This window comes from Macaca nemestrina, chromosome 20 (assembly GCF_043159975.1).
Source record: "Macaca nemestrina isolate mMacNem1 chromosome 20, mMacNem.hap1, whole genome shotgun sequence".
Lineage (NCBI taxonomy): Eukaryota > Metazoa > Chordata > Mammalia > Primates > Cercopithecidae > Macaca > Macaca nemestrina.
Genome location: NC_092144.1, coordinates 7,841,713 through 7,979,359, shown reverse-complemented (window position 1 = coordinate 7,979,359; position 137,647 = coordinate 7,841,713). Strand labels below are relative to the sequence as shown.

General features: G+C 52.2%; 7 protein-coding genes and 1 long non-coding RNA gene across 21 annotated transcripts in view; 4 read left to right on the top strand and 4 right to left on the bottom strand.

Moving 5' to 3' along the window:
* The window catches only part of LOC105482838 (RAB11B, member RAS oncogene family), a 14,841-nt gene extending 13,796 nt beyond the window's left edge, over positions 1–1,045 (bottom strand). The window contains exon 1 of the mRNA XM_011743238.2: positions 887–1,045. Within this exon, the coding sequence (XP_011741540.1) occupies positions 887–926 (40 nt within the window). The 5' untranslated portion in view covers positions 927–1,045. The remainder of the gene's footprint in view (positions 1–886) is intronic.
* Positions 1,046–1,124: 79 nt separating this feature from the next.
* Positions 1,125–1,791, top strand: LOC139360525 (uncharacterized). Its single transcript, XR_011617932.1, has 2 exons — positions 1,125–1,373; positions 1,514–1,791. It is a non-coding gene; the product is annotated as an uncharacterized lncRNA (long non-coding RNA).
* A 16,386-nt stretch (positions 1,792–18,177) lies between these two features.
* Positions 18,178–28,736, bottom strand: LOC105482891 (angiopoietin like 4). Its single transcript, XM_011743376.3, has 7 exons — positions 28,242–28,736; positions 26,833–26,943; positions 26,577–26,694; positions 23,510–23,623; positions 21,340–21,435; positions 20,969–21,250; positions 18,178–18,845 (listed from the first exon to the last, which is right to left on the bottom strand). Exons 1-7 carry the CDS (start codon positions 28,557–28,559, stop codon positions 18,664–18,666), a joined length of 1,221 nt encoding a protein of 406 aa, XP_011741678.1. The 5' UTR covers positions 28,560–28,736; the 3' UTR covers positions 18,178–18,663.
* A 16,891-nt stretch (positions 28,737–45,627) lies between these two features.
* LOC105482951 (KN motif and ankyrin repeat domains 3) lies at positions 45,628–67,683 on the top strand. 7 transcript variants are annotated; one of them, XR_011617930.1, is made up of 12 exons: positions 45,628–45,676; positions 50,094–50,321; positions 51,396–51,457; positions 53,483–54,760; positions 54,841–54,940; positions 55,145–55,351; positions 55,453–55,537; positions 56,009–56,225; positions 63,121–63,185; positions 64,392–64,537; positions 64,660–64,860; positions 64,943–65,041. XR_011617930.1 is itself a non-coding variant. In XM_071088024.1 (12 exons), the coding sequence occupies exons 3-12, from the start codon at positions 51,424–51,426 to the stop codon at positions 67,423–67,425; spliced, it is 2,451 nt and encodes an 816-aa protein (XP_070944125.1). In that variant the 5' UTR covers positions 45,628–45,676; positions 50,094–50,321; positions 51,396–51,423; the 3' UTR covers positions 67,426–67,683. The 7 variants fall into 7 exon arrangements, 6 of the variants coding, with proteins under 6 accessions (XP_070944125.1, XP_070944121.1, XP_011741797.2 ...); XM_071088024.1 differs by lacking the exon at positions 63,121–63,185 and adding an exon at positions 67,342–67,683; XM_071088020.1 differs by lacking the exon at positions 63,121–63,185 and adding an exon at positions 66,730–67,315.
* A 189-nt stretch (positions 67,684–67,872) lies between these two features.
* Positions 67,873–68,824, bottom strand: LOC105483050 (ribosomal protein S28). Its single transcript, XM_011743645.2, has 4 exons — positions 68,687–68,824; positions 68,553–68,600; positions 68,174–68,312; positions 67,873–67,999 (listed from the first exon to the last, which is right to left on the bottom strand). Exons 1-3 carry the CDS (start codon positions 68,723–68,725, stop codon positions 68,190–68,192), a joined length of 210 nt encoding a protein of 69 aa, XP_011741947.1. The 5' UTR covers positions 68,726–68,824; the 3' UTR covers positions 67,873–67,999; positions 68,174–68,189.
* Positions 68,801–78,799, top strand: LOC105483089 (NADH:ubiquinone oxidoreductase subunit A7). The gene is made up of 4 exons (XM_011743763.3): positions 68,801–68,948; positions 69,350–69,399; positions 74,105–74,254; positions 78,570–78,799. The coding sequence occupies exons 1-4, from the start codon at positions 68,898–68,900 to the stop codon at positions 78,658–78,660; spliced, it is 342 nt and encodes a 113-aa protein (XP_011742065.1). The 5' UTR covers positions 68,801–68,897; the 3' UTR covers positions 78,661–78,799.
* A 1,866-nt stretch (positions 78,800–80,665) lies between these two features.
* Positions 80,666–88,284, top strand: LOC105483148 (CD320 molecule). Its single transcript, XM_071086179.1, has 6 exons — positions 80,666–80,786; positions 81,781–82,038; positions 85,003–85,128; positions 86,372–86,605; positions 87,485–87,634; positions 87,806–88,284. Exons 1-6 carry the CDS (start codon positions 80,666–80,668, stop codon positions 87,946–87,948), a joined length of 1,032 nt encoding a protein of 343 aa, XP_070942280.1. The 3' UTR covers positions 87,949–88,284.
* Positions 88,285–120,396: 32,112 nt separating this feature from the next.
* LOC105483244 (ceramide synthase 4) overlaps positions 120,397–137,647 on the bottom strand; it is a 63,617-nt gene continuing 46,366 nt past the window's right edge. For 5 of the 8 annotated variants that reach the window (XM_011744111.2, XM_071087371.1, XM_071087372.1 and 2 more), the window contains 10 exons: positions 132,730–132,903; positions 129,285–129,402; positions 127,558–127,676; positions 127,410–127,485; positions 126,982–127,032; positions 126,296–126,388; positions 125,931–126,059; positions 125,006–125,112; positions 120,989–121,145; positions 120,397–120,902 (listed from right to left, as the gene is read on the bottom strand). In XM_011744111.2, the coding sequence (XP_011742413.1) occupies positions 120,723–120,902; positions 120,989–121,145; positions 125,006–125,112; positions 125,931–126,059; positions 126,296–126,388; positions 126,982–127,032; positions 127,410–127,485; positions 127,558–127,676; positions 129,285–129,402; positions 132,730–132,902 (1,203 nt within the window). In that variant the 5' untranslated portion in view covers position 132,903 and the 3' untranslated portion in view covers positions 120,397–120,722. Of the gene's footprint in view, positions 120,903–120,988; positions 121,146–125,005; positions 125,113–125,930; positions 126,060–126,295; positions 126,389–126,981; positions 127,033–127,409; positions 127,486–127,557; positions 127,677–129,284; positions 129,403–132,729; positions 132,936–137,647 lie in introns of all 8 variants that reach the window. The other 3 variants (XM_011744519.2, XM_071087373.1, XM_011744039.2) reach the window with 2 other exon arrangements.

Below are 137,647 nucleotides of genomic sequence, written 5' to 3'. Positions count from 1 at the left end.
TCCCAGATGCTGGCCACAAGCCCCTTAAGACACGCTTCCTAAGTGGTAAAGCCCACAGGTGGCCTGCGCTCAATCGGGCTCCAACACTTTATAAACTGTGTCTTTGTCACTCTGGGCTTCAGTTTCCCAATGTGTAAAAAGAGAGGCTGGTTAATATCAACCTCAAAGGGCTGCAGTGAGGATTTAAGTTCGTTTGCGTAAAGTGCTCAGAAAAGTGCAGGTACTGGCTTAGCGCCGTTGAGAGTGCTAAGTGAAGAGATGGAATTCTTGCTGCACACACGGGTACCTTTCCACTCAATCCCAGCTCTGCACCCCAATCCAAGACTCCCACCACCACACACCTCACCCCCAGGCCCTCATCTCGGCCCAGCCCCCATTGTCTGCCCCGCCTATCCCGGGCCCCACCCCCAAACATGCTGACCCAATCAGGACTGGCCTTGTGGAGCCCCGCCCCCACTTACCAGGCCCAACCCACCTATTCGTCACACCCATCAGCCTTAGCCCGCCTCTAAAACCCCGCCCCCATTCCGAACCACGCTTTCAGCCCAGCCCGGCCCGCCAAATCCTGGGAAGGCTCCACCCCCTCCGGAGGCCCCGCCCTAACGGCCTCTCCCACCGCTCCGGGCCCCACCCCCGCTAGGCCCCAGCCCCGCCCCAGCGCATCCTGGGTCCCCCAGGTCTCTCCGGGCCTCTGGCTCCGCATGGCCGCGAATCCTAGCTCGAAGCTGATGGAGCCCGGTCGGCCCCGGCCTTCCCGGCTGCCTGACCCGCCGGGCCCCAAGCCCCGGGCTCCGGACTGGGCCCAGCGGCCTGAAGCGCGGCCTTGGCCCGTCTGCCCGCCGCCTCGCCGCAACGCTCTAGCCCGTCTGTGCCCCACCGGCCGCACCTTTGAATAGGTAGTCGTACTCGTCGTCCCGGGTCCCCATTGTCCTGGCGCTTCCGGCGGGATCGGCAACTCCGCAGCCCCACCACAAACACTCGACGGGGGCGGAGCCGGCGCCGCGCAGAACGGCCGTTGAATGGCCTATCAGCGGCGGGTGGGGTAGCGACTGGCACCTAGCGGAGCCAATCAGAGATGGAAGTAGTGCTCTGAGGGTGGGCGCCGCTTGGTATCCACCCTCCTCGCCCTCGGTGTCCTGGAGAAAGGCGGAAGGAATGCGGACCTTTTTGAAGTGACGGTCGCGACAGCCTATTAGAGGCGAGCTTAAGAGGGCGGGGCGGAAGGCTGCAGGAATGAAGTGGAATGACAGACCAACTAACCAATGAGAGGCTGGATTGAGAACCTAGCCGACTATCAGAGGACCTGTCCGGGAAGGGAAATGGGGGTACTTCCAGGTGATGCTAAGATGCTTAACGTCCCGATGACGTCATAGGTCAGCGAGCGCTGCCCTGGCTTCGCCCCCCCCAATCCCATAAATGATCATTTCCGGGGACCTCAGCGCTGGGTCCCCTTTGTCGGTTGTAGTTTCCATCTCTATTTTGGGACTCACTGGGTTATCCTTCTATGCCTCAGTTTTCTCCTCTGTAAACTGAAGAAACCCACCTCATGGAATCTTTTGAAAATAACCAGATCAGCTGGACGCGGTGGCTCACGCCTGTAATCCCAGGACTTTGAGAGGCTGAGGCGGGCGGATCACTAAGTCAGGAGTTCGAGACCAGCCTGACAAATATGGTGAAACCCTGTCTCTACTAAAAATACAAAAATTAGCCGAGCGTGGTGGCTTGCACCAAGAGTGAATCAACCGTCCACTTTCTGCTTTTCTTTGTTTAATAAATACTTACAAATCCTTATTGGGCACCGATGCTCTCCAACAGGACCTCCTACCCCTACCCCTCTTTATCCAATATTTTACCACATAGGTAAAATATAGGTAATATAGAAAATAAAACACATACTGCCGTATTGTCAGGTAGTGATAGGATTTATCACTACCTGACAATACAATATGTGTTTGTTTTATTTTATGTATTTAGGGCGTACAGCGTGCTCTTTTGATATACATGTACCCAGTGAAATAATTATGACAGTTTTTTGTTTTGTTTTGTTTTTTTGAGAAGGAGTTTTGCTTTTGTTGCCCAGGCTGAAGTGCAATGGTGAGATCTCGGTTCACCGCAGCCTCTGCCTCCTGGGTTCAAGCGATTCTCATGCCTCAGCCTCCCGATTAGCTGGGATTACAGGCATGCGCTATGGTGCCTGTCGAATTTTTTTGTATTTTTAGTAGAGACGGGGTTTCTCCATGTTGGTCAGGCTGATTTCGAACTCCCGACCTCAGGTGATTCGCCCACCTTGGCCTCCCAAAGTGCTGGGATTACAGGTGTGAGCCACGACGCCCAGCCAATTATGACAGTTAAGCAATTAACCTATCCATTGCCTTCCATAATTAACTGTGTGTGTAGTGAGAGTATCTACAATCTACTTTCTTGGCAAATTTTCAATATACAATGCAATATTACTAACACAAAGTATACATTACTTTTTGTTTGTTTTGGCTGGCTGCGGGGGCTCATGCCTGTAAACATGTCCTTTGAGGAGGATGAGGTGGGAGGATCACTTGAGGCCAGGAGCTAGAGACCAACCTGGGCAATGTGTCAAAACCCAGTCTCTAGAAAAAAAAAAAAAAAAGGAAAAAAAAGAAAAGAACAACAACAACAAGGCCGGGCGCGGTGGCTCAAGCCTGTAATCCCAGCACTTTGGGAGGCCGAGACGGGCGGATCACGAGGTCAGGAGATCAAGACCATCCTGGCTAACACGGTGAAACCCCGTCTCTACTTAAAAATACAAAAAACTAGCCGGGCGAGGTGGCGGGCGCCTGTAGTCCCAGCTACTCGGGAGGCTGAGGCAGGAGAATGGCGTGAACCCGGGAGGCGGAGCTTGCAGTGAGCTGAGATCCGGCCATTGCACTCCAGCCTGGGCAGCAGAGCGAGACTCCGTCTCAAAAAAAAAAAAAAACAACAACAACAAAAATTAGCCAGGTGTGGTGCTTCATGGCAGGGTCCCAGATACTTGGGAGGCCAAGGCGGGAGGATCATTCGAGCCTGGGAGGTTGAGGCTGCAGTGAGCCATGATCAGCCCACTGCACTCCAGCTTGGCAACAGAGCAAGACCCTGTCTCAAAAATTTTTTTAAAAAGCCTTGCTTTCCTGAACCATTGATCTGCTGGTTGTTTTCCTCTGTCAACAGCATATCAGCCTCATGACGTCAGGGACTCTGTCTGTCCCCATCATTGCGGTAAATTCCTCAGTGCTGAATAAATATGTTTATTTATTCAGTGGTGAATAAGCCTAGAGCCAATGTACTAGAGTTATTAGAGCAGACACTATTAGGGCTTCTTGAATCTCATTCCCAGGGTGTTCATTGGGCATCTGTCAAAAAAACATTACGGCCAGGCATGGTGGCTCACGCCTATAATCCCAGCACGTTGGGAGGCTGAGGCGGGCAGATCACTTGAGGTCAGGAGTTTAAGACCAGCCTGGCCAACATGGTGAAACCTCATCTCTCCCATCTCTACTGAAAATCCAAAAACTTAGCTTGGCGTGGTGGCGGGCGCCTGTAGTCCCAGCTACTTGGGAGGCTAAGGCAGGAGAATGGTGTGAACCCGGGAGGCGAAGCTTACAGTGAGCCGAGATTGCGCCACTGCACTCCAACCACCTGGGTGGCAGAGCGAGACTCCATCTCAAAAAAAAAAAAAAAAAAAAGATCTTAATTGATTTTATTTGAAATTCTACAATCGGGCAACACTTCATTTAACAAAATGAAAATAGTTTTCCCATGAGCTGAGCGGGTAGGTTGGTTTTACAGGCAGAAAAAGGGCCAAGGAAAGCAGAAACAGAAAATAAAATGTGGAGGCCGGGCATGGTGGCTCATGCCGGTAATCCCATCACTTTGGGAGGCTGAGGCAAGCGGATCACCTGAGGTCAGGAGTTCGAGACCAGCTTGACCAACATATGAAAGCCTGTCTCTACTAAAAATACAAAAACATTAGCCAGGCGTGGTGGCGGATGCCTGTAATCCCAGCTACTCAGGAGGTTGAGGCAGGAGAATCACTTGAACCAGGGAGGCGGAGGTTGCAGTGAGCCAAGATCACACCATTGCACTCCAGCCTGGGCAAGAATTGCAAAACTCAAACTAAAAAAACAAAACAAAGAAAAGAAAAGAAAATGTGGATTGGTCATTTTAAACTTTCCTCTTTTTTTTTGGAATCTGAGTCTTGCTTTGTCACCCAGGCTGGAGTGCAGTGGTGCAATCATAGCTCACTGCAACCTCAACTTCCTGGGATCAAGCAATCTTCCCACCTCAGCCTCCTGAGGAGCTAGGATCACAGGTGTGTGCCACTATGCCCAGCTATTTTTTTTTTTTTTTTTTTCAGAGACAGGGTCTTGCCATGTTGCCCAGGCTGGATTTGAACTCCTGAACTCAAGCAAGCCTCCTGCCTTGGCCTCCCAAAGTTCTGGGATTACTGGCATGAGCCACCACCACACTCAGCCCAAAGTTACTTTTCTTGTAAAGGTTAAAGCAGAGAGAACGTCCTTATCATGCTGGCTAAAACTGACCTGGTGGGAGATTTGGCTATCCTCTCTCTGTCTCCTGATTTTGTAGGTCAGATAAACAACTTAGTTTCGTTTTGGTCTCGTAGGACTTCAGCATGAGTGACTCGATTTTGGTTTAGTTTGTTGGGCCTGGTGCAGGAAGTCAGTCCCAAACAATAGCTTCCTGTAAGTTTTGTATAACACATTCTGTGTCTAGAATTAGTAGGTTCTTGGTATGGCTGACTTCAAGAACGAAGCCACGGACCCTCACGGTGAGTGTTACAGTTTGTTTTTTGTTTGTCTGTTTTTAAGACGGAGTCTTTTTCTGTCGCCCAGGCTGGAGTGTGGTGGCACAATCTCTGCTCACTGCAAGCTCCGCCTCCTGGGTTCACACTATTCTCCTGCCCAGGTAGCTGGGACTACAGGCGCCCGCCACCATGCCCAGCTAATTTGTCATATTTTTTAGTAGAGATGGGGTTTCACGGTGTTAGCCAGCATGGTCTCGATCTCCTGACTTCATGATCTGCCCACCTTGGCCTCCCAAAGTGCTGGGATTACAGGTGTGAGCCACTGCGCCCAGCCAAGTGTTATAGTTCTTAAAGATGGCATGTCTGGAGTTTGTTCCTTCTGATGTTCGGACGTGTCTGGAGTTTTTTCCTTCTGGTGGGTTTGTGGTCTTGCTGACTTCAGGAGTGAAACTGCAGACCTCTGTGGTGAGCGCTATAGCTCATAAAGGTGGCATGTACCCAGAGTGAACAGCAGCAAGATTTATTGCGAAGAGCAAGAGAACAAAGCCTCCACACTGTAGAAGGACACCCCCCCCCCCCCCCCCCAATTTAACTGCTGTTGGCTCAGGTGGCCTGCTTTTATTCCCTTATTTGGCCCCACCCACATCCTGCTCATTGGTCCATTTTACAGAGAGCTGATTGGTCCATTTTACAGAGTGCTGATTGGTCCATTTTGACAGTGCTGATTGGTCCGTTTTGACAGAGTGCTGATTGGTGCATTTACAATCCTTTAGCTAGACAGAAAAGTTCTCCAAGTCCCCACCGGACACAGAAGCCCAGGTGGCTTCACTTCTCAATCCCCCCTCTAACCAGGACACCCCGACTGCTGTTGGGAATTTGGCCGATGACCACTCTAGCTACTTTCTGCTGGAAGAAGGGGCCCTGCAGGCCGTTGTAGTGCCCTCCAGAGGGGAACTCTTTAGGCCAGTGGAAGGGCCAGCGGGTGGGTCCAGGGGTCCTCAGTAGAAGTTGTTGGTTGAACTCATTTGGTGTTCCATTTGTAAGACCATCTGTAGCTTGATGGCCTTGATTCTGAGGAAACAAATTTGACAAGAAGGTTAAAAATACAGGGCCCAAAGTCAAGTAACAGCAAGACGGCTGCCACAGGACCTAGAAAGGGGAGAAGCCACGTTGCCCAACTCCAGAGGTGGGTATTAGAGTTTGAAAGGCGTTGTCTGATTTCAGAAGCCTTTTCCTGTAAACGCCGGGTGGCATCTCGTACTATCCCTGACTGGTTAGTGTAAAAACAACACTCTTTCCCTAAGAAGGTGCAGAGTCCTCCTTTCTCAGCAGTGAGGAGGTCCAGGCCTCAGCGGTTTTGGAAAGTTGCTGCTGCCAAAGAGTCTATTTGGGATTGTAGAGTAAGGATAGATTTCGTTATTTCTTACAAACTGTCTGAAATCCTTTGAGGCCGGGCGCGGTGGCTTAAGCCTGTAATCCCAGCACTTTGGGAGGCCGAGGCAGGTGGATCACGAGGTCAGGAGATCGAGACTATCCTGGCTAACATGGTGAAACCCCGCCTCTACTAAAAATACAAAAAACTAGCCGGGCGTGGTGGCGGGCGCCTGTAGTCTCAGCTACTTGGGAGGCTGAGGCCGGAGAATGGCGTGAACCCGGGAGGCGGAGCTTGCAGTGAGCCGAGATCACGCCACTGCACTCCAGCCTGGGAGACACAGCGAGACTCCGTCTCAAAAAAAAAAAAAAAAAAAAAAAAAAAGAAATCCTTTGAGGGACACAGATTGGGTCTGATTTCCATAAGATTAGAAGATTAGGATAATACATGTTACACTGTTAACTTTTGTTGAAAACGTGTTTACTTTTGTTGAAAACCTTGTAAGTTTGGAATTTCAATTATTCTTTGCTATTAGTAAGACCTGTTCAGTCCGTATTAACTTACAATTGATATAGATGGCTCCTTCCTGATTCTGTAAGTACTTTAAGATTTGGCTGAGTGCAAACAACTCGCTCAGGCAGGTTTGAGCAGACCAATTATTACGCAATTTTCCTAACTCTGCTTCTACCAGAGTTTCCTTATCACTTACTGAATACCCATTTTGTCTTTTTCCCTTAATTGCCTGGGAGGAACCATCTATCATCCTGTCCTGAAGGGAGTTCCTCCTAGATCTGGTCGGACCTTTGTATGGTAATTAAGATTTACATCCCCTGTTAGGAAACCTGGTGGGTTAAGCATTTTTGATAGGAAGTCTATGGGTTGTCAGTGGCCTCAGTGTTTCTGGCTATGCCCTTGTTTACACTAACAACAAGGTAGTATTGGAGTGTTATAGGGTTACAGAGAAGACCTTCAATTATCAATTATGGGTTTTGTTTTTTTTTTTGGAGACGGAGTCTTGCTCTGTCACCCAGGCTGGAGTGCAGTGGCACGATCTCGGCTCATTGCAAGGTCCGCCTCCCGGGTTCACGCCGTTCTCCTGCCTCAGCCTCCCGAGTAGCTGGGACTACAGGTGCCTGCCACCAGGCCTGGCTAATTTTTTGTATTTTTAGTAGAGACAGGGTTTCACCGTATTAGCCAGGATGGTCTGGATCTCCTGACCTGGTGATCCGCCCGCCTCGGCTTCCCAAAGTTCTGGGATTACAGGCATGAGCCACCACACCCGGCCTAATTATGGGTTTTAAATTGACCCTGGCTTTTAAAGGAATAGAGTACACTATTTTTTCTTTACTACCGCTATCTCTTTTACTCTTTGACTTCTTCTTTGTCTCTGTCTCCTCCTCTCTCTGTCTCCTTTTTGTCTGTTTCTTCCTCTCTCTTTCTCTAACTTCCTGTCTCTTTCTCTCTTTCCTTTCTGCTGGTCTTTCCCTGCCTCTGGTAGCTGCTTATGCTGCTGTTCTCCCCTCTCCTTCCCCTTTTTGATGGCTTTGGCAATGTAAGACTGTCACCTCCTTGGGTTTTTGCACTGTGTGCAATAACTCCATGGTTTCCTTGTGGTATTTAATGGGGGTTCCCCCAGAGGTTCGGAACTCCCTTTCTTTCCATATTGCAGCATGGGCATGTAGGATTAGATAAGCATACTTGCTATCTGTAAACACATTTATTCTTTTTCCCTTTCCCAGTTCTAAGGCTCGAGTTAAGTGCCACTAGTTCTGCTAACTGGATGCTGGTCCCTGGGGGAAGAGGCTTACTTTGAAGTATGGTTACATCACTAACTATGGCATAAACTGGCCTTCGTATCCCATTCTCCACAAATGAACTTCCATCGGAATATAGGTTAAGGTCAGGATTAGCTAAGGGGACTTCCAAGAGATCGTGTTGGGCAGCATAATTCTGGACTACAATTTGTTGGCAGTCATGCTTGATTGGTTCCCCATCATCTGGGAGAAAAGTGGCAGGGCTAAGGGCCACACACGTGCGTATTTGAAGCACTGGTCCCTCAAGGAGTAGCACCTAAGTATCTAAGTAGTATCTAAGTAGGCGATTGTCCGATATACATAAACTTTCTTTGGCACCTAGTATATCATTTACATCATGAGTAGTCCAGACAGTGAGATCCTTTCCTTGTATTATTTCGATAGCCTCTGACCCTAAGACAGTCACCGCCGCAACTATCTGTAAACAGTGAGGCCAGCCATTTGCTACTACATAGGTTTTTCTTACTTAGGTATGCCACTGGTTGTGGGGTTATCCCACAAGTGTGAGTAAGGACTCCAAGAGCTATCCCTGCTCTCTCTGTGACGTTTTGTCCTGTGGGAAGGCTTAAAGCTGGAGCTTGTACTAGGGCCTGCTTTAAGGTTTTGAAGGCTCTTTCTGCCCCTGGTTCCCATTCTACTAGATGAGTATTTGCCCTCCGGGTCTCCTTGATTAGAGTATAGAGGGGCCTGGCTATCTCACTATATCCAGGGATCTACAGTCGGCAAAAGCCGGTGATTCCAAGGAACCCCTGCAACTGTTTTAATGTCTTAGGGAGAGGATAAGCCAGTATAGGCTGTATTTGTTCTTTGCTGAGGGCCCTGGTTCCTCTGGCTAAGATTAGGCCTAGATATTTGACCTGCTGTAGGCAAAGCTGGACTTTCGACCTAGACGCCTTGTACCCTTGATTAGCTAGAAAGTTCAAGAGGCCGGGCGCGGTGGCTCACGCCTGTAATCCCAGCACTTTGGGAGGCCGAGGCGGGCGGATCACAAGGTCAGGAGATCGAGACCATCCTGGCTAACACGGTGAAACCCCGTCTCTACTAAAAAAAAAATACAAAAAAAATTAGCCGGGCGCGGTTGTGGGCGCCTGTAGTCCCAGCTACTCGGGAGGCTGAGGCAGGAGAATGGCGTGAACCCGGGAGGCGGAGCTTGCAGTGAGCCGAGATCACGCCACTGCACTCCAACCTGGGCGACAGAGCGAGACTCCGTCTCAAAAAAAAAAAAAAAAAAAAGAAAGTTCAAGAGATCTAGAGTAGCCTGGTAGCATGAGGCTTCTGAACTGGTAGCCAAAAGTAAATCATCCACATACTGAAGGACCAGAGTACCTGGACTTGAGAAGTGGCCTAGATCTTAGGCTGGTGCCTGACCAAACAGGTGAGGGCTATCCCTAAACCCTTGGGGCAAGACCGTCCACGTAAGTTGGGATGTGTGGTCTGTGGGATCCTCAAAGGCAAAGAGAAACTGGGAGTCAGAGTGCAGGGGAATACAGAAAAAGGCATCCTTGAGGTCCAGAGCAGTGAACCATTCTGCTTCCTCTGGTATTTGAGAGAGCAGGGTATAGGGGTTGGGTACAACTGGATAGAGAGGAATTACTGCCTCATTGATGAGTCGAAGATCTGGCACTAGTCTCCACTGACCGTTTGGTTTTTGTACTCCTAGAATTGGGGTGTTGCAGGGACTGCTGCATTTCCTTTCTAAGCCTTGAGCTTTTAAATGTTTAACAGTATCCTGTAATCCTTTATGAGCTTCAGGCCTTAAGGGATATTGCCTTTGATAAGGAAAATTGGTGGGATCTTTTAGCCTGATTTGGACTGGGCGGGCATTTTTTGCCCTTCCAGATTGTCCTTCCAATGCTCAGACTTCAGGGTTGATTCCCTTCTCAAGTAGGGGACAATAAATGGGTAACTTGTTCCCCATATTCATGTAGATAATAGCTGGAGCTAATATATCCCTCCCTAATAAGGTTGTGGGACTTTCAGGGATAACAAGAAAGGCATGTGAAAAGAGCAAAGTCTCCCAATTACAACTGAGGAGGTGGGAGCAATACGTGTTTACAGGCTGTCCCAGGATTCCTCAGATGGTAACAGACCTTGAGGACAGCTGTCCAGGACAGGAGATTCACACTGAGAAAGCTGCACCAGTGTCCAGGAGGAAGTCAATTTCCTGGCCCTCAATAATTATACATACCCGGGACTCAGTGAGAGTGATGACATGAGCTGGCACTTGCCCTGGGCACCCTCAGTCCTGTTGTTGGATCATCTGGTTGGGGGCTTCTGTCCCAGAAAACCTTTGTCCTCTGGGGCAGTGCACCTTCCAGTGATTGCCTTGGCATAGCAAACATGGACGAGGGGGCGGCTTGTTTCTCATTGGACAACCTTTTTTAAAGTGTCCTTGTAAACCACACTGATAACAAGCCCTACAGGGTGATTGGCCTGCTCCATTTTCTGTCCTCTCTGAACCACCAAGGTTTGTTTGTCTGAGGGCCATGACTAAGGCTGTGGCCTTTCTCTGACCTCGCTTTTCCTTTTGGGCTTGTTCCTCTTGTTCCCTATTATAGAACAGCAAGGTTGTCAGGTTTAATAATGCCTCCAAATTTTGTTCAGGGCCCAGGGCTCACTTTTGCAGCTTTCTCCTGATATCTGCGACTGATTGGGTAGTAAACTTATCTTTTAGGATCAATGGACCCTCGAGTGATTCAGGTGACAGGGGAGTATATTTTCTTTTCTTTTCTTTTTTTTTTTTGAGATGGTGTCTTGCTCTGTCACCCAGGCTGGAGTGCAGTGGCACAATCTCGGCTCACTGCAAGCTCTGCTTCCAGGGTTCACGCCATTCTCCTGCCTCAGCCTCCTGAGTTGCTGTGATTACAGGCGCCCACCACCACTCCTGGCTAATTTTCTGTATTTTTAATAGAGGCGGGGTTTCACCATGTTAGCCAGGATGGTCTCAATCTCCTGACCTCGTGATTCGCCCGCCTTGGCCTCCCAAAGTCCTGGGATTACAGGCGTGAGCCACTGCACCTGGCTGACAGGGGAGTAAATTTTCTTAAGGCCTTCTGTAGCCGCTCAAGGAAGGCAGAAGGATTTTCTTTTTTTTTTTTTTTTTTTTGAGACGGAGTCTCACTCTGTCACCCGGGCTGGAGTACAGTGGCCGGATCTCAGCTCACTGCAAGCTCCGCCTCCCGGGTTTACGCCATTCTCCTGCCTCAGTCTCCCGAGTAGCTGGGACTACAGGCGCCCGCCACCACGCCCGGCTAATTTTTTGTATTTTTAGTAGAGACGGGGTTTCACCGTGTTAGCCCAGATGGTCTTGATCTCCTGACCTCGTGATCCGCCCGTCTCGGCCTCCCAAAGTGCTGGGATTACAGGCATGAGCCACCGTGGCTGGCCGGCAGAAGGATTTTCTTCCTTTCCCTGAGTTACGGTGGACATCATTGAATAAATTCATGGGCTTTTTCCTAATTCTCCTTAGTCCTTCTAGAACACAGGTCACAGATGTTTACGACTCCAGTCCCCATGATCCGAGTTGAGGTCCCAGTGAGGATCCATACTGGGGACAACTTGCTGACCAGTAGGGAATTTGTCCCTTTCTTTGGCTGTCATTCTGTCATTTACTTGACTAAGATACCAGGTATCTCCAAACTCTTGGGCTGCAGCTAAAGCTGCATTCTTTTCATTAAAGGCCAGGGTTTGATCTAACAATAGCATGACATCTCTCCAAGTGAGATCAAAGGTTTTCCCTAGACCCTGTAGGACATCTGTGTACCTATCAGGATCATCTGAAAACTTCCCCAGGTCTGCCTTGATCTGCTTTAAATCAGAGAGGGAGAAGGGGACATGTACCCGGGTTGGGCCAAATTCCCTCCCCCTACAGCTTGAAGGAGACATAACCGATAGCCCGGGTGGGTTTTGTGGTCCTTTGGAGATTTCTTTGCTTGCTTCCTTCTGGGCAGGGGAGATTAGAGGAGGCTTATCATTAATACGGGAGCTGTAGGGAGGCTAGGATTTGGGGGTAAGCTGAAAGGTCCTCCTGTGGGATGTAAATTGCAGGCTTTGCATAGTTGTGTGTTCTCCTTCAGTGAAAAGAAAGCTTGGACATAACGTTTCACTCCATTTGCCTTTCCTCTTACAGAAAAGGTCAAGCTGCAGGATAGTATTGTAATTTTTACTTCCCTCAGGTGGCCATTTTTCCCCATCAGAGAGAGAATATTGGGCCCAGTCAATAGTGCAGAAAAAAAATGAGCTGCCTCTTTTTCAGGGTTTGCGGGTCAAATTGGTCCCAATGGCTTAGGATGCATTTCAAGGGTGAGCCTGTTGAAGCCTGAGTGTTTCCCATCTGAAAGACAAAACTGCCCACGGTTTTGGTTTGTTTTGTTTCTTCCGCTGCTCAAGAACCCACAACAGTCCCTGGACCCTGCTGATGGGAATAACTGCGCTCACCGACGCAGCGGCAGAAACACTAGTTTTCCTCCTAGACCACAGGAGGACCGAGGAAGGTCAGATTTAGTGGCCCTTACGGACACATTCTCAAAAGCCTGCACCGTTGTCTGTCCTCCTAGACCACAAAGAGTACTGAGAAAAATTGGATTTAGCGGCCCTTACCGATGCATTCTCAAAAACCTGTTAGAGTCCTAAGCATTCTCCTTTTAGTACTGGGACCTTACCCATGTCCTATAAAGATGTTATGCCCCCAAAATGAAGTGGAGGATCCTACCCTGAGGGAGGGAAGGGATCTCCAGGGTTGGAAGAGTGACACCTTTTGTCCTCACTTATACAAATAGGAAGGATACAATTTCTGAGGATACAATTTCCCCATATCCTAGCTTCAGGAATAGCTTTTGTTAGGCCTGCTTGTCTGAGGAGGGATCCTAAAATTCCAGATAGTCCCCCCACGACGGGGCTTTGGGCAAAAATTACGTCTTTCTGATTGGTGAGCCCAGGTGCTAAAGAAGGTAACAGAGTCCTGAAATTTATACAGGAAATCATTCTTATAGGAGAAACTAGAAAAGCACCAGAGACATTCTTTTTTTTTTTTTTTTTTTTTTTTGAGACAGAGTCTTGCTCTGTCGCCCAGGCTGGGGTGCAGTGGCCGGATCTCAGCTCACTGCAAGCTCCGCCTCCCGGGTTTAGACCATTCTCCTGCCTCAGCCTCCCGAGTAGCTGGGACTACAGGCGCCCGCCACCTCGCCCGGCTAGTTTTTTGTATTTTTTAGTAGAGACGGGGTTTCACCGTGTTAGCCAGGATGGTCTCGATCTCCTGACCTCGTGATCCGCCCGTCTCGGCCTCCCAAAGTGCTGGGATTACAGGCTTGAGCCGCCGCGCCCGGCCCAGAGACATTCTTATAGGAGAAACTAGAAAAGCACTAGAAGCAAGACTAGCCTCGGGAGGCCGGGCGCAGTGGCTCAAGCCTGTGATCCCAGCACTTTGGGAGGGCGAGACAGGCGGATCACGACCATCCTGGCTAACCCGGTGAAACCCCATCTCTACTAAAAAACACAAAAAACTAGCCGGGCGAGGTGGCAGGCGCCTGTAGTCCCAGCTACTCAGGAGGCTGAGGCAGGAGAATGGCATGAACTCGGGAGGCGGAGCTTGCAGTGAGCTGAGATCTGGCCACTGCACTCCAGCCTGGGCGACAGAGCGAGACTCCATCTCAAAAAAAAAAAAAAAAAAAAAGACTAGCCTCGGAGAAGAGAGGCAAGAGGAAGTTTGTCTGACAGGCATTAGGACCCAGGAGGCAAGGGTCAGGATAGATAGGATAGATGGGCGAGTCTCGCTTGGGTGACATGACTTTGAGAGTTCCACTCATGGCCGCAGGGTCAACCAACTTGTCGGGACCCTGGAGCTGAATGGCTTTCCTCTCTGTTGACCTTCGACTCATCCCAGGAGTACAGGAAAAGTGGAAGCTGGTTCCAGGCAAACCAACGCTCCCAACTCCGAAAAGTTGGGGTTTGTTAGAGAGCCCTTTCCCAGAAAGCCTGACACCTGTGTCTTTAGTCCAGCAGACACGTTAGTCGCTTTTAACTGGCCACCAGGTGCCCGGTATTTAGCCCCCGAATTCTAAGGAAAAATATGACAGAATACCAAGCAAAAGGGGTCCGATGGCACTCACCACTTGGCAATAGGCTATAGTCTCACCGCTTGGCGATAGGCAATAGTCCCTTTGTGGTCAGCAAAATGTGTCCAGAATTGGTGGGTTCTTGGTCTCGCTGACTTCGAGAATGAAGCCACGGACCCTCGTGGTGATTGTTACAGTTCTTAAATATGGTGTGTCTGGAGTTTTTTCCTTCCAATGTTCAGACACGTTTGGAGTTTCTTCCTTCTGGTGGGTTCGTGGTCTCGCTGACTTCAGGAGTAAAGCTGCAGACCTTCGCGATGAGTGTTACAGCTCACAAAGGTGGCACGGACCCAAAGAGTGAGCAGCAGCAAGATTTATTGCAAAGAGTGAAAAAACAAAGCTGCCACAGCGTGGAAGGGAACCCAAGTTGGTTTCCGCTTCTGGCCTGGGTGGCCTGCTTTTATTCACTTATTTGGCCCCACCCACATCCTGCTGATTAGTGCATTTTATAGTGAGCTGATTGGTCCATTTTACAGAATGCTGATTGGTCCATTTGACAGAGTGCTGATTGGTGCGTTTACAAACCTTTAGCTAGATACAGAGTGCTGATTGGTGCATTTACAATCCTTTAGCTAGACAGAAAATTATCCAAGTCCCCTACTCGATTAGCTAGACACAGAGTGCTGATAGTTGCATTTACAAACCTTTAGCTAGACACAGAGCACTGATTGGTGCATTTACGTAAAATCCTTTAGCTAGACACAGAGTGCTGATTGGTGCGTTTACAATCCTTTAGCAAGACAGAAAAGTTCTCCAAGTCCCCACCTGACCCAGAAGCCCAGCCGGCTTCACCTCTCAAGCCCATACACAAATTTGACTCCTTCCCCATATCCATTCCCCCTGTCGTGTCTCCATCCTTCCTTCCCTCCTTCCCATCAAACCCAGAGGTCATGGATTTCTCTCTCCTCATCTCCTCTGTGCCTCCCTCCGTCTATCACCCTCAATTGCCTTATTCTGTCTCTCCTCCCTCTGAAATTTCTCTTGATTCTTTTTTTTTTTTTTTTTTTTTTTTGAGGCAGGGTCTTACTCTGTTGCCCAGGCTGGATTGCAGTGGCACGATCTCAGCTCACTGCACCCTCTGCCTCCCGAATTCAAGCAATTCTCTGCCTCAGCCTCTCGAGTTGCTGGGATTACAGGCACCCACCACTATGCCTGGCTAATTTTTTTGTATTTTTAGTAGAGATGGGATTTCACCATCTTGGCCAGGCTGGTCTTGAACTCCTGGCCTCATGATCTACCTGCCTTGGCCTCCCAAAGTGCTGGGATTACAGACATGAGCCACTGTGCCTGGCCTTTTTTAAAATTTATCATAGAGATGAGGTCTTGCTGTGTTTCCTAGGCTGGTCTCAAACTCCAAGATCCTCCAGCCTCAGCTTCCCAAAGAGCTGGGATTACAGTCACGAGCCACTGGACCCAGCCTGTGTTGAATATTAATGCCTTGTTAATTCTTTGCCACCCTCTCCCCACACCATGAGGCCAGGAAGGGGTGGTGGAGTGGAGGGGTGGAGTGTCAAAACCATCCCCATTTTCCAAATGCAGGAACTGGGGCCAGTGAGCTCCTGTGGCCCGGGAGAGGGATATGATTTAGAGCTGCAGCTCTGGAGTTTAACGGGTCCAGGTTCACATCTGGGTTTCCTGGCCCCTTGTTAGTTTCCTGCCGTGGTGGGTTTTTTTTGTTTTCCTTTTTGAGACAGAGTCTCGCTCTGTCACCCAGGCTGGAGTGCAGTGGTGCGATCTCAGCTCACTGCAACCTCCGTCTCTCAGGTTCAAGCGATTCTCCTGCCTCAGCCTCCCGAATAGCTGGGACTACAGGCACGTGCCACCACGCCCGGCTAATTTTTTGTATGTTTAGTAGAGACGGGGTTTCACGGTGTCAGCCAGAATGGTCTTGATCTCCTGACCTTGTGATCTACCCACCTCGGCCTCCCAAAGTGCTGGGAATGCAGGCTTGAGCCACCGCGCCCAGCTGGTGGTTTTTTCCTTTCTGTTGTTCCCCAGGTTGGAGGGGCAGGAAAAGCTTTGGGGTCAAGGTGGCTGCTGGAAAAAGGATGATGTTGAAGAGATGAGCCCATCGTTGGCAGAGCCTGGAAATGAAGAGGGTATAGCTAGAGGAACCCCCTCTCCTGCAGGCTGGTCTCACCACTAGCTCCAGTGACAGTGGGCTCAGAGGAAATCCTCTCAGCCTGCTCAGAACAGGACACAGGCAAATAAGGAACCTGGAGAGGGCAGCCTCCAGCCTCCCTGGCCTGGCAGCTGTAGGACCTACCTCTACAAAGCTAAAAAGTTTGTCACCTATACCCAACCACAGCCCCAGGGAAACCGCCGTGTCCTCAGCACCTGCCAGGAAGGGTGAAGACCGGGAAATCAGAGCTAAGTTTTTTCTTCTAGCACAAGAACCGCCACCTCCTCCCCAAGAAACATCTAGAAGGAATATCTGGAGGGAGATACTGGGGCAAAAATAGATCAACAGGCCAGGTGCGGTGGCTTGCACCTGTAATCCCACCACTTTGGGAGGCCAAGGCAGGCAGACCACCTGAGGTCAGAAGTTCGAGACCAGCCTGGCCAAGCCCGTCTCTACTAAAAATACAAAAATTAGCCAGACACAGTGGCAGGTGCCTGTAATCCTAGCAACTTGAGAGGCTGAGGCAGGAGAATCGCTTGAACCCTGAAGGTGGAGGTTGCAGTAAGCCGAGATCGCACTACTGCACTCCAGCCTGGGTGGCAGAGCGAGAGTCTATCTCAAAAAAAAAAAAAAAAAAAAAAAGATTAACAGTAGCTGGGGTTCAGGAAATGGACAGATGCTGTTTTCCTCAAATACAAGTCCTAGATATAGGGCATCCAATTATTACTATTTTTATTTCATTTCATATTTATTTATTTGTTTATTAGACAGAGTCTCACTCTGTTGCCTGGGCTGGAGTGCAGTGGTGCCATCTCGGCTCACTGCAACCTCCACCTCCTGGATTCAAGCTATTCTCCGGCCTCGGCCTCCCGAGTAGCTGGGATTATAGGTGCGCACCACTAGTAGGCCCAGCTGATTTTTGTATTTTTGGTAGAAATGAGGTTTCACCACATTGGCCAGGCTGGTCTCCAACTCCCGACCTCAGGTGATCGCCCTTGTTGGCCTCCCGAAGTGTCAGTATTACAGGCGTGAGCCAAGGCCCTATTGGTTTTTTTTTTTTTTTTTTTTGAGATCAAGCCTTGCTCTGTCACCCAGGCTGGAGTGCAGTGGCATGATCTCTGCTCACTGCAACCTCCGCCTCCTGAGTTCAAACGATTCTCCTGCCTCAGCCTCCTGAGTAGCTGGGATTACAGGCACCCGCTACTACACCTGGCTAATTTTTGTATTTTTAGTAGAGACGGGGTTTTACCATGTTCGTCAGGCTGGTCTGGAACTCCCGACCTCAGGTGATCCACCCGCCTCAACCTCCCAAAGTACTGGGATTACAGGCGTGAGCCACTGTGTCCGGCCCTCATCTTATTTTTTTCTTAAACAAAACCCAGATGTAGAATTAGAGCCTTTAGGGCTGGGTGCAGTGGCGCTCACACCTTTAATCCCAGCACTTTGGGAAGCCAAGGCAGGAAGATCCCTTGAGCCTCGGTGTTTGAGACCAGCCTGGACAACAGAGTGAGACCCTACCTCTATGAAAAAAATTTCTTTTTTTTTGAGATGGATTCTTGCTCTGTTGCCCAGGCTGGAGTGCAGTGGCGCAATCTCGGCTTACTTGCAGCCTTGGCCTCCTTGGCTCAAGTGATTCTTCTGCATCAGCCTCCGGAGTAGCTGGGACTACAGACGTGTACAGACGTGCGCCATCACACCCGGGTAATTTTTGTATTTTTTGTAGAGACGGGGTTTCACCATGTTGGCCAGGCTGGTCTCGAACTCCTGACCTCAAGCAATCTGCCCACCTCGGCCTCACAAAGGGCTGGGATTACAGGCACAAGACACTGTGCCTGGCCCTGGGAACATGTTTACATGGACTTTGTTCACTTTTTAAAACAAACTGAGGGTAAGTTACTAGACGTGTGAACTAAAAAAAAAAAAAAAAAAAAAAAAAAATTGGAAAGAAAAAAAAGAAAACAAACTGAAAACAAAGAACGAAGTGTTCTGAGGTTGCTTTTATTCCAAGAACTCTGTGAACTCCGCCCAGACACGACTGGTGCCTACTTGTGTCCCCAGGGGACCTACACACAACAGCACCCGCACCAGGAGGGCGTTCTTGACTCACGTGAGCCCTGGTCCCCCAGTCAGTCAATGTGACTGAGTCCGCCACTGAGGCCAGCCTGGCCGGCCTCAAGTAGTCCCTCTGAGTCCCCAGCTCCCCGGCCAGCAAGGAGTGAAGCTCCATGCCCCTTGGTCCACGCCTCCAGAGTCTGAGCATATCCTGTAGCCTCGATCTCAGGAGGCAATGCATGTAGCCCCCCTGCACTCAGAAAGGGGGCTTCTCCAGCCATGGTCTTCTTCTCTGTCCACAAGCTTCCAGATGGCCCCTCCTCGGAGCCCCTGCCCGGGCAGGGAGTGGCCACATCCTCGGGCAGAGCCAAGAGTCACCGTCCTTCGTGGGCCTGGGACCAGGCCCAACCAGGAGGCTAGGAGGCTGCCTCTGCCGCCGTGGGCTGGATCAACATGGTGGTGGCCTGCAGCGGGTAGTAGCGGCCCCGCCAGGTCTTCCAGAAGATTCCTTTCTTAAGCTCCTGCCGCTGCTGTGGGATGGAGCGGAAGTACTGGCCATTGAGGTTGGAATGGCTGCAGGTGCCAAACCACCAGCCTCCTGCCGGGGTCAGGGGAGAGGAAACATGGTCAGGTCTTTGAGCCACCAATGGGGCTGAAAGGAGATGGGGATAGGGTTGAGGATGAGGCAGGTTGGGGACCATGATTGGGCTTGGGACTTTACTTTTTTTTTTTTTTTTTGAGATTGGGTCTCACTCTGTCACTCAGGCTTGAGTGCAGTGGTGCAGTCTCAGCTCACTGCAGCCTTGACCTCCTAGGCTCAAGAGATCCTCCCAACTCAGCCTCCCAAGTAGATGGGACCACAGGCTGCACCCTCATGCCCAGCTAGATTTTTGTATTTTTAGTTGAGATGGGATTTCGCCACGTTGCTCAAGCTGGTCTCCTGAGCTCGAGTGATTCACTCGCTTCAGCCTCCCAAAGTGCTGGGAGTACAAGTGTGAGCCACTGTGCCTCACTAATTTTTTTTTTCTTTTTTGTTTTTTGAGACGAAGTCTCACTCTGTTGCCTAAGCTGGAGTGCAGTGGCGTGATCTCGGCTCACTGCAACCTCCACCTCCCAGGTTAAAGTGATTCTGCTGCCTCAGCCTCCCAAGTAGCTGGGACTACAGGCACGTGCCACCACGCCCGGCTAATTTTTGTACTTTTAGTAGAGGGGTTCACTATGTTGGCCTGGCTGGTCTTGAACTCCTGACCTCGTGATCCGCCTGCCTTGGCCTCCCAAAGTGCTGGGATTACAGGCGTGAGCCACCACACCCAGACAACTTTTGTATTTTTTTTTGTAGAGACAGGGTCTCCCTCTATTACCCGGGCTGCTGTCAAACCCCTGGGCTCAAGTGATCCTCCCTCTTTGGTCTCCCAAATCCCTGGGATTACAGGCGTGAAGCCACCACACCCAGCCTCAGCCTTTACTCAAGCCCAGTGGTTGAGGCTGCAATGAGCTATGATCACACCACTGCACTCCATCCTGGGTGACAGAGTGAGACCCTGTTTAAAAAAAAAAAAAAAAAGATTCCTGTGCAGTGGGCACCATTATAAAGATGCTTGTGGCCGGGCAAGGTGGCTCATGCCCATAATCCCAACACATTGGGAGGCCAAGGCAGGCAGATCACTTGACGTCAGGAGTTCAGGACCACTCTGGCCAACATGGTGAAACCCCTTCTCTACTAAAAATACAAAACAATTGCCTGGTGGCAGGTGCCTGTAATCCCAGCTACTCAGGAGGCGGAGGCAAGAGAATCACTTGAACCCAGGAGGCAGAGACTGCAGTGAGCCGAGATCACGTCACTTGCACTCCAGCCTGGGCGACAGAGTGGGACTCCGTCTCAAAAAATAAATGAGGCCGGGCGCGGTGGCTCAAGCCTGTAATCCCAGCACTTTGGGAGGCCGAGGCGGGCGGATCACGAGGTCAGAAGATCGAGACCATCCTGGCGAACATGGTGAAACCCCGTCTCTACTAAAAATACAAAAAACTAGCCAGGCGAGGTGGCGGGCGCCTGAAGTCCCAGCTACTCGGGAGGCTGAGGCAGGAGAATGGCGTAAACCTGGGAGGCGGAGCTTGCAGTGAGGTGAGATCCGGCCACTGCACTCCAGCCCGGGCAACAGAGTGACACTCCGTCTCAAAAAAAATAAAAATAAAATTTAAAAATGAGTAGGCCGGGCACGGTGGCTCACGTCTGTAATCCCAGCACTTTGGGAGGCCGATGCGGGTGGATCACGAGGTCAGGAGATCGAGACCATCTTGGCTAACATGGTGAAACCCCGTCTCTACTAAAAATACAAAAAAATTAGATGGGTCTGGTGGCAGGTGCCTGTAGTCCCAGGTACTCAGGAGGCTGAGGCAGGAGAATGGAGTGAACCCGGGAGGCGGAGCTTGCAGTGAGCCAAGATCATGCCACTGCACTCCAGCCTGGGTGACAGAGTGAGACTCCATCTCAATAAATAAATAAATGAATAAGTAAATAAAAGTAAAAGTGGTCAAGACTCTTTTCAGGATGGGAAAACTGAGGCCAGATAGGCTAAGTTAGTGGCCTAATCACACACACAGCATGTAAGGAAGAGGTGGGGGCAGGAAACAGATGCAATTTGGGGTTGAAGGCAGGACAGAGCAGCAGAAAGATAAGGAGGGAAGCTACTGGCTGGATGTGGCATGGCAGAGCCTGCTCACCAGAGAGGCTCTTGGCGCAGTTCTTGTCCCTGCGGAGGTCGTGATCCTGGTCCCAAGTGGAGAAGGGTACGGAGAGGCCGCTAGGCGGGACGGTGGTGGCACCCAACTGGCTGGCCACGGGCTCGGTGAGCTGCAGGCTGTAAGCCGTGTCCTCGCCACCCAGGTGCACAGAGAACTGCAGCGACTCGGCGTTGCCATCCCAGTCCTGCAGCTGCACGGCCAGGCGGCTGTTGCGGTCCCCTGTGATGCTATGCACCTTCTCCAGGCCCAGCCAGAACTCGCCTGGAGTGGGAGAGGCCACTCAGTGAGGCAAGGCCACTTCTGAGGGTCCCTCTTCCTCCCCTGCCTCTGTACCCGCTAGAAACACCCACCTTGGGGATCCCCAAACCCCGCCTTGTAGGCTTCCCAGGGCCGGTTGAAGTCCACAGAGCCATCGTGGCGCCTCTGAATTACTGTCCAGCCTCCATCTGCCCAGAAAGGTACAAGGTCACCAGGAAGTCCCTCCTCACAGAGGACCCCACTCCCTCATCTGGCTCCCAAGCACCAAACCCCCTCCAAACCCAGGAAGCCAGCAGCTCCCTCACTCATCCCTGGAGGACTCGAGGAGGGTGGGTCAGAGGAAGGAATATTATGGGCTGGCTTTGGGAAGATCTTTGTCCCAAGAACCCAGCAGGGACTGAGCGTGGGAAGGAGTGGGCAGTGGAAATCTGCAAAGCCTCTCTGGGCCAGCTGAACTGGGTCTTCCTCTGCAGTTCTCAACCACAAAACCCCGTGTTGTAATCTCTTGTAATGGAAAGGATTTCTTCTCAATGGAAAAAAAAGCTGCTTTTTTTTTTTTTTTTTTTTGAGACGGAGTCTTGCTCTGTCTCCCAGGCTGGAGTGCAGTGGCCGGATCTCGGCTCACTGCAAGCTCCGCCTCCCGGGTTCACGCCATTCTCCTGCCTCAGCCTCCCGAGTAGCTGGGACTACAGGCACCCGCCACCTCGCCCGGCTAGTTTTTTGTATTTTTTAGTAGAGACGGGGTTTCACCGTGTTAGCCAGGATGGTCTTGATCTCCTGACCTCGTGATCCGCCCGTCTCGGCCTCCCAAAGTGCTGGGATTACAGGCTTGAGCCACCGCGCCCGGCCCTTTTTTTTTTTTTTTTAAGAGATGGAGTCTCACTCTATTATTGCCCAGGCTGGATCGCAGTGCCACAATCTCAGCTCACTGCAACCTCTGCCTTCAGGGCTCAAGTGATTCTTGTGTTTCAGCCCCACAAGCAGCTGGAATCACAGGGACCTGCCACCATGCCCGGCTAATGTTTTGGATGTTGGTAGAAACGGGGTTTCACCATGTTGACCAGTCTGGTCTTGAACTCCTGACCTCAAGTGATTTGCCCGCCTCAGCCTCCCAAAGTGCTGGGATTATAGGTGTAAGTCACCGCGCACTGCGCTCAGCCATTTTTTTTTTTTTTTTTTTTTTTTTTTTTAAGAAACGAGGTTTTGTTGTGTTGCCCAGGTTGGAGTGCGGTGGCTATTCACAAGTGTGATCACAGCTCACTGCAGCCTTTAATTCCTGGGCTCAAGCAACCCTCCTGCCTTGGCCTCCTGAGTAGCTGCGACTACAGGCGTGTGCCACCATGCCCAGCAACGGCTGAATTTTATTTTATTTTATTTTCTCTCTTTTTAATTTTTTTGGTGGGGGGACAGAGTCTCGCTCTGTCGCCCAGGCTGGAGTGTGGTGGCGTGATCTCGGCTCACTGCAACCTCCGCCTCCCCAGTTCAAGTGATTCTCCTGCCTTGGCTTCCTGAGTAGCTGGGATAACAGGCACATGCCACCATGCCTGGTTAATTTTTGTATTTTTAGTGGAGACGGGGTTTCACCATGTTGGTCAGGCTGGTCTCGAACTCCTGACCTTGTGATATGGCCGCCTCAGCCTCCCAAAGTGCTGGGATTACAGGTATGAGCCACTGCGCCTGGCCTTTTTACTTTCACAAAATTTTTTGTAAAGATGAGCTCTCGCTATGTTGTCCAGGCTGGTCTCAAACTTCTGGACTCAAGTCATCCTCCCGCCTCGGCCTCCCAAAGTGGGATTACAGGTGTGAGCCACTACATCCAGACAAGGGCTGCACTTTAAAGAAAAGAGGCTGGGCGCAGTGGCTAATGCCTGTAATCCCAGCATTTTGGGAGGCCGAGGTTGGCAAATCATTTGAGGTCAGGAGTTTGAGACCACCCAGACCAACATGGTGAAACCCCGTATCTACTAAACATACAAAAATTAGCTGGGTGTGGTTGCTGGCACCTGTAGTCTCAGCTACTGGGGAGGCTGAGGCAGGAGAATCTCTTAAGCCTGGGAGGCAGAGGAGCTGAGATCGTGCCATTGCACTCCAGCCTGGGCAACAAGAGTGAAACTCCATCTCAAAAAAAAAAAAAAAAAAAAAAAAACCAGCCTGGGCAACATAGCAAGATCCTGCCTATAATTATTATTATTTTTTTTCAATTTAAAGAAAGACAACAGGGCCTACGGGGAGAGGGGCCCCTGGTGGGCTAGCACACCCTACCTGAGGTCATCTTGCAGTTCACCAAAAATGGCGGAGACCCCTGAGGCTGGATCTCAAATAGTCCACTCTGCCTCTCCCCATCTTCAAACAGCTCCTGGCAATCCCTGGGCAGCCCTGCAGGGAGATAAAGTGGAGAGTTGAAACAGGAGAGCAGCCCCTGGGGTTCTCAGGAGCCAGGCATGTCTGGGGTCTGAGCTGTGGATGACCAGGGAAGTAAAAGGCAAATCTGATCTCATGACCACCCCTCTGCCATCTGCCTAACCTCTTCCATGGCTCCCTGTGTCCTTCCTCAGCATGGTCCACAAGGCACCTGGAGGACCAGCCCCTGTGCCCATCTTCCTCCTGCCATGCTGTACCCACACCCTCTCTGGCACACAGGCCTTCTTCCCACCCTTGTACCACACACCCTTCTGCCATAGGGACTTTGCACATGCTGTTCCCCCTGCTTGGGACTCTCTTTTTTTTTTTTTTTTTGAGACGGAGTCTCGCTCTGTCACCAGTCTGGAGTGCAGTGGCATGATCTTGGCTCACTGCAACCTCCGCCTCCTGGGTCCAAGTGATTCTCCTGCCTCAGCCTCCGGAGCAGCTGGGACTACAGGCACGTGCCACCACCACCACGTCCGACTAATTTTTGTATTATTAGTAGAGATGGGGGTTTCACCATGTTGGCCAGGCTGGTCTCTATCTCCCGACCTCGTGATTCGCCAGCCTCAGCCTCCCAAAGTGCTGGGATTACAGGTGTGAACCACTGCGCCCGGCGGGACTCTTTCCTTACTTCTCTCTCTGATTCCCAGCTTCTGGAAGGATACCTTGCCTTGCCTTGCCTCACTCCCAGACCTGGCCAGACCTCCCCAAATGGGAATTGAGCAAGGACTTCCACTTCTGGACACTGGGGTCATCTAGTGGTCTCTCCTCTGACTGCATGGAGGCTCCGTGAGGCTGGGGACAAGGAGCAGCTCTGCCCACATCCTGGCACCAGCATCCACGCAGGCCCCAGCGCATAGCAGCTGCTCAGTAAAGACTTGATGAATGGGCCGGGCGCAGTGGCTCATGCCTGTAATCCCAGCACTTTGGGAGGCGGGTGGATTGGTCAGGAGTTCGAGACCAGCCTGGTCAACATGGCCAAACCCCATCTCTAGTAAAACATACAAAAATTAGCTGGGTGTGATGGTGGACGCCTGTAATCCCAGCTCCTTGGGAGGCTGAGGCAGGAGAATCGCTTGAACCCGGGAGGCGGAGGTTGCAGTGAACTGAGATCAAGCCATTGCACTCCATCCTGAGTGACAGAGTGAGCCTCTGTCTCAAAAAAAAAAAAAAAAAAAAAAAAAGACTCGGTGAATGAATAAAAATTAGCTGGGCGTGGTAGTGGTAGGTGCCTGTAATCCCAGCTACTTGGGAGGCTGAGGCAGGAGAATCACCTGAACCCAGGGGGAGGCCGAGGTTGCAGTGAGCTGAGATTGCGTCACTGCACTCCAGCCTGGGCAACAGAGCGAGACTCTGTCTCAAAAAACAAACAAAAAAGACTTGATAAATGAATGAATGAATGAATGAATGAGGCAGCAGGTCCAGAGCAAGGAGGAAGAACTGTGTTGACCAGGAGCATCTCAGAGGCTCTGCCTGGGGATCCCAGCTCCTAGAGGGAGAGGAGGCAGGGTTGAGGAGAGAAAGAGGGAGGGAGGAGGGGAGGATGGCCTTGAGCACGTCTGGAGGCTCAGAGGCTCCAGACTGGAAGGAACCGCCCCCCAGCCCAGCTGGAAAAGTAGGGGAAAGGTCGAAATGAGTCTGCATGGTGGGGGTGGGGGCGGGCCCAGTGTGACGAGGAAGACGCTTTCCGGCCCCTCAGGCATCTCCCCTTTCCCCTACTTTCCTCCTATCCAGTAAGGATGGGCACGTGGCCAAATCACCAGTGTGGCTTCCATGAATGCCAGCTGTTTGCCTTCCCAGCTCTGAACTTTCTCCTACTTGGCAGGCCTGAGCCAAGAGTCTGGGAGTCCCGAATCCACAGAACCCCTTCCCCCTACCACTGCATTTCCCAGCCAGGACTTGTGCCTTCCCCCGTCACCCTCCAGAAGCCCCTCATCTTGGGATGGTGGCTTTGGGAGGGTGGACAGGACCCTGACCACGCTGAGGTGCCAGCCTGGCAGGGTTGGGGGTGGGCAGCACGAGGTGGGGAAGGAGCAGGAGCTTGGAGAGGAGAGAACCCTCAGGTCTACAGTGCTAGAAGCCTGCCACTGACCCTAGGGTGTGAGAGGGGGATCCAAACTTTCACCTAGTTGGCTGTGGACAGCCACAGATGCAGGGAAGGACGAGGACCACAGGGAAACTGTGTGGGGCCGTGAGAACCGCGAGTCTGCGTCGGACACACGTGGACATGCTGTGGTTCGAGATGAACAGAGATTTGGGAGTAAAGCACCAATGAACGGAGATTTGGGAGTAAAGCAGCTACAACTTGTGGTGGCAGCAAAAGCCCACTTTCTGCTGCGGGGAGGGGTCTGGCGGGGGCGGGGAGAGAGGAGGAGAACAAGAGAGGGAGGAGGAAGAGGGGTCAGGGACCTGGAGCATTGGATTTGTAAGATGCAAGAGTGTGTGTTTCTGGCCTGGGAGCTGGGGGTTCCCAACCCTGATTCCCACATACCCCAAGACGCCATGGAGGGCCCAAATCTATGAACACTCCTACCTAGCACCGCCTGTTCCATGACACCCTCCTCTAGAAGTTTCTAACCTTCAGGATGGCACCCCAAACCCCATTTCTACCTTCTCCAGCACCCCTGCAGCTCAAGTCCCTCAAGATCTCTCTTTCTCCACCTCTGTTCCAATCAGTGACCAGCAGGGCTTCAGGGACAGCCCACTGGCTTGCAGGGGAGAAGGGTTGGATGGCCTGGCTGGGTCAGGTCAGGGCTGGGGAAGGAGGTGATGCCATCAGCTCTGACCGGGAGACTGGTGAGCCCACAGGGAATCCAGGCCAGGACATCTTCTCCTTAAGGTGGACCTGACAAGGAGAGGACCAGCAATGGCAAGTGGCGGGATGGGGGTAGCCACTGGAGGGCATCGAGGGCCAGACACTCACGGTGCAGGCGGCTGGCATTGTGAGCCGAGTCAACTGGCTGGGCCATCTCGGGCCGCCTCTTTCTTCGGGCAGGCTTGGCCACCTCATGGTCTAGGTGCTTGGGGTCCAGGAGGCCAACCTAGGATGGAATGGGAGGAGGGTATCAGGCCTTGCCTGGCCCCACGTCCCCACCCACAGGTCCTGTGCTCACCACCACCCTCCCCACCTGGGGTCCCAGCTATCAGAGGGACCTTTTCTCCCTTGACCCTAGGGTTACCTGGCTTTGCAGACGCTGAATTCGCAGGTGCTGCTTCTCCAGGTGCCGCTGCTGCTGGGCCACCTTGTGGAAGAGTTGCTGGATCCTGCTGTTCTGAGCCTTGAGTTGTGTCTGGGGAGGGGTGAAAACCTTGGTGAGGACCCAGCTTGCCTTCCCCAACTTCTTCATTCATCCACTCATCCATCCTTCCAAATCTCCATCCGCTGAGGCCAGGCAAGGGAGTCTATCTTTTTTTTTTTTTTTTTCCAAAGGCAGGGTCTCATTCTGTCACCCAGGCTGGACTGCAGTGGTGCTGTCACAGCTCACTGCAGCCTCCAACTCCTGGGGTCAAGTGATCCTCCTGTTTCAGCCTCCCGAGTAGCTGGGACTACAGTCATGCAGCTCTATGCCTGCCTTTTTTTTATTTTTTCAGACAGACTCTCTGTCACCCAGGTTGGAGGGCAGTGGCACAATCTTGGCTCACTGCAACCTCTGCCTCTCAGATTCAAGTGATTCTTGTGCCTCAGCCTCCCAACTAGCTGCGATTACAGGTGCCTGCCACCACGCCTGGCTAATTTTTGTATTTATATTTGTATTTTATTTTATTTATTATTATTATTTGAGACTGAGTCTACCTCTGTCACCCAGGCTGGAGTGCAATGGCAAGATCCCGGCTCACTGCAACCTCTACCTCCTGGGTTCAAGCGATTCTCCTGCCTCAGCCTCCTGAGTCGCTGGGATTACAGGCGCTCACCACCACACCCAGCTAATTTTTGTATTTTTAGTAGAGATGGGGTTTCACTGTGTTGGTCAGGCTGGTCTTGAACTCCTGACCTCAGGTGATCAGCCCGCCTCGGCCTCCCAAAATGCTGGGATTACAAGCGTGAGCCACCGCGCCTGGCCTTATTTTTATTTTATTACTATTATATTTTTGAGAAGAAGTCTTGCTCTGTTGCCTGAAGGCTGAAGTGCAGTGGTGCGATCTTGGCTCACTGCAACCTCCGCCTCCCGGGTTCAAGAGATTTTTCTGCCTCAGCCTCCCAGGTAGCTGGGATTACAGGCATGCGCCATCATGCCCGGCTAATTTTTTGTATTTTTAGTAGAGATGAGGTTTCTCCACGGTGGCCAGGCTAGTCTCGACAGCAGTTGGAGGCTCCGTGAGCCACCGCGCCCAGTCATTTTTTAATTTAATTTATTTATTTATTCTTTTTTTGTGAAGAGACGGGGATCTCGCTATTTTGCTTTAGGTGGTCTTGAACTCCTAGCCTTGAGCGAACCTCCCTCCTCGGCTTCCTAAAAGGGAGCCCATCCCTTGAGGCAGGGGAATCACAGGGAGCCACAGTTGTGCACCCTCCCCCCACTCCTGTCCATACCCTTCCAAGCAAGGAGAGCCAGTAGGGGCACGGAGAACCAGCCCCGGGGGCACATACCTGCAGGCTGTGAAGGACCTCAGGGTCCACCCGGCTCTCAGGGGCTAACGGGAGGGCGGTGGACCCCTCGGTTCCCTGGCAGGCAGACCCGCAAGCGCTGAGGCGCCGCTCCAGCGCGTTCAGCTGGCTGCGGGTGCGCTCCGCGTGTTCGCGCAGCCCCTGGCCTAGCTGCAGGAGTCCGTGCGCCAGGACATTCATCTCGTCCCAGGACGCAAAGCGCGGAGACTTGGACTGCACCGGGCCGCCCTGAGCTCTCAGCAGCACGGCCGTGGCGACGCAGAGCATCAAGGCTGCTCCGGCCGTCGGAGCACCGCGCATCCTCTCACGTAGCCTGGGAGCGGGGATGCGGGGACTCTCGGGGACGCTGGAGTTCCAGGTGCGAGGGTTGGAGACGCGGAGGACCAAGGGGATACCCGCTTGGTTGCAGAAGGCGCTGGAAAGAATCGGATCACAGGGGTGGATCTGCTTAGCTCTGTTTCTCCCCGCTGCGCTCGAGGACCGTGTTTATAAGTTGGGTGCGGAGTGGGCGGAGGAGCCTTGGAGGCGGGGTGCGGGGAGTGGCGGGGGCAGGGCCTGTGGCCGGGGGAGGGGTCCTGTCCTCTGGAGGCCTGGTAGTCTGCGGGCTGGGGGATGTCCTGGGGGTGCAAAACTCTGGCTCTCCCGCCCCGGCTCCAGGCTCAGGCAGGCCTTCCTCTACTAACCGTAGGAGAGGTGACTCTTCTTTCCCCCACGGTGCCCGTCTCTAGGCTGTGGAATTCCAAGCCCCCTATTCCGCCCCTGCCTTGCCCAGTGGCGGAGAGGGCGCACACTGTAGCTGAGACTGGAAGGCAGAAGCAGGGGTAGAGGGCCGGGCGCGGTGGCTCACCCCTGTAAATCCCAACGCTTTGGGAGGCCAAAGTGGGCGGATCACCTGAGGTCAAGACTTCCAGACCAGCCTGGCCAACGTGGTGAAACCCAGTCTCTACTAAAAATACAAAAAAAATTAGCCGGACATGGTGGTGCGCGCATGTAATCCCAGCTACTCGGGAGGCTGAGGCAAGAGAATTGCTTGAATCCGGGGAGGTGGAGGTTGCAGTGCGCCGAGATCGCGTCATTGCACTCCAGCCTGGGTGACAGAGCCAGACTACGTCTCAAAATAATAATAATAATAATAAATAAAAATAAATAAAGAAAGGGAGGGAGGGAGGAAGGAAAGAGAGAGACAGAAAGAGAGAGAGAAAGGGAAAGAAAGAAAGAGAAAAAGAAGAAAGAAAAAGAAAGAGAAAGAAAAAGAAGGGAAGGAGGGAGGGAGGGAGGGAAGGAAAGGAAGGAAGGAAGGAAGGAAGGAAGGAAGGAAGGAAGGAAGGAAGGAAGGAAGGAACGAACGAACGAAGGAAGGAAGGAGAGAAGAGAAAAGAGACTGGGACCGGTGGCTCACGCCTGTAATCCCAGCACTTTGGGAGGCCGAGGTGGGCGGATCACGAGGTCAGGAGATCGAGACCATCCTGGCTAACACGGTGAAACCCCGTCTCTACTAAAAATACAAAAAATTAGCCGGGTGTTGTGGTGGGCGCTTGTAGTCCCAGCTACTCGGGAGGCTGAGGCAGAAGAATGGCGTAAACCCGGGAAGCGGAGCTTGCAGTGAGCTGAGATTCGGCCACTGCACTCCAGCCTGGGGCAACAGAGCGAGACTCCGTCTCAAAAAAAAAAAAAAAAAAGAAAGAAAGAAAAGAAAAGAAAAAAAAAGAGCTGAGTTCAGTAGAGTGGGCGGGAAGCCCGAAACTCACCAAAAGTCCTCGCCTTCCTCGGCTTCGTGAGACCTCCATCCCAAGACCAGGAGAGACTTCTCTGGGCTCGCATGTTCCTTCCCGTGAAAGGATTCATCATCGCAGCTGTGTTATGAGATTCCTTGACTTCCATTTCTCCCCTGAATCCAAAATGATGAGTGCCTTAGCGGCAGACTTGAATCAGGGCCTCACCCCCATGGCTTACCCTCTACGGCCAGGGTCTTCAGTGTCTTGATCTTTGCCTGTAATAAAGCAGGAACTTAGAGAACAGAAAGAGGAGACACAAGGAAAGGAGGAAGCCAGGGCGGTGGCCCATGCCTGTGGTCCCAGCTACTTGGGAGGCTGAGGCGGGAGGCTCACTTGAGCCCAGGAGGCAGAGGCTGCAATGAGCCACAATGGTGCCACTGCACTCCAGCCTGGGCAACAGAGTGAGATCTTGTCTCTAAAAAAGCAATAAAATAAAAGTTTGTGGCCAGATGCGGTGGCTCACACCTGTAATCCCAGCACTTTGGGAGGCCGAGGCAATCGGATCACCTGAGGTCAGGAGTTTGAGACCAGTCTGGCCAACATGGTGAAACCCCGTCTCTACTAAAAAGAAAAAATTAGCCAGGTGTGGTGGCACGTGCTTATAGCTACTCGGGAGACTGTGTCAGGAGAATCGCTTGAACTCAGGAGGCGGAGGTTGCAGTGAGCTGAGATTGCGCCACAGCGCTCCAGCCTGGGTGACAGAGTGAGACTCCGTGTCACCAAAAAAAAAAAGTTTGAGACCTGGAAGACCTTCCTCTTTCTCTCCCTCGTTCATTCATTCACTCACGCACTGAATGAAGGTGCTGCTGCCCTCTCAGCCTAGCCCCTGTATGTTTGAAGTTCCCAGGCAGGTAGAGATACCGCAACACTCTGAGCCTGGGGTAGGGATAGAGTTGGGACAAAGGAAGTACTGAGTGAGGCTAAAGGGCTGGACCACATTCATTCCACAAGGCTAAGTATGCATTCAAACTTGCACCGATCTCCTCTGCCCCTTCCCTACCAGTTCCCCTATATCCTGTCAAGAAGGGGAGGCTGGCACAGAAAACCAGCCTGCCAGGAAGAACCCAGGGCAGGTTGGCTCAGAGCACTGGCAAGGAGAAGGGCATTGACTCAGCAGGGCTCCGAGCCAGCTCATTCTCTGGAATCTGAAACTGCACACCCAAGGGCTGACGTGCAGGCTGCCACTCATACACTTGGCCCTGTCAGCTGGGCCAGATGCCAGGACAGCATATCCCTCCCAGCAGCAGTGGACGGGAAAGGGAGGGAGGAAAACCCCAGTGAGGAGTAGGTTCAGATGGTCACCGTCTGGCCTGTCCACCCCCAAGCCCCCCAGCCTCTCTCTGAGTAAGGGCATAGCTATCCCAGGCTATCCCAGAATGCAAGCTCCTCCTCTTCCCCAGCTTCTTTTGTTTTTTTTTGTTTGTTTGTTTTTGTTTTGTTTTGTTTTGTTTTGTTTTTGAGACGGAGTCTCGCTGTGTCGCCCAGGCTGGAGTGCAGTGGCGTGATCTCGGCTCACTGCAAGCTCCGCCTCCCGGGTTCACGCCATTCTCCTGCCTCAGCCTCCCGAGTAGCTGGGACTACAGGCGCCCACAACCGCGCCCGGCTAATTTTTTGTATTTTTAGTAGAGACGGGGTTTCACTGTGGTCTCGATCTCCTGACCTTGTGATCCGCCCGCCTCGGCCTCCCAAAGTGCTGGGATTACAGGCGTGAGCCACCGCGCCCGGCTTCCCCAGCTTCTTAAACTGAGAGAACTGATCAATTACTTTCCCAACCCGATGACCTTTTCATGATCTGATTTTCAGGGACTTCTTTGGAGCCATGTGTCCCACAGCACAAAACACATCACAGACCCAGGGTCTTAAGGGCACCTGCTGTGAGCAGTCTACAAAAGAGTCTACCCTGTAGCCTTGAGTTGGCTCTAGATTTTATTCTAAAAACTGCTCTTTATTTTTTATTTTATTTATTTATTTATTTTTTTCCCTCTTGTCACCCAGGCTGGAGTGCAATGGCGCAATCTCCGCTCACTGCAACTTCCACCTCCTGGGTTCAAGCGATTCTCCAGCCTAGTGTCCCGAGTAGCTGTGACTACAGGTGTGCACCACCACGCCTGGCTAATTTTTTTGTATTTTTACTACAAACGGTGTTTCACTGTGTTGGCTATGCTGGTCTCAAATTCCTGACCTCAGGTGATCCACCTACCTTGGCCTCCCAACGTGCTGGGATTACAGGTGTGAGCCACTGTGCCTGGCCTGGCCTGGCCTTTTTTTTTTTTAGACAGAGGCTCACTGTCACCCAGGCTGGAGTGCAGTGGTGCAAACTCGGGTCATTGCAACCTCTGCCTTCCAGGATCAAGTGATTCTCGTGCTTCAGCCTCCCAGGTAGCTGGGACTACAGGCACCCACCACCACACCAGCTAATTTTTTGTATTTCAGTAGAGGGGGTGGGGTTTCACCATGTTGCCCAGGCTGGTCTCAAACTCCTAAGCTTAGGCTATCCACCACCTCAGCCTCCCAAAGTGCTAGGATTACAGGCATGAGCCACCACGCCCGGCCCTATTTTATGGTTTTTTTTGAGATGGCTTTCACTCACCCAGGCTGGAGTGCAGTGTCACGATCACAGCTCACCACAACCTCAACCTCCCAGACTCAAGTGATCCTCCCACCTCAGCCTCCCAAGTAGCTGGGACTAAAGGCTTGTGCCACTAGACCTGCCTAATTTCTGTAGATTTTGTAGAGACAGGATTTTGCCATGTTGCCCAGGCTGGTCTCGAACTCCTGAGCTCAAGGGATTCGCTCGCCTTGGCCTCCCAAAGTGCTGGGATTACAGGTATGAGTCACTGTGCCTGACCAAAAACTGAGCTTTAGAATGTGGCCTTTAACCCAGCAAAGACAAGGTCATCCTGATCAATTGTTCTTTGAGTATACTATACACATACTGTGCTGGGGCGATCACGGTGGGCAAGACTAGGTCTCCAATCCCAACGTGTGGGCTACTTTGGCCAACACAGTTAAAAATTGTTAAAATGGGCCGGGCGCGGTGGCTCAAGCCTGTAATCCCAGCACTTTGGGAGGCCGAGACGGGCGGATCACGAGGTCAGGAGATCAAGACCATCCTGGCTAACACGGTGAAACCCCGTCTCTACTGAAAAAATACAAAAAAAAAAAACTAGCCGGGCGAGGTGGCAGGCGCCTGTAGTCCCAGCTACTCGGGAGGCTGAGGCAGGAGAATGGCGTAAACTTGGGCGGCGGAGCTTGCAGTGAGCTGAGATCCGGCCACTGCACTCCAGCTTGGGCGACAGAGCAAGACTCTGTCTCAAAAAAAAAAAAAAAAAAAAAAAAATTGTTAAAATGATCAATTTTATATTATGTGTATTTCTTTTTTTCTTTTTCTTTCTTTTGTTTTTGTTTTTGTTTTTTTGAGACGGAGTCTCACTCTGTCGCCAAGGCTGGAGTGCAGTGGTGAAATCTCTGTTCACTGCAACCTCCACCTCCCAGGTTCAAATGATTCTCCTGCCTCAGCCTCCCGAGTAGCTGGGATTACAGGTGCCCATCACCACCTGGCTAATTTTTGTATTTTAGTAGAGGCGGGGTTTTGACATGTTGTCCAGGCTGCTCTCGAACTCCTGACCTCAGGTGATCCACCCACTTTGGCCTCCCAAAGTGCTGGGATTACAGGTATGAGCCATCGTGCCTGGTCTGTTATGTGCATTTCACTACAAATGTAGATGCCATTAAGCTGGGCAAGGTGGTTCATGCTTGTAATCCCCGTACTTTGGGAGGCCAAGGTGGGAGGGCTGCTTGAGCCCAGGAGTTCAAGATTGGGTAACATGGCAAGACCCCGTCTGTACAAAAAATTTTAAAAATTAGCTGGGGCCAGGCTGGGCGCAGTGGCTCACTCCTGTAATCCCAGCACTTTGGGAGGCCGAAGTGGGCGGATCATGAGGTCAGAAGTTCGAGACCAGCCTGACCAACATGGTGAAACCTCATCTCTACTAAAAATGTAAAAATTAGCCAGGCGTGGAGGCACACGCCTGTAATCCCAGTTACTCTGGAGGCTGGGGCAGGAGAATCGCTTAAACCAGGGAGGCAGAGGATAGAGTCACTGCACTCCAGCCTGGGCGACAGGGCAATACTCCATCTCAAAAAAAAAAAAAAAAAAAAGCCAGGCGCGGTGGCTCAAGCCTGTAATCCCAGCACTTTGGGAGGCCGAGACGGGCGGATCACGAGGTCAGGAGATCAAGACCATCCTGGCTAACACGGTGAAACCCCGTCTCTACTAAAAAATATAAAAAACTAGCCGGGCGTGGTGGCGGGCGCCTGTAGTCCCAGCTACTCGGGAGGCTGAGGCAGGAGAATAGCGTAAACCCGGGAGGCGGAGCTTGCAGTGAGCTGAGATCCGGCCACTGCACTCCAGTCTGGGCGACAGAGCGAGACTCCGTCTCAAAAAAAAAAAAAAAAAAAAAAAAAAAAAGCTAGGGCCCAGCACGGTGGCTCACACCTGTAATCCTAGCACTTTGGGAGGCTAAGGTGGGTGGATCACTTGAGTCCAGGAGTTTGAGACCAGCCTGACAAGCATGGTGAAACCCCTTCTCTACTAAAAATACAAAAATTAGCGGGCATGGTGGTGTGTGGCTGTAATCTCAGCTACTTGGGAGGCTGAGGTAGGAGAATCTCTTGAACCCAGGAGGTGGAGGCTGCAGTGAGCAGAGATCATACCACTGCACTCCAGCCTGGGTGACAGAGCAAGACTCTGTCTCAAAAAAAAAAAAAAAAAAAAAAAAAAAGCAATAGCTAGGTGTGGTGGCACATTCCTTTAGTACCAGCTACTTGGGAGGCTGAGGCGGGAGGATCGTTTGAACCTGGGAAGTCAAGGCTCAAAGCTACAGTGAGCCAAGATTGCACCCCTGCACTCTAGCCTAGGCAACAGAGCAAGACCTTGTATCCAAAAAATAAACACACATAGAGACATAAAATATAAATATATACAATACATACAGAAAGACATACATATGCAATACATATAAACATATATATACATATATGGAGAAAGCCACACTTACATACAGAGAGACACATATATACAACATACACGAACAGGCTGGGCAGGGTGGCTCACACCTGTATTCCTGACACTTTGGGAGACTGAGGTAGAAGGATTACTTAAAGCCAGGGATTTCAGACCAGCCTGGGTAACAAAGTGAGACCCCGTCCCTACAAAAAATAAAAAATTAGGGCTGGGTGCAGCGGCTCATGCCTGTAATCCCAGCACTTTGGGAGGCCAAGGCAGGTGGATCACCTGAGGTCAGGAGTTCAAGACCAGCCTGGCTGACATGGTGAAACCCCATTTCTACTGAAAATACAAAAAAAAAAAAAAAAAAATTAGCCGGACGTGGTGGCATCTGTAATCTCAGCTACTTGGGAGGCTGAGGCAGGAGAATCTCTTTTTTTTTTTTGAGACGGACTCTCGCTGTGTCTCCCAGACTGGAGTGCAGTGGCACAATCTTGGCTCACTGCAAGCTCCACCTCCCAGGTTCACGCCATTCTCCTGCCTCAGCCTCCCGAGTAGCTGGGACTACAGGCGCCCGCCACCACGCCCGGCTAATTTTTTGTATTTTTAGTAGAGAAGGAGTTTCACCGTGTTAGCCAGGATGGTCTCAATCTCCTGACCTCGCGATCCACCCGCCTCGGCCTCCCAAAGTGCTGGGATTACAGGCGTGAGCCACCACGCCCAGCCTGAGAATCTCTTGAACCGGGGAGGCAGAGGTTGCAGTGAGCCAAGATTGTGCCATTGTACTCCAGCCTGGGTGACAAGAGCGAAACTCCGTCTCAAAATAAATAAATAAATATACAGATAAATAAATAAATAATTAGCCAGGTGTGGTGGTGCCTACCTGTACTCCCACACCTACTCGAGGAGGTTGATGCAAAAGGACAACTTAAGCCCAGGAGTTGGAAGCTGCAGTGAGCTATGATCGTACCACTGCACTCCAGTTTGGGCATCAGAGTGAAATTCTTGTCTCCAAAAAAAAAAAGAGGCCAGGTACAGTGGCTCAGGCCTGTAATCCTAGCTCCTCAGGAGGCTGAGGGAGGAGAATCACTTGAACCTGGAAGGCAGAGGTGGCAGTGAGCTGAGACTGCGCCATTGAACTCCAGCCTGGGTGACAGAGCAAGACTCCATCTCAAACAAACAAACAAAACAAGAAACAAAACAACAACACCACACACACACACGTATACGTAATACATAAGTGCATAGATAAAATAAACTCGCATAGAGACGTATGCATATATATTTATATAATACACTCATGGAGGGTGAGATAATACACACTTTTTTGTACATCTTCTTTTTCTGACCCACTTAAGAATATATTGCACACATAATGTGTGCCTTTTGCCCTTTACTAAGAAAAAAAAAAAAGTGTTTATATAACTGTAGTACAGCTAACAATTTCAGGAAATCTGACCCTGACATAGTACTGTTATCTAATCTATGGTCCATATTCCAGTTGCATCAATTGTGTCAAGCATGACCTAAACAGCTGTGGTTTGTGTTTCTGTTTGTTTTGTTTTGGAGACAGGGTCTCACTCTGTCATTTCAGGCTGGAGTGCAGCGGTGTGATTATAACTCACTGCAGCCTCCAACTCCTGGGCTCAAGTGATCCTCCTGCCTTAGCCTCCTGAGCAGCTGGGACTACAGGCACATGCCACCACATCAGGCTAATTTTGGTATTTTTTTGTAGAGACAGGGTTTTGTTACATTGCCCAGGCTGGTCTTGAACTTGAGCTCCTGAACTCGAGCGGTCCTCTGACTCCGGCATCCCAAAGAGCTGGGATTACAGGCATGAGCCACTGTGCCTGGAAATAGCTGATTTTGTTTTGTTTTGTTTTGCTTTGAGACGGAGTCTCGCTCTGTCGCCTAGGCTGGAGTGCAGTGGCCGGATCTCAGCTCACTGCAAGCTCCGCCTCCCGGGTTCACGCCATTCTCCTGCCTCAGCCTCCCGAGTAGCTGGGACTACAGGCGCCCGCCACCTCGCCCGGCTAGTTTTTTGTATTTTTTAGTAGAGACGGGGTTTCACTGTGTTCGCCAGGATGGTCTCGATCTCCTGACCTCGTGATCCACCCGTCTCGGCCTCCCAAAGTGCTGGGATTACAGGCTTGTGCCACTGCGCCCGGCCCTGTTTTGTTTTTTTAAACAAACAAACAACAACAACAACAAAAAAAACCACAATGAAGTCTCCCTTTGTTGCCCAGGCTGGAATGCAGTGGCATGATCTCAGCTCACCACAACCTCAGCCTCCTGGGTTCAAGCGATTCTCCTGCCTCAGCCTCCTGAGTAGCTGTGAATACAGGCACACACCACCATGCCCAGCTAATTTGCGTATTTTTAGTAGAGACAGGGTTTCACTATGTTGGTCAGGCTGGTCTCGAACTCTGACCTCATGATCCGCCTGGATACACTGTAAAGTGCTAGGATTACAGGCATGAGCCACCACACATAGCATCACAGCCATGTTTTTTAATGAGCAGGACCCCATCCAGAATCATCCACTGCATTTATTGTCATGTCCCTTTGGTCCTTTTTTTGTTTTTTTCTGAGACAAGGTCATTGTTATCTTGCCCAGGCTGTTCTCAAACCTCCTGGGCTCAAGCAGTCTTCCTGCCTCAGCCTACTGAGTAACTGGGAATACAGGTGCATTCCCTATACCTGGCAGGGCCCTGATATTTTTTGAAACACGGTTTCGCTTTGTCACCAAGGCTGGAATGCAGTGGTGAGATCACAGCTCACTGCAGCCTTAACCTCCTGGGCTCAAGTGATCCTCCTGTCTCAACCTCCTGAGTAGCTGGGACAACAGGCATAAGCCACTATGCCTGGCCAAACACTGATATTTTTGAGTTATTTGTAGCACGTCCTCCACTTTGCATTTGTCTGATGCTGATGTTTCTTTCCCATAAGGTGCCTGTTAGGTATTTTTGGCAGTGATACTGTGTTCTTCTCAGTGTATGATATCAGGAGGCACATGATATCTGTTTGCTCATTGGCACCATGAATGGTGATCATTTTAACTAAATAAGTTGATTCCTAGATGATCAATGCTGTAATGGGGTAAGCACACAGGCCTGGAAGAGCATAGAAAAGACGTCAATCCCATCAGGTAAGGATTCCTGGAGCAGGGGTCCTAAGACTGAGAGATGCTTGACAGAGTCCTAGACAAAGTGTACAAGAAATAGATGACTCAGGTTCAAGGAAGAGCATGAAAAATTCTTTCTGGTTTGAGACATGCAGGATTCTTCTCAGACAAGCCCACAAGGTTGTTAGGACTATGTAATGGCACATTGTGTCCAGTGACTGGCCTCTACCACCCCCAGAAGCTAACCACAGTGTTTCCTGCCACACTGTACTCACATCCAGGTCACCAAGAAAGGTCAACCCAAGAGCAGGACCTCAAACACTCAGGACAGAAAGGATGACTCAGAATCTGGGCTGGTGCTCAGAAGGGAGTGGGGTTGCCTTTCTTCCCTCCCCCATTAGCCTTTCCCCATAGTTCCTTCCAGTCTGGGAACTTGTGCATTGCAGAGCAAACAGCTGTGAAGTCACTAAGGAAATAATAACTGTAGCAGTGTACATTTATTTAGCACCACCTTTACACCATCAGACACTTGCGTAATCCATTTTATCTCAACCTCAAGTTGGCCCCAGAAAGGAGATAAATTGAGCTTCTGAGACCTTCAGGAATTTGGACAAGTCACGCAGCTCAGAAGGGTCAAGATTTAAATCTAGGCCAGGCGTGGTGGCTCATGTCTGTAATTCCAGCAATTTGGGAGGCTGAGGTGGGCAGATTACCTGAGATCAGGAGTTTGAGACCAGCCAGGCCAACCTGGTGAAACCTTGTCTCTACTAAAAATATAAAATATTAGCTGAGTGTTGTGGTGAGCACTACCTCCCAGCTACTTGGGAGGCTGAGGCAGGAGAATCACTCTAATCTAGGAGTCAGAGGCTGCAATGAGCCAAGATAGCACAACTGCACTCTAGCCTGGGCAACAGAGCCAGACTCCATCTCAAAAAAGAAAAAAAAAAAAAAAAAAAGATTTGAACCTAGTTCTCTTTAGTTCCAAACCTTTGAATCTCTCTCTTTTAATACGGTGGTGGGGGAAGGCACGTGTGGTGGTGGTGGGATGTCTCGCTGTGTTGCCAAGGCTGGATTGGAACTACTGGGCCCAAGAAATCCTCCCATCTCAGCCTGCTCACTAGCTGGAACTACAGGTGCCCAAAACTGTGCCCTCTTTTATTTTATTTTATTTTTTATTTATTTATGTTTTTTTTGAGACGGAGTCTCGTTCTGTCGCCCCTGCTGGAGTGCAGTGGCGCGATCTCGGCTCACTGCCAGCTCCGCCTCCCGGGTTCACGCTATTCTTCTGCCTCAGCCTCCCAAGTAGCTGGGACTACAGGTGCCCACCACCACACCCGGCTAATTTTTTGTATTTTTAATAGAGACGGGGTTTCACCGTGTTAGCCAAGGTGGTCTTGATCTCCTGACCTCGTGATCTGCCCGCCTTGGCCTCCCAAAGTACTGGGATTACAGTCATGAGCCACCTCACCCAGCCGATGTTTTAAAGCTCGTCATTGTTTTGTAATTTACGATTTATTTATTTTATTTTTTATTTATTTATTTTTTTGAGACAGCGTCTTTCTCTGTCACCCAGGCTGGAGTGCAGTGGGGCGATCTCAGCTTACTGCTACCTCTGCCTCCCGGCTTCAAGGGATTCCTATGCCTCAGCCGCCTGAGTAGCTGGGATTACAGGCGCTGGCCACCATGCCCGGCTAATTTTTGTATTTTTAGTAGATGCAGGGTTTCACCATGTTGATCTTGAACTCCTGACCTCCAGTGATCCACCCGCCTCGGACTTCCAAAGTGTTGGGATTATAGACGTGAGCCATCGCGCCCGGCCTATTTTTATTTTTGAGAAATTATTTTTGCAACAATAAGAAAAAGCTAGAGATAGACTCCCCCTGCCGCCCTGAAAATTCCTTCTCTATATATACTGGGTTTGACAACGGCGGACCCCGGGGGATTACCCTAGATAGCACCGCCCTCTGGTGGCGAAACCGAGAGCAGCCGTTCAGGCCGCTCTGACGCGTTCCTTTCCGGCTGATCCCAGGCTCCGGAGAGGGAGCCCAAAGCCGCCGCTGGCAGCTCGTGAAGATTCAGTAAGTCAAGGGGGAAGTGGAGATGATAACGATCATGATGATTTTTGACACAGAGCCTCGCTCTGTCGCCCAGGCTGGAGTACAGTGGCTCGACCTCGGCTCACTGCAACCTACACCTCCTGGGTTCAAGGGATTCTCCTGCCTCTGCCTCCCAAGTAGCTGGGCCTACAGAGGGGCGCCACCACACCCGATTAACTTTTGTATTTTTAGTAGAGACGAGGTTTCACCATGTTGGCCAGGCTGGTCTCAAACTCCTGACCTCAAGTGATCCACCCGCCTCAGCCTCCCAAATTGCTGGGATTATAGGCATGAGCTACTTCACCTGGGTTGAGACAGTCTTGCTCTTGGCCCAGGCTGGAGTGCAGTGGTGTGATCATAGCTTACTGTAGCCTCCAATTCCTGGGCTCAATCAATTCTCCCGTCTCAGGATCCTGAGTAGCTGGGACTATAGGAACATGCTACCATGCCCAGCTAATTTTTAAAAATTTCTGCCGGGCGTGGTGGCTCACGCCTGTAATCCCAGCACGTTGGGAGGTCAAGGCGGGTGGGTCACGAGGTCAGGAGATCGAGACCATCCTGGCTAATATGGTGAAACCCCATCTCTACTAAAAATACAAAAAATTAGCCAGGCATGATGGCAGGTACCTGTAATCCCAGCTACTGGAGAGGCTGAGGCTGAAGAATTGCTTGAACTCGGGAGGCGGAGGTTGCAGTGAGCTGAGATTGCGCCACTGTACTCCACCCTGAGCGACAGAGCGAGACTCTGTCTCAAAAAAAAAAAACAAACATGTTCAGAGACAGGCGCAGTCTCTGGGCAGTTGGGCATTCCAGATGGGGGCAGGGGTGCCTTGGAGTTTCCAAGAGGCCCTCAAAATGGCAAAGGAGCTGAAAGTGGCTCCCAAGGGGTTCACATGCATTCTGGAGTGGCTGGGAACCTCCTTCTCCCTTTCTCTTTTCTTTTCTGACTCAAGCCTCAGCCTGGGACAGGGTGGGACAGAGAAGGGTCACATTTTCTACCATGAACACCCAAGGTATTAAGAATGGGGGGGAGGACGGAAGTTATTTAAGAGGTCTAAAAGCATCTTCCCTCACCCATGCAAGCAAAAATCCTTTTCTTTCTTCCTCTCTTTCTTTCTCTCTCTCTCTGTTTTTACTTTTTCTTTTTCTTTTTTTGAGACGGAGTCTCGCTCTACCGCCCAGGCTGGAGTGCAGTGGCGCAATCTCGGCTTTGCAACCTCCGCCTCCCGGGTTCAAGCAATTCTCCTGCCTTAGCCTCCCTAGTAGCTGGGACTACAGGCGCGTGCCACCACACCCAGTTAATTTTTGTATTTTTAGTAGAGATGGGGTTTCACCATGTTGGCCAGGCTGGTCTTGAATTCCTGACCTCAGGTGATCCACCTGCCTCCGCCTCCTAAAGTGCTGGGATTACAGGCATGAGCCACTGCCCCTGGCCACTTTCTGCATTTTTAAGCATGTGCAGCAAAAATTCAGCACTTTTTCTGGGCCACTGACTTTGTGTCCAGCCCCACTGCTTGGCCTGGGCACACCTGCCAACTCCACATTGGAGTGGTACACACTGTTTCTACAAAGTGACGTCTTTCAGCTACTTCGTGGCTTTTTTTTTTTTTTTTTTTTTTTTTTGAGACGGAGTCTCACGCTGTTGCCCAGGCTGGAGTGCAGTGGCGCAATCTCGGCTCACTGCAAGCTCCGCCTCCCGGGTTCCCGCCATTCTCCTGCCTCAGCCTCCTGAGTAGCTGGGACTACAGGCGCCCGCCACCGCGCCCAGCTAATTTTTTGTATTTTTAGTAGAGACGGGGTTTCACTGTGGTCTCGATCTCCTGACCTTGTGATCCGCCCGCCTCGGCCTCCCAAAGTGCTGGGATTACAGGCTTGAGCCACCGCGCCCGGCCCTTCGTGGCTTTTTGTATATACATACCCTTGATGGCCTGGGCAGTTTCATGAGTGTTCTCAAAGTGGACACGAAGATTTGAACCTCTTGATTTGCATGATTTTGTGGGGTTCTCTGGGTCAAGTGAATAGCGAACCATTTTCCCAGATCACCTCAGGCCGCTTAGGGAAAGAGTATGCATTTGTTTTATGTGGTTTCTTGAATCTGGCTGTGTGTATGCATCTATGGATGCTTTATTTTACAATTTCATATATATATATATATATATATATATATTTTTTTTTTTTTTTTTTTTTGAGACAGAGTTTCGCTCTTGCTGCCCAGGCTGGAGCGCGATGGCGCAATCTTGGCTCACCACAACCTCTGCCTCCCAGGTTCAAGTGATTCTCCTGCCTCAGCCTCCCGAGTAGCTGGCATTACAGGCGTGCACCACCATGCCTGGCTAATTTTGTATTTTTAGTAGAGATGGGGTTTCTCCATATTGGTCAGGCTGGTCTTGAACTCCCGACTTCAGGTGATCTGCCTGCCTCGGCCTCCCAAAGTGCTGGGATTACAGGAGTGAGCTACCGGGCCCGGCCACAATAAAAATATTTTAGAACCGGGTGCAGTGGCTCATGCCTGAAAACTCAGCACTTTGGCAGGCCGAGGCAGGTGGATAATGAGGTCAGGAGATTGAGACCATCCTGGCTAACGCCAGGTGAAACCCCATCTCTACTAAAAATACAAAAATTAGCCGGGTGTGGTGGTGGGTGCCTGTAGTCCCAGCTACTCAGGCGGCTGAGGCAGGAGAATGGCGTGAACCTGGGAGGCGGAACTTGCAGTGAACCGAGATTGTGCCACTGCACTCCAGCCTTGGCAACAGAGTGAGACTCCGTCTCAAAAAAAAAAATGTTTATTTTTTTTTTAAACATTCCAGTGGAGGCTCATGCCTGTTATCCCAGTATTTAGGAAGTTGAGGCAGGAGAATCAGTTGAACCCAGGAATTTGTGAACCCAGCCTGGGCAACATAGAGAGACCCTGTCCCTACAAAAAATGAAAAACCTGCTGGACATGGTAGCACGTGCCTGTAGTCCCATCTACTCGGGAGGCTGAGGTGGGAGGATTGCTTGAGCCTGGGAGTTCAAGGCTGCAGTGAACCGTGGTCTTGCCACAGCACTCCATCCTGGGCAACAGAGTAAAACTCTGTCTCAAAGGAATGAAGAAAAAAATTCTAATGGAGTTTCTGTGGAGAAACTCAACAGAATTCCACAGTTTTAACTGAAAGAATCAACCAACTAAAATAGCCAAGGTTTTTTTTTTTTTTTTTTTTAAGTATCATATATTAAAATACATTTTAAAAATATTACTATATTCTGGCCAGGTGCTATGGCTCACACCTGTGATCCCAGCACTTTGTGAGGCCAAGGCAGGTGGATTACTTGAGCCAAGGAGTTGAAGACCAGCCTGGGCAAAGTAGTAAAAGCCCGTCTCTACTAAAAAAAATTAGCTGGGCGTGGTGTCACACACTTGTAATCCCAGCTACTTGGGAGGCTGAGGCAGGAGGATCACTTTAACCCAGGAGGCGGAGTTTGTAGTGAGCTGAGATATTGTGCCACTGCACTCTAGCCTGGGCAACAGAATGAGACCCTGTCTCAAAAAAAGTAAAAAAAGCATTATTTCAGCAAACATTTATTAAGCATCTACTGTGTGCTAGGGTCACTGGATAAAGCGGTTACCAAAACCAGTTTCCTATTCCCATGGTGCTGACACTTAATTTAGAGACGGAGTCTCACTCTGTCGCCCAGCCTGGAGTACAGTGGCACAACTGTAACCTCTGCCTCCCAGGTTCAAGTGATTCTCCTGCCTCAGCCACCCAAGGAGCTGGGATTACAGGCGTGTGCCACCATGTCCGATTAATTTTTTGTATTTTCTTTTTTTTTTTTTTTGTAGAGACAGTCTCACTCTGTTGCCCAGGCTGGTCTTGAACTCCTGGGCTCAAATGATCCTCCCACCTCAGCTTCAGGAAGTGCTAGGATTACAGGCATGAGCCACCACACCCGGCCTTGGTGCGTATACTTTAGTGAGATAGCAAGCAGATAAACCAGTAAATAACCAGCCAGGCATGGTGGCTCACGCCTGTAATCCCAGCACTTTGGGAGGCTGAGGCAGGCAGGTCACATGAGGTCAGGAGTTCCAGACCAGCTTGGGCAATATGGTGAAACCCTGTCTCTACTAAAAATACAAAAATTAGCTGGGCGTGGTGGTGTGCGCCTGTAATCCCAGCTACTCAGAAGACTGACGCAGGAGAATCGCTTGAACCCTGAGAGGCAGAGGTTGCAGTGAGCCGAGATTGCGCCACTGCACTCCAGCCTGGGACAGAGCAAGACTCTTGTCTCAAAAAAAGAAAATTAAATTAAAAAATAAACCAAATAAATAACTGAGTGTTTTGTTTTTGTCTTTTTGTTTTGTTGTTTTGTTTTGTTTTGAGAACTAGGTCTTGCTATGTTGCCCAGGCTGGTCTCAATTCCTGGCTCAAGCTATCCTCCCATCTATGCCTCCCTAAATACTGGGATTACAGGCGTGAGTCACTGTACCTGGCAATAACAGAGTCTGCTTTTGTTTTTCAGATAGTAAAAGTAGCTATTAGGTTAATAAAATAGAGTGATGAGAAACATACTAAGTGGGGAGGGGCTGTGTCAGGCATTTAGCGGGCAGCAACACAAAAGCTGAACCTCAGAAAGTAGTGAAGGCCGGGCGCGGTGGCTCACACCTGTAATCCCAACACTTTGGGAGGTTGAGGCAGGCGGATCACTTGAGGTCAGGAGTTCCAGGCCAGCATAGCCAACATGGTGAAACCCCATCTCTACTAAAAATACAAACATTAGCTGGGCGTGGTGGTGTGTGTCTGTAATCCCAGCTACTCGGGAGGCTGAGGCAGGAGAATAGCTTGAACCCGGGAGACAGAGGTTGCAGTGAGTGCCACTGCACTCCAGCCTGGGACTCCGTCTCAAAAAACAAAAACAAAACAAAACAAAACAAAAAACAGTAGAGGAGCCTCAAAAAGTACCTGCGTGTACAGGTGCAAGGAAAAGCACTTCAGATAGGTGGAACTTCATGTGCAGAGGCCCTGCGATGGGGAAGATCCGGGTCCTGGTACTTCACCCAGGCACTGCAAAATAAATGCCAGTTACAGAAATCCCACTGGGTTACTCTTCTACTCATAGTTCTCCCATGGCTCCCTCGGGCTTGTGGATCAAATCCAAGCTCCTTGGCCCGGCGCTGGGCAGGGACTTGACCTCTGCTGGGGCAGAAATGCCACCAGCCCGCGCTCGGCGACCGTCACTCCAGGTCCCGCCCCCAGTCACGCCCTACATTCCAGGCCCCGCCTGCCTGTCCCACCCCACCGTCCCATTGGATAGCGTGGAGGGCCTCAGGGGCTGGTTGGCTGGCATGGCCGTCAGTTAGGGCGAGGGCCTTGATAATCAGTCCCCGGAGTTCGAGGGGGCGGGCTCGGGTGCGGGCGCGGCTGGGGCTGCGGCTTCAGGTAAATCGCCAGCTTGCGGGGACACGGATGGGGGATCCCTGGGAGGTTGGATTCGGGGACGCACCGGGACCCGGCGCTACGCTGCGTTTCCAGCCCCACTGCGGACTCTGCCCGCTGCGACGGGGCGGGCGCCGTGTCCTCGGGCCGGGACCCCTCCCACATTGGGAGACCCAGGTGGGTAGCGAGCAGAGTGGGGGGCTCTGGAGGCGTGGGCTCGCCCCCCTCTCGCCCTTCGGGAGCTCACTGAGGGGCTTGTTCGCTTCCTAATACCACAACCGGCTCTGGGACCCTTTCCCGGGACGGCTTGGGGACCCCATCCAGCCCCTCGCGTTGGGCTGGGTGTGGGAGCGTGACACGGAAACGGTGTTTTGGGGAGGGACGCACGGCCCCCGGACCCGCAGACAATGGGTAGCGGATGGGACCGCCCGGCGGCGCTTCCTGTAGGAAACTGCTCTGTCTCTGTGCCGCTAGGAAGACCTGGGGGTGGACGGGTGATGATGACTTTAGCACCCCCCTTCCTGCCGTCACCAACCCCCCCCCCACCCACCTCAAGAGTCTGAGAGTCCCAGCAAACATCAGGGGCTGCCAGTACTCAGGGCCTCCTGGAAGGCGCCCTCTCCCCAGGACTGGGATCCTCACTGGCCTGCCGTGGCCCCCACCACTCCGGTTTGGTGATCACAGCTCTACGTCCCAAAATAGTCCCTGGGGCGGGAGAGGGGGCGTATGGCGTCGGCTCTGACGGCCTAATGAGGGGGTCTCAGGCAGAGAATCCGGATCTAGCCGTGACAGCCAGGGCAGGGAGCGGAGGAGAGGGAAGGCAGCTCCACGCCCCACTCCAGTCCACCCCCAATCAGGGACACCCACAGAGTCTGACACAGGTGTAGGCTGGGAGGGACAAGCTCCCTAAGGCTCCCTGCTCTTGCTGGTAAGGGGAAGGGGCTGTTTCTAGAAAGCATTCAAGTCCAGCCTTGGTGGTTCATGACTGTAATCCCAGCACTTGGGGAGGTCGAGTAGGGCTGATCTCTCGAGGTCAGGAGTTTGAGACCAGACTGACCAACATGATGAAACCCCGTCTCTACTAAAAATTCAAACATTAGCCGGGTGTGGTGGCAGGTGCCTGTAATCCCAGCTACTCAGGAGGCTAAGGCAGGAGAGTCGCTTGAACCCTGGGCTCGGAGGTTGCAGTGAGCCGAGATCCCACCACTGCACTCCAGCCTGGGTGACAGAGACTCTGTCTCAAAAATAAAAATAAAAAAAAGAAAGCATTCAAGTGTAGTGGCCAAAGCAAGGACTCTGGAAGACCTGCCTGGGTTTAAATCCTGCCTCTCCCTGTTTATGACAGGACACAGGCAGAACACTAAACTGTTCTGTGTCTCAGTTTCTCCATCTGTACAATAGGGGAAGGGACAATGGTCATAGGAAATCCAACCTCAGTGGATTTAGCTAGGATTTTAAAAAAATAAGTCAAAATCAGGTGCAGTAGCTCACGCCTATAATCCCAGCACTCTGGGAGGCTGAACTGGGGAGATTGCCTGAGCCCAGGAGTTGGAGGCCAGCCTGGGCAACATAGCAAGACACCTGTATCTACAAAAAATAAAATTAGGCCGGGCATGGCTCACACCTGGTTTGAGACCAGCCTGGCCAACATGGTGAAACTCTGTCTCTACTAAAAATACAAAAATTAGCCAGGCATGGTGGTGCACACCTGTAGTCTCAGCTACTTGGGAGGCTGAGGCAGGAGAATCACCTGAACCTGGGAGGCGGAGGTTGCAGTGAGCCGAGATCGCACCACTGCACTCCAGCCTGGGCGACAGAGCATGACTCCATCTAAAACAAACAAACAAAAAATTTAAAATATTAGCCTGAATTAGCCAGGTGTAGAGGTCCATTACTGTAGTCTCAGCTATTTGGGAGGCTGAGGCGGGAGGATCACTTGAGCTCAGGGGTTCAAGGCCACGGTGAGCTATGATGGAGCCACTGACTCCAGCCTGGGTGACACAGCGAGTGAGACCTTGCCTCTTAAAAAAAAAAAAAGTAAATATCCATAAATTCCTTAGACTAGAGGCTGGCCCATAGTAAATGTCAAAAGTGTTGTTATTATTTGATATTCTGGAGGAATCCATTCCTTTCTTAGCCCAGCCTCTGGATCCAACTGCTTCAGCTGGTTTAGGTCTTAGGAATGACCCACAGCTGTCTTATGAGATCCCAGGGCCTGGGATTTGGGTGTGACCAGGTCACCGGAGGAGGACGCTGACCCCATTGCGTCATACAGCCAGCTGTGTGAGAAGCAGACCCAGACCCCCCCAACCCTTGATCTGGACTCTTTCCACAACCCAGTTCTTCCCTGGCAATTTCCTGAAAGCAAGTGATGAACGGCATTGGCTGTTCTCTGCAATGACCCGCTGGCCTGTTGACCCACCCCTTGCAGCCGGTGTGAAGGGACGGGAAACAGCTGCTTGGGGACTGGAAAGGGCCCCCTGCCTGGCCTTGGAGTGGGAAGGGAGGGGTCACGGACCTCGGCCAGACAGAAGTGGGAGGTGGGGTGAGGGTTTCCCCAGCAGCGGAGTAGGGTAATGAGTCAGGAGGGCTGGTGGGTGCTCAATGCTTGGTAGTATCAGGCACACAGGTGGTCACCAGGGATTCGAGAAGCCAGAAGGCGTGGCTGGGAGTGTTGCCATGTGGTTAGCCCAGATGGGCAGTGGCCCAGGGACAGGATGAACTGGGTCTGGCAGATGCCTGTCAGTGGAGGACTGGACAGGTAAGGGGCAGTGAGAAGCTGTGGCAGGGACCTGCTGGCAAGGGGTCCGCAGAAGATGGGCAGAGCCCAATCTGAGGGTGCTTCCCACAGGCAACTGATTTAATTGTTCTGTGCCTCAGTTTCTCCATCTGCAAAATATGAATAATAATACTACTTTGCAGTATGCAAAGTGTTGTATGGGGGATATATGTGTGTGTGTGTGTGTGTGTGTGTATATATATATATATATATATATATATATATATATATATAGACTTTTTTTTTTTTTTTTTTTTGAGACGGAGTCTGGCTCTGTCCCCTAGGCTGGAGAGCAATTGCACGATCTCAGCTCACTGCAACCTCTGCCTCCCGGGTTCAAGCGATTCCCCTGCCTCAGCCTCCTGAGTAGCTGGGATTACAGGCATGCACCATTGTGTCCAGCTATGGGGATTACACGTCATCAGGCAGGACACACCATAGGCACTTTCCCCTCCCCGAAGGTTTTCCATATGGGCTTTCCAAAGCCCATCTTTCCCACTCTGTGCTCCCGTTCTTTACTTTTCTTTCTTTTTTCATTTTCTTTTCTTTTCTTTTTTTTTTTGAGACAAGGTCTTGCTCTGTCACCCAGGCTGGAATGCAGTGGCATGATCATAGCTCACTGCAGCCTGCATCTCCTGGACTCAAGAGATACTCCTGCCTCAGCTTCTTGAGTAGCTGGGACTACAGGTGCATGCCAACACATCCAGGAAATGTGTGTGTTTTTTGTAGAGATGGGGTTTTGCCATTTCTTTTATTTATTTATTTATTTATTTATTTATTTATTTATTTATTTATTTATTTATTTTGAGACACAGCTTTGCTCTGTTGCCCAGGCTGGAGTGCAATGACTCGATCTCAGCTCACCACAACCTCTGCCTCTAAGTTTCAAACGATTCTTCTGCCTCAGCCTCCCGGGTAGCTGGGATTACAGGCGTGCACCACCACGCCCAGCTAATTTTGTATTTTTAGTAGAGATGAGGCTTCTCTATGTTGGCCAGGCTGCTCTTGAACTCCTGACCTCAGGTGATCCACCCACCTCGATCTCCCAAAGTGCTGACATTACAGGCATGAGCCACTGTGCTGGTGGTTTCGCTATTTAAAAAAAAAAAAAAAAAAAAAAAAAAAAGTAGAGATAGCGGCCAGACACGGTGGCTCATGCCTGTAATCCCAGCACTTTGGGAGGCCGAGGTGGGTGGATCACCTGAGGTCAGGAGTTCGAGACCAGCCTGACCAACATGATGAAACCCTGTATCTACTAAAAATACAAAAAATTAGCCGGGTGTAGTAGCAGTGGCTGTAATCCCAGCTACTTGGGAGGCTGAGGCAGAAGAATCACTTGAACCTGGGAGGTGGAGGTTGTAGTGAGCTGAGATCGAGCTATTGCACTCCAGCCTGGGCAACAAGAGGGAAATTCTGTCTCAAAAAAAAAAAGAAAAGAAAAGAAAAGAAAAAAGAGATAGGGTCTCACTATGTTGCCCAGGTGGGTCTTGACTCCTAGGCTCAAGCGATCCTTCTGCTTTGGCTTTCCAGAGTGCTGAGATTTCACCCTGTGCTTTTTGAACCAAAGTTCTGGATTCAATGTTTGTCCTTGTTAAATATCACATTATTATATGTGGCCCAATCTTCCTCACTCTCTTACAGCCTCCATCATGTCATCTAAACAGTCACGTTCCCAGACAGCCTCATGAATAATACAGCTCTGACAACCCAGGTGTTTGTGTTTGCATTACAAACTTACGAGCCAAGGATCAAGCCTGTGACACTCCACTAGCGACATTCCAGGGAGACAAGTATCTGTTGATTTGGATCTTTGGTGCATCCAGCCCGCAATTCCCCATCATTCCTGCAAGAGTTTCACAACTGACCTTGGTACAACTTTAGATGCACAATTACATCTTTTTTTTTTTTTTTTTTTTTTTTTTTGAGACGGAATCTTGCTCTGTTGCCAGGCTGGAGTGTAGTGGCGCGATCTTAGCTCACTGCAACCTCCGCCTCCTGGGTTCAAGCGATTCTCCTGCCTCGGCCTCCTGAGTAGATGGGACTTCAGATGCACGCCACCACACCTGGCTAACTTCTGGATCTTTAGTAGAGACGGGGTTTCACCATGTTGGCCAGGCTGGTCTTGAACTCCTGACTTCGGGTGATCCGCCCCTCTCGGCCTCCCAGAGCGCTGGGATTACAGGCATAAGCCAGGGTACCTGGTTCCAGATGAGTTTTTAATGATCCTGTGAAGGGCTTCCAGCTCTGGTCTTCCTTTCCTAAAGGCTCATACTCCACTACATAGAGCATCCATTTCTAATTTTCCCCAGAGATTATCAGAAAACTCAGCAGGTCTGGAACGCCTTCCCGACTCCCAGCTACCCTTGTTTTCTTGGTCATCTTCTTCTTTTTGCTTGATGTCTTTCCTGCTTCCTCCTGCCCAGCAGGCTGATGTCTGACACCTGGGGATCATTCATTCCATCCAAAGTTTCAAGGTCAGCTAGGCACGGTGGCTCATGCTTGTAATCCCAGTACTTTGGGAGGCCGAGGCAGGCGGATAGCTTGAGGTCAGGAGTTCGACACCAGCCTGGCCAACATGGTGAAACCTCATCTTTACTAAAAATACAAAAATTAGCCAGGCGTGGTGGTGGGCGTCTGTAATCCTAACCACTCAGGAGGCTGAGGCAGGAGAATCACTTGAACCCGGGAGGTGGAGGCTGCAATGAGCCGAGACTGCAGCATTGCACACCAGCCTGGGTGACAGAGCGAGACTCTGTTTCAAAAAAAAAAAAAAAAAAAAAAGTTTCAAGGTCTCTTGTGGGAAGAGGAAAGATAGGGCATGTGTGGAGGGAGGTTGGTGGGTGGAGGAGAGCTCTTGGGTCCTGTTTACTTAGACTCAAAGGCAGGCCCCAGAGGCTCCAGCCAGAGGGACAGCACCCAGCCCCACCCTCACCCCTTTTGCAGGGTGCCTCTGACAGCTGCTGCAGGAAACATGGCCAAGTTTGCCCTGCATCAGAACCTGCCTGGTGAGTGTGCAAAAAGAGATATGTGTGTGCGCGCATGCACAGAGAAATGCTTGATGCCTGTGTGTGTGGACACAGCCCTCCAGTGGCCAGAGGGTCCTCTCCAATGTCATGAGCCTGCTTTAAACCACCTATGGTATCAATCACGGCCGGGTGCGGTGGCTCATGCCTGTAATCCTAGCACTTTGGGAGGCCTTGGTGGGGGGATCACTTGAGATCAGGAGTTCAAGACCAGCCTGGGCAACATGGTAAAACCCTGTCTCTACTAAAAATACAAAAATTGGCCGGGCGCGGTGGCTCAAGCCTGTAATCCCAGCACTTTGGGAGGCCGAGGCGGGCGGATCACAAGGTCAGGAGATCGAGACCACAGTGAAACCCCGTCTCTACTAAAAATACAAAAAAAAATTAGCCGGGCGCGGTGGCGGGCGCCTGTAGTCCCAGCTACTCAGGAGGCTGAGGCAGGAGAACGGCGGGAACCCGGGAGGCGGAGCTTGCAGTGAGCCGAGATCGCACCACTGCACTCCAGCCTGGGCAACAGCGTGAGACTCCGTCTCAAAAAAAAAAAAAAAAAAAAAAAAAAAAACAAAAAATTAGCCGGGTGTGGTGGTGGGCACCTGTAGTCCCAGCTACTCGGGAGGCTGAGGCAGGAGAATTCCTTGAACCTGAGAGGCAGAGGTTGCAATGAGCCGAGATGGCACTACAGCACTCCAGTCTAGGCAACAGAGCGAGACTCCGTCTCAAACAAAGAAAAAATCAAAACAAAAAAACTCCCACCTATGGCACAAATCACAAGTGGACTACAACCCCCCTCCCCAGGTAGCCCTCAAACCAGGAAAGTGTGGCCCCTGTGCCTCCATTCCTCTTCTCCCTGCCTTCCTTTACTCTGCTCGGGACACCCTGGTCTCCAGCTGGCTGTGACTCCAGCTGACCCTCCTCCCTCCTACCCCAGGGTATTTCCATGGGCTGTTTTCTTCTAGAAACCTTTTCCCAGCTGCTTCCTCCTCATCCTGCAGGGCTTCCCCTGGGCCAACCTTTTTTTTTTTTTTTTTTTTGAGACAGGGTCTCACTCTGTCACCCAGTTTGGAGTGCAGTGGTACGATCTCGGCTCACTGCAACCTCTGCCTCCCCGGCTCAAGTGATCCTCCCACCTCAGCCTCCTGAGTAGCTGAGACTACAGACGCTCACCATTATGCATAGCTATTTCTTTTTCTTTCTTTTTTTTTTTTTTTTGGAGATGAGGTCTCACTTTGTTGCCCAGGTTTGTCTCGAACTCCTAAGCTCTAGCGATCCACCCGCCTTGGCCTCCCAAAATGTTGAGATTACAGGCGTGAGCCACCACGTCGGGCCCAGGCTCCTTTTTTTTTTTTTTTTTTTTTTAATTTATTTTGAGAGGGTCGCCTCTGTCGCCCAGGCTGGAGTGCAGTGGTGCGATCTCCGCTCACCGCAAACTCCGCCTACCAGAATCAAGTGATACTCCTGCTTCAGCTTCCGGAGTAGCTGGGATTATAGGCGCGCGCCACCACCGCCCAGCTAATTTTCTTATTTTTAGCCCAGACTGGGTTTCACCATGTTGGCCAGGCTGGTCTGGAACCCCTGACCTCAGGTGATCCGCCTGTGTCGGCCTCCCAAAATGCTGCGACTACCGGCGCGAATCACCACGCCGGGCCAGGGCTCCCCTCCACAGGAAAGTCCCCTACACGGGAAAGCTTCCCTGGCAACCAGAGGCTAAGTAGCGCCTCCTCCGTTTATTCCATTATTATTATCATTGCCTTAGGTATCGTTTAGAAGGATGCTTATCTGCTTTCTACAGGAGGACAGGGATGTTTGTCTAGCTCACTGCTTTGTCCCCAGGGCCTAGAAACGTGCTTAGCATACAGTAGGCGCTCATTAAACGTGCGATTGAGTGAAAACTTGGGTACAGATAGGTGTGAAGCGTGGGCATGGGTGGGGGACACGCTCGGTTTGTTTGGTATCTCCCGGGTCTCCCTGTTCTGATGCCCCTTCCCCGTGCCCCCGTCGTGCCTCCAGACCTGGGCGGCCCCCGCCTGTGCCCGGTCCCCGCCACCGGGGGCGCCCGCAGCCCGAGCTCGCCCTACTTGGTGGAGACGCCCTATGGCTTCCACCTGGACCTGGACTTCCTCAAGTACATAGAGGAGCTGGAGCGTGGCCCCGCCGCCCGCCGCGTCCCTGGACCCCTGCCCGCGCGCCGTCCCCGCGCGCCCCGGCCCGGCCTCGCGGGCGCACGTAGCCCAGGCGCCTGGACATCCAGCGAGTCCCTGGCCAGTGACGACGGTGGAGCACCGGGCGTACTCTCCTCGGGCGCGCCCTCCGAGTCCCTGATGTCGCCGCGCGCGCCCGTGCGCAACCCGCGCGTCGAGCACACGCTTCGGGAGACCAGCCGACGGCTGGAGCTGGCGCAGGCACACGAGCGAGCGCCCAGCCCCGGCCGCGGGGTCCCTCGCAGCCCACGAGTGTCCGGCCGCAGCAGCCCCGCCCCTAACCTTGCCCCTGCCTCGCCCGGCCCTGCCCAGCTGCAGCTGGTACGCGAGCAGATGGCCGCGGCGCTGAGGCGCCTGCGCGAGCTCGAGGACCAGGCGCGAGCGCTGCCCGAGCTGCAGGAGCAGGTGCGCACGCTGCGTGCTGAGAAGGCGCGGCTGCTGGCCGGGCGCGCGCAGTCCGAGCCAGACTGGGAGGCTGAGACGCGCCCGGACAAGCTCGCCCAGCTGCGGCGGCTTACCGAGCGCCTGGCCACCTCCGAGCGTGGCGTCCGTGCCAAGGCCAGCCCCCGGGCTGACGGCCCAGACGGCCTGGCTGCAGGGCGCAGCGAGGGCGCGCTCCAGGTCCTCGACGGGGCGGTCGGGAGTCTCGATGGGACACCCCAGACCCGGGAGGTGGCTGTCGAGGCCGTGCGCGAGACCCGAGAAACGGGTGCCCAGGCCGTGCCGGAGACCCGGGAGGCCGGCGTGGAGGCTGCCCCCGAGACCGTTGAGGCAGATGCATGGGTGACCGAGGCGCTGCTGGGGCTGCCCGCGGTCGCCGAGCGTGAGCTGGAGCTGCTGCGAGCCAGCCTGGAGCACCAGCGCGGGGTGAGTGAACTTCTGCGGGGCCGGCTGCGGGAGCTGGAGGAGGCCCGCGAGGCTGCGGAGGAGGCAGAGGTGGGGGCCCAGCTGCACGAGGCCACCACCCAGACCCTGTGGAGCTGTGCCGAAAAGGCCGCGCAGACGGAGCCCCCGGCGGAGGTGCCCTCCCTGATTCAGGAGAGCTCGCCCGGATCCACGGACAGAGACAGGGCCGTGGCGCCCGCGGGTGAGTCCCAACCCCGTCGCTGGGCCCTGGCTTGCTGGGTGCCGGACTCGAACTCAGTGCCCTCATCTCATCCCCGCCAGGCATCCTCAAATCCATCATGAAGAAGAGAGACGGCACCGCTGGTGCCCAACCCAGCTCCGGACCCAAGAACCTGCAGTTTGTTGGGGTCCTCAACGGAGAGTGAGCGCCTTTCCCCTCCCGTGGCATCTTCTGCCGGGACATAGACTGGGGTTGGAACCCCAGCTCTGCCCCTCTGCTGGCAGCGTGGTCTGGGAAATCCTCAGTTTCCTCATCTATAAAATGGGAACGTCCACACTCACGTCACAGGTCTCCAGAACGAGCCCACAGGGTAGGTTTAGCAGACGCCTCCCACCCTGCCCCCAGGTACGAGAGCTCCTCCAGCGAGGACGCCAGCGACAGCGATGGCGACAGCGACAACGGTGGCGCCGAGCCCCCGGGTAGCTCCTCAGGCACCGGGGATGACAGCGGCGGGGAATCCGACTCGGGCACCCCTGGCCCTCCCAGCGGCGGGGACATCCGGGACCCTGAGCCCGAGGCGGAGGCAGAGCCTCAGCCGGTGGCACAGGGGAGGTGAGCGGCGCTCGCTAGGAGTTTGGAGAGGAGGCAGCTGCTCCCCTCCTGGTCGGCGCTGCCCCCGATCCATCCTGAGCCTTTCCTGGCGTTCTCTGCAGGTGTGAGTTGAGCCCGCGTCTAAGGGAGGCGTGCGCAGCGCTGCAGCGGCAGCTGAGCCGGCCCCGCGGAGTAGCCCGCGACGGCGTGAGTGCCCCGGGAGCCCAGCACCAGGGAGTGGCGCGGGCGCCTCCAAGAACCTCTGACACCCACTTAGGGGAGCGCACCGGGTTCCATCCCTTCCCGCCAGGCATCTGGCCTTACCCCGGGTTCTCCGAAGGGATCTCCTTCCCAGGACAGCGCCGATCTTTCCTTGGTTTCCCCAAAGAGGCCCGGCCCCGGCCCCACTCCCGGACTCCCCAGGGGCGAGCGCTCATTGCCTTTCCGCATTCCAGTTTCTCCCGCAAAATCTTCCCTAGAAGGAAAGGACCCCCCTCCCCGCATGTTTGCCCTCCGATAGGGGTGTGGCCCCGACGCTCCATCTGGGTCCGCATGGCTCCCCACCGGAGCGAGGGGTGACCTTCCTTCCCTGCCTGGAAACGCCAAAGGGGTCTCTTCCCAGTACCCCCTCCAACTCCCCCAACATCGCTGACGTCATCTTCGCCCCTATCCCGGCAGGGTGCAGTGCGCCTCGTGGCCCAGGAGTGGTTTCGAGTGTCCAGCCAGCGGCGCTCTCAGGCGGAGCCCGTGGCCAGGATGCTGGAAGGGGTGAGGCACCTGGGACCCGAGCTGCTGGCGCACGTGGTGAACCTGACGGATGGCAACGGAAACACGGCCCTCCACTACAGTGTGTCCCACGGGAATCTGGCCATCGCAAGCCTGCTCCTGAATACGGGTCAGAGCTAAGGGAGGGTGGGTGGGACACCAGGAAATAGGGGAGGAGGGGGCAGGGGTCTGACCTAGGCTCAAAGACTCTGGAGATGAAAGCAGAGAATGGCTGCCAGCACAGGGCACCACTCCTCCTCGAGTTATGTTATGTTATGTTATGTTATGTTATGTTATGTTATGTTATGTTTATGTTATGTTATGTTATGTTATTTTTGATAGGGAGTCTCAAACTGTCACCAGGCTGGAGCGCAGTGGCGCCATCTCGGCCCATTGCAACCTCTGCCTCCCAGGTACAAGCGATTCTCCTGCCTCAGCCTCCCGAGTAGCTGGGACTACAGACGTGCGCCACCACGCCCAGCTAATTTTTGTATTTTTAGTGGAGATGGGGTTTCACCATGTTGACCAGGATGGTATTGATCTCCTGACCTCATGATCTGCCTGCCTCAGCCTCCCAAAGTGCTGGGATTACAGGTGTGAGTGACTGCACCCAGTCAACCTCCTCAGGTTTTAAACCTTTCGTGTCTGGGTTCTGAAAGGCCTTCTGCCCTCTGGGCCAGGCACAGTGGCTCATGTCTGTAATCCCAGCACTTTGGGAGGCTGAGGTGGGCAGATCACTTGAGGTCAGGAGTTCGAGACCAGCGTGGCCAACATGGCAAAACCCCATCTCTACTAAAAATACAAAAATTAGTTGGGTGTGGTGGCACATGCCTGTAATTCCAGCTAATCAGGAGGTTGAGGGAGGAGAATAGCTTGAACCTGGGAGGCAGAGGTTGCAGTGAGCTGAGATCGTGCTACTGCACTCCAGCCTGTGCGACAGAGTGAGACTCAGTCTCAAAAACAAAAACAAAACAAAACCAAACAAAAAAAACTTGCAGGGCGTGGTGGTGGGAACCTGTAATCCCAGTTATTAGGGAGGCTGAGGTGCAGGGATCACTTGAACCCAGGAGGCGGAGGTTGCAGTAAGCCAAGAGTGAACACCACTGCACTTCAGCCTGGGCGGCAAAGCAAGACTCCGTCTGGGAAAAAAAAAAAAAAAAGGAAAAGAGGCCTTTTGGCCCCACCATACCTCTAGTTCTGCCCTGAGGCTCCTCCCACTTTGCAGCTGGAGGGAATAAACAGCTCTGGGCTTAGGTAAACCTCAGTTTAGGGGCATTATTTAATCTTACTCGTGAAATGGGGTTGGCAAGGCCTCCCTCCCTGGGTAGCTATGATAATACGGGTGGTAGGAGATCAGTAAATGGCCACCATGTGCTCTGTCCCTGAATCTCCAGCCGGAGCACTCACGGAGTTCCTGAGCCCCAGTGTCTAGCCTGGAGGGGAGGAACTCACCAGGCGGGGCTCTGACTCCTTCCTGGGATGGGACACTCTGCCCCACCCACCTCCAGCTGCTTGCCCCAATAAACTGGGCACAAAGGGTCTGGTGGGCGGTAAACAAACTGCTGTCCACCAGGAGCCCCCTCCCTCCAGGTGCCCTCCTGCAGGTTCAGAAACCTCTGAGTCAGCCTTTGGGCACCTCTGGCACTAACTGCAGGCTGAGGCGGGTCCCACTGCCTGCCCCGAACCCCCTAAACACACAGATCCCTCCCATCCCTGCAGTCTTTATGACCCAGGAAAGGATACAGCTGCTCTGGAAGCTGGGCCATTGTCGGAGACAGGGGACACTGAATGAATCTAAATGAATTTCTTGGGCATCTCATGCCTTAAAGGGGGCTGTGGCTGTGGCAGGGGAGTTGGCATCGTTGGTCACCACAAGAGGCCTCAGGCTCCTTGGCCCCCTTATCTCCTGCATTTGAATCCTTACTTGTTTTGTTGTTGTTGTTTATTTTTTTTTGAGATGGAGTCTCGCTCTGTTGCCCAGGCTGGAGTGCAGTGGCACGATCTCTCTGCTCACTGCAACCTCCGCCTTCCGGTTTCAAGCGATTCTCCTCCCTCAGCCTCCCAAGCAGCTGGGACTACAGGCGCCCACCACCATGCCCAGCTAATTTTTGTACTTTCAGTAGAGACAGGGTTTCAACATGTTGGCCAGGCTGGTCTCAAACTCCTGACCTCAACTGATCAGCCTGCCTCGGCCTCCCAAAGTGCTGGTATTACAAGCGTTAGCCACTGTGCCCGGCCCTGTTTGTTTGTTTGAACAGAGTCTCGCTCTGTCGCCCAGGCTGGAGTGCAGTGGTGCAATCTCAGCTCACTGCAACCTTCACCTCCCAGGTTCAAGTGATTCTTGTGTCTCAGCCTCCTGAGTAGCTGGGATTATGGGCTCGCATACCACACCCGGCTTTTTTTTTTTTTTTTTGAGATGGAGTTTCGCTTTTGTTGCCCAGGCTACAATGCAATGGCACAATCTTGGCTCACTGCAACCTCTGCCTTCCAGATTCAAGCTGTTCTCCTGCCTCAGGCTCCCAAGTAGCTGGGATTACGGGCATGCACCACCACACCCGGCTAATTTTGTATTTTTTTTTTTTTTTTTTTTGAGACGGAGTCTCGCTCTGTCGCCGGGGCTGGAGCGCAGTGGCCAGATCTCAGCTCACTGCAAGCTCCGCCTCCCGGGTTTACGCCATTCTCCTGCCTCAGCCTCCTGTGTAGCTGGGACTACAGGCGCCCGCCACCTCGCCCGGCTAGTTTTTTGTATTTTTTTAGTAGAGACGGGGTTTCACCGTGTTCGCCAGGATGGTCTCGATCTCCTGACCTCGTGATCCGCCCGTCTCGGCCTCCCAAAGTGCTGGGATTACAGGCTTGAGCCACCGCGCCCAGCCTCAATTTTGTATTTTTAGTAGAGATGGGGTTTCTCCATGTTGGTTAGGCTGGTCTCGAACTCCCGACCTCAGATGATTTGCCCGCCTTGGCCTCCCAAAGTGCTGGGATTACAGGTGTGAGCTACCGCACCCGGCCAATTTTTATATTTTTAGTACAGACGGGTTTCACCATGTTGCCAGGCTGGTCTTGAACTCCTGACCTCAAGTGATCCTCCTGCCTAGGCCTCCCAATGTGCTGGTATTACAGGTGTGAACCAGTGTGCCCAGCCTCTAATTCCCATTTGGCTCGGCCTCTCCAGACCCTCTCCTGGTTCTCACCCATCTCCGCTCTGCCTATACTTGCTTGCTGTCATATACACTAATGCCCCTGCATTCAGGAGCTGTTTCCTCTTTCATGCCCTGGAATCCAGGGCCTGGAGGTACCTGGGTGTGCCCTTTGTTCTTGCTCTCCACTTCCAGACCTTTACCCCTCTTCCTTCTCAAACCCTACCTTGGAGCATCTTGTCACTAACTAGACCCCTCCCCACTCTGCCTCTCCGGCTTCTACCTCTGACCTCAAGTAGCTCCTTGTTTCTTGAACCTTAGCTCCTGGCCAGTTCTCCCTCTCTCCCTCCAGCCTAATCCCTGCTGCAAAGCAGGTCCACTGTGCACTGGTTACCCCTTCAGCCCATTGCACCTTGGAATGTGCTTTTCCTACCTGCCCGAGTCTGGTAAGGTAGAATACTCATTCACATAACGAGTTACACGAAGCAGTTTCCTTATTTACAGATAGGCAGCAAGGGACAGCAGAAGCCTAAGACTGACAGTGAGCAATCCCCCAAGGCTCAGGAAGGCTGCCCAAGATGGATGGCATCTGGTCTGCAGGTGCCCCACTTGCACTGCAGGTGGAAAGCGGCCCATTCTAGGTTTATACCCTGGGGAACAGGAATTGCTGGGCTAACGCATTAAAGGACAACCTGTTTCTAGATGGGGACAGGAACAGAGCCTAGGCTGTTCCAGCCAGTTCCTCCTTATCTCAAGATTGCATTTCCAGAGCATTGAGACGGAGTTTCGCTCTTGTTGCCCAGGCTACAGTGCAATGGCACAATCTTGGCTCACTGCAACCTCCGCCTCCCGGATTCTCCCGCCTCAGCCTCCTGAGTAGCTGGGATTATAGGCATGATTTTTTTTTTTTCCTTTTTTGAGACGGAGTCTCGCTCTGTCGCCCAGGCTGGAGTGCAGTGGCCGGATCTCAGCTCACTACAAGCTCTGCCTCCCGGGTTTACGCCATTCTCCTGCGTCAGCCTCCTGAGTAGCTGGGACTACAGGTGCCCGCCACCTTGCCCGGCTAGTTTTTTGTATTTTTTTAGTAGAGACGGGGTTTCACTGTGTTCGCCAGGATGGTCTCGGCCTCCCAAAGTGCTGGGATTACAGGCTTGAGCCACCGCGCCTGGCCAATTTTGTATTTTTAGTAGAGACAGAGTTTCTCCATGTTGGTCAGGCTCCACATAGGTTAAAGCATTCTATAGTCGTTTTTGTTTTTTTGAGGCCGAGTCTCGCTCTGTTGCCAGGCTGTAGTGCAGTGGCGTGATCTCGGCTCACTGCAACCTCCGTCTCCCGAGTTCAAGTGATTCTCCTGCCTCAGCCTCCCGAGTAGCTGGGACTATAGGCGCCCGCCACCACGCCCGGCTAATTTGTATTTTTAGTAGAGATGGGGTTTTACCATGTTGGCCAGAATGGTCTCGATCTCTTGACCTCATGATCTGCCCGCCTCAGCCTCCCAAAGTGCTGGGATTACAGGAGTGAGCCACCGTGCCCAGCCTATAGTTATTATTGAGAACTACAAGTGAGAAAGTGGGGAGAACTGTGGTGTGCTTGTCAATTTCTTTTTTTTTTTTTTTTCCTTTTTTGAGACGGAGTCTTGCTCTGTTGCCCAGGCTAGAGTGCATTGGTGTGATCTCAGCTCACTGCAACCTCTGCCTTATGGGTTCAAGTGATTCTCCTGCCTCAGCCTCCTGAGTAGCTGGGATTACTGGCAAGTGCCATCATGCCTGGCAAATTTTTGTATTTTCAGTAGAGACGGGGTTTCACCATGTTGGCCAGGCTGGTCTTGAACTCCTGACATCAGGTGATCTGCCTGCCTCAGCCTCCCAAAGTACTGGGATTACAGGAGTGAGCAACCCCACCCGGCCGACACTTGTCAATTTCAGTATCCTCCCCCATGATCCCTCCAACCTCCTGACTGCTCTCCTTCCTTGACCTTGACTCTGCCCCACATCAGCTTTACAGGTATAACATCAGCCCCAGACCTTGATGTCACTAATAGTTGTGCCCCTTACAGAAACCCAGCTCCCCACTTCCCGACCCTCACCTCCCAGCTTCTCGGCTCACAGGCTCCCATTCCCCAACTCCAGTCATCCTTGGACCTTATGGAGACAGTTACCCCCTGTGCCCTCGCCGTTTCACAGCCCCCACCCCTTGTCTCTTTGCTTCTGTCATCCTCCTTCAGCCTGTCATGAACTCTTCTCCATACCCCTCTCTCACCTGACCCTACGTGCCTGCCTGACAGACCCACAGCAAACCGTCAAGTGTGTGTTGAATAAATGCCTGCTCCCCCAGAACTTTCAGGAACGTGTAGTTTTGAGTGTGTGTGTGTGGTGGGGGTGGTGAGCCAAGAGTGTAGAGAGAGGATTATCAAGTACAAACACAAATGATTTCAAATGGTAGTAAGGGCCATAGCAGAAGACAACCAGGGGATGAAGTCAACAAAGAGGGTGATTCTTTTTAAATTTTTTTTGTAGGTATGGGGTTTCACCATGTTGCTCAGGCTGGTCTCCAACTCCCAGGCCCAAGTGATCCTCCCACCTCAGTCTCCCAAGTAGCAGGGATTACAGGCATTGTCCACCACACCTGGCTAATTTTTGTATTTTTAGTAGAGATGAAGTCTCGCTGTGTTGCCCAGGCTGTTCTTGAACTCCAGAGCTCAAGTGATCCTCCTGCCTCAGCCTCCAATGTTCTGGAATTCCAGGCGTAAGCCACTGTGCCTGGCCAGGATGATTCTTTAGTTAAGCAAGGCCAAGGGTAGCTGCAAGAGAAAAGGGAGAGGGAGCAGGAAGATGGGTGGGTCCCTTGGCTAGCCTGCAGGGACTGCACTCTGGTTATTTCTGTGTGCTCCCCCCTTACCACCTGACGTCTTACACTGGTGTCTTAGTGGAAGGCATGGACACCCACACAGCATGCCACCCCAACAGGGAACATCCCCCAACCCCTTTTTACAGACAGCTTTGTTCCCAGGCTGAGGTGCAGTGGCGTGATACAGCCTCAACCTCCCAGACTCAAGCGATCCTTCCACCTCAGCCTCCTGAGTATTTGGGACCACAGGCATGAACCACCACACCCAGCTAATTTTTTTTTTTTGGTGGGGGGGAATGGAGTCTCGCTCTGTCGCCAGGCTGGAGTGCGGTGGCGTGATATCGGCTCACTGCAACCTCCGCCTCCCGTGTTCAAGCAATTCTCCTGCCTCAGCCTCTCGAGTAGCTGGGACTACAGGCGCACACCACCGACGCCCGGCTAATTTTTTGTATTTTTAGTAGAGACGGTGTTTCACCATGTTGACTCTTTATCTCTTGGCCTCGTGATCTGCCCGCCTCGGCCTTCCAAAGTGCTGGGATTACAGGCATAAGCCACTGTGTCCGGCCAAATTTTTAAAGAGATGGGGGTCTTACTATATTGCTCAGGCTGGCCTCAGACTCCTGGCCTCAAGCGATCTTCCTGCCTTGGCCTCCTTAACCATTGGGTGTACAGTCGTGAGCCACCATGCCTGGCCGCCATTTTTGCTGTCATTTGACTTAACTCTTTACTCCCCAGTCCCTCATCTCAGCTCTCCTTCCTCACTAGGGTATCCATCTCATGACTCCGACCCCGCTCCTTTCCCCAGTCTCCTCACTATATGCCCCTCCTGCCCATTCATTTCCTTAAACTACTTCAATTCTCAGAGCCTTCAGAATGGCAGGAGACAGGGATTAAAACAGCCACTCCAGGAAATGTCATCCAAACAGGCACTGGGAGGAACAGGGGCCAGGATGGTAACAGAACTGATCCCAGAGGAAACTGAGCTCACATTTATATTTCATTCAGGACAGGCAGCGTTGACCAGGCTGTTTTGCTTCCTAGGGCTGCCATCACAGTATCACTGTGACCTGCTTCAAACAACAGGTGGCCAGAAGTTTGAAATCAAGGTGTTGGCAGGTTTTTTGTTTTTTTGTTTTTTGAGACAGGGTGTCACTCTGTCGCCCAGGTTGGAGTGCAGTAGTGTGATCTTGGCTCACTGCAGCCTCCGCTTCCCAGGTTCAAGTGATTCTCCTGCCTCAGCCTCCCGAGTAGCTGGGATTACAGGTGCCCACCACCACTGCCCTGGCAACGAAATTCATTTTAAATTGTTGCTCCTGGCCAGGCGCGGTGGCTCATGCCTGTAATCCCAGCATTTTGGGAAGCCGAGGCAGGTGAACCACGAGGTCAGGAGTTTGAGACCAGCTTGACCAACATGGTGAAACCCTCTCTACTAAAAATACAAAAATTAGCTGGGTGTGGTGGCGTGTGCCTACTCAGGAGGCCAAGGCAGAAGAACCGCTTGAACCTGGGAGGCAGAGGTTGCAGTGAGCTGAGATTGTGCCACTGCACTCCAGTCTGGGCGACAGAGCCAGACTCCGTCTCTAAATAAATAAAATAGTTGCTCCTGGTTGCTGTGTGGAACCTGAAGTTGATTCAGGGTCAAGGGTGGAGGCTGGCACTGTTCTTTAGGGGAGCAACGATGGTGGCTTGGCGGGCGGTGGCCATGAAAATAAACATATCCTTTTATTATTTAGTCAACAAATGTTTAACTGAGCATGTACTATGTGCCAGGTATCATTCTAAGTATTGAGGGATACAGCTGCAAACAAAACCAAGTCCCTGCCTGATTTGAAACAGGGAGATCTGGGCCAGTGGCTCATGCCTGTAATTCCAGCACTTTGGAAGGCCACGGTGGGTGGATCACTTGAGGTCAGGAGTTAGAGACCAGCCTGGCCAACATGGTGAAACCCTGTCTCTACTAAAAAATACAAAAATTAGCCAGGCGTGGTGGCACATGCTGTAGTTCCAGCTACTCGGGGGGCGGAGGTTGCAGTGAGCTGAGATCGCGCCGCTGCACTCCAGCCTGAGTGACAGAACAAAACTTACGTCTCCAAAAAAAAAAAAAAAAAAAAAGATGAAATAGGAAGGTCCTTCACTGAATAGATATTTGAGCAACACCCTCATGAGGCAGGAACCACGTGGCTATTGTGGGGAGAACGTTGAGGAGACCACCCCGTATGCAGGTGCCGTGCCCAAGGCTTGCAGGTAGCTGAGTGGATCAAGTCGGGCCGCGGTGTTGGCATCTCCGTGGACAGCCCCCTTTTCTCTCCCAGGGGTCTGCGAGGTCAACCGCCAGAACCGAGCCGGCTACTCAGCCCTCATGCTGGCTGCACTTACCTCTGTGGGGCGGGAGAAGGAGGACATGGCCGTGGTCCAGAGACTCTTCTGCATGGGCGACGTCAATGCCAAGGCCAGTCAGGTGCGTGGACGCCCCCACTGTGGCTCTCAGCCAGCAGTCACTTCCACTTTGGGAGTCAATCTCTGCGACCTTCCTTCCCTGAGCCTACCCCAGCCTGTCCCCTCTTCTTCCCCACTCCCCAGACGGGGCAGACAGCCCTCATGCTGGCCATCAGCCATGGCCGACAGGACATGGTGGCATCCCTGCTGGCATGTGGAGCTGACGTGAATGCGCAGGATGCAGATGGGGCCACGGCGCTGATGTGCGCCAGCGAGTATGGGCGCCTGGACACCGTGCGGCTGCTGCTCGCCCAGCCAGGCTGCGATCCTGCCATCCTGGACAATGTAAGACCCCACAATGGGGCTGGCATCTTGGGGGGTGCCCATGGCTTGGCTCAGGGATCTGACTGTCCCTAACGTTCAACAGGAGGGCACCAGTGCCCTGGCCATCGCCTTGGAGGCTGAGCAGGATGAGGTGGCCACTTTGCTACATGCCCACCTGAGCTCGGGCCAGCCCGAAACCCAGGTGAGCACAGCTCTGGAGAAACCAGCCTTCCCAGCTGCAAATTCAGTCTGCAGAGGATAGTAAATATGCCCCAGGCCTCCCTTTCTGCTCCCCAAAAGTGGCACCAGGGGTGCAGAACCAGTGTCTAGATTCTCCTATGTGGCTTTTTTTTTTTTTTTTTTGGAGACAGGGTCTCACTCTGTAACCCAGGTTGGGGTGTAGTGGCGTGATCAGAGCTCACTGCAGCCTCAAACTCCTGAGTTCAAGGGATCCTTCTGCCTCAGCATCAAGTGCTGGGATTACAGGTGTGAAACCAGAGCGCCTGGCAGGGGCTGGGATTTGATGTGAAAGCAGCAAAACCCCAGTGAGGTTGACACTACCCCAGGTCATGAGACTGAGGCCTCAAAGGGGGAAGCAACTTAAGGTCACAGAGACCTAGCTAAGACCTTTCATGCATGCCTGGGCTCCTGCTACCTACTGCCAGGGAGGCTCTTATCAAAGGAAAAAGGGGCCCAGTGCGGTGGCTCACGCCTGCAATCCCAGCACTCTGGGAGGCCGAGGCGGGTGGATCATGAGGTTAGGAGATTGAGACCATCCTGGCTAACAAGGTGAGACCCCATCTCTACTAAAAATACAAAAATTAGCTGGGCATGGTGGCGCGTGCCTATAATCCCAGCTACTTGGGAGGCTGAGGCAGGAAAATCACTTGAACCTAGGAGGTGGAGGTTGCAATGAGCCGAGACTGCACCACTGCACTCCAGCCTGGCAACAGAGCGAGACTCTGTCTCAAAAAAACAAAACAAACAAACAAAACAAAACAAAGGCCGGGCGCAGTGGCTCAAGCCTGTAATCCCAGCACTTTGGGAGGCCAAGACGGGCGGATCACGAGGTCAGGAGATCAAGACCATCCTGGCTAACACAGTGAAACCCCGTCTCTACTAAAAAAAAATACAAAAAACTAGCCGGGCGAGGTGGCGGGCACCTGTAGTCCCAGCTACTCGGGAGGCTGAGGCAGGAGAATGGCGTAAACCCAGGAGGCAGAGCTTGCAGTGAGCTGAGATCCGGCCACTGCACTCCAGCCTAGGCGACAGAGCGAGACTCCGTCTCAAAAAAAAAAGAAGAAAAGAAAAAAAGGAAAAAGGAGACCTTTGGCATCAGGCAGGGGAAGCGGGTCTAGAGCTTCAGAACTGGAGATGGGGTGAGTTTGCAGAACACATTGGCCCCCAACACCACTATACTCTGATGGCAAGTGCCAGGATGTTTCAGCACTTTCATAATCAAAATATCAGCCCACCCGTCCTGTACAGGTTGACCCCAATTTACCATGGCTCCACTAACAATTTTTTATTTAGTTATTTTTCAGACGGAGTCTTGCTCTGTCACCCAGGCTGGAGTGCAGTGGGGCGACTGTAGCTCACTGCAACCTCCACCTCCGGGGTTCAAGCGATTCTTCTGCCTCAGCCTCTCATGTAGCTGGGACTACTGGCACGTGCCACTATGCCCAGATAATTTTTTTCTTTTCCTTAGGAGACAAGAGTCTCGCTCTGTCACCCAGGCTGGAGTGCAGTGGCACAATCGCAGTTCACTGCACCCTCCACCTCCCAGGTTCAAGTGGTTCTTGTGCCTCAGCCTCCTGAGTAGCTGGGATTACAGGCATGTGCCACCATGCCCAGCTCATTTTTGTATTTTTTTTTTTTTTTTTGAGACAGTTGCTTTGTTGCCCAGGCAAGAGTGCAATGGCACAATCTCGGCTCACTGCAACCTCCACCTCCCAGGTTCCAGAAATTCTCCTGCCTCAGCCTCCCAAGTAGCTGGGATTACAGGTGTGAGCCATTGCGCCTGGTACCACTTACAATTTTTTGACTTCATGATACTGTGAAAGCGATGTGTACTTAGCAGAAACCACACTTTGGCAGAGTATTCAATAAATTACATGAGACATTCGACACTTCATTAAAACAGGCTTTGTGTTAAACGTGTTTCCCCAACTATAGGCTAAGGTGTTCTGAACAGGCTAAAGATGGACCATGCTAAACTGTGGTGTTTGGTAGATTAGGTATATTAAATACATTTCAACTTGCAATACTTTCAACCTATGATGTACTCACCGGGATGTAACCCATCGTAAATTGAGGAACACCTATACTTGCCTCACTGGAAGAGATGTGGGAGGAAGGTCAAGCGCCTCTTCCAGGTCAGAAGGGGCAGAGGTAGGATACAAACCAGGCAGCCTGGCTCCACTAGGTGAGGCTGGTGCTGAATCCCACGTTTCCTGCCTTAAGGAGATTGCAGCAGGCCCCCCTCTTTTCCCCTCTCTCCAGAGCGAGTCACCCCCTGGCTCCCAGACAGCCACACCTGGTGAAGGAGAATGCAGCGACAATGGAGAGAACCCCCAGGTTCAGTGAGCTGCCCCGTCTGGCTCACTACACCTAGCTGTGGGGAGATCTCCTCCTCAGTCAGCTCAGTGTTTGGCGCACAGAATGGTCCAGGGTCCTCTGCTCAGAGGCTAACACTGGCCGAAGAGAAAGGCGATTTCAGTTGGGGTGACTGTGACAGGAAGGGGCTCACCCTGGCCCCACCAAAATGAGGTGGGGACCAAGGAGTGATATAGCCCTGTTTCACCCACTCTCTGAAACTTCTTTGCTAATAAAACATTCCTACTACGCTTGTGTTTTGTTCGGGGTAGAGGGTGCACATATACAAATACGACCCCCCCACCTCAAAAAAGAAAAGCTTCGTTTGGCAAGACCCCACGGCCAGGATGTCCAGAGTGCGGAGGATCGGTGACCACCTGGGAACCACTCAAGAAAACTAGAGAAACCCTAGTCGCATAACCCAGACAAGAACCCAAGTTAACTTGAAACACAAACGCTTTATTTAAAGGAGCATCTCAATTCCGCGTGGCGGGCAAAAAATAAAGGAGCAGATTGTGACACACCAATCCCATCGGCCAAGTGGTCGAACCCAACATCCAAGACCCTGTAAACAGAACCAAACATGAGATGCTGACAGGCCCTGCAGCAATTGGCAAACTCCCGCCTCCCTCTGGTCAGTCTCTGTAGACTGTGCTTCCCAAACCCTCTCACCCTGGGCTTAACGAAGCCTCCCTACCACCAACCAAGGGTTTATCAAAGGGGTGTCCTCTGCACCCACCAGCGAGCAGGCAAACTCAGCGCAACCTCCGGGCTTCTCGCTCTGACTCCAACAGGGTGAGCACGTCGCCCTCGCGCACGGGGCCTTTTACATTGCGGATGATAGAGCGGCTCGTGTCGTCCATGAATTCCACGCGCACCTACGGGTCCCCACCACGGAGGGGAGGAAGAAGTTAGGGCGAGCCGCGGAAAGGCACCGCGAAGTGGGAAGGAGATACGAATTCAGAGAACGTGTAGGGCCCAAAACACAGATCGTTAAAGGGAACCATCAGAACCCTGGGATGAAATGAGCATCGGTTCCCGGATTCCGGCTGGCAGGGATTAGGACAGGGTAGCGGTTTAGGTCCCCGGCAGTCGGCCAAATGCCCCCACCCGATTACCTGCGTGCACTGTCCCTGAGAGCCGGTCCTGCCCAGGACCTTAGTGACCTGGAGGAAAGAAGCTGGGTTCAGACCTGGCCCGTTCGGCTCCTCCACTCCCTTCCCCTGACCCCAAATTCGGGCCCCCACCTCACCCTGGCGAGCTTGATAGGCTGCACACGGCTGGTGTCCATGATGGCGGCTCAGCGGCTGTCTGGCGGAGAGAAGTCACGTGCTTCGTAGAGAGACTTTATAGGACATCCTAGCCCCGCCTACTCCTGTCTCGCGAGACCACACCGCGTCTTTCCCAGCAGCCCCTGCGGTGGAGACGTCACTGGCGGCGCCCTTCAGCATCTCGGACGGAAGATGGCGTCCGCCACCCGTCTCATCCAGCGGCTGCGGAACTGGGCGTCTGGGGTGCGCGGGGCGGACAAGGCCGTACCATGGGGGGCTTCGGGCTCCGTGTTTCTGGACCCGCTCCTGCTCCTCACCTCCCTCCTAAACCGGGACCCTTCGCTGTCCCCGAATCTCCCTAGGAACCCCCAACTCGTGACCCCTTTAGCCCGGGACCCTCTCCTCTCCTGGGAACCACTCAGGCCTGGGATTTCCCCAGTCCCCGACCTTCTTAGCTTTGGATCTTGTGAGCCCGGACCCCGGCTTTCCTCTTCACCTGCAGGACCCACATCCCTTTCCCCGAGTGTTCATCCCCTGCCTTCCCTCAAAATGCGCATCCCCGGGCCATCCCTGGTCTCTCGCCCTGTCCTTTCCTTTCTATTGGGGTGCCTTGCAGGCCGACCTCCCCTTTCCTCTTCCCACAGCAAGACCTGCAGGGGAAGCTGCAGCTGCGCTACCAGGAGATCTCCAAGCGGTGAGCAGGCCCCGCTCGCTGCCCAGCCTCTGGCTCTGTCCTTTCTCCACCAAAAACAAAATCTATGTTCCTTTAGACCCCTGAAACGCAGGACTGATATCCTGCCACCAGTCCCCTGCCAGGCTGTGGAGGCAGAGGTTTGCCTTTAACCTTGCTGAACTCCGGAGACAGCCCTCCTGGAACAGCGAGGCCGGGCGTGCATTCTGAGTGGGAATCAGGCTAGATTTGCAGTGCTCAGTGTGACCATGTTAGTCAGTGTTATCCCCAAGCTACAGATGAAAAAAAGAGGTCCAGAGAAGCTAAATCATTTGCCTGAAGTCACTCAGAAGCTAGAAAGTGGCAGCGGGGACTTGAACCCAGAAGTGTCCTGATTTCAGACTCATTTATATTAAAATATTAGTTGATATTTACAAGCCCCTGTCATGTATGACCTCAGCCTTGGGTTTAACTTTGTGAACCAGGAAAGTTCTTATCCACATTCCTTTCATGGACACCACATCCTAGGGAGAAGCTTAGTAGGGAAACAAACACAGCAGATAGTATTGTTCTGGAATACTTTGAAAACAAAACAAAATGAGTGGAAGCTGGAGGGTGGCCACGTAAAGTCAGATGATTGGGAAAGATCTTTCTTCGGGAATGACAGTTAAGTCGCCTGAATGATGGGAAGGACCCATTCAAAGAATAATTATTAAAAAAGCATTCTGGGCCGGGCGCGGTGGCTCAAGCCTGTAATCCCAGCACTTTGGGAGGCCGAGGCGGGCGGATCACAAGGTCAGGAGATCGAGACCACAGTGAAACCCCGTCTCTACTAAAAATACAAAAAATTAGCCGGGCGTGGTGGTGGGCGCCTGTAGTCCCAGCTACTCAGGAGGCTGAGGCAGGAGAATGGCGGGAACCCGGGAGGCGGAGCTTGCAGTGAGCCGAGATCGCGCCACTGCACTCCAGCCTGGGCAACTGCGTGAGACTCCGTCTCAAAAAAAAAAAAAAAAAAGCATTCTGGCCGGGCACGGTGGCTCATGCCTATGATCCCAGCACTTTGGGAGGCCGAGGCAGGCAGATCACGAGGTCAGGAGTTTGAGAACAGCCTGCCCAACGCAGTGAAACATAGTGAAACCCCCTCTTCGGTAAAAATACAAAAGTTAGCCGGGCATGGTGGGGAGCACCAGTAGTCGCAGCTACTTGGGAGGTTGAGGCAGGAGAATCGCTTGAACCTGGGAGGTGGAGGTTGCAGTGAGCTGAGAACGCACTACTGCACTCCAGCCTGGGCGACAGAACAAAACTCTGCCTCAAAAAAATTACAAAAAAAAAAAAAGAAAAGAAAAAACATTCTGAGCAGAGGGAACAGGAAGGGCTAAGACTGTCAGGCTGGACAGAACCTGAGTAGGAAGGAGGCCAGCATGGATGGAACCCATTGAGGGAAAGGGATAATGGTATAGTCTGTGAAGTCAAAGGGATAGGCAGAGGTAAGGCAGTCATTGAGGATTATAATGAAAGGAAGAAAAATAGCATTAAAATAACCAAATTTATGTGAATGCCTACATGTTGTGACTAATTCCAAATATTAGAAGTATCAAATTTTTTTTTGTTTTCAACTTTAATGTTAACTTTTGGGGTACATTTGCAGTTTCGTTACAAAGGTAAACATGTGCCATGGTAGTTTGCTGCAAAGATCAACTTATCACTTAGGTATTAAGCCCGGCATCCATTAGCTGTTCTTCCTGATGCTGTCCCCGCCGCCCCCACAATCCCCCAGTTGGTTTTCTATCAGGGTAGTTGTGGGCCAGTTGAGGAAATGGCTTTGTAAAAGTTTTGACTTTTTTAGGATGACGGCGCCCTCTAGTGATTCATCTGGATGTTTGTTTTTGTTTTTGAGATTGAGTCTCTGTCACCCAGGCTGGAGTGCAGCGGCAAAATCATAGCTCACTGCAGCCTCGAACTCCCAGGCATAAGTGATCCTCCTGTTCCAGCCTCCCAAGTAACTGGGACTACAGTCACATGTTACCGTACCTGGCTAATTTTTAAAATTTTTTATAGAGAAAGTCTTATCATGTTGCCCAATCTGGTCTTAAACTCCTGGCCTCTGGCCAGGCACAGTGGCTCATGCTTGTAATCCCAGCACTTTGGGAGGCTGAGGCAGGCGGATCACAAGGTCAGGAGTTTGAGAACAGCCTGGCCAACATAGTGAAACCCTGTCTCTATTAAAAATACAAAAATTAAGCTGGGCGCGGTGGCTCACGCCTGTAATCCCAGCACTTTGGGAGGCCGAGGCGGGCGGATCACGAGGTCAGGAGATCGAGATCATGCTGACTAACACAGTGAAACCCCGTCTCTACTAAAAACACAAAAAATTAGCCAGGCGTGGTGGCGGGCGCCTGTAGTCCCAGCTACTCGGGAGGCTGAGGCAGGAGAATGGCGTGAACCCAGGAGGCGGAGCTTGCAGTGAGCCGAGATCGTGCCACTGCACTCCAGCCTGGGTGACAGAGCAAGACTCCGTCTCAAAAAAGAAAAAAATTACAAAAATTAGCTGACATGGTGGCGCTCGCCTGTAGTCCCAACTACTTGGGAGGCTGAGGCAGGAGAATCGCTTGAACTTGGGAGGCAGAGGTTGCAGTGAGCCGAGATCGCACCACTGTACTCCAGCCTGGGTGACAGAGCAAGACTCCGTCTCAAAAAAAAAAAAAAAAAAAAAAACAAAAATTAGCTGACATGGTGGCGCTCGCCTGTAGTCCCAACTACTTGGGAGGCTGAGGCAGGAGAATCACTTGAACTTGGGAGGCAGAGGTTGCAGTGACCTGAGATCACACCACTGTACTCCAGCCTGGCGACAGAGCAAGACTCCATCTCAAAACAAAAAAACAAAACAAAACAAAAAAAACCACCCCTGGCCTCAAGCAATCCTTCCACCTTGGCCTCCCAAGGTATGAACCACCACATCCAGCCTCCTTAAGCAAAGTCTTTCACGTAATATATTGCTTTTAATATTAAACATTTTTTACTTTATGTTTCTTATTTTTAAAAAATACAATGATTGGTGGCTCACGCCTGTCATCCCAACACTTTGGGAGGCCAAGGTGAGAGAGGATAACTTAAGGCCAGGAATTCGACATCAACCTGGGCGACATAGCAAGACCCCCAACTCCACAAACACAATAGAAAAATTAGCCAGATGTGGTAGTGTGTACTTGTAGTTCCAGCTACTTGAGAAAAACGAGCTGGATGTGGTGGTGTGCACCTGTAGTTCCAGCTGCTTGAGAGGCTGAGGTGGGAGCATTGCTTGAGCCCAGGAGATTGAGGCTGCACTGAGCTATGATCACGCCTCAAGCGATCATATGATTGCATATATCATCCAGGCTGCAGTGCGTATGATCACTGCCTCAGAAAAAAATTTAATTCTGGCAAAACAGTTCCCAGACAAAAAAGTAATTTAGAAACATGGCTAAGTAGAAACAGATCAATTTACGGTTTTTGCTCTTCTCTGCCCCCTCTCTCTGGAAAGCCCCTCTTTTGTTTTGAGCTTTTTTTTTTGTTTTTGAGATGGAGTCTTGCTCTGTCGCCCAGGCTGGAGTGTAGTGGGGTGATCTCAGCTCACTGCAACCTCTGCCTGCTACCACCATGCTTGGCTAATTTTTGTATTTTAGTAGAGATGGGGGTTTGCAATGTTGGCCAGGCTGGTTTCGAACTCCTGACCTCAAGTGATCCACCCACCTTGGCCTCCCAAAGTGCTGGGATTACAGGCATGAGCCACCGTGCCCATCCTTGTTTTGAGCATTTCTTTTGTTTTGTTTTTTGTTTTTGAGACGGAGTCTCGCTCTGTCGCCCAGGCTGGAGTGCAGTGGCCGGATCTCAGCTCACTGCAAGCTCTGCCTCCCAGGTTTACGCCATTCTCCTGCCTCAGCCTCCCGAGTAGCTGGGACTACAGGCACCTGCCACCTCGCCCGGCTAGTTTTTTTGTATTTTTTAGTAGAGACGGGGTTTCACCGTGTTAGTCAGGATGGTCTCGATCTCCTGACCTCGTGATCCGCCCGCCTCGGCCTCCCAAAGTGCTGGGATTACAGGCTTGAGCCACCGCGCCCGGCTTGAGCATTTCTTTTAAGGCCTCAGGCTTCCAGGTAAATCCAGCCCAGGGTTTAGTTCAAGCCAAGACCGAGCTCTGTTCACCCCTCTCTGGGCTCCAGAGAGGAGTTGCCTGGCCACATGGTGGCAGGAAATGCAGAGATCTGGACAGGTTCCAAGGCCAAGGTGTTCTTTGAGTAATGGGCCTTGATCCTAGCAGGGTTCTTCAGAGACTTCCTGAGATAACAGGAAACGCAGGGCGTCCAGAGCCTGGCCTTAGGGGAAAAAGCCACTCAGAGTGGGCTAAATCAGGTGAGGCTGGCTGCCAAGCTCAGCCGTGGGGTGGGGGGCGTGGGAACATGTCCTGGGCCTTGGGAACCTCAGAAAAGGTCCTCTGTACCCATCATATTCCGGACTGGTGGGGTCCCTGGCATCGTCACATCCAGAGCAGGGGCTGCCATCTGCTTCTGGCCCCAGGACCCCTCCCCAGGCATATGTCCCTGCCAGTGTACCAAGGGACACCCCCAGCCTGTGGCCTATCCCAGTGGCTGGCTGTAGATCCTACATTTTGTGACCGAAGTGACAGGGACCCACAGCAGGGCCATGACAGTGACTGTCCCTTTGCTTCAATGCTGCTGTTTTTTCCCCTCAGAACTCAGCCTCCTCCCAAGCTCCCTGTGGGTCCTAACCACAAGCTCTCCAATAATTACTATTGCACTCGCGATGGCCGCCGGGAATCTGTGCCCCCGTCCGTCATCATGTCCTCGCAGAAGGCGCTGGTGTCAGGCAAGCCAGCAGAGAGGTGAGGATCTCCAGCGTTAGCTCACCACAGCCCCCACGGCCCCCTCCTGCAACCCACTCTCTCTCCCCAACTTGTGGGAAGGGTGCTTGTCAAGATCCTACTCAGTAAGCATCAATTGCATCAGGAACGGTGCTGCTGGGAGCTTTTTGTCCGAGAGCTCATTTGCTTGTTTTTAGAGACAGAGTCTTGCTCTGTCGCCCAGGATGAAGTGCAATGGCGCGATCATTGCTCACTGCAGCCTTGAACTCCTGGGCTGAAGTGATCCTCCCCTCCTTCCTTGGCCTCCCCAGTAATTGGTATTACAGATTAATGCCACCTTGCTGGGTTAATTTTTTTTTTGAGACAGAGTCTCACTCGGTTGCCCAGGCTGGAGTGCAGTGGCGTGATCTTGGCTCACTGCAGCCTCCGCTTCCCAGGTTCAAGTGATTCTCCTGCCTCAGCCTCCCGAGTAGCTGGGATTACAGGTGCCCACCACCACGCCCAGCTAATTTTTGTATTTTCAGTGGAGATGGGGTTTCACCATCTTGGCCAGCCTGGTCTTGAACTCCTGACCTCATGATCCACCCAGTTCGGCCTCCGAAAGTGCTGGGATTAAAGGCGTGAGCCACCGTGCCTGGCCTGTTTTTTTTGTTTTTTGTTTTTTTTTTTGAGACAGAGTCTTGCCATGTTGCCCAGGCTGGAGTGCAGTGCCATGATCTCGGCTCACTGCAAGCTCTGCCTCCCAGGTTGACGCCATTCTCCTGCCTCAGCCTCTCATGTAGCTGGGACTACAGTTGCCCACCACCATGCCTGGCTAAGTTTTTATATTTTTAGTAGAGATGGGATTTCACCATGTTAGCCAGGATGGTCTCGATCTCCTGACCTCGTGATCCGCCTGCCTCGGCCTCCCAAAGTACTGGAATTACAAGTGTGAGCCACTGTACCCGGCCTTCATGCTGGGTTAATTTTTAAATGTTTTGTAGAGATGGGGTCGTGCTCTGTTGCCCAGGCTGTTCTCAAACTCCTGGGCTCAAGCGATCCTCCTGCCTTGGCCTCCCGAGTAGCTGGGACTACAGGTGAGAGTCACCATGCTCAGGAAGAGCTCATTTAGTCCAACCCAGTGGAGGGTAGAGGTTAGCACCTCAGCCAGGACTGGGCATCCTACAAAACATGAAGTTCCGGGGTCCCTCCAAGGGCCCTGTGAAAAGCTGAGACATTACTGTTTATGTAACTATGAATTCTTATTTTATTTATTTATTTATTTATTATTATTATTTTTTTGAGACGGAGTCTTGCTCTGTTGCCCAGGCTGGAGTGCAGTGGCTGGATCTCAGCTCACTGCAAGCTCCGCCTCCCGGGTTTACGCCATTCTCCTGCCTCAGCCTCCCGAGTAGCTGGGACTACAGGCGCCCGCCACCTCGCCCGGCTAGTTTTTTGTATTTTTAGTAGAGACGGGGTTTCACCATGTTAGCCAGGATGGTCTCGATCTCCTGACCTTGTGATCCGCCCGTCTCGGCCTCCCAAAGTGCTGGGATTACAGGCTTGAGCCACCGCGCCCAGCCTATTTTGTTTATTTATTTTGAAACAGTGTCACACTCTTGTTGCACAGGCTGGAATGCAGTGGTGCGGTTTTGGCTCGCTGCAACCTCCACTTCCTAGGATCAAGCAATTCTCCTGCCTCAGCCTCCCAAGTAGCTGGGATTACAGGCGCGTGCCACCATGCCAGGCTAATTTTGTATTTTTAGTAGAGTTGGGGTTTCACCATATTGGTCAGCTGGTCTTGAACTCCTGACCTCATGTGATCTCCTGGTCTTGGCCTCCCAAAGTGCTGGAATTACAGGCGTTAGCCACCGCGCCTGGCCATGTATTATTCTCAGAGAGGGAGTTGTATAAACCTTGGATTCCTCTCCAAAACTAGTTTGGTCCCTGGTTTCAGGTGCCTTCTCTTAATTAAATGGGGACTCTAATAGTATCTACTTCAGAAAGCTGTTATGAGGGTTAGTCCTCATAATTAATATTTGTAAACTCTTAGAAGGGAGCCTGGCACAGAGTCAGTGTCCTGCCTACCTCCTAATAACTCCACCAGTTAGATGGTGATGGCCCCTCTTGCAGAAGAGGAAATCAAGGCTCACAGAAACCAAGTGACTGGCCTGGGTCACACAGGCAGCGGTAAGCAGAAGCAGGATTTCTTTTTTTTTTTTTTTTTTGAGACAGAGTCTCATGCTGTCGCCGAGGCTGGAGTGCAGTGGCACGATCTCAGCTCACTGCAAGCTCCGCCACCTGGGTTCACACCATTCTCCTGCCTCAGCCTCCCGAGTAGCTGGGATACAGGCACCCTCTGCCGCATCCGGCTAATTTTTTATTTTTAGTAGAGATGGGGTTTTACCATGGAATCGATCTCCTGACCTCGTGATCCGCCCACCTCAGCCTCCCAAAGTGCTGGGATTACAGGTGTGAGCCACCACGCCCGGCAGCAGAAGCAGGATTTCAAACCAGTTTGCCTGGATTCCCACTGGGGTCTGGGTTCTACAGACGACTCACGGTGTGGGCAGTCTCCGCCTTCTTGAGCCTTGGTTTCTTCCTGTGTAAAACAGGGATGCTAGATTTGCAGTGTGCTGAGATCTGAGAGGTGATGAGGCCAGGCAGGGCCTGCTCGGTACTTAGAACTCTGTGAATAGGCCAGGCGCGGTGGTGTGTGCCTGTAATCCCAGTGATTCGGGAAGCTGAGGTGTGAGGATTGCTTGAGTTCTAGACCTGTTTGAGTAACACAGCGAGACCCTGTCTCATTAAAAAATTTTTAGGCTGGGTATGGTAGCTCACGCCTATAATCCCAGCACTTTGGGAGGCCGAGGTGAGCAGAACACTAGGGGTCAGGAGATCAAGACCAGCCTGGCCAACGTGGCGAAACCCTGCTTCTACTGAAATACAAAAGTTAGGGGCGCTGTGGCTCTTGCCTGTAATCCCAGCACTTTGGGAGGCCGAGGTGGGTGTATTGTTTGAGCCCAGAAGTTCAAGACCAGCCTGAGCAGCACGGTGAAACCCCATCTCTACAAAAAAATACAAAAATTAGCCGGGTGTGGTGGCATGTGCCCGTAGTCCCAGCTACTTGAAGGGCTGAGGCAGAAGGATCTCTTGAACCTGCGAGGTCAAGGAAGCTTCATTAAGCTGAGATCGCACCAGTGCACTCCAGCCTGGGTGACAAAGTGAGACCCTGTCTCATAAATAATAAACAAGAAAGAAAATACAAAAATTAGCCGGGAGTGATGGTGCACACCTGTAATCCCAGCTACTTGGGAGGCTGAAGCAAGAGAATCACTCAAGCTTGGGAGGCGGAGGTTGCAGTGAACTGAGATTGTGCCACTGCATACCAGCCTGGGCGATAGGGCAAGACCGTGTCTCAAAAAGCAAGAATTCTGAATAGTCAGTGGAGTGGTCCTTGTTGTCACCTTCTGATTCACTGGAGTCCAGCAGCGGAGTGTGGCAAACTACCTTGTTCCCACGCAGCCCCTTGCCATACCCCCAGAGATGTCTGCATTTCCCAGGGAGGCCACTTCCGCCTCTTCCACTTCCTTGAGGCTCCTGGGGGGTCCTGTGCCTCCACCCCTGGGGCACCTCCTCCATCTCCTGCTTCGTTTCTTGCTTAGGCTGTGAGGTGAGTCTCTCCAGCCCTAGGCCCCACAGGCTCAGGTGGGCGGGGTGAGAGGGGAGGGTGCTGGTCTTGGACTTGTCAGCACAGGGTCTCCCGGGGGCTCCCTTTTGGCCAGCTCTGGGCCAGAGATGCGTTTTGCAGTTGCCATTTGCGTATGGATCCTCAGCCCCACCAGCCTGAGTCTTCCTGAGGGCGGTGCCTCATCTTCCTGGCTCTGTGCCCACACCGTGGCACCTGCCATGCAGATCTTGCCCAGTCCCTGAGGCCAGTGTCACTTGATTGCTTGGCCCTTTTGCCAGCAACCTGTTTTGAGGGGCAGCAGGAATGGGGGTGGGGGCCTTGTATACACTGGAGACCAGAAGTGGGAAGGGAGGAGCCCAGCTCTCCACAGTGGGTTCTGGGCCTGGGGGCCACCGCAGGGGGTTCACCCAGGGCTCGAGGGAGAGAGGGGGCTTGCCAGCTCCCACCTGGCGTCGGCTGACCCTCTGAGGGGCCGCGTTGGAGGGGCTGGCATTCTGGAACCCCCTGCTGTCTGTCCTGCTGTCTGTCTTGCAGTCTGTCCTGCTGTCCGCCCTGCAGGTCCAGAAAGTCCCTGTGGGTGTGTTTGTACTGGGGCAGGTGTGAGCGCCCTCAGATCTTTCCACACTGTTCTTTGGAAACCCTCACTGAAGTCTTTCCCTCCTCCAGCTCTGCTGTAGCAGCCACTGAGAAGAAGGCGGTGACTCCAGCTCCTCCCATAAAGAGGTGGGAGCTGTCCTCGGACCAGCCTTACCTGTGACACCGCGCCCTCAGGGCCACCTGACTACTTTGCCTCCTTGGTTTCCCTCCAGGGAGAATGTGACCTAATTTATGACGAATACATAGAGCGCGGGTATCACTTCTAGTTTTACTTTAAAAAATAAAAAAATAGAGACAGAGTCTCACCGTGTTTCCTAGGCTGAGCTTGAACTCCTGGCATCAAGCGATCCTCCTGCCTTGACCTCCCAAAGTGCTGGGATTACTGGCATGAGCCACCGCGCCCGGCCCTGATTTTATTTTTATTTTTTAGACCTTCCTGCTGAGGCCCCTACTTGACCTTGGTCACCCTGCAGCTCAGCGGGGAAGGCAAAGGACGGTGAGGGCTGCTCACAGGAAGGCAGACCTAGGGCAGATCAGGAAAGGCCTCCTTGAGCCCGAAACCATTGTGCTGGGGCTGTGGGATGGGAATGAGTTCGCTCCAGAAGGAAGGCAGCTGGTTCCTGGGGAGGAGACAGAAATCTGGCTGCAGGAGCCAGAGTTTTGTGCTTGTCGCCCAGGCTGGAGTGCAATGGTGTGATCTCGGGTCACTGCAACCTCTGCCTCCTGGGCTCAAGCAATTCTCCTGCCTCATCCTCCCGAGTAGCTGGGACTACAGGTGTGCACCACCATAACTGGCTAATTTTTTTTTTTTTTTTGTAGAGATGGCCAGGCTGGTCTCAAATTCCTGACCTCAAGTGATCCACCCGCCTTCACCTCTCAAAGTGCTGGGATTACAGGTGTGAGCCACCACACCTGGCCTCTGATTTTAAGCAATACCCAGCTAACTTGGATTTTGGGGTGAAGTCAGTGCCGAGTCTCCCAACTCTGTTGGCACTCCAGGGGTGGGAGAGACGCTGTCTCTGGGTGCAGAGACCCTGGAGACAGAACTGCCCTTTCCCCCAAAGGCCAGGCTCTGACCTTGAGAGTGGTAGGGATGGGTGATCCTTGTGGGAGGTTGGACTCCAGGAGCACTGGCTGTTGAGGAGCATTGATCGTGAAGACCAGTCGGGTGGGGTAAGGGGTATATGTGTGGGTGCTCAGTAGTCCAGCCACAGACTTCTCACTTTCATCTTTTTTTTTTTTTTTTTTGAGACGGAGTTTTGCTCTTGTTGCCCAGGCTGGAGTGCAATGGCATGATCACGGCTCACTGTAACCTCCGTCTCCTGGGTTCAAGTGATTCTTCTGCCTCAGCCTCCCAAGTAGCTGGGATTACAGGCGCCTGCTACCAAGCCCAGCTAATCTTTTGTATTTTTAGTAGAGACGGTGTTTCACCATGTTGGCCAGGCTGGTCTTGAACTCCTGACCTCAGGTGATCCACCTGCCTCGGCCTCCCAAAGTGCTGAGATTACAGGTGTGAACCACCGCGCCTGGCCTTCCATCTCTTTTTTAAATTTCTGTTTGAGACAGAGTCTTGCTCTGTCACCTAGGTTGAGTGCAGTGGTGTGATCTTGGCTCACTGCAACCTCCATCTCCTGGGTTCAAGTGATTCTCTTGCTTTAGCCTCCCAAGTAGCTGGGACTTCGGGTGTGTGCAACCATGCCCAGCTAATTTTTGTATTTTTAGTAGAGACAGGGCTTCGCCATGTTGGCCAGGCTGGTCTCAAACTCCTGACCTCAAGTGATCTGCCCGCCTCTGCCTCCCAAAGTGTTGGGATTACAGGCATGAACCACCGCGCCCGGCCTAACTTCCATCTCTTGAGGGCTCCCCCAGCCGCTTCTCACATGAACCTTCCTCAGCACCTTCCACTGAGGCTGCTGCTTGACCTTGGTCACCCTGCAGCTCAACGGGGAAGGCAAAGGACAGTGAGGGCTGCTCACAGCAAACCTAGGGCAGATCAGGAAAGGCCTCCCTGAGCCAGAAACCATTACGCTGGGACTGTGGGATGAGAATGAGTTCGCCCCAGAAGGAAGGCAGCTGGTTCCTGGGGAGGAGACAGAAATCTGCAAAGGGAGGGTGGCCGAGTCTGGCCGCAGGAGCCACCCAGTGACCCTAAGCAGGGGAGCGTCATGGCTTCCCCAGGGCACAGCCCCGCCCCTTCAGCAGCTAGAAAAGATCAGCTGTGGATCGAGAGGGTGCTGAGCCGGCCCTGCCCTCTGGAAGGGGAAAGGCCACGGCTGCAGGCAGCAGGTACAAGTGTCCCAGAGTGGGTCCTACAAAGGCTAACAGCCAAAGGCTTCCTGGAGGAGGAGGCATTCTGCTTGGGGCAAAAGGATGAATCACATTCAGAAAGGTCAGGAGGGAGAGTAAGACCAGGCAGGGTGTGCAGAGGCCACAAGGAGGGCAAGACCCTAGGCAAGGCATGCCACTAACGGTGTCTGAACCAAGTTTTATGAACACGACTTTTTTTTTTTTTGAGATGAAGTCTGTGTCACCAAGGCTGGAGTTCAATGATGTGGTCTCAGCTCACTGCCTCCTGAATAGCTGGGACTACAAGTTAGAGCCACCATGTCCAGCTAATTTTCTTTTTTCTTGAGGCGGGCGGGGACTTGCTGTGTTGCCCAGGCTGATCTCCAACTCCTGGGCTCAAGAGATATGCCCACCTCTGCTTCCCAAAGTGCTGGGATTACACGCGTGACCCATCGCGCCCGGCCTTTATTATTTAATTAAATTAATTAATTGATTTCCTTTCCTTTTTTTCCCCCAAGCAACCCGACTCCGAGAATGGACGTTTCATTTATTCATTTACTCACCAAATTACTAAGAGCCTACTGTGAGTGAGGCACTATGTGTCAGGCCCTGAGAATAAAGCAGTGAGCAATAGAAGATCCCTGCCTTCCAGTAGCTGGCATTCTATGGGGACTCGGGCAATAAACCAGAATAAGTAAATAAAATAAATTAACTGTCGGCGCCACAAAAGCAGTGAGATGTGGGAGGAAATGGGGAGTGCCTGAGGGGCGTGGCTGCCATATTAAAGAGGATCACGAGGCAGTAACGTTTGCAGCAGTCCTCACATGGAACGGGAAATAATGCAAATGAACACCAGCAAATTCCTTTCCATCCCCAGAAGTTTCTGACTTCAAGCGGCCTCCATACCTTTCGACTGATCTCGTCACTGGGGAAAGTGGGGGACGGGCCTGTAATTCTCTTTTTCCTCCTATTCTGACATTTACGGTACTCGTAGCCGCGGGCGCAGCGGGACTCGGGGGCTTGGGCCCCGCCTCCGCCCCGCGCGTGCGCGTGCGCAGGGATAAGAGCGAGGTCCGGACGGCGCGTGGCCGGCGCAGCTGTGGGGACAGCTCGACCAGCGGTTGGATGGCGCGGGGTGGAGCGCAGCGAACAGGGGCTCTAGGCTTGGCGCTGCGGCTGCTGCTCGGCCTCGGACTAGGCCTGGAGGTCGCCGCCACCCCGCTTTCCACCCGGACCTCTGCCCAGGCCTCAGGTGAGTGACCCCCGGCAGAGCAGGCTCCCACCTTTCGTGAGGATTCGCGCCGCCCCCGCGCTCCGACAACGCCTCGCCATTGGTTGCACCGCACGTCCGTCCATGACACTCCCCCAGCACGTGGACTTGGACTTAATCGCTTGCGGGAAGGCGCGGGCTGGAGCTAGGGAGACCCCATGCTGGGGGAGGGGGAGAGGGTGCCTCCACCTGCCTTTAACGGTTTTGCCCCGGCACTGTGCACCCTCTCCACACCTGCTCTGCTCTGTCGTGCCCCATTGTCACCTCCAAGCCGCCCTTCATGCCAGCGTGGTCAGGAAAGCTCTTAGCAGGTTCAGATTGTCCGACCGCTAATCACGCAGGGCGGGTCACCTGGTGCCTCTCGCACCTTTGCCTTGCAAACCCTCGCGCCCAGGCCTTGTGACCGTTCCGCGACCGTCTCTCCTTTGTCCTCCATCATTGGAGAACGCGAGGTCTCTCCCCCCATGCTACTCCAGGCCCTCGCAGAGACTGGGGTCACAAGTTCAGTATACCCCCGTGGGCATGTTCGCCCTGGCCTAAGTGGTATTGGTGACGGGCTCCCTCTCTGATACTCCTAGAGGCAGCTGGGAGGGTTGAAGTCGCTTCCCTGTGCACACAGGCACTCCCAACTTGCAGCTCTGGGCTCAAGCTCACACACTTTCCCAGCTCCTTTGTGCATTCTGCACTTTCTAGGTCCCTGGACTCATCCCAAAGTCCCTGACATTCACGCTAAATGTTCCTGATTTTTTTTTTTTTTTTTTTTTTTAAAGGAGGCAGGGTTCACGTTAACCAAGTACAAAAGTTTTTTTGTTGTTTTTTTTGTTTTTTGTTTTTTTTTGAGACGGAGTCTCGCTCTGTTGCCCAGGCTGGAGTGCAGTGGCGCAATCTCCACTCACTGCAAGCTCCGCCCGCCGGGTTCATGCCATTCTCCTGCCTCAGCCTCCCGAGTAGCTGGGACTACAGGCACCACCACCATGCCCGGCTAATTTTTGTATTTTTAGTAGAGATGGGGTTTCACCATGTTGGCCAGGCTGGTCTCAAACTCCTGACCTCAAGTGTTCCACCTGCCTCAGCCTCCCAAAGTGCTGGGATTACAGGACAAAACTCTATACACAGTCTCTTTGTCCTCAGGATGTTGAGGTAGGGATTCCCAGCATACCCCTTTTACATGTGAGAAAACTGAGGCCAGGAGGGAAAGTCACTGGTCACTCTAACTCCTGTCAGGCTTACCACCCTATGAGGCGGGGACTGCTGTGCTCTGCTGTCCACTTTGCAGAGGGACACACACTCCAGCAGGCCAGTGAAGGGAGGTCAGAGGTGTCAGGGCTGTGGAAGTCTGGGCCTGGGTGGAGAGCCACACCTGGAGGCTGCCAGACCCCTTGGGGGCAGGGAAGGAAGCTGGCTCTGGTTTGTCCACAGCTCTTCTGGGCTCCACAGAGCTCAGGGACCGTGTGGCAAGCAGGTGCAATTGGGCCTGATGGCCGGGGAGGGGCTGACTGTGGGCAGTGGGGGGTTGGAGGCTCATGGCTGGTGGGTAAAGGTGGAAGAGGTTAAACGCCCTGGCAGAGTGAAGCCAAGCCAGGTGGCAGAATTGCCACCTCTCCTGGCCGCACCCAGGAGGAAGCCTTGAAGGCCACTCCCTTCCTCTGTTCCTTGACCCAGGTTCCAGGCCCCTCTGTGCCTCTCCAGGTCGGCAAACAGCTAAGCTTCCCTGCTCAGAATCTAGGACAGCCTGGATCTTCTCTGGACCCAGCTTGAACCCTTATGTGACCTGTGTCCACTTATGATCAGGCACTGCCCTGGGTTTAGGCAGCCAGGTCACAGCCCTGACCTCCACAGACTGTCCAGTCTGTGGGTGGACAGGCATGACCAGGGCTTTGAGGACAGTTGTCAGACGTGGGAGGCAGTGCTTCCTAGGTCTCTGAGAGGGACTTGAGAACCGTCCCAGGAAATCAGCTGAGATCTGAAAATTGAGGGGAAAACACAGGGTGTAGAGAGGAGAGCAGGAAGGGCAGCTCTCTGGTGTCCTAATGGACCTTGGGGCCTGGGGCTCTGGTGAGGAGCTGACACATTTAGGATGGGGAAAGTGATAGGTCTGGGAGGAATTCAGGAGGCGAGGCAACAGGACTTGGTGACTGAGCAGGTTTTCTACCCAGTGCCTCAGTTTCCCTTTTGCTACCTAGAGGAGATACACCCTCCCTGCTAACCTGAGCCCGTGAGCTTGACCCGGGGCATGTGGAAAAATGGCCCGTCCCCCAGTCTCTTTAACCACTGAGTTTGGAGGTCTCCCGGGTAGATCATCTCGCTGTAAGGAGCCTGGTGAAAACTCTGGGATCAGTGAGACCTGAGTTCGAACCCCAACTCCACCACCAGCTCTTTTTTTTTTTTTTTTTGTGGCGATGGAGTCTTGCTCTGTGGCCCAGGCTGGAGTGCAGCGGTATGATTTCGGCTCGTTGCAACCTGTATCTCCCAGGTTTAAGCAATTCTCATGCTTCAGCCTCCCGAGTAGCTGGCATTACAGTGCACGCACCACCACGCCCAGCTAATTTTTGTATTTTTAATAGAGATGGGGTTTCACCATGTAGGCCAGGCTGGTCTCAGTGACCTCAAGTGATCCACCTGCTTCGGCCTCCCAAAGTGCTGAGATTACAGGCATGAGCCACCGCACCCAGCCTCTGCCACCAGCTCTGTAGCCTCCTCTTAGTTCCTTTCTCTGTAACCTGGGGAGTGCAGTAGCACCTGCCCAGTGGGGCTCTTGGTGAGCCCAGGAACTGCCACACTCTGAACCGCACTTGTACTAGGGGCTCAGTAACAAGCAGCCGCCAGTGTGGTTCCTACATCCCAGGACTTCACCTGTCTCCTGCGAGTCACAGCCAGTGGCTGCTGTGCTCTTGGAGGAGGGTCCAGCCTCCAGCTTCCCAGGCTTCATTTGCATCCCTCTCGCAGGCCCCAGCTCAGGCTCGTGCCCACCCACCAAGTTCCAGTGCCGCACCAGTGGCTTATGCGTGCCCCTCAGCTGGCGCTGTGACAGGGACTTCGACTGCAGCGATGGCAGCGATGAGGAGGAGTGCAGTGAGTGGCCACGCCCCAGGGCGGGCTTACAGGGGGCGGGCCTGAGGGTGGGCTGTTAGGGGCCAGGCACACGGAGGTGGAGCTTATGGGAGAGGCAGGGCCACAGGGATGGGTGCGACTTGAGTCTGTGGGTCATAAGAAGAAGCGGGGTCTAAGATGAGCTTGAGCTGGGCGCAGTGGCTCATGCCTGCAATCCCAGCACTTTGGGAGGCTAGGGTGGGAGGATCGATCACTTGATCCTGGGAGGTTGAGGCTGCAGTGAGCTAGGATTGTGCCAGTGCACTCCAGCCTGGGCAACAGAGTAAGACTCTGTCTCAGGAAAAAAAAGAAAGAAAAAAAAAAGAAAAAGGAAAGAAAGGAAGAAAGAAGGAAAGAGGGAGGGGAAGGAAGAGAGGGAGGGAGCCAGGTGCAGTGACTCACACGTGTAATCCCAGTACTTTGGGAGGCCGAGGCAGGCGAATCACTTGAGGTCAGGAGTTCGAGACCAGCCTGGCCAACACAGTGAAACCATCTCTACTAAAAATACAAAAGTTAGCTGGATGTGGTGCAGGCCTCTGTAATCCCAGCTAGTCAGGAGGCTGAGGCAGGAGAATCACTTGACCCTGGGAGGTGGAGGTTGCAGTGAGCTGAGATTGCGCCACTGCACTGCAGCCTGGGTGGTAAAGGGAGACTCCATCTCAAAAAAAAAAAAAAAAAAAAGAGGCCGGGCGCGGTGGCTCAAGCCTGTAATTCCAGCACTTTGGGAGGCTGAGACGGGCGGATCACGAGGTCAGGAGATCAAGACCATCCTGGCTAACCTGGTGAAACCCCATCTCTACTAAAAAATACAAAAAACTAGCCGGGCAAGGTGGTGAGTGCCTGTAGTCCCAGCTACTTGGGAGGCTGAGACAGGAGAATGGCGTAAACCCGGGAGGCGGAGCTTGCAGTGAGCTGAGATCCGGCCATTGCACTCCAGCTTGGGCGACAGAGCGAGACTCCGTCTCAAAAGAAACAAACAAACAAACAAAAATAATAAAGTGGGCTTGTAGGAAGGTAGAGCTAGTGGGGTCTTGGGGGAAGAACTTGTAGGGAGGCCTGTCCTTAGAGGGTGGAGTTAACAGTTGCAGGGGGCGGAGCCTTAGGAAGGGAGCATTTTTTGGGCTCAGCTGTTCCTAGAGGGTGGGGCTTGCAGGGGACGGGGTTGCAGGGAGTACCTGGGCCTTCTTGGGTGGGCATTTGGGACCTGACCAACCCTGTGCCCCAGGGATTGAGCCGTGTACCCAGAACGGGCAATGCCCACCGCCCCCTGGCCTCCCCTGCCCCTGCACGGGCGTCAGTGACTGCTCCGGGAGAACCGACAAGAAACTGCGCAACTGCAGCCGCCCGGCCTGCCCAGCAGGCGAGCTCCGTTGCACGCTGAGCGATGACTGCATTCCACTCACGTGGCGCTGCGACGGCCACCCAGACTGTCCCGACTCCAGCGATGAGCTCGGCTGTGGTACGCACCTGCGGGGGTGGGGTGGACTGGTGGGTAGATGGGCACACCCGCTGCCTGCTGGGGCGTGGCCAGGCTGGGGGCGTGGACACATGCCTTTGCCTGTGCCTGCATCCCTGTAGGAGGGGCAAGACATCATTAGGGGCCGGGCGCGGTGGCTCATGCCTGTAATCCCAGCACTCTGGGAGGCCAAGGCGGGCAGATCATTTGAGGTCAGGATTTCGAGACCAGCCTGTCCAACATTGCGACACCCTGTCTCTACTAAAAATACAAAAAATTTATATGGGCGTGGTGGCACACACCTGTAATCCAAGCTACTCAGGAGGCTGAGGCAGGAGAATCACTTGAATCTGGGAGGCGGAGGTTGCAGTGAGCTGAGATTGTGCTACTGCACTCCAGTATGGGTGACAGCGAAACTCCATCTCAAAAAAAAAAAAAAAAAAGGCCGGGCGCGGTGGCTCACACCTGTAATCCCAGCACTTTGGGAGGCTGAGGCAGGTGGATCACCTGAGGTGAGGTGTTTGAGACCACTCTGGCCAACATGACGAACTCCCATCTTTGCCAAAAATACAAGTTAACCAGATGTGGTGGCACGCGCCTGTAATCCCAGCTACTGGGCAGGCTGAGACAGGAGAATCGTTTGAACTCAGGAGGCGGAGGTTGCAGTGAGCAGATACCGTACCGCTGCACTCCAGCCTGGGTGACAGAGCCAGACTCCTTCTCCAAACAAAACAAAACAAAAAGACATGATTACAGGCAGCAGTCAACTTCACCCAGCCTGCGTTGGTTGGAGGATAAACCCCAAGGGCTCCGCTGGGCACCTGGCCCCCTCATGCCTTCAATGCTCTCTCCTCAGCTACTGAACGCCTGGGCTTATTGCAGGAACCAACGAGACCCTCCTGAAAGGGGATGCCACAACCACGGGGCCCCCTGCGACCCCGGAGAGTGTCACCTCTGTCGGGAATGTCACGTCCTCCTCTGCCGGGGACCAGTCTGGAAGCTCAGGTGTCTATGGGGTTATTGCAGCTGCTGGTAAGATGGACTTACCCTCCCACACTGGGGGCTTAGAGCTCCGGGGATTCAGGGGAGGTGGGTGGGGAGGGATGAGCTGCAGAACTCCTATCCCCGTGTGTGCCGAGCTTGGTGGGTGTGGGGGCTCTTGCCTTCCCCCTTCCTATACCTCTGTCCATCTGTTCCCCACAGCGGTGCTCAGTGCAAGCCTGGTCGCCGTCACCCTCCTCCTTTTGTCCTGGCTCCGAGCCCAGGAGCGCCTCCGCCCGCTGGGGCTACTGGTGGCCATGAAGGAGTCCCTGCTGCTGTCAGAACGGAAGACCTCGCTGCCCTGAGGACAAGCACTTGCCAGCACCGTCACCCAGCCCTGGGCACCGCCGGGCAGGAGGAGAGCAGTGATGCGGATGGGTACGCAGGCACACCAGCCCTCAGAGACCTGAGTTCTTCTGGCCACGTGGAACCTCGAACCCGAGCTCCTGCAGAAGTGGCCCTGGAGACTGAGGGTCCCTGGACACTCCCTATGGAGACCCGGGGAGCCAGGATGGGGAACATGCTACAGCCAGAACTGAGGGGCTGGCCCCAGGCAGCTCCCAGGGGGTGGAACAGCCCCGTGCTTGAGACACTCCTGCTGCCCTGTCTGAGGGTGGCGATTAAAGTTGCTTCACATCCTCTGCCTGCCTCTGAGTCTCTGTCTCTCTCGGCCTGGGCGGCCTGGGCAGCCTGGGGTCTCTGCTGCAGCCCCTCCTCCATGAGAGCCCAGCCCAGAGAAGGTGGGATGTGGAGACCCAGCCCTGGGTGCAGCTACTGTGCTTCTTGCTTTTTGGGAGCAGGGGCAGCAAGGCTGGGGTGGGGAGTCTGCGTTAACATCAGGATTCTTGGAAGAAGAGCAGAGCTTGGGCAGTGCCTTCCCATTGCCAGGTCTGGGGACCCCCACCCACTGTGGCTTCCTCCTCAGTGCAGTGGAAGCCAGGTATCCTGGGATGGTCTCGGACTCACCCTGTTTTAATTATTATTATTATTTTTATTTATTTATTTATTTATTTTGAGACGGAGTCTCGCTCTGTCGCCCAGGCTGGAGTGCAGTGGCGCGATCTCGGCTCACTGCAAGCTCCGCCTCCCAGGTTTACGCCATTCTCCTGCCTCAGCCTCCCGAGTAGCTGGGACTACGGGCGCCCGCCACCTCGCCCGGCTAGTTTTTTGTATTTTTAGTAGAGACGGGGTTTCACCATGTTAGCCAGGATGGTCTCGATCTCCTGACCTTGTGATCCGCCCGTCTCGGCCTCCCAAAGTGCTGGGATTACAGGCTTGAGCCACCGCGCCCGGCCTTCGGTGGGGGGGCCTTGATCAACAGTGGAGGATTCTGGGGTCCAACGCCTTCCCTCGGCTCTGGGGACAGGGACCCAGGTCTCTTAACGGAGCCCCCCAGTTCAGCCTGCCAGGTGCTCCCCATGCTGGCGCAAGCCATTCTGTCACAAACCATGGTGGCTTTCTTCCAGTTGGTAGGAAAAAGCTATACCATAGTAGGATTTTGTTTTTAGGCTTTTCTTCTTTATTTTATTTTATGTTTTTAGAGACAGGGTCTCACTCTGTTGCGCAGGTTGGAGCAGTGGTGTGATCACAGCTCACGGCAGCCTTGAACTCCTGGGATCAAGAGATCCTCCTGGGCTGGGCGCAGTGGCTCACGCCTGTAATCCCAGCACTTTGGGAGGCAGAGGTGGGCAGATCGCCAGAAGTGAGGAGTTCGAGACCAGCCTAGCCAACATGGTGAAACCCCATCTCTACTTTTGTATTTTTCTAAAATAGAAAAATTAGCTGGCTGTGGTGGCAGGCGCCTGTAATCCCAGCTACTTGGGAGGCTGAGGCAAGAGAATTGCTTAAACCTGGGAGACAGAGGTCGCAGTGTGCAGAGATCCTGCCATTGCACTCCAGCCTGGGTGACGAGAGGGAGACTCCATCTCAAAAAAAAAAAAAAAAAAATTCCTCCTGCCTCAGTCTCCCGAGTTTTGGGATTACAGGCACATGTATCACACCCAGCTAATTTTTTAATTTTTGTAAAGTCAGGGTCTGGCTATGTTGCTCAGACTGGCCTCCAACTCCTGACCTCAAGGAATCCTCCCACCTCGGCCTCCCACAGCGTCGGGATTACAGGTGTGAGTCACTGCATCCAACCAGGTTTTTCCTCTAACGTTTTCTCCGTCATGAGTCAGCCTCGGCGGATAACAGGGTATGTCGGGGATGTGTGTGCCCGGCTGTGAGGCTGGTCGCATGCCACCTAAGTGGACCTCTAGGCTCTGGACCTTCCTGACTGTCATGCATTCTTGTTCTCAGTGCAGCAAACCACCCCGTGCCCGCTGGCTCCAAACACCTATTGTCGCATCCTCTCGCCTAGCTCTGGGCTGACTAGGCTCACCGGGGGCTTATTTGTTCCATGCGATGGTGGCTGCCATCGTCTGGGGGCCGGCTGGCTGGATGTCCCATCCAGAAGATCTGTCATGTCTGGGACAGCTGACCTCTCCATGTGGCCTCTCCACGTGGACTCCCGAGCAAGGTGGCCACAATCCTCCCGCAGTGACTTGGGGTTTCCCCAACGCACAAAGCAGAGAGACTGCTGGGTCAATGTCACTGCTGCCATATTCTGTGGGTTCACTGGAGTCCAGGTCAGCCCAGATCCTGTGTGCTTGTGTGTGTGTGTGTGTGTGTGTGTGTGTGTGTGTGTGAGGGGAACAACATAAGGACCTGAACACCCTTTTGAAACTGTCTCAAAAAATTATTTATTTATTTATTTATTTTTGAGACGGAGCTTCGCTCTGTCTCCCAGGCTGGAGTGCAAGTGCAAGGTGCAATCTCGGTTCCCTGCAACATCTGCCTCCCGGGTTCAAGCCATCCTCCCATCTCAGCCTCCTGAGTACGTGGGACTACAGGCCTGCACTACCACGCCAGGCTAATTTTTTGTATTTGTAGTAGAGACAGGGTTTCACCATGTTGGCCAGAATGGTCTCGAACTCCTGACCTCAGGCAATCCGCTCACCTCGGCCTCCCAAAGTGCTGGGATTACAGGCGTGAGCCACTGTGCTTGGCCAAAAAACCTTTTTTAATTTTAATTTTTCTTTTCTTTTTTTTTTTAAGTCTTCCATCCTCCCCCACACCTTTTTTTTTTTTTTTTTTTTTGAGGCGGAGTTTTGCTCTTGTTGCCCAGGCTGGAGTGCAATGGCGCGATCTCAGCTCACAGCAAACTTCGCCTCCTGTGTTCAAGTGATTCTTCTGCCTCAGCCTCCTGAGTACCTGGGATTACAGGCATGCGCCATCACGCCTGGCTAATTTTTTGTGTTTTTAGTAGAGACGGGGCTTTTTGCATGTTGGTTAGGCTGGTCTCGAGCTCCCGACCTCAGGTGATTCACCCGCCTTGGCCTCCAAAAGTGCAGGTAATTACAGGTGTGAGCCACCATGCCTGCTCCCCTCCCCCCTTGCCTTTTTTTTTTTTTTTAGAGCTGAGGTCTTTCTATGTTGCCCAGGCTGGTCTCAAACTCCTCAGCTGAAGTGATCCTCCCATCCTAGCCTCCCAAAGCCCTGGGATCACAGGTGTGAGCCATGGTGTCCGCTGTTACTGACTCTTAAGGGGATTGTTTGAGACTAATGAGTCCTTTCTCTGCGGGTTGCCATTTGCACCAATAGAACAAGACCAGGTTCAGTAAAGCAAGATAGAAACTTTATTCGTCAATCAATGAATGGAGAAAGGGAGGAACTCCCGTTCAAAGTGCCTTCTGCCTGCAGGTGTGATGAGAGGGAGTTTTAAAGTTTCCTAGGGTGTGCAGGTGCAGACTGGGGGCGGGGATTCCTGGAAAGAGGTAGGGCTTTCTAGGGGGAGCTGAAGTGTTCAGCCTTTCTTTTCTTTTGTACCTGGCATTATATGTGCTTAGCAAAGTGTGCCTCTCCCCACTGCTGACTTTTTTTTTTTTTTTTTTTTTTTTGAGACAGAGTCTCACTCAGTCACCCAGGCTGGAGTGCAGTGGGGCGATCTCAGCTCACTGCCACCTCTGCCTCCCAGGTTCAAGCGATTCTCCTGCCTCAGCCTCCTGAGTAGCTAGGATTACAGGTGTGCACCACCACGCCCGGCTAATTTTTGTATTTTTAGTAGAGACAGGGTTTTACCATGTTGGCCAGGCTGGTCTCAAACTCCTGACCTCGTGATCTGCCCACCTTGGCCTCCTGAAGTGCTGGGATTACAGGCCAAGAGAGGGTCTTACCATGTTGCCCAGGCTGGTCTTGAACTCTTTGGCTTAAGCAATCCTCCCTCCTTAGACTCTCAAAATGCTGGGATGACAGCTGGAAGCCACTATGCCCTGGCTGTGATTTTACGATGCCCGTGGAGTGAGGATTCAGGCAGATGGAGCACTGCTGAGGTCAGCGCTCATTCTGTGGTTCAGTTGTGGTTAATGGCATCCGGACTTCATGCCTGCAAGCTAGCACAGCTGTGAGCAGAGGTTAATTTCTCTCTTTTTGAGATGGAGTCTCTCCCTGTTGCCCAGACTGGAGTACAATGGCATGATCTCGGCTCACTGCAACCTCTGCCTCCCGGGTTCAAGCAATTCTCCTGCCTCAGCCTCCTGAATAGCTAGGATTACAGGCACCCGCCACCGTGCCCGGATACTTTTTTGTATCTTTAGAAGAGACCAGGTTTCACCACGTTGGCCAGGCTGGTCTCGAGTTCCTGACCTTGTGATCCACCTGCCCCAGCCTCCCAAAGTGCTGGGATTACAGGCATGAGCCACTGCACCCGGCCAGAGCAGAGATTAATTTCACAGGTTCTGAGGCTCCCTAAAAGAATGGATGTTATAGTCTGGGCGTGGTGGTTCACGCCTGTAATCTCAGCACTTTGGGAGGCTGAGGTGTGGGGGATCACTTGAAGTCAGGAGTTCGAGACCAGCCACCCTCCTCACACGCCCAAAGTGCTTGGATGACAGCTGGGAGCCAGTGCACCCTGGCTGTGGAGATTTTTTTTTTTTTTTTGAGATGGAGTCTCCCTCTGTCGCCCAGGCTGGAGTGCAGTGGCCGGATCTCAGCTCACTGCAAGCTCCACCTCCCGGGTTCACGCCATTCTCCTGCCTCAGCCTCCCGAGTAGCTGGGACTACAGGCGCCCACCACCACGCCTGGCTAGTTTTTTGCATTTTTTTTAGTAGAGACAGGGTTTCACTGTGTTAGCCAGGATGGTCTTGATCTCCTGACCTTGTGATCCATCCGTCTCGGCCTCCCAAAGTGCTGGGATTACAGGCTTGAGCCACCACGCCCGGCCAGCTGTGGAGATTTTACGATGCCCGTGGAGTGAGGAATCAGGCCTATGGAGCACTGCTGAGGTCAGCTCTCATCTTGTGGCTCATTTGTGGTTATTGGCACTTGGCCTTTGTGTCTGCAAGCCAGTACAGCTGTGAACAGTGGTTAATTTCACAAGTTCTGAACTCTCTAAAATTGGACGTTATGCTGCCGTGACATTGTCACCTCCTGGGGTCACACCTCTGTCTCAGCCACACCCTCTACCAGGTCTCTGTCACGCCACTTTCCAGAACAGGTAAATCTGTAGAGACAGAAAGTAGAGGCATAGGAATTTCTATGTTGAAGTCCTGATCCTGTCACAGTGTGACTGTATTTGAATATAGGGTTTTTTTTTTTTTTTTTTGAGAGGGAGTCTCACTCTGTCGCCCAGGCTGGAGTGCAGTGGCACGATCTTGGCTCACTGCAACCTCTACCTCCCAGGTTCAAGTGATTCTCCTGCCTCAGCCTCCCAAGTAGCTGGGATTACAGGCGTGTGCCACCACGTCTAACCAATTTTTGTATTTTTTTTTTTTTTTTTTTTTGAGACGGTGTCTCGCTGTGTCTCCCAGGCTGGAGTGCAGTGGCGTGATCTCGGCTCACGGCAAGCTCCGCCTCCCGGGTTCCCACCATTCTCCCGCCTCAGCCTCCCGAGTAGCTGGGACTACAGGCGCCCGCCACCACGCCCGGCTAGTTTTTTGTATTTTTAGTAGAGACGGGGTTTCACCGTGTCAGCCAGGATAGTCTCGATCTCCTGACCTCGTGATCCACCCGCCTCGGCCTCCCAAAGTGCTGGGATTACAGGCTTGAGCCACCGCGCCCGGCCAATTTTTGTATTTTTAGTAGAGATAGTTTCACTATGTTGGCCAGGCTAGTCTTGAATTATTGACCTCAGGTGATCCACCCGCCTCGTCCTCCCAAAGTGCTGGGATTATAAGCGTGAGCCACTCCACTAGGCTGGGTACAGGGTCTTTAAAGGGTGGTTAAGTCCAGGTGTGGTGGCTCACACTTCTCATCCTAGAACTTCAGGAGGCCGAGGTGGGTGGATAGCATGAGGCCAGCAGTTTGCAGCAGTTTGGAACCAGCCTGGGCAACGCAGGGATATCCTGTCTCTACTAAAAATACAAAAAATTAGCTGGGCGTGGTGGTGAGCACTTGAATCCCAGCTACTCAGGAGGCTGAGGCACAAGAAATACTTGAGAACAGGAAGGGGAGGCTGCAGTGAGCCAAAATCCGACCACTGCACTCCATCCTGGGCAACAGAGAGTCTGTTTCGCAAAAAAAAAAGAAGGCTGGGTGTGGTGGCTCATGCCTGTAATCCCAGCACTTTGGGAGGCCAAGGCGGGCGGATCACCTGAGGTCAAGAATTCAAGACTGGCCTGGCCAACATAGTGAAACTATGCTGAGATTGCGCTGAGATTGCGCCATTGCACTCCAGCCTGGGCAACAAGAGAGAAACTCCGTCTCAAAAAAAAAAAAGAAAAAGAAAAAAAATTTTTACATTAGTGGGACGTGGTGGTGTGCACCTGTGACAGCTACTCAGGAGGCTGAGGTGGGAAGATTGCTTGATTCCAGGAGGCTGCAGTGAGCTGTGATAGCGCCACTACACTCGAGCCTGGGAGACAGAGTGAGACCCTGTCTCAAAAAAAAAAAAAAAAAAAAGGTGGTTTAGTTAAAACAAAAAAATGAAGCTGCTACATCAGGTCCTCATCCAATCTGCCTGGTGTCCTTACAAGAAGAAAAAATATGGACACAAAGAAATACAAATGATGCACACAGAGAAAAGAGCACGTGAGGGCACACAGGAGGCAGCCGTCTGCAAGCCAAAGCAAGAGGGCTCAAGAGAAACCAGTCCTGGGCCAGGTGCGGTGGCTCATGCCTTAATCCCAGCACTTTGGGAGGCCGAGGGGGGCGGATCACTTGAGGTCAAGAGTTCAAGAGCATCCTGGAAACATGGCAAAACCCCATCTCTACTAAAAATACAAAAATTAGCCAGGTGTGGTGGCAGGTGCCTGTAATCCCAGCTACTCGGGAGGCTGAGGCATGAGAATTGCTTGAACCTGGGACTACTCCGGAAGCTGAGGCACGAGAATTGCTTGAATCTGGGAGGCAGAGGTTGCAGTGAGCCTAGATTGCGCCACTACGCTCCAGCCTAGGTAGCAGAGCAAGACTTCATTTCACAAACAAAAAAAACCAGAAACCAACCCTGATGACATCTTAATCTTGGACGTCAGCCTCCAGAAATGTAAGTTTCTGTTTTTAACCCACCCAAGCTGTGGTATTTTGTTATGGCAGTCCTAGCGAGCTGAAGCTAGTATAACTCAGAAGTTCTCTTTTCTTTTCTTCTTCTTTCTTTCTTTTTTTTAGAGACAGGGTCTTGCTCTGTCTCCCAGGCTGGAGTGCAGTGGTACAATTATAGAATTATAGCTCACTGTAGCCTCAACCTTCCAGGTTCAAGGGATCTTCCCTACAGGTCTACACCACTGTGCCCAGCTAATTTAAAACAAAAAAAAGATTGTTTCATATAGATGGGGTCTGGCCATGTTGACCAGACTGGCAAAAGCTGGTTTAAAAAGATATTTGTTGGCCGGGCGCGGTGGCTCACGCCTGTAATCCCAGCACTTTGGGAGGCTGAGACGGGCAGATCACGAGGTCAGGAGATTGAGACCATCCTGGCTAACACAGTGAAACCCCGTCTCTACTAAAAAATACAAAAAAAAAAACTAGCCAGGCGAGGTGGCGGGTGCCTGTAGTCCCAGCTACTCAGGAGGCTGAGGTAGGAGAATGGCGTAAACCCATGAGGTGGAGCTTGCAGTGAGCTGAGATCCGGCCACTGCACTCCAGCCTGGGTGACAGTGCGAGACTGTCTTAAAAATGTGTATATATATATATATATATATATACTGTTGATGGTCAGGTGCAGCGACTCACGCCTGGTATCCAAGCACTTTGGGAGGCTGAGGCATGAGGATTGTTAGAGCGCAGGTGTTGGAGATCAGCCTGGGGAATATAGTGAGATCTCATCTCTACTACAAAATGAAAAAATATTAGCTGGGCATGGTGGCACATATCTGTAGTTTCTGTAGTTCTGGCTATTTAGGAGGCTGAGGTGGGAGGATTGCTTGAGCCTGGGAGATTGAGGCTACAGTGAGCTATGATCACCCACTGCACTCCAGCCTGGGCAAGGCAGCAAGATCCTGTCTCTAAAAACAGCAACAATAAAATGTATTTGTTGAATGCTACTGTGTATCAGTGCTGTTCCTGGTTCTAGCCATGAACAAACTAGCCCTGAAAAAATAGGGCCAGGCCTGATGGCTCACGTTCATAATCTCAGGACTTTGGGAGATCAAGGCAGGTGGATCCCCTGAGGGCTGGAGTTGGAGACCAGTCTGGCCAACTTGGCAAAATCCCGTCTCTACTAAAGACATAAAAATTAGCAGCTGGGTGAACTGGTTCATGCCCGTAGTCCCAGCACTTTGGGAGGCTAAGGTGGGCAGATCACCTGAGGTCAGGAGTTGTAGACCAGCCTGACCAACATGGTGAAACCCTATCTCTACTAAAAATACAAAAATTAGCTGGGCGTGGTGGCAGGTGCCTGTAATCTACTTGAGAGAGTGATGCTGGAGAATCGCTTGAACCCAGGAGGTGGAGGTTGCAGTGAGATGAGATCTCGTCATTGTACTCTAGCCTGGGCAACAAGAGCGAAACTTTAATTAAAAAAAAAAAAAAATTAGCTGGATGTGGTAGCACATGCCTGTAATCCCAGCTACTCAGGAGGCTGAGGCAGAAGAATCGCTTGAACCGGGGAGGCAGAGGCTGCAGTGAGCTGAGATCCGCCAATGCACTCCAGCCTGGGTGACAGCAAGATCCTGTCTCAAAAAAAAAAAAAAAAAAAAAAAAGCAGGGCATGGTGGTTAACCCCTATAGTCCCAGCACTTTCAGAGGTTGACACCAACCTGGCCAACATGGTGAAACCCTGTCTCTACTAAAAACACAAAATTAGCCAGGCATGGTGGTGCAGGCCTGTAATTCCAGCTGCTTGGGAGGCTGAGGCAGGAGAATTGCTTGAACCTGGGAGGCAGAGGCTGCAGTGAGTCGAGATCATGCCATTGTACTCCAGCCAGGGCAACAGAGCGAGACTCCGTCTCAAAAGAAAACAGAAGAGCTGGGCGTGGTGGCTCACGCCTGTAATCCCAGCACTTTGGGAGGCTGAGGCGGGTGGATCACCTGAGGTCAGGAGTTCAAGACCAGCCTGACCAACATAGTGAAACCCCGTGTCTACTGAAAATACAAAAAATTAGCCAGGCGTAGTGGCGCGTGCCTGTAATCCCAGTTACTAGGAAGGCTGAGGCAGGAGAACCGTTTGAACCTGGGAGGCGGAGGTTGCAGTGAGCCAAGATCTCACCATCGCACTCCAGCCTGGGCAAAACTGTCTCAAAAAAAAAAAAAAAAAAAAAAAAAAAGGGAAGGTGTTTCTGGCTGCAGTGGGGAGAAGGGAGACCAGGGGGGGACAACGGCACTAATCCCCAGAAGTCAGGAAGGGGCAGGACCTAGCTGGCAAGTGCAGGTGGGAGTAATGGATTCTGGGTCTGTTTTGAAGGAAAAGGTAATGGGGGCTGCAGGATTGGCGGACGCATTGGATGCAGGTGGGAGGAGGCGCGGATGCCTCACAACTGTCAGTAGAGCCTCGAAAGATGGTGCTAACCGCGAGAGGGAGGACGATGGGAGAAAGCTTTGGATGGGAGACCCCTAGGAGTCCAGATTGGGACCTGCAACATTGGAGCGGCCTGCGAGGCCCCCTTGTGGCAGAGGCCGAGAAGGCACGGGACCCTAGGGTTTGGGCTGGAATGATAAATTGTCCCACTTGGGCGTCTGTGGGCTGGAGAGGAGTGAATGCAGCCTAGATGTTTTGAAGAGAGACTGAAGGTCCGGCGCGGTGGCTCACGCCTGTAATCCCAACACTTTGGGAGGCCGAGGCGGGCAGATCCCTTGAGATCAGGGGTTCAAGACCAATCTGGCCAACATGGTGAAACCCAGTCTCTACTAAAAATGCAAAATTTAGCCGGATGTGGTGGTGGGTACCTGTAATCCCAGCTACACGGGTGGCTGAGGCAGGAGAATCGCTTGAACCCAGGAGGTGAAGGTTGCAGTGAGCAGAGATCGCACCACTGAACTCCAACCTGGGCAACAGCAATACTCCGTCTTTAAAAAAAAAAAAAAAAAAAAGAAAGAAAAGGAAAAGAGATGGAAGCTGGGCATGCTGGCTCACATGTTTAATCCTAACTAATTGGGAGGCCGAGATGGGAGGATTGCTTGAGTCCCAGAGGTCAAGGCTGGAGTGAGCTATTATTGCACCACTGTACTCTAGTCAGGGCAATAGAGTAAGACTCGTTGTATCTTAAAGAAAAAAAAAAAAAAGGAAAAAAAGGAAAAAAAGAGTGCTGGGCGTGACGGCTCATGCCTGTAATCCCAGAACTTTGAGAGGCCAAGGTGGATGGATGACTTAAGCCCAGAAATTTGAGATCACCCTGGGCAACATAGTGAGACCCATCTCTACAAGAAATACAAAAATTATTTGGGTGTGGTGGTGCCTGCCTGTAGTCCCAGCTACTCAGGAGGCTGAACAAAAATTAGCCAGGTGTGGTGGTGGGCACCTGTAATCCTGGCTACTCGGGAGGCTGAGGCAGGAGGATTGCTTGAAGCTAGGAAACGGAGGTTGTGGTGAGCCGAGATCACGCCACTGCACTCCAGCCTGAGCAACAAGAGGAGACCTCTACCTCAAAAAAAAAAAAAAAGGGCCAGGCACAGCATTGTGGCTCGCACCTGTAATCCCAGCACTTTGAGAGGCCGAGGCAGGCAAATCACGAGGTCAGAAGTTCTAGACCAGCCTGGCCAACATGGTGAAACCCCATCTCTACTAAAAATACAGAAAATTAGCTAGGTATGGTGGCTGGTGCCTCCCAGCTACTTGGGAGGCTGAGGCAGAAGAATCGCTTGAACCCGGGAGGAGGAGGTTGCAGTGAGCTGAGATTGTGCCACTGTGTTCCAGCCTGGGTGACAGAGTGAGACTCCATCTCAGAAAATAAAACAAGAAAAACAGGTTAACAGGAGAAGGATACAGATTTACTTAACATAAGTTTTGCATGGAATAGGAGCCCTCAGAAGAAAATGAATTTGAGAGGTCAAGGCAGGAGGATCCCTTGAGGCCAGGAGTTAAAGACCAGCCTAGGCAACATAGCAAGACCCTGTCTCTACCAAAAATACAAAAATTAGCAGAATGGCTGGGCACGGTGGCTCAAGCCTGTAATCCCAGCACTTTGGGAGGCCGAGACGGGTGGATCACGAGGTCAGGAGATGGAGACCATCCTGGCTAACATGGTGAAACCCCGTCTCTACTAAAAAATACAAAATACTAGGCGGGGGGGGGGGGGGGGGGGGGGTGGCAGGTGCCTGTAGTCCCAGCTACTCGGGAGGCTGAGGCAGGAGAATGGCGTGAACCCGGGAGGCGGAGCTTGCAGTGAGCTGAGATCCGGCCACTGCACTCCAGCCTGGGCGACAGAGCGAGACTCTGTCTCAAAAAAAAAAAAAAAAAAAAAAAAAAACAGAGTATAGTGGCATGTGCCTGTAGTCCCAGCAACTCAGGAGGCTGAGGCAGGCAGTGCAGGTTGTGGTAAGTTGAGATCTAGTCACTGCACTCCAGCCTGGGTGACAGACAAATACCCTATCTTTCTTTCTCTCTCTCAAAGAAAAAAAGAAGGGGCCAGGCATGGTGGTTCACACCTGTAATCCCAGCACTTTGGGAAGCTGAGGCAGGTGGATCACTTGAGGTCAGGAGTTCGAGACCAGCCTGGCCAACATGGCGAAACCCTGTCTCTACTAAAAATACAAAAATTGGCCAGGCGTGGTGGCACGAGCTTGTGGTCCCAGCTACTTGGGAGGCTGAGGCAGGAGAATTGCTTGAACCCGAGAGGCAGAGGTTGCAGTGAGCTGAGATCGCGCCACTGTGTTCCGGCCTGGGTGACGGAGAGAGAGACTGTCTCAAAATAAATAAGTAAATAAAAATTTTTAAAAATTCAAAAAGGGAATGAAGACTGAAAGAAGCATTTAGAATCAGTTACTTATGTACTGAATTGAGCAAAGAATAGTAAGTTGTGAAGAAGCAACAAAATTATGTGAGAGGCTTAAAAATATAAGTTATTTTATCAAAGGCTATTCATAATTCAGTGCCAAGTTCCCATCCTTGATGATAAGATGTGTAGGGAGAACATCTTTCACTTGGGAAATTTCAGGTCTTGGTTTTAAGAAAGGGCATGGGCTGGGCGCAGGGCCTTACGCTTATAACCCCAGCACTTTGGGAGGCCGAGGCGGGCGGATCACCTAACGTCAGGAGTTCGAGACCAACCTGGCCAATAGGGTGAAAACTTGTCTCTACTAAAAATACAAAAATCAGCCGGACATGGTGGCACACGCCTATAATCCCAGCTACTCGGGAGGCTGAGACAGGAGAATCACTTGAACCTGGGAGGCATAGGTTACAGGGAGCCCAGATCATACCATTGCACTCCAGCCTGGGTGACAGAGCAAGAGTCTCAAAACAAACAAACAAAAAAAACGCCGGGCACATTGGCTCATGCCTGTAATCCCAGCACTTTGGGAGGCCAAGGCGGGCGGATCACCTGAGGTCAAGAATTCAAGACTGGCCTGGCCAACATAGTGAAACTATGCTGAGATTGCGCTGAGATTGCGCCATTGCACTCCAGCCTGGGCAACAAGAGAGAAACTCCGTCTCAAAAAAAAGAAAAAAATTTTTACATTAGTGGGACGTGGTGGTGTGCACCTGTGGCAGCTACTCAGGAGACTGAGGTGGGAAGATAGCTTAAATCCAGGAGGCTGCAGTGAGCTGTGATAGCGCCACTACACTCCAGCCTGGGAGACAGAGTGAGACCGTGTCTCAAAAAAAAGGTGGTTTAGTTAAAACAAAAAAATGAAGCTGCTACATCAGGTCCTCATCCAATCTGCCTGGTGTCCTTACAAGAAGAAAAAATATGGACACAAAGAAATACAAATGATGCACACAGAGAAAAGAGCATGTGAGGGCACACGGGAGGCAGCCGTCTGCAAGGCAAAGCAAGAGGGCTCAAGAGAAACCAGTCCTGGGCCAGGTGCGGTGGCTCATGCCTGTAATCCCAGCACTTTGGGAGGCCGAGGGGGGCGGATCACTTGAGGTCAGGAGTTCAAGAGCATCCTGGAAACATGGCAAAACCCCATCTCTACTAAAAATACAAAAATTAGCCAGGTGTGGTGGCGGGCGCCTGTAATCCCAGTTACTCGGGAGGCTGAGGCATGAGAATTGCTTGAACCTGGGACTACTCCGGAAGCTGAGGCACGAGAATTGCTTGAATCTAGGAGGCGGAGGTTGCAGTGAGCCTAGATTGTGCCACTGCACTCCAGCGTAGGTAGCAGAGCAAGACTTCGTTTCACAAACAAAAAAAAACCAGAAACCAACCCTGATGACATCTTAATCTTGGACGTCAGCCTCCAGAAATGTAAGTTTCTGTTTTTAACCCACCCAAGCTGTGGTATTTTGTTATGGCAGTCCTAGCGAGCTGAAGCTAGTATGATAACTCAGAAGTTCTCTTTTCTTTTCTTCTTCTTTCTTTTTTTTAGAGACAGGGTCTTGCTCTGTCTCCCAGGCTGGAGTGCAGTGGTACAATTATAGAATTATAGCTCACTGTAGCCTCAACCCTCTAGGCTCAAGGGATCTTCCCCCCTCAGCCTCCTGATTAGCTGGGACTACAGGTCTATACCACTGTGCCCAGCTAATTTAAAACAAAAAAAGATTGTTTCATATAGATGGGGTCTGGCCATGTTGACCAGACTGGCAAAAGCTGGTTTAAAAAGATATTTGTTGGCCGGGCGCGGTGGCTCAAGTCTGTAATCCCAGCACTTTGGGAGGCCGAGACGGGCGGATCACGAGGTCAGGAGATTGAGACCATCCTGGCTAACGCGGTGAAACCCCATCTCTACTAAAAAAAATACAAAAAAACTAGCCGGGCGAGGTGGCGGGTCCCTGTAGTCCCAGCTACTCAGGAGGCTGAGGCAGGAGAATGGCATAACCCCGGGAGGCGGAGCTTGCAGTGAGCTGAGATCCAGCCACTGCACTCCAGCCTGGGTGACAGAGCGAGACTCTGTCTCAAAAAAAAAAAAAAAAAAAAAATTGTTGATGGTCAAGTGCAGCAACTCACGCCTGGTATCCAAGCACTTTGGGAGGCTGAGGCATGAGGATTGTTAGAGCACAGGTGTTGGAGATCAGCCTGGGGAATATAGTGAGATCTCATCTCTACTACAAAATGAAAACATATTAGCTGGGCATGGTGGTACATATCTGTAGTTTCTGTAGTTCTGGCTATTTAGGAGGCTGAGGTGGGAGGGTTGCTTGAGCCTGGGAGATTGAGGCTACAGTGAGCTATGATCACCCACTGCACTCCAGCCTGGGCAAGGCAGCAAGATCCTGTCTCTAAAAACAGCAACAATAAAATATATTTGTTGAATGCTACTATGTATCACTCCTGGTTCTAGCCATGAACAAACTAACCCTGAAAAAATAGGGCCAGGCCTGATGGCTCACGTTCATAATCTCAGGACTTTGGGAGATCAAGGCAGGTGGATCCCCTGAGGGCTGGAGTTGGAGACCAGTCTGGCCAACGTGGCAAAATCCTATCTCTACTAAAAACCTAAAAATTAGCAGCTGGGCGAACTGGTTCATGCCCGTAGTCCCAGCACTTTGGGAGGCTAAGGTGGGCAGATCACCTGAGGTCAGGAGTTGTAGACCAGCCTGACCAACATGGTGAAACCCTATCTCTACTAAAACTACAAAAATTAGCCGGGCGTGGTGGCAGGTGCCTGTAATCTCAGCTACTTGAGAGACTGCTGGAGAATCGCTTGAACCCAGAAGGTGGAGGTTGCAGTGAGCTGAGATCTCATCATTGTACTCTAGCCTGGGCAACAAGAGGGAAACTAAAAAAAAAAGCCAGGCATGGTGGTTCACCCCTGTAATCCCAGCACTTTCAGAGGTCGAGACCAACCTAGCCAACATGGTGAAACCCTGTCTCTACTAAAAACACAAAATTAGCCAGGCATGGTGGTGCAGGCCTGTAATTCCAGCTGCTTGGGAGGCTGAGGCAGGAGAATCACTTGAACCTGGAAGGCAGAGGCTGCAGTGAGCCGAAATCATGCCATTGTACTCCAGCCAGGGCAACAGAGCGAGACTCCGTCTCAAAAGAAAACAAAAGAGTTGGGCATGGTGGCTCACGCCTGTAATCCCAGTACTTTGGGAGGCTGAGGTGGGTAGATCACCTGAGGTCAGAAGTTCAAGACCAGCCTGACCAACATAGTGAAACCCCGTGTCTACTAAAAATACAAAAAATTAGCCGGGCGTAGTGGCGCGTGCCTGTAATCCCAGTTACTAGGGAGGCTGAGGCAGGAGAACCATTTGAACCCGGGAGGCGGAGGTTGCAGTGAGCCGAGATCTCACCATCGCACTCCAGCCTGGGTAACAAGAGCAAAACTCTGTCGCGGAAAGAAAGAAAAATGAGGTGGTGTTTCTGGCTGCAGTGGGGAGAACGGAGCCTGCAGGGAGCAGGGAGACCAAGGAGGGGACAACTGTACTGATCCCCAGAAGTCAGGAAGGGGCTGGACCTAGCTGGCAAGTGCAGGTAGTGAGTAATGGATTCTGGGTCTGTTTTGAAGGAAAAGGTGATGGGGGCTGCAGGACTGGCGGACGCATTGGATGCAGGTGGGAGGAGGCGCGGATGCCTCAGAACTGTCAGAGCAGAGCCTTCAAAGATGGTGCTAACCGCGAGAGGGAGGACGATGGGACAAGGCTTGGATGGGAGACCCCTAGGGGTCCAGATTGGGACCTGCAACACTGGAGCGGCCTGCGAGGCCCCCTTGTGGCAGAAGCCGAGAAGGCACGGGACCCTAGGGTTTGGGCTGGAATGATACATTGTCCCAGTTGGGCATCTGTGGGCTGGAGAGGAGTGAATGCAGCCAAACCCTTGATGTTTTGAAAAGAGATGGAAGGTCGGGTGCAGTGGCTCACGCCTGTAATCTCAACACTTTGGGAGGCCGAGGCGGGCAGATCCCTTGAGATCAGGAGTTCAAGACCAATCTGGCCAACATGGTGAAACCCAGTCTCTACTAAAAATGCAAAATTTAGCCGGATGTGGTGGTGGGTACCTGTAATCCCAGCTTCCCAGCTACACGGGTGGCTGAGGCAGGAGAATCGCTTGAACCCAGGAGGTGAAGGTTGCAGTGAGCAGAGATCGCACCACTGCACTCCAACCTGGGCAACAGCAATACTCTGTCTTAAAAAAAAAAAAAAAAAAAAAAAGATGGAAGCTGGGCATGCTGGCTCACATGTTTAATCCTAACTAATTGGGAGGCCGAGATGGGAGGATTGCTTGAGTCCCAGAGGTCAAGGCTGGAGTGAGCTATTATTGCACCACTGTACTCCAGTCAGGGCAATAGAGTAAGACTCGTTGTATCTTAAAGGAAAAAAAAAAGGAAAAAAAGGAAAAAAAGAGGGCTGGGCGTGATGGCTCATGCCTGTAATCCCAGAACTTTGAGAGGCCAAGGTGGGTCAAAGTGGGTGGATGACTTAAGCCCAGAAATTTGAGATCAGCCTGGGCAACATAGTGAGACCCCATCTCTACAAGAAATACAAAAATTATTTGGGTGTGGTGGTGCCTGCCTGTAGTCCCAGCTACTCAGGAGGCTGAACTAGGAGGAATGTTTGAGGCCAGGAGATTGAGGCTGCAGTGAGCCCTGATCTTGCCACTGCACTCCAACCTGGGCGACAGAGCAAGATACCATCTCGCGGAAAAAAAGGAAAATAAAAAGCTTGTAGATGAAAGTTCATAGCAGCAGAACAGGCCGCAAAATTTCACCTCTGTTCTCTTAGGATCCCTCTAGGCTTGAGAATTATTAAGTTGACATAAAATTGCTTAACAGGCAGGGCGCGGTGGCTCACGCCTGTATTCCCAGCACTTTGGGAGGTTGAGGCAGCCGGATCACTTGAGGTTGGGAGTTCGAGACCAGCCTGATCAACATGGAGAAACCCTGTCTCTACTAAAAATACAAAAATTAGCCAGGTGTGGTGGCGGGCACCTGTTATCCCGGCTACTCGGGAGGCTGAGGCAGGAGAATTGCTTAAACCCAGGAAGCGGAGGTTGCGGTGAGCCAAGATCACGCCACTGCATTCCAACCTGGGCAACAAGAGGAAACCTCCACCTCAAAAAAAAAAAAAAAAAAAAAAAGGCCAGGCATGGCATGGTGGCTCGCACCTGTAATCCCAGCACTTGGGGAGGCCGAGGCAGGCGAATCACGAGGTCAGAAATTCGAGACCAGTCTGGCCAACATGGTGAAACCCCATCTCTACTAAAAATACAGAAAATTAGCTAGGTATGGTGGCTGGTGCCTGTAATCCCAGCTACTTGGGAGGCTGAGGCAGAAGAATCGCTTGAACCCGGGAGGCGGAGGTTGCAGTGAGCTGAGATTGTGCCACTGTGTTCCAGCCTGGGTGACAGAGTGAGACTCCATCTCAGAAAATAAAACAAGAAAAACAGGTTAACAGGAGAAGGATACAGATTTACTTAACATAAGTTTTGCATGGAATAGGAGCCCTCAGAAGAAAATGAATTTGAGAGGTCAAGGCAGGAGGGTCCCTTGAGGCCAGGAGTTCAAGACTAGCCTAGGCAACATAGCAAGACCCTGTCTCTACCAAAAATACAAAAATTAGCAGAGTATGGTGGCAGGTGCCTGTAGTCCCAGCAACTCAGGAGGCTGAGGCAGGCAGTGCAGGTTGTAGTAAGTTGAGATCTAGTCACTACACTCCAGCCTGGGTGACAGACAAATACCCTATCTTTCTTTCTCTCTCTCAAAGAAAAAAAGAAGGGGCCAGGCATGATGGTTCACACCTGTAATCCCAGCACTTTGGGAAGCTGAGGCAGGTGGATCACTTGAGGTCAGGAGTTCGAGACCAGCCTGGCCAACATGGCGAAACCCTGTCTCTACTAAAAATACAAAAATTGGCCAGGCGTGGTGGCACGAGCCTGTGGTCCCAGCTACTTGGGAGGCTGAGGCAGGAGAATTGCTTGAACCCGAGAGGCAGAGGTTGCAGTGAGCTGAGATCGCGCCACTGTGTTCCGGCCTGGGTGACGGAGAGAGAGACTGTCTCAAAATAAATGAGTAAATAAAAATTTTAAAAAATTCAAAAAGGGAATGAAGACCGAAAGAAGCATTTAGAGTCAGTTACTTATGTACTGAATTGAGCAAAGAATAGTAAGTTGTGAAGAAGCAACAAAATTATGTGAGAGGCTTACAAAGATAAGTTATTTTATCTAAGGCTGTTCATAATTCAGTGCCAAGTTCCCATCCTTGATAAGATGTGTAGGGAGAACATCTTTCACTTGGGAAATTTCAGGTCTTGGTTTTAAGAAAGGGCGTGGGCTGGGCACAGGGCCTTACGCTTGTAACCCCAGCACTTTGGGAGGCCAAGGCGGGCGGATCACCTGAGGTCAGGAGTTCGAGACCAACCTGGGCAATAGGGTGAAAACTTGTCTCTACTAAAAATACAAAAATCAGCCGGACATGGTGGCACACGCCTATAATCCCAGCTACTCGGGAGGCTGAGACAGGAGAATCACTTGAACCTGGGAGGCATAGGTTACAGGGAGCCCAGATCATACCATTGCACTCCAGCCTGGGTGACAGAGCAAGAGTCTCAAAACAAACAAACAAAAAAACGCCGGGCACATTGGCTCATGCCTGTAATCCCAGCACTTTGGGAGGCCAAGGTGGGCAGATCACCTGTGGCTGGGAGTTCGAGAGCAGCCTGACCAACATGAAGTAACCCTGTCTCTATTAAAAATACAAAATCAGCTGGGCATGGTAGCTCATGCCTGCAATCTCAGCTATTCAGGAGGCTGAGGCAGAAGAATGGCTTGAACCCGGGAGGCAGAGGTTATGGAAGGCCTGACATCAGTCAGGCGCCCCCGCTCTCGCAGCCATCCGGAGGCCTAACCGTCTCCCTGCGATGCTGTGCTTCAGTGGTCACGCTCCTAGTCCGCTTTCATGTCCCATCCTGTACACCTGGCTCCGCCTTCTAGATAACATGCCATTGCACTCCAGCCTGGGTGGCAGAGGGATACTTTGTCTCAGAAAACAAAAAACAAAAAGAGAGCCTGCAGATCAGAGTGATCGTTTTGCATGTGTTGTTTTGCAAATGCCTTTGACTTAACTGGTTTGTAGGCCAGACTGGCGCATTTTGGGGGGCGTGCCCTAAAGTGTGTCACACCATGATTGACAGCCACCAAAAGGTGGAAACAAATCGCATGTCCATCAGTGCGTGAAGACATCAACAAAATGTGCTCTGTCCATACAATGGAATATTATTCAGCCATAAAAAAAAAAAAATGAAGTGGGCCGGGTGTGGTGGCTCACGCCTGTATTCCCAGCACTTTGGGGGGCAGAGGCGGGCGGATCACTTGAGGTCAGGAGTTCAAGAACAGCCTGGCCAACATGGTGAAATCCTATCTCTACTAAAAATACAAAAAGTAGGTGGGCGACATGGTGTGCACCTGTAATCCCAGCTACTCGGGAGGCTGAGGCAGGAGAATTGCTTGAACCCGGGAGGCGGAGGTTGCAGTGAGCCGAGATCGTGCCACTGCACTCCAGCCTGGGCCATAGAGCGAGACTCTGTCTCAAAAAAAAAAAAAAAAAAAAAAAAAAAAGTTATGCCGTGTGAATTTCACCTTAATGATAAAAACAAAGGAGGGAAAATGCATCAACTTATTTGTGTGCTGATAGAAATGCTCCAGGGGTAGGGGGAGCATTATTGGGGTAGGTGCTTGCCTAGGCCAAGGAAGGCGTGGAGGAGTTGGTGGAGAAGGGGGACTGGTTTTGCTGTATCCAGGGCAAATTGATTCTCACAGGGCAAGAGGAAGAGCCACTGCGTCTGGGTCCCGATGCAGGTCTGCAGGTTGATGGAGGGCGGTGGCTCTAGAAGGTCTCTCCCGCTGATTTCTATTTTCTCAGAGATGTCACCTGGTCTGCGACAAAGATTGGTAAACAGAGGGATGATGTCAGTACTAAGAGGAAATAACAGGCTGGGCGCGGTGGCTGACGTCTGTAATCCCAGCACTTTGGGAGGCCGAGGCCATAGGATCACTTGATCACAGGAGCTCGAGACCAGCCTGACCAACATGGTGAAACCCTGTCTCTACTAAAAATACAAAAATTAGCCAGGCGTGGTGGCGTGTGCCTGTAATCCCAGTTTCTTGGGAGGCTGAGACAGGAGGAGGGCTTGAACCCGGGAAGCGGGTGTTGCAGTGAGCTGAGATCGGCCATTGCACTCCAGCTTGGGAGACAGAATGGGACTCTGTCTTGGAAAAAAAAAAAAAAAAAAAAGGAATAATAGCAGGGGGAGTTCCTACTAATGCTTGTTTTTCCAAGTTCCAGAAAGAACACAGCGACAGACGGCAAGTTGCCACTAGGTGGTGCTCGCTCCCCATGCCCGACACCCAATCAGCCTCTGACTTAACTCCAGGCTCATTGACAACGTGCTCATCTGACAGTTCGCCTGGGTCTTCATGCATTTTACTTTGGCTTCGACCCTTTCTCTGTTTCTGATCGAGTGAGCTTCAGCATTTTTTTTCCTGTTAAATATACATATAAATACATAAGTAAAACAAAAACTATGTAAGTATTGTACCTAAAAATAACATAAAATTAACCACTTTAACAATTTTAAAGTGGACTTCAGAAGTATTCAGTACTTTTACATTGTTGTGGACTCATCACCACCACTCATCTCTAGAACTGTTTTTGTTTCTTGTTTTTTGTTTTCGAGACAGAGTCTCGCTCTGTTACCCAGGCTGGAGTGCAGTGCTGCTATGATCTTGGCTCACTGCAACCTCTGCCTCCTGGGTTTGAGTGATTCTCCTGCCTTAGCCTCCCAAGTAGCTGGGATTACAGGCACGTGCCACCAAGCCCAGCTAATTTTTTGTATCTTTAGAGTAGAGATGGGGTTTCACTATGTTGGCTAGGCTGGTCTTGAACTCCTGACCTTGTGATCTCCCTGCCTCAGCCTCTCAAAATGATGGGATTACAGGCATGAGCCACCTCACCCGGACAAGAAACCTTTCTTGTTTGTTGAGATGGGATCTCGTTATGTTGCCCAGGCTGGTCTCAAACTCTTGGCCTCAAGTCATCTACCCGCCTCGGCCTCCCAAAGGGCTGAGATGATAGGAGGCCAGACACCGTGGCCACAGTGTCTGGCTTCCTCTTTTTTTTTTTTTTTTTGAGACGGAGTCATGCTCTGTCACCCAGCCTGGAGTGCTGGAGCGCAGTGGTGTGATCTTGGCTCACTGCAACCTCCACCTCCCAGATTCAAGCAATTCTTTTGTCTCAGCCTCGCAAGTAGCTGGGACAACGGGTGCATGCCACCAAGCCGGGCTAATTTTTGTATTTTTAGTAGAGATTAGAGATGGGGTTTCACCATATTGGTCAGGCTGGTCTCAAACTCCTGACCTCAGGTGATCCACTGGTCTCAGCCTCTCAAAGTGCTGGGATTACAGGCATGAGCCGTGGTGCCTGGCCACATCTGTTTTTATCAAAGTTAAATTCACATAACATAAAATTAACCATTGTGAAGTGAACGGTTCAGTGGAATTTAGTACATTCACAGTGCAGTGCAACCATATCTATCTACTGCCAGAATATTTTCATGACCCCAAAAGGAAGCCCTGTACTCATTTTGGTGACTCACACAAGTAATCCTATTGCTTGGGAGGCTGAGGTGGGAGGATGGTTTGAGGCTGGGAGATTCAGATCATCCTGGACAACAGAACAAGGCCTCATCTCTACCCAAAATAAAAAAATTAGCTGGGTGTGGTTGTGTGCGCCTGTCGTCCTAGCTACTGAGAAGACTGAGGCGGGAGGATTGCTTGAGCCCGGGTGTTGGAGGCTGCATCGATCTGTGATCACGCCACTGCACTCCAGCCTGGGCAACACAGCGAAACCCTGTGTCTAAAAACAAAAAAAATTAAAAATAAAAGAAATTGGATATTCTCCCCTTTTCTCTCTCTCTCTCTCTCTCTTTTTTTTTTTTCCTTTCTCTCTTCTTGGTATCAGCCTGAATTGGATGAGAAATAACTGTTACTTGAAATGTTGGTAAAACTTGATTGGGGCCAGGTGCGGTGGCTCAGGCCTGTAATCCCAGCACTTTGGAGGCCCAGGCAGGCGGATCACGAGGTCAGGAGATGGAGACCATTCTGGCTAACATGGTGAAACCCCATCTCTACTAAAAATACAAAAAAATTGACCAGGTGTGGTGGTGGACGCCTGTAGTTCCAGCTACTCGGGAGGCTGAGGCAGGAGAATGGCGTGAACCCGGGAGGCGGAGTTTGCAGTGAGCCGAGATGGCGCCACTGCACTCCAGCCTGGGCGACAGAGTGAGACTCCATCTCAAAAAAACACAAACAAAAACAACTTGATTGGAAAATCCTCTGGGTTTTGTCCTTTAGGGGAATGTAGTTTATTTCTTCCCTTCCTCTTCCCCTCCCTTCCTCTCTTCCTCTCATTTTTTCTTTCTTTCAACAGGGTCTCCCTCTGTCACCCAGGCTATCATGGCTTGCTGTAGCCTTGACCTCCTGGGTTCAAGCGATCCTCCAGCCTCAGCCTGTGAAGTAGTGGGTACTATAGGCATGCACCACTGTATCTAGCTAATTAAAAAAAATTTTTTTATAGAGACCAGGTTTTGCCATGTTGTCCAGATGGGTCTCAAACTCCCGGGTTCAAGTGATCTGTCTACCTCAGCCTCCCAAAGTGTTGGGATCACAGGCATGAGCCACATTGTGTGCTCCCTCCCCCAGGTTATTTCAATTTCATTAATATTTATGGGTTTAGTAAAGTTTTTTGGTGCCTCTTGGTGCAATGTTTGCATTTTCTATTTTTCCATAAAGGTATTATTTTCATCTTCATTTTCTTTTTTTTTTTGAGACTGAGTTTCGCTCATGTTGCCCAGAATGGGGTACAATGGCGTGATCTCAGCTCACTGCAACCTCCGCCTCCTGGGTTCCAGTGATTCTCCTGCCTCAGCCTCCCAAGTAGCTGGGATTACAGGCAGGCACCAGCAGGCCCGGCTAATTTTTGTATTTTTAGTAGAGATGGGGTTTTGCCATGTTGGCCAGGCTGATCTCAAACCCCTGGGCTCAAGCGATCCACCTGCCTTAGCCTCCCAAAGTGCTGGGATTGCAGGCGTGAGCCACTGTGCCTGGTATATACCCACTTTTAATCGTATGCAGATTAAGGGGTGGTTTATGTAGAAATTTTTAGGGCAGGGGTACTAATCATTGGGGCATTGCCATGGAAAGAGGCAGGCTGGGCGCGGTGGCTCAAGCCTGTAATCCCAGCACTTTGGGAGGCCGAGATGGGTGGATCATGAGGTCAGGAGATCAAGACCATCCTGGCTAACACGGTGAAACCCCGTCTCTACTAAAAAAATACAAAAAACTAGCCGGGCATGGTGGCGGGCGCCTGTAGTCCCAGCTACTCGGGAGGCTGAGGCAGGAGAATGGCGTGAACCCGGGAGGCGGAGCTTGCAGTGAGCCGAGATCACGCCACTGCACTCCAGCCTGGGCGACAGAGTGAGACACCATCTCAAAAAAAAAAAAAAAAAAAAAAAAGGCAGTAATTCCTGGATGTCAGCATGGTAATGTGAAATTGACATGGCACACTGGTGGGCATGTGTTATTGAAAGCTGCTTCCTCCTCCCTTTTTCTTCACCTGTTTTAGCTAGTCCTCAATCTGGTCTGGTGTCTGAGCCCTACCTCTGAAGTAAAATCCTATCTTCTACCTCACTAGGACTTGCCTAGGAGTTGCAGTGATGGTAGTCTAGACTGCCTTCCAAGTTTACTTAGAGACCCAGAGCCCTTTAGCCCATGGTGGGTGGCAAAGTTTGCAGGAACTCAAATTCCACTGGGATCCATGATTTCCCTCTTGTTAGGGCTGGTTTAAATGCCCCCTCTGTAGGTACCAGCCCTACAGGGCCTGTGGGTTTTTCTCCTCGTGTGTGGAGACGAGAGATTGTAGAAATAAAGACACAAGGCAAAGAGATAGAAGAAAAGACAGCCGGGCCCGGGGGACCACTACCACCAAGACGCAGAGACCGGTAGCGGCCCCGAATGCCAGGCTGCGCTGTTATTTATTGGATACAAGGCAAGGGGGCAGGGTAAGGAGTGTGAGCCATCTCCAATGATAGGTAAGGTCATGTGAGCCACGTGTCCACTGGACAGGGGGCCCTTCCCTGTTTGGTAGCTGAGGTGGAGAGAGAGAGAGAAGGGACAGCTTATGTCATTATTTCTTATATGTATTTCTTGGAGAGGTCAACGGCTTAATACTTTCACTAATTCTGCTACTGCAGTTCATCTAGAAGGCAGAGCCAGGTGTACAGGATGGAACATGAAAGTGGACTAGGAGCGTGACCACTGAAGCACCGCATCACACGGAGACGTTTAGGCCTCTGGATGGCTGCGGTGCGGCTTGACTGATGTCAGCCACCACAAGAGGTGGTGGAGCAGAGTCTTCTCTGACTCCCCCAGGGAAAGGGAGACTCCCTTTCCTGGTCTGCTACGTAACGAGTGCCTTCCCCAGGCACTGACGCTACCCCTAGACCAAGGTCTGCTAAGTAACGCTAGACCAGGGTCTGCTAAGTAACGGGTGCCTTCCCAGGCACTGGCATTACCACTAGACCATGGAGCCCTCTAGTGGCGGTGTCTGGGAGTAACAGAGGGCTCACACTCTTGTCTCCTGGTCACTTCTTTTTTTTTTTTTTTTTTTTTTTTTGAGATGGAGTCTCGCTCTGCCGCCCAGGCTGGAGTGCAGTGGCCGGATCTCGGCTCACTGCAAGCTCCGCCTCCCGGGTTCACGCCATTCTCCGGCCTCAGCCTCCCGAGTAGTTGGGACTACAGGCGCCCGCCACCGCGACCGGCTAGTTTTTTGTATTTTTTAGTAGAGACGGGGTTTCACTGTGTTAGCCAGGATGGTCTCGATCTCCTGACCTCGTGATCCACCCGTCTCGGCCTCCCAAAGTGCTGGGATTACAGGCTTGAGCCACCGCGCCCGGCCTCCTGGTCACTTCTCACCGTGTCCCTTCAGCTCCTATCTCTGTATGGCCTGGTTTTTCCTAGGTTATAATTGTAGAACAAAGACTATTAAAATATTGAAATAAAGAGTAATGGCTGGGCACAGTGGCTCACACCTGTAATCCCAGCACTTTTTGGGAGGCCGAGACGGGCAGATCATGAGGTCAGGAGATTGAGACTATCCTGGATAACATGGTGAAACCCCGTCTCTACTAAAATACAAAAAAAATTAGCCGGGCATGGTGGTGGGCACCTGTAGTCCCAGCTACTCGGGAGGCTGAGGCAGGAGAATGGCGTGAACCCAGGAGGCAGAGCTTGCAGGGAGCTGAGATCCAGCCACTGCACTCCAGCCTGGGCAACTGAATGAGACTCCGTCTCAAAAAAAAAAAAAAAAAAAAAAAAAGTAATGCTACAAACTTATGATTAATAATATTTATATGTAATCATATCTATATTTTCAGTGTAACTATTTTTATTTTATATATATTTTTTGTTATACTGGAACAACTTGTGCCCTCAGTCTCTTGCCTTGGCACCTGGGCGGCTTGCCGCCCACACCCTCTATGGGTGGGCATCAACTGAGTTTGGTCGGGTTTTTCTTTCTGTTCTAACAGGGCAGCACTGACTTCCATGCCTCACAATTGCTGCACCCTCCCTCTCCCCAATACACAGAAGCACTCTCCATACCATGCTCTCGGGGGTGGAGGAGAGGTGGCGTTAGAGATTCAGGACTGTTTTTTCTACCTCTTCAGTGCGTCTTTCAGTGATATAAAGTTAAAACTGGGTACTGGGAGTGCTCAACTGATTTTTGGTTTATTTTATTTTTTTGGAGACAGAGTCTCGCTCTGTCGCCCAGGCTGGAGTGCAGTGGCGCAGTCTCAGCTCACTGCAACCTCTGCCTCCCAGGTTCCAAGTAATTCTTCTGCCTCAGCCTCCTGAGTAGCTGGAACTACAGGCGTGAGCCACTGCGCCCGGCTGGGATTTTTGGTTCTTGGGAAAGTGCTTTTTTGTGTGTAGTTGTTAAATTGGTGTCCTTGTTGGAGGGATGGGTGGTGGAGCCTTCTATGTCCTGGGCTTTTTATATAGATATGTCATAGACAGATAATGGACAGTTTTATTCTCGTTCTAATATTTATATCTTTTTGTTTGTTTTATTGTGTTATCTAGAACTCCCAGAATCATTTTGAATAAGGGTGGCCATAGCAGCTATTATCTTTTTTCTTACCTTAAGGGTTATGTGCTCAACAAATACAACATTAAATGTAACATTTGACATGTATGATGCTTTATTTTTGTTTTTTAGTGTTGGGGCCTTCCACTATTGCTCAGGTTGGAGTGCAATGGCAAGATCACGGCTCACTGCAGCCTTGAACTCCTGGTTCAAGTGATCCTTCTGCCTTGACCTCCTGAGTAGCTGGGACTACAGGCACATACCACCATGCCTAATTTTCAAATTTTGTGTAGAGATGGGGGTCTTGCCTTGTTGCCAGGCTGATCTTGAACTCCCAGGCTCAAGTGATCCTCTGTCTTGGTCTCCAAAAGTACTGGGATTACAGGTATGAGCTACCACACCTGGCCTATCTTTTTTTTTTTTTTCTCTGACTTCTTTTACTTTTCTTTATTAATCTTGCCAGATATTTGTCTATTAGTCATTCAAATAACTTTTAGGTTTGATGATCCTTTCTAATTTTCACACTTATCCTGTGTTTTTTCTTCTGCTGAGCTTATTTTACTGCTCTTTAAAACTTTCTTAAATGCTTAACTAATTATTTTTGAGCTTTTTCTCCTTCCTTTTCTTTTCTTTTTTCTCTTTTCTTTTCTTTTCTTTCTTGAGATAGAGTCTCGCCCTATTGCTCAGGCTGGAGTGCAATGGCATGATCTCGCCTTACTGCAACCTCCGCTCCCGGGTTCGAGCGATTCTCCTGCCTCAGCCTCCTGAGTAGCTGGGATTACAGGCGCCCGCCACCACTGCTGGCTAATTTTTTTTTTTTTTTGGTATCTTTAGTAGAGATGGCATTTTACCATGATGACCAGGCTGGTCTCAAACTCCTGACCTCATGATCCACCCCCCTTGGCTTCCCAAAGTGCTGGGATTACAGGCGTGAGCCACCGTGCCTGGCTGCTTTTTTTTTTTTTTTTTCTCTCTTTTCTAATATAAGCCTATAAGGCTACAAATTTCCGTCAAAGGTTTGCTTAAGCTACACTCCACAAGCATTGACATGTAATATTTTTGCTATTCATCTATTTTTTATGTTTTTGAGACAGAGTCTTGCTCTGTCGCCAGGCTGTAGTGCAGTGGCACGATCTCGGCTCTCTGCCACCTTCGTCTCCTGGGTTGGAGTGACTTTCATGCCTCAGCCTCCTGAGTAGCTGGGATTACAGGGATGCGCCACCACACCCAGCTAATTTTTGTAGTTTTAGTAGAGATGGGGTTTTATCATGTTGGCCAGGATGGTCTCGATCTCCTGACCTCATGATCCACACACCTCGGCCTCCCAAAGTGCTGGGATTACAGGCGTGAGCCACCGCGCCCGGCCTTTGCTATTCATCTATAACAGTGTCTTTTCTAATCTTCGTTATGGGCTTTCTTTCAACCCATGAGGTTTTTGTTGTTTGTTTTTTTGGGGGGAATGGGAATGATTGGATAGGGAAACACCAGATAAATGGCATAATTATAATCCTTGCTTCATGAGACAGTATAGTTGATTTATACAAATCCCTTTCTTCATGCATTTATTAAGATGAAATTTACATAGCACATGAATCATTTTAAACTGAACAGTTCAGTGGCATTTAGTGCATTTGCAAAGTTGTACAACCACGACTTTAGTTCCAAAACATTTTCACCACTGCAAAATAAAACTCTGTACCCATTAAACAGTTTCTTCCTGTGCCTTCACCCTGCAGCCCCCAGCAACTATAAATATACATTTTATTTTTATAGGTTTACCTCTTCTGGATATTTCATATAGGTGGAATCATAAAATGTGTGAACTTTCTGTCTGGCTTCTTATACTGTTACATAATGCTTTCAGGGTTCATTTACATGTAGCACTATTTGTCAGTGCTGTATTCCTTTTCGTGGCTGAGTAGTATTCCACTGTATGGATGGACAATTTGTTTATACAATTTGTTATTGGACATATGGGATGTTTCTATGGCTTTTTTTTTTTTTTTTTTCCAGACAGTGTCTCACTCTGTTGCTCAGGCTGGAGTACAGTGGCATGATCATAGCCCACAGTAATCTTATACTCCTGGGCTCAGGCAATCCTCCCACTCATCTTCCTGAAGTAGCTGGGAGTATACGTGCATGCCACCACACCCTGCTGATTTTTCTATTTTTTGCAGAGACTATGTCTCACTATGTTGTCCAGGCTGGTCTCGAACTCCTGGGCTCAAGCAGTCCTCCCGCTTGGACCTCCCAAAGTGTTGGGATTACAGCAGCGAACCATCGTAACAAGTTGTTTCTACCTTTATTGTGACTAGTGCTGCTATGAACATTCATGTGTAGATATTTGAGTACCTGCTTCCATTTCTTTTGGGTCTATTCCTAGGAGTGGAACTGCTGGTTTTTGAGACAGAGTTTCACTTTTGTTACCCAGGCTGGAGTGCAGTGGTATGATCTTGGCTCACTGCAACCTCTGCCTCCCAGGTTCAAGCGATTCTCCTGCCTCAGTCTCCTGAGTACCCGGGATTACAGGCACGCACCACCATGCCCGACCAATTTTGTATTTTTAGGAGAGATGGGGTGTCTCCATGTTGGTCAAGCTGGTCTCGAACTCACTACCTCAGGTGATCTACCCACCTCGGCCTCCCAAAGTTCTGGGATTATAGGCACGAGCCACTGCAGCTGGTCAACACTTCTTTTATTATACCCACTCTTGTGGATGTAAAGTGGTTTTGATTTGCATTTTCCTAACTAATGATGTTGAATATCTTTTCATGTGCTTGTTGGCCATTTCTTTTGGGGATTTTTTTTGTCTTTTTCTTTTTTAGAGAGTCTTGCTCTTGTTGCCCAGGCTGAAGTGCAGTGGCGCGATCTTGGCTCACTGCAACCTCTGCCTCCTGGGTTCAAGCGATACTTCTGCCTGACCCACCTCCCGAGTAGCTGGGGCTACAGGCACATGCCACTATGCTGGGCTAGTTTTTGTATTTTTAGTAGAGATGGGGTTTCACCATGTTGGCCTCGAACTCCTGATGTCGTGATCCACCCACCTCGGCCTCCCAAAGTGCTGGGATTATAAGTGTGAGCCACCACACTCAGCCAAGAAATTTCTATTCAAGTCCTTTATCTGTTTTTTTCTTTTCTTTTCTTTTTTTTTTTTTTTTTTTTTTTTTTTTTTTGAGACAGAGTCTCCCTGTGTCTCCCAGGCTGGAGTGCAGTGGCGTGATCTCGGCTCACTGCAAGCTCCGCCTCCCGGGTTCACGCCATTCTCCCGCCTCAGCCTCCCAAGTAGCTGAGACTACAGGCGCCCGCCACCACGCCCGGCTAGTTTTTTTGTAATTTTAGTAGAGACGGGGTTTTACCATGTTAGCCAGGATAGTCTCAATCTCCTGACCACGTGATCTACCCACCTCGGCCTCCCAAAGTGCTGGGATTACAGGCTTGAGCCACCGCGCCCGGCCTGTTTTTTTCTTTTCTTGTGGAGACAGGAATCTTGCTATATTTCCCAGGCTGGTCTTGAATTTCTGGACTCAATTGATTCTCTTGCTGAAGCACCCAAAGTGCTGGGATTACAGGGGTGAGCCACCACACCTGGTCTCTTTGCCCATTTTTTTCTTTTTTTGAGACGGATCTGGCTCTGCTGCCCAGGCTGGAGTGCAGTGGCATGATCTTGACTTACTGCAACCTCCGTCTCCCAGGTTCAAGTGATTCTCCCACCTCAGCCTCCCGAGTAGCTGGGATTACAGGCGCCCACCACCACGCTGGCTACTTTTTGTATTTTTAGTAGAGATGGGGTTTTGCCATGTTGGCCAGGCTGGTCTCTGACTCCTGACCTCAGGTGACCTGCCTGCCTTGGCCTCCAAAGTGCTAGGATTACAGGCATGAGCTACCATGCCCGGCCACCCATTTTTCAAATTAGGATTTTTGTTGTTGAGTTGTAAGACATATGTATACATATATACACACACACACACACATACACATACATATATATATCCTGGATTCTAGAACCTCTTCAGATATATATCGTATGCAAATATTTTCTTTCATTTTGTAGCTTGTCATATCCCTTTAAAAATTGTATTTAATAATGAGTGTGTCATTTCACTTCAAAAACTTCACCTCTCTCACGCCTGTAATCCCAGCACTTTGGGAGGCCGAGGCAGGTGGATCACCTGAGGTCAGGAGTTCGAGACCAGCCTGACCAACATGACAGAACCACCTCTCTAGCCGGGCGTGGTGGCACACATCTGTAGTCCCAGCTACTCGGGAGGCTGAGGCAGGAGAATCACTTGAACCCGGGAGGCGGAGGTTGCAGCGAGCCAAGATGGCACCAATGCATTCCAGCCTGGGTGACAGAGGAGAGACTCCGTCTCAAAAAACAAACAAAAAAAACTTCACTTCAAAAGCTAGAACAGTGGGCCGGGCGCGGTGGCTCACGCCTGTAATCCCAGCACTTTGGGAGGCCGAGGCGGGTGGATCACGAGGTCAGGAGATCGAGACCATCCTGGCTAACATGGTGAAACCCCGTCTCTACTAAAAAAAAAAAAAAATACAAAAAACTAGCCGGGCGTGGTGGCGGGCGCCTGTAGTCCCAGCTACTCGGAGGCTGAGGCAGGAGAATGGCGTGAACCCGGGAGGTGGAGCTTGCAGTGAGCCGAGATTGCGCCACTGCAGTCCAGCCTAGGCGACAGAGCGAGACTCCGTCTCAAAAAAAAAAAAAAAAAAAAAAAAAAAAAAAAAAAAACAGTGATAGTAATTGATACCTCTCTGAATCCCATCCCCTTACCTTTCCAGATCAAAGGTAATTTACTAATTTGAACTTTGTGTTTATATTTTATTATAGCTCTATTAGCTAGGTATTCATGCCTATACATTATTTCATTTGGGTTGTTTTTGAGCTTTATAAAAGATCTATTGTACACAGGGCTGAATGGTTTTCCAGTGTTGGTAACGATTTATACTCCCCCGATAATGTATGTGAGACTATTGACCCCCCACATTCTCCCCAATACTTGGTTGTCCACTTTCTTTTTTTGTTTTTGTTTGCTTGTTTTGAGACGGAGTTTCGCTCTGTCGCCCAGGCTGGAGTGCAGTTGCGCAGAGATCTCGGCTCACTGCAAGCTCCACCTCCTGGGTTCATGCCATTCTCCTGCCTTGGCCTCCTGAGTAGCCGGGACTACAGGTATCCGTCACCTCACCGGGCTAATTTTTTGTATTTTATTAGAGATGAGGTTTTACTGTGTTAGGATGGTCTCGATCTCGTGACCTCGTGATCCACCCGCCTCGGCCTCCCAAAGTGCTGGGATTACAGGCGTGAGCCACTGCACCCAGCTTTTGTTTTGAGATGGAGTGTCGCCCTGTTGACCAGGCTGGAGTGCAGTGGCGCGATCTTGGCTCACTGCAACCTCTACCTCCTGGGTTCAAGCGATTCTCCTGCCTCAGCCTCCCAGGTAATTGTGATTACAGGTGTGCATCACCCTGCCCAGCTAGTTTTTGTATTTTTAGTAGAGATGGGGTTTTACCATGTTGCCCAGGCTGGTCTTGAACTCCTGACCTCAAGTGATCTGCCTGCCTCAGCCTCCCAAAGTGATGGCATTCCAGGTGTGAGCTACCAGGCCTGGCCTCCGTTTCTTTATTTTTGGAGCTCTTGAAGAGACAGTGACCTCCCCCAGGCTAACCCTTGGGAAGCCTGTGCGATTTTATCCCACTCCCTCCACTATCCCAAGGGAGGCTCCAGGGACCACGAAGATGGGAAATCTACTGGACTTAAGGACTTCGGAGACAGGCCTGGTCCACGACCTCCATGTGAGCTTGGGCAAAGGACGTGACCTTTCAGAGCTAGTCTGTAAGTCTTTGAGGGACTGACCAAGGGTACCCTAAGTGTGGAGGGAGGGGCTTGTTTGAGTCTCTGGCTGGTGAGTCAGGGGCTCATCTGGGAACAGCATGGGGAGGGGGTGGTCTCTGGGCTCTGTTCCTATCTGGGGCCCCTGGGGCCCTGCATCCTTGGGTGGCAGTGAGTATCCCGTCAGTGGGGTATGTAAGTACAGAGGCCTGGCTCCCTCGGGAGTCTCTGGGGATGAAGAAGGAGCTTTGATAGGGACCCAAGTTCTCAGGCAGAAAATTTGGCTCTGTTTATATTTTAATCGGACCCTTTTCAGGCTGGGGCTCCCCCTAGTCCCCAGGCTACAGCCTGGAGGTGTCTCTGGCCAGCCACAACATCCAGCTGCTGGCTCTCGGCTCTGTCCATTTGCCCAGAGGGAAGAAGGGCGGGTGGGCAGAAGGAAGGGGCTGGAGACAGATCATCAACCCTCCCGGTCCACCCCGGGTGGGGCCCTCCCTGTCTCCGGAAAGGTGGCCCAGGGCCTGCCAGTCCAGTCACCCCAGAAATATCCAAGGTGTTGGGGGCAGCCCTTTACGGCCAGCCCTGCCTGGCTATGTGGCCGTTGTGTGCCTAGTTAGACGCCCGGCCACCCGGCTCCGAAGGCCATCAGTGGGGGCTGGCCTTGGCCCTCGAGCTGCCCCATTCTTTAGCTGTAGAGTTTCCTGGGCTCCCGCCGCCTCCTCCTCACTGGAGTCTGATTCTTCCACATCACTACGAATGTCCTTCTCCATCTGGGGAACAGAGAGAGGGATGGAGCTGGGAGCAAGGAGGTAGGAGGAGCTTGGGGCTGGGGCCCCCCGGGGAGGTCCAGCCATACCTGACCCTTCTTTATGAAGCTACAGAGCATGCGCAGAATGAGGCAAGACCAAAACACGTGCAGCAGCTGCAGCAGCATCAGAAGCCCGTTGCAGAAGTAGTAGCCGAAGAAAGGGCCCCTGTTGCCGAGGGACTCGTAGTATGTGGTGTAAAGGATCCTACAGCGGGAGGGAGAGGAGGAGGCCGGGACTTGACCAGCTGCTGTAGCCCCTAGTCCTAGGAATTTCTAACTGGCATGGCCTTCCCTGCTCCATAACCTTCTATGGCTCCCTAGTGCCCCCCACCCCATCATACCTACACTTTTTTTTTTTTTTTTTTTTTTTTGAGACGGAGTCTTGCTCTGTCACCCAGGCTGGAGTGCAGTGGCACGATCTGGACTCACTGCAAGCTCCACTTCCTGGGTTCACGCCATTCTCCTGCCCCAACCTCCTGAGTAGCTGGGACTACAGGCGCCCGCCACCACGCCGGTCTAATTTTTTTGTATTTTTAGTAGAGATGGGGTTTCACTGTGTTAGCCAGGATGGTCTTGATCTCCTGACCTCGTGATCCGCCCGCCTCGGCCTCCCAAAGTGCTGGGATTACAGGCGTGAGCCACCGCGCCCGGCCCATACCTACACTCGAGCTGGGTACGCGAGGCCCCCTCTCGCTTGTACTAAATGAGCAGAACACACATGAGCTCCCTGACTGGCCGTTCATGAACCCCACCCAGGCGGGTACTTATGATCCCAGCTGCTTTCCTGGGTGGGGACTCTGACACCACCTCTCTACTCCTCAGACCCCCATCACCTCCCCCTCATCAGCAGGTGACTGCCTACTCACCTCAGGGGGGAGGGGCTTCATGTCTCGGGAAGGCAAGCGGTGGGGACTCATCTCCCAAGGAGTATAAAAAGGGAGGGGCCTCACCTCCAGGAAGGCAGAGAGGGTGGGGCCTCATCTCCCAGGGAGCCAGACAGGGGCGGGGCTTTGTCTCCCAGGGAGGCTGGGAGGGGCGGGGCTTCATTTTCACTGTGCAACCCAAGCCAGTAGGAAAGAATGTTCCCCAGCACCGCTCCTCCCCTCAAACTCCTCCTTGCTTGTTGCCTGGGACACTGTGCTGGAGCCCAACTCCCACCACACCCTCTCTCTTCTCAAACTCAGCTCTGGTTCTTTTGTTGTTTTGAGGCGGAATCTCACTCTGTCCCCCAAGGCTGGAGTGCAGTGGCGCGATCTCAGCTCTCTGCAACCTCCGCTTCCCGGGTTCCAGCGATTCTCCTGCCTCAGCCGCTCAAGTAGCTGGGATTATAGGCGCCTGCCACCACGCCCAGGTAATTTTTGTATTTTTAATAGGTTGTTTTTGCCATGTTGGCCAGGCTGGTCTCGAACTCCTGACCTCAAGTGATCTGTCCGCCTCAGCCTCCCAAAGTGCTGGGATTAGAGGTGTGAGCCACCGCACCTGGCCTTCCTGCTGGTTCCTTTATCATCAGTGCCAACCCCGCTGTTATTTCACACAAGAAAGGAAAAACCAAAAAACTCACTCTTGACTCTACTCTGCCCCTCTGGGTACCAACTTTTTTCTTTTCCGTGTAGGCTTATTTATTTTTCTTTGGAACTCCTTCAAGGCACTGGCTGTGCTGGGTACGGTGGCTAATGCCTATAATCCCAGCACTTTGGAGGTGGAGGTGGGTGGACCACGAGGTCAGGAGTTCGAGCCCAGCCTGGCCAACATGGTGAAACCCCTATCTCTAAAACAAAAACAAACAAACAAAAATTAGCCAAGTGTGGTGGTGCCTGCCTGTAATTCCAGCTACTCAGGAGGCTGAGGCAGGAGAATCGCTTGAACCCGGGAGGCAGAGGTTGTGGTGAGCCGAGATCACACCATTGCATTCCAGTCTGGGTGACAGAGCCAGACTCCATCGCAAAAAAAAAAAAAAAAAGAGTACTGGCTGTAGCTGCTGTGTTTTTCCTACCCCGTAATCAGCTGTAGGGTTACCAGCGACCTTGCCTTCCTCACTCCACAGTGTTCAGCCCTGCATCGCCACCAACCAGTACAACAGGTTGCCAGCGGCCTTCCCTCCTCCCTGGGCCCCTTCCCTCTCTGGCTACCCCCACCCCACCATCTCCCCATCTCAGTCACTTCTGCCTAATCTCCTCAGGCCTTGAACCCAAGACAGGTGGGAGCCATGGAGGGTTGTAGCCAGAGGAGGGATGTGATCTGACTCATAAGCTCCATGGGCCCTGTTCTTCCTCTCGACCTGCAAACATCAGGGAGCCCGAGGACTGAGCCTCTCTGTCCACACCTGGTCCCTAGGTGATGCTATCCAGGCTGCTGGCTGAAAATACCAGCCATGCACTGGCAACTCCTACATTACCTTTCCCCAGAAGCCCGGACTGGCATGCCCACTGCCTTCTCCATGTCTCCTCTGAGGAGAGGAGCAGACCCCTCAAACCCAGCAGGGCTGAGCTCCTGCTGCGTCAAGCAGTTCCTTCTGTGACTGTTCCTATCTCCTGATCCCAGAGGCATCCCCTTGAGTCTGCTCACTTACCTCGCCTACCCTGGGTCCTCTCGCTCCTGCCCACACATCCCATGTTTCCCCTGCAGCTGCTAGAGGGCATCCAGAACAGCTAGGTCAGATCGAATCCCTCCTCTGCTTATAACCTCCGTGACTCCCATCTCCCTCGGGGTCAAAGCCAAAGTCTTCCCCACAGCCCTCAAGGACCTGCACGGCCTACCCCATTCCCTCCCTGCCCTCCCCCTCATCCACTCTGCTCCAGCCACACAGGCCTCCTTGCTGCTGTTCCTCTAACCTGCCAGGCATGGTCTTGCCTCAGGGCATTTGCACATGCTGTTCTGACTGGAATGGTCTTCCCCTCTGATCAACGTGGTTCTGTCCCTTACCTCCCTCCCACCTCTCTATACAAACGCTGCCAGCCAGGCATTCCCTGCCACTCTAATTCCAACTACCCACCCCTCCCATACTTCCTGCTCCCTTCCTGATATATATATATATTTTTAATTTATGTAGTGATGGAGTTTTGCTCTGTCACCCAGGCTTGAGTGCAGTGGTGTGATCTCGGCTCACTGCAACCTCCGCCTCCTGGGTTCAAGTGATTCTCCTGCCTCAGCCTCCCGAGTAGCTGGGATTACAGGTGCCTGCCACTACGCCCAGTATTAACTTGTGTTTTTAGTAGAGATGGGGTTTCTCTATGTTGGCCAGGGTGGTCTCGAACTCCTGACCTCAGGTGATCCAGCCACCTCGGACTCCCAAAGTGCTGGGATTACAGGTGTGAGCCATCACACCTGGCCAATTTATTTTATTTTTTTAGGATGAAGTCTCCCTCTGTCTCCCAGGCTGGAGTGTAGTGATACAATCTCAATCCACTGCAGCCTCTGCCTCCTGGGTTTAAGTGATCCTCCTGCCTCAGCCTCCTGAGTAGCTGGGATTACAGGCATGCACCATCACGTTTGGCTAACTTTTGTATTTTTAGTAGAGAAAGGGTTTCATCATGTTGGCCAGGCTGGTCTTGAGCTCCTGACCTCAAGTGATCTGCCCGCCTCAGCCTCCCAAAGTGCTGGGATTACAGGGGTGAGCTACCATGCCTGGCCCTCCAACTTTATTGTTAGTAAATCTCTCCTTTGCATGCTGTGTAGTTCACCTGGCTGCCTCATTTACCATCCACTGCACCCATGAAGTGTCTGCTCACGAGGGACAGGGATCTTTGAACTGTGGCCTCTGCTGTGTTCCCAGCACACTCAAGAGACCCCATAAATATTTGCTGGGCAGACTTTGGTGCGCTGGCAACCCTGACCCATCCTCCCACTCCATGGTCCAGGCACGCTGAGTAATTCTAATTCTCTGTCTCACCTCTGCACCTTTGCATATGCTGTGCCCTGTGCCTGGCATGCCCTTCCCTGCCTTCTCCTGGAACTCTCCCAGCCGAGATCCCCGGCTCCTTAGGGCAGGGTACCAATGGTGAGGCAGTCCTGGAATCTCAGACATGCCCTCCCACCTCCCTGACCCCCATGGGAGGGCTGACTCACTGGGTAGGGAAGAGGACCAGTCGGGTGTAGAAGAAGACCAAGGAGAAGATGAGGAAGAGAGCGTCACACACGTGCTGATACTGCGTGTAGTTGACCATCTTACAGGCCTGAGAAGGGCAGCACGGAGAAATGGGCTCAGGACCAGGAGCCTGGCCTCAAGGAGAAGGTGCTATGGGATGGGAACAGGTGAGTTGGGGTGGGGCCTTGATTCCAGGAACTACCTACATTTCCAGGAAAGGTAAAGAGTGTGAATATAGGCCGGGCACGGTGGCTCACGCCTGTAATCCCAGTACTTTGGGAGGCCGAGGCGGCGGATCACCTGAGGTCAAGAGTTCGAGACCAGCCTGGCCAACATGGTGAAATCCCATCTCTACTAAAAATACAAAAATTAGCTGGGCGTGGTGGCGGGCACCTGTAATCCCAGCTACTTGGGAAGCTGAGGCAGGAGGATCGCTTGAACCTGGGAGGCAGAGGTTGTAGTGAGCAGAGATTGCACCATTGCACTCCAGTCTGGGAGAGAGCGCAAGACTCCATCTCAAAAAAAAAAAAGTGAATACATGCATGCATGCACGCACATGTGTATAGCTGTATCCTCCAAGAAGGGAGGCTGAGAGGGGCGGGGCTTTATCTCCCAGGAAGACAGAGGGGGCAGGACCTCATCTCCCAAGGAAGCTGAGAAGGTGGGGGGGGGGGCGCCTCTGCCCAAGGAAGCTAGGAGGGGTGGGGCTTCATCACCCAGGAAGATAGAGGGGGTGGGGTCTTATCAGCCTGGAAGACAGAGGGGACAGGGCCTTATTACCCGAGGAGGCCAGGAGGGTGGGCTCCATTTCCCGGGAAGGTTGGGAGGAATGGGACCTCATCTTGAGGGGCACTTGGGAGGGCTGGGTACAGCAGCTGGGAAGGGTCAGGCAGGGGCCAGGCCCACCTCCAGCAGGTAGTCGGCGGAATCGTGTAACAGCAGCACCAGAGAGCCGATGCGCAGCAGGTTGGCGCTGTAGGAGAAGGTCATCAGGATGACCACCACGAAGTGATGTATCACCTGCTCCTTGAAATCCTGCAGGAGACAGTGGGTCCCAGTGGGGATGAGGCTTGATGCTGGAAGGTGCCCCACCCTATGGGCCAAGAAGTGCGTCCTTTCAAGGGGTTTGTGTGGCTTCTGGGCCCATGGCCTCTATACCTCCTGCAAGAGGCACCAGGGAGCTCTCAAGGTACGGCTGTGAGGCTGCCCTACCACCCGGCTCCCCAGCTCCCTGTCCAGAGACGGGGTCTTCCAGACTTGTGTGGCCTCACCTTGCGCTTGACATCAAAGGGCAGCCTGATTAGCAGTGAGAGGTAGAAAGCCAGCTCCAAGAGGTACCACCAGTACAGGGATGGCTTCAGGGTCTACAGCAGGGCAGGACAAGGTTAGCTGTGGGGAGTGAAGGCTCCCGTCGGGCAGGGGTATGGCTCAGGGCCCACTCCCTTTGCTCAAAACCAGGATACTTGAATCCCAATGAGTGAGCTCCCCATCCCTGGAGGTAATCAAGGGCAGTGGTTTGGTGGAAGCACCTGCTTGGAGTTTCCTAGCCCCTCTCTATTCCCCAGAGGAATCAAAGACACACAGTAGGACTCGGTGGGGAATGATAGTGGTGTCAGGGCTCGGATCCCATGTCCATGGCTGCAGCAACTGTCATCACCCTGGCTTCCAAGCATTTGCTCGCGCTCGCTCGCTCGCCCTCCCTCCCTCCCTCCCTCTCTCTCCCTCTCTCTCTCTCCCCCTCCCTCTCTCTCGCTCGCTCGCTCTCGCTCTCTCACACACACACAGTCAGTCTCTCTCTCTCTCTCTCTCTCTCTCTCTCTCTCTCTCTCTCTCTCTCTCTCTCTCTCTCTCTCTCTCTCTCTCTCACACACACACACACACACACACTCTCACTCTCTCACTCTCTCACTCTCTCACTCTCTCACTCTCTCACTCTCTCACTCTCTCTGCCACTCACCTGGTTTGGGTAATTTTCCCAGCACATTACTGGGGCCCACAGCCACGATTCCTGCAGGGAAACGGGTGTCAGGCTGTGCGGAGGTGAGAATCCAGCTTCCCACCCTGGGGCTGTGGCCTCTTTGGGGGCTCTTTCCATGGTCTCATAGATGCTGCTTTCACCCAGCCCTGCTTTTTCCTGCCTCTCAATCTCCACTGGGGAGCTCATTCACTGCAGAACCCTAAACTTCTGGTGCATGGCAGATCCTAAGTACCTGTTGCGTGAATTCACCACCACCTGGCCCAAATCGCTGTCTCCTCACTTTTTCCTCTCTGGCTGCACCCCTCCACACACACCCTCCCACCAGATCCGGGCCTGGGGCATAGGAGGCATTTCTGGGACAGGAGGACGGGGCAGGAGAGCAGTCAGCCACACTTAGGTACACTCACGTGGTACAGGACTGAGAGACCACCCACGAAGGAGGACAGGTAGAAAAGAAATCTCCAGCTGTGGATGGGGAGGGAGCTGTGAAAACAGGAGACACCCCCCTGCTGCCTTGCACCCCAGAAGTCCCATCCAGCCCCATCCTGGGCTTACCTGGCCTCACAGAACTTCTTGGTCAGCTGCGGTTGATCCTGCTTCCGGCGTCTCCGGAACCATCGCTGGGTCTGCCGCAGTGTGAGGCCACACCGGGCGGCCAGGAGGGACAGCTGGGGCTGGGGGGGGTGATGGGGACAAGGGTCACAGATGAGTCCTCATTTCCCAGGGAGGCTAGCAGGGCGGGGCTCATTTCCCAAGGAATCGGGGATGAAGAGTGGAAAGTGGGGGCTTCCCTCATGTCCCCAGACAGGACTTGGCTCTGCCGTCTCCTCCACTGCAGCCCCACGTCTTGCCTACAAGGTGACCATGTCTATATGGAGAGGCAGTGTTGGAGGTCGTAGTGTTGGGGGTCCCAGCGTGGGGGCCTGCAGAATACTTGGGCCTTCACGGAAGCAAATCCTGTTCATAGGGCAGGCAGGTCGCTGATGGGGATGGGATTAAGAGAGAGGCTGGTGTGCATCCTCCTCTACCCCCAGCTAGGCTTCCCTGCGTCCCTCTAGAATGGTCACTTCCCACCTCCAACCTAGGCAGGCAGTTGAGACCTTGCCCCAGCCCCAAGCCCTACCTGAAGAGGGAAATTGACAAGTAGAGGGGGAGTCACGTGGCTTCTAGCTCTGTGGAAACCGCCCTGTTGCCCCCAGGGCATGTGGTTTTCACCATTCCCCACCCCACTCAGGATGCATCCACGTCCCCACAGTGCAGAGCCTGTCCAGCTGGCAGCCACACCAGAGATGGGAATGGAGGGAGGGTCACAGGACTGCTTCTGTTACTCCATCTCCTACCAGCTCAGGTCTTCCATTCCTCCCCCAGAATAGGAGAGCATGCAACTACTTTCACTGTCCTACAATCTGTCCATTGTGCAACTATGCCCACTGAGGCCCAGGGAGGCTGGGAGGGGCGGGGCCCCATCCCCCAGGGAGGCTGGGAGGGGGTGGATCCTCATTTCCCAGGGAGGCTGGAGGGGCGGGGCTCCATCTCCCAGGGAGGCTGGGAGGGGTGGGTCCTCATTTCCCAGGGAGGCTGGAGGGGCAGGCCTCCATCTTCCAGGGAGGCTGGGAGGGGCGGGGCCTCCATCTTCCAGGGAGGCTGGAAGGAGCGGGACCCCATCTTCCAGGGAGGTTGGAGGGGTGGGGCCCATTTCCCAGGGAGGCTGGAGGGGCGGGGCTCTATCTCCCAGGGATGCTGGGAGGGGTGGGGCCCATTTCCCAGTAAGACTGGTATGGATGGGGCTCCATCTCTCAGGGAGGCTGGAGGGGGTGGGTCCTCATTTCCCAGGGAGGCTGGAGGGGCGGGGCGCCATCTTCCAGGGAGGCTGGGAGGGGCGGGGCCTCCATCTTCCAGGGAGGCTGGAAGGAGCGGGACCCCCTCTTCAAGGGAGGTTGGAGGGGTGGGGCCCATTTCCCAGGGAGGCTGGAGGGGCGGGGCTCTATCTCCCAGGGATGCTGGGAGGGGTGGGGCCCATTTCCTAGTAAGACTGGTATGGATGGGGCTCCATCTCTCAGGGAGGCTGGAGGGGGTGGGTCCTCATTTCCCAGGGAGGCTAGCGGGGCAGGGCTCATTTCCCAAGGAATCGGGGATGAAGAGTGGAAAGTGGGGGCATTGCGGGGGTGTCTGAAGCTACCTTGGCTTCTCCTGCCTCAACAAATGGGCCACACACCACCCGCAGGCCCCACCCCCAGGGCAGTAGTGCCGGTCGCAGGGCACGGTGGGGGGGGGGCTCTCACCTCCTTGGGCCTGTGCCCTTCCGTGAGGAAGTGTTTCTCCAGCGTGGCATTGGGCTTCACCTGCCTCCTGGTCTGATCCCTCACACCCAGCCACCGGCTCAGGGGCAGGCCAATGAATCTGGTGCAAGGGAGACAGAGCCCATTGGCCCAGGTGAAGAGACGGGACTGACTGCATGTGCGGGGGCAGACATGCTATCGGTGGGTAAACCAAGTCTCAGAGGGGCACAGAGGGCACAGCCGGCACACGGCAGGGTGTGTAAGACTTGGGGTCTGTCTTCTCCATCTGCTCAGAGGGTTTGGAGGCCCAGAGTCAGAAAGGCTCGTGAGGCGGGACTCGATTTTCCACTTATTCCTGGCCTCATCCCCTGGGGCCCTGGAGGGGTAGCCTGGCTGCTGCGTTAGACCAAACATAAGAAAGGCAGCTGGCTCACGTGAGGTCAGAAGTTCGAGACCAGTGTAACCAATATGGTGAAACCTTGTCTCTACTAAAAATACAAAATCATCTGGGTGTGGTGGCGTGTGCCTGTAATCCCAGCTACGCGGAAGGCTGAGGCAGGAGAATTAATTGAACCTGGAGGTGGAGGTTGCAGTGAGCCAGGATGGCGTCACAGCCTGGGCGACAGAGCGAGTCTCCATCTCAAAAAAAAAAAAAAAAAAAAAAAAAAGGGGCACTTGGACCTGTGATGTGTCTGCTGGGTGAGGGTGTGCAGACCAGCTCTTGGGGGTACACAGGTACCTTTGCCCAATTCCAAACCAGGGATAAGAGTCTCTTCACTGCCTGCCTCACTGTGGCCTGGGTCCTGGCCTGACCCCCCGCCAGGCTAAGGGCTCCCCAAGGGCAGGGGCAGGGGCAGGGGCTGTTCCCACTCCAAACCCCTCCTCCCAGCATCCCCCTTCCAGGGTAAAGACTTGGAGATCAGGGACCCTGGTCAACCAACATATTGCCCACAAGAGGGCGCGCCAACACCACAGATGGGGACCAAATTTTATATCCACCATCCGTCCCAACATCATCCCTCATTTGGGGAAAGGCTCAGAGCCGCCTAGCAAGGAACTCATTGCAGACTAAATCATGATGCCGAGAGAAAGGGCAGATACTTAATGAGCGCTTATCTGCTAAGCATGGGGCCAAGTCCATGTTATACACTGGCTTACCTAACCCTAACTTAGTCCCCATTGTCATAATGGGTAAACTGAGGCTCAGAGACACGCCCGAGGTGACACTGTGGGCAGGCGGAAGACCTGAAATTTGAACTCAGGATTCTGGTTTTTGTTTTAAGAGGCAGGGTCTCCTTTTGGAGGTGGAGGGTGGGAGGATCGCTTGAACTCAGGAGTTCAAGACCAGCCTGGGTAACATGGTGAGACCTCATCTGTACTAAAAAAAAGCTGAGTTGTGGTGTCACTTGCCTGTAATCCCAGCACTTTGGGAGGCCAAGGCAGGCAGATCACCTGATGTCAGGAGTTTGAGACCACCCTGGCCAACATGGCAAAACCCCGTTTCTACTAAAAATACAAAAATTAGGCATGGTGGCACATGCCTGTAATCCCAGTTACTTGTGAGGCTGAGGTCAGAGAATCGCTTGAACCCGGGAGGCAGAGGTTGCAGTGAACTGAGATTGTGCCACTGCACTCCAGCCAAGGTGAAGAGCTCTGTCTCAAAAAAAATTAGCCAGGCGTGGTGGCACATGCCTGTAGTCACAGCTACTGGTGGGGCTGAGGCTTTTTCTTTTGAGATGGAGTTTCCCTCTTGTTGCCCAGGCTGGAGTGCAGTGGCATCAATGATCTCGGCTCAACGCAACCTCTGTCTCCTGGGTTCAAGCAATCCTCCTGCCTCAGCCTCCTGGGTAGCTGGGACTACAGGCGTGCACCAACACACCCAGCTAATTTTTTGTACTTTTAGTAGAGACAGGGTTTCACCATGCTGATTGGGCTGGTCTCGAACTCCTGACCTTGTGATCTGCCTGCTCCGGCCTCCTGAAGTGTTGGGATTATAGATGTGAGCCACTGTACCCAACCTAATTTTCGTATATATATATATATTTTTTTGAGATGGAGTCTCTGTCTGTCACCCAGGCTGGAGTGCAGTGGCTGGATCTCAGCTCCCTGCAAGCTCTGCTTCCCGGGTTTACGCCATTCTCCTGCCTCAGCCTCCCAAGTAGTTGGGACTACAGGCGCCCACCACCTTGCCTGGCTAGTTTTTTGTATTTTTTTTTTTTTTTTAAGTAGAGATGGGGTTTCACCGTGTTAGCCAGGATGGTCTCGATCTCCTGACCTCGTGATCCGCCCATCTCAGCCTCCCAAAGTGCTGGGATTACAGGCTTGAGCCACTGCACCCGGTCTGTATTTTTTTTTAATCGAGACAAGGTTTCACCATGTTGCCCAGTCTGGTCTTGAACAACTGGACTCAAGCGATCCACCCGCCTCAGCCTCCCAAATTGCTGACATTACGGGCATCAGCTACCACGCCTGGCCTAGATTCAATTTTTTTTTTTTTTTTTTTGAGACGGAGTCTTGCTCTGTTGCCCAGGCTGGAGTGCAGTGGCACGATCTTGGCTCACTGCAAGCTCCGCCTCCCGGGTTTACGCCATTCTCCTGCCTCAGCCTCCCGAGTAGCTGGGACTACAGGCGCCCGCCACCTCGCCCGGCTAATTTTTTTGTATTTTTAGTAGAGACGGGGTTTCATTGTGTTAGCCAGGATGGTCTCGATCTCCTGACCTCGTGATCCGCCCGTCTCGGCCTCCCAAAGTGCTGGGATTACAGGCTTGAGCCACCGCGCCCGGCCAATTTTTTTTTTTTTTAAAGGGCTAAAACCCCTGCATTTGAAACTGGAAAACCCTCCGCCCACCCCACTGTCCTTCACAGAGGCCCTGGGATGCCTTTGGGATGAGATAACACCCCCAGCTCACATTTGCCGTTTTTTTTAAGGTGGAGTCTCACTCTGTTGCCCAGGCTGAAGTGCAGTGGCACGATCTTGGCTCACTGCAACCTCCGCCTCCCAGGTTCAGGCGATTATCCTGCCTCAGCCTCCTGAGGAGTTGGGATTACAGGTGTGCACTCAGCTAATTTTTGTATTTTTAGCACAGACGGGGTTTCACCATGTTGGCCAGGCTGGTCTTGAACTCCTGACTTGAAGTGATCCGCCCGCCTCAGCCTCTCAAAGTGTTGGGATTACAGGCGTGAGCCACGGTGCCCGGCCTCCCATCCCTGTTTTATGAAGATGTTGGCACACCCAGCCCTGAACTGCAGGCAGTGTTCCTATAAACCAGCAATCAGAGGCCAGAATTGTGGGTGTTGGGGGCTAGGGGCAGGCTGGAGCTGGGAAAAGCACTTTGGTGCAAAGCCAGCTTCCACTCGGGACATGCTGCAATGGCAAATTGCACACAGGGCACGAGCACATACTGGCGTCACTGTGGGGGCGATGGGTTGCGGCAGGGCAGACACTCACCTCTCAAAGGCGAGGCGCATGGCCAGGAGGACCAGTGCCAGGGGTAGGGCTGCCAGCATGTCCTGGGGGTGGGGGTAGACACGGCCATCCTGGTCTTCCAGCTCTGCCCATGTGACATTGGGTGGTAACCAGAACCTGTGCTGCCAAAGCCACTCGTTGAAACTGGACAGCATTCTGTGGACACAGGTTCCAGTTAGCTGGGAGGTCTGCAAGCAGAATGGGTGGGGCAAGTGGGGCGTGAGGCTGGAGCCTCACAACTCCTACTTGGGCCGTTATCAGCGCAGCTGACAACCAGGAGGCGGGACTGGAAGATGGAACTCCCCTTGCCTGGGACTTTGGAACTATCCTCTGGCTCCAGAAGAGTGGGGCTTTAGCCACCACTCCATTCTCATCACCCCTGCCCTCCCTTGCCTGGTCAGTGTTAAAGGCAGAGTTGGGCTGTGTGCCCTCAGGCAAATGACTTGACCCCTCAGAACCTCAAGTTCATCTGTAAAACACAGTAGTAGGCCGGGCGCAGTTGCTCACACCTGTAATTCCAGCACTTTGGGAGGCCAAGGCAGGTGGATTACGAGGCCAGGAGTTCAAGACCAGCCTGACCAATGTGGCGAAACCCTGTCTCTACTAAAAATACAAAAATGAGCTGGGCGTGGTGGCGGGCACCTGTAGTCCCAGCTACTCAGGAGGCTAAGGCAGGAGAATGGCTTGAACCCGGGAGGCGGAGGTTGCAGTGAGCCAAGATCGTGCCATTGCACTCCAGCCTGGGTGACAGAGCGAGACTCCATCTCAAAGATAAAACAGAGACAGTACTACCCAGGCTTCTCAACCTACAGTGCTTGGCCTACTGATTTTTAACAAGAGTAATAACACAGCCCAAAAATAATAGTTATTATTCTGCACTTAACTGATGCCAAGATGGTAGCCAGAAGTGAAGGGAGTGGCTGCTTGGGGTCAGAAACTTGAGTGGTGGTTGGGCACCATGGCTCATGCCTGTAATCCCAGCCCTGTGGGAGGCTGAGGTGGGCAGATCCCTTGAGGTCAGGAGTTTGAGACCAGCCTGGCCAACATGGCAAAACTCCACCTTTACTAAAAATGCAAAAATTAGCCAGACATGGTGGCAGGCGCCTATAATCCCAGTTACTCGGGAGGCAGAGGCAGGAGAATCACTTGAAACTGGGAGGAGGAGGAGGTTGCAGTGAGCCGAGATCATGCCACTGCACTCCAGCCTGGGCAACAGAGCAAAACTCTGTCTCAAAAAAAAAAAAAAAAAAAAAACTTGAGTCCTCAAATGTCCAGGAAGGTTTCTTTCCACTGCAGGAAGCTGCCTCTGAAGCAGCCCGCAAAGATGAAGGATTTAAAGAAATCCAGAGGCTGGGCATGGTGGCTCACTCCCAGCACTTTGGGAGGCCAAGGCAGGTGGATCACGAGGTCAGGAGTTCAAGACCAGCCTGGCCAACACGGTGAGACCCTGTCTCTATGAAAAATACAAAAGTTAGCCAAGCATAGTGGTGTGCACTTGTAGTCCCAGCTACTTGGGAGGCTGAGGCAGAGAACTGCTTGAACCTGGGAGGCGGAGGTTGCAGTGAGCCGAGATCGTGCCATTGCACTCCAGCCTAGGTGGCAGAGCAGGACTGTCTCAAAAAAAAAAAAAAATTCATCCAGAGTTCCTTTCCTGGCCATCTTTGGAAGGTAGACTCCCCTCTAGCTGGGAATTTCAGGGGTCTCGCTTGCTGTCCTAGAGCCCACAAAGCAAGTGGGTAAGAGAGCCTATCGCATGACTGAGCTTGCCGGATAACGGAGTGGCAGTCAAGGTGGGGCAGCTCTAGCCAGCATGTCCCAGCCTGCCTGAGGAGCCCAAAGAGCTGCTCCCTTTCCTGAGATCTTGAGCCGAGGGTCCGGCCTACCACAGTGGTTCCCACTCAAAAGTTTGTTCATTCATTTATCTGTCTACCCTCCCCCCGTCCATCCCTGTCCACCCACCCATCCATCCATCAATCTGTTCATCCATCAAAACATCTGTCCACCCACCCATCATCCACCTATCCACTATCCATCCATCTGTCCACCCACCCATTCATCCATCCCTCTGTCCACCCACCCGTTCATCCATCCACCTATCCATTCACCCATCCAAACCACCCATCATCCATCCACCCACCCAAACATCTGTCCATCATCTATCCACCTACCCATCATCCATCTATCCACCCAATTTTCCATCCACCAATCCAAAAATCTGTCCATCTACCCATCATCCATCTGTCCACCCATCTAAACATCTGTCTATCCACTCATCACTCACCTGTGTATCCTTCCACCCACCTATTCTTCTGTCCCTCTATTCTTCCATCTACCCTTCTATCCATCCATTTATCCCTCTGTCCTTGCGTCTATGCATCTGTCCATCCATCCGTCCGTCCGTCCACCCACCCAGGCAAGAGATGTTCTCCAACTGACTTGTACGTGCCAGGTCAGGGCTGGGCCTTGGCGACACAGCAGGGGAACAATGCCAACACATTCCTGCCCAGTTCATAGACCAACAGAGAAGGCAGCCAATAAACAAGTAAACAGATTCACAAATGAATGAAATATGAAAGTGTAACGGGGCCGAGTAGAAAACAGAGTGGCATGATTTTAAATGTGATCAAGAAGAGGCTCTCTAAGGAGGCACCATCTGAGCTGGGATTTAAAGATGAAGAGGTCAGGCCAGGCCCGGTGGCTCATGCCTGTAATCCCACACTTTGGGAGGCTGAAGCAGGTGGATCACCTGAGGTCAGGAGTTCAAGACCAGCCTGGCCCACATGGTGAAACCTCGTCTCCATTAAAAATACAAAAATAATTAGCCAGGCGTGGTGGTATGTGCCTGTAACCCCAGCTACTTGGGAGGCTGAGGCAGGAGAATCACTTGAACCTGGGAGGCAGAGGTTGCAGCGAGTCGAGATCATGTCACTGCACTCCAGACTGGGCGACAAAGTGAGACTCCATCTCGGAAAAAACAAAAAACAAAAAACCAAAGATGAGGAGGTCAGGCCAGGCACAGTGGCTCATACCTGTAATCCCAACACTTTGTGAGGTCGAGGCAGGTGAATTGCTTGAGCCCAGTTCAAGACCAGACTGGGCAACATAGCGAGACTCTGTCTCTACAAAAAATTTAAAAAGCAGTCAGGTGTGGTGGCATGTATCTGTAGTTCTAGCTCTTCAGGAGGCTGAGGTGGGAGTCCGACTCGAGCCCAGGAGTTCGAGGCTGCAGGGAGCTATAATCACACCACTGTACTCCAACCTGGAGGACAAAGCAAGACCCTACGTTTGGGAAAAATAAAAGAAGAGAAGGTTGTGGGTTTGCACACAAGAAAGTGGGGCTAGGGGAGAGGTTTTCTAGATAAATACACAGCAGGTGCAAGGGCTCTGAGGCAGGACCTTGCCTGGCATGTCGGAGGAACAGCGAGGAGGCCCGTGTGGCTGGTACAGAGTGAGCGAGGGGGGAGAGAGGGAGGAGAGGAGGGCAGGTGATGAGGGGCAGCACAGAGCCTGCAAGGCATGGGGGCCACAGGGAAGAATCTGGATTATTTCCCCCAACATTTTAGTTTGCCGCCCAGTCTGGAGTGCAGTGGCGTGATCTCAGCTCACTGCAACCTCCACCTTGCAGGTTCAAGCAATTCTTGTGCCTCAGCCTCCCAAGTAGCTGGGATTACACCACCACACCTGGCTAATTTTTGTATTTTTAGTAGAGATGGGGTTTCGTTTTGTTGGCCAGGCTGGTCTCAAACTCCTGACCTCAAGTAATCTGCCTGCCTCAGCCTCCCAAAGTGCTGGGATTACAGGCACGAGCCACCACGCCTGGTCTTCCCCCAACATTTTATAACAAACATTTCAAACCTACGGAAAAGTTGAAAGAATTTTACAGTGAATACCTGTATTCCCACCACTACATTCTCCCCTTTGCATTCCGTTCTATTTATTCCATCACCCATTTGCCTCTGCCTGTCCATCCCTCTACCCACCCATCAGTCTATCTGGTTATTCCCGACGTATTTCAAAGTAGGCAGCTGACCTCAGGCCACATCACCCCTACACATGTCAGCACACAGATCATTAACTAGCGTTCAATATTTGCTTATGGGTTTTTCCTTTCAAGGTAAAATGTACCCAAGTGAAATGCAGGCTTTTTGTTTTAGACAGGGTCTCACTCTGTGACCCAGGCTGGAGTGCAGAGACCATGGCTCCCTGAAGCCTTGACCTCCTGGACTCAGGTGGTCTTTTCATGTCAACCCCCGCACTGCCAGGACCATAGGCACGCACCACCATGACTGGCTAATTTTTAAAATTTTTGTGTAAAGAGAGGGTCTCCCTATGTTGCCCAGGCTGGTCTCAAACTCCTGGCCAAGCGATCCTCCCACCTTGGCCTCCTGAAGTGTTGGGATTACAGGCATGAGCCACTGCACCTGGCCTGCACACATCTTAAGGGTATAGTCACTGAGTTTGGACAAAACTATATACCTGGCTAATCCAATCTCCCATCACAAATATTCCCTCTAGAAACTTCCTTCTCGCCTCTTCCCAGTCAACCTCCACCACTGTCCTGTCACCCAAAGGTAACACCCATTCCATTCCAATTTTTGTTTTGTTTTTGGTTTTTTTTTTGTTGAGACAGGGTCTCACTCTCTGGCCCAGGCTGGAGTAGAGTGGTGCAATCACAGCTTACCGCAGACTTGACCTCCTGGGCTCAAGCGATCCTCCCTGCTCAGCCTCCCAAATTGCTGGGATTATAGGCATGAGCCACCTTGCCCTGACCCCCACTACCTTTTCTTTTGTCATCATAGCTTAGTTTTGTCAGTTCTTCATGACAACCTTGCCATGTTACGAAATAAAAACAGGCTGGGCACGGTGGCTCACGCCTGTAATCCCAGCACTTCAGGAGGCC

Coding starts and splice junctions, on each gene's coding strand:
- LOC105482891 (XM_011743376.3), bottom strand. CDS start 28,559: ATGCGCGGTGCTCCGACGGCCGGAGCAGCCTTGATGCTCTGCGTCGCC. Junction 26,695..26,832: donor TTCAGCGTCTGCAAAGCCAG/GTAACCCTAGGG, acceptor ATTCCATCCTAG/GTTGGCCTCCTGGACCCCAA. Junction 21,251..21,339: donor GGGGTTTGGGGATCCCCAAG/GTGGGTGTTTCT, acceptor CTCCCACTCCAG/GCGAGTTCTGGCTGGGCCTG.
- LOC105482951 (XM_071088022.1), top strand. CDS start 51,424: ATGGCCAAGTTTGCCCTGCATCAGAACCTGCCTG. Junction 55,352..55,452: donor CAGCCGGTGGCACAGGGGAG/GTGAGCGGCGCT, acceptor CGTTCTCTGCAG/GTGTGAGTTGAGCCCGCGTC. Junction 64,861..64,942: donor ATCCTGCCATCCTGGACAAT/GTAAGACCCCAC, acceptor AACGTTCAACAG/GAGGGCACCAGTGCCCTGGC.
- LOC105483050 (XM_011743645.2), bottom strand. CDS start 68,725: ATGGACACCAGCCGTGTGCAGCCTATCAAGCTCGCCAGG. Junction 68,601..68,686: donor AGCCTATCAAGCTCGCCAGG/GTGAGGTGGGGG, acceptor TCTTTCCTCCAG/GTCACTAAGGTCCTGGGCAG. Junction 68,313..68,552: donor CTCAGGGACAGTGCACGCAG/GTAATCGGGTGG, acceptor GGGGACCCGTAG/GTGCGCGTGGAATTCATGGA.
- LOC105483089 (XM_011743763.3), top strand. CDS start 68,898: ATGGCGTCCGCCACCCGTCTCATCCAGCGGCTGCGGAACTGGGCGTCT. Junction 69,400..74,104: donor TACCAGGAGATCTCCAAGCG/GTGAGCAGGCCC, acceptor TTTTCCCCTCAG/AACTCAGCCTCCTCCCAAGC. Junction 74,255..78,569: donor TCAGGCAAGCCAGCAGAGAG/GTGAGGATCTCC, acceptor TCCCTCCTCCAG/CTCTGCTGTAGCAGCCACTG.
- LOC105483148 (XM_071086179.1), top strand. CDS start 80,666: ATGGCTTCCCCAGGGCACAGCCCCGCCCCTTCAGCAGCTAGAAAAGAT. Junction 85,129..86,371: donor CAGCGATGAGGAGGAGTGCA/GTGAGTGGCCAC, acceptor CCTGTGCCCCAG/GGATTGAGCCGTGTACCCAG. Junction 86,606..87,484: donor CAGCGATGAGCTCGGCTGTG/GTACGCACCTGC, acceptor GGCTTATTGCAG/GAACCAACGAGACCCTCCTG.